The 124,875-nt window shown below is 37.5% G+C and overlaps 1 protein-coding gene across 2 annotated transcripts; it reads right to left on the bottom strand.

Moving 5' to 3' along the window:
- Nucleotides 1-4,649: 4,649 nt before the first annotated feature.
- Nucleotides 4,650-116,428, bottom strand: ERBIN (erbb2 interacting protein). Of its 2 annotated transcripts, XM_062019577.1 has the most exons (28): nucleotides 116,367-116,428; nucleotides 115,817-115,910; nucleotides 76,845-76,901; nucleotides 66,009-66,206; nucleotides 61,854-61,971; nucleotides 49,029-49,107; nucleotides 48,207-48,296; nucleotides 42,528-42,584; nucleotides 38,986-39,049; nucleotides 38,601-38,675; nucleotides 37,208-37,352; nucleotides 36,729-36,801; nucleotides 35,568-35,697; nucleotides 35,101-35,216; nucleotides 34,034-34,103; nucleotides 32,941-33,040; nucleotides 30,943-31,064; nucleotides 30,195-30,365; nucleotides 29,236-29,418; nucleotides 26,952-27,066; nucleotides 25,135-25,318; nucleotides 22,912-24,433; nucleotides 15,389-15,532; nucleotides 14,417-14,548; nucleotides 12,718-12,927; nucleotides 10,796-10,888; nucleotides 10,114-10,188; nucleotides 4,650-7,954 (listed from the first exon to the last, which is right to left on the bottom strand). In XM_062019577.1, the coding sequence occupies exons 4-28, from the start codon at nucleotides 66,195-66,197 to the stop codon at nucleotides 7,847-7,849; spliced, it is 4,365 nt and encodes a 1,454-aa protein (XP_061875561.1). In that variant the 5' UTR covers nucleotides 66,198-66,206; nucleotides 76,845-76,901; nucleotides 115,817-115,910; nucleotides 116,367-116,428; the 3' UTR covers nucleotides 4,650-7,846. The 2 variants fall into 2 exon arrangements, with proteins under 2 accessions (XP_061875561.1, XP_061875562.1); XM_062019578.1 differs by lacking the exons at nucleotides 15,389-15,532; nucleotides 116,367-116,428 and having other exon boundaries at nucleotides 115,817-116,159.
- Between the last annotated feature and the right edge of the window lie 8,447 nt (nucleotides 116,429-124,875).

Genomic DNA, 124,875 nt, shown 5'->3' with positions numbered 1-124,875 from the left:
ATGGCATCCTGGGATGCATCAAGAAGAGTGTGGCCAGCAGGTTGAGGGAGGTTCTTCTCCCTCTCTACTCTGCCCTGGTGAGGCCTCTTCTGGAGTCCTGTGTCCAGTTCTGGGCTCCTCAGCTCAAGAGGGACAGAGAACTTCTGGAGAGAGTCCAGTGCAGGGCCACCAAGATGATCAATGGACTGCAGCATTTTCCTTATGAAGAAAAGGCTGTAGGGATTGGGGCTGTTTAGTCTGGAGGAGACTGAGGGGGTTCTTCATTTAATACTTACAAATATTTTAAAAGTGTATGTTAAGAGGATGGGGCAGCACTTTTCTGTAGTGTCCACTGATAGCACTAGGGGTAATGGACATAAGCTGAAACACAAGAAGCTCCACTTAAACACAAGTGAAAACTACTTTTCCTGTGAGGGTGAGGGAGCCTTGGCATAGGCTGCCCAGGGAGGTTTTTCAAAACCCACCTGGACTCATTCCTGTGTGACCTGATATAGGTGGACCTGCTTGAGCAGGTGGGTTGGACCAGATGATCTCTAGATGTCCCTTCCAACCCCTTCCATTCTGTGATCCTTCTATGACCCTCTGCCGTTCTCCCCTCCGACCACCAGCAACATCTCCAGTTGCAACTAGGGGAGAGAGGATCCATCACCTTCTCTGGAGGAATAGTCAGGGGTCTGGGGTCAGAGGTCATTTTCTCCAAAGACCTGCTTGTGAAGGGAGATGAGGGAAGGAAGAGGAGAGGACTGGTACTGAGCATCTGCCATTGACAGCAGTGCTGGGATCAGGAAAAGATTTGGTTTCTATCACCATGGGACACTCTTTGAGGATGAATATCTGCTTGGAGAGATATTCACTAAGTGGTAGTGGGGATGTGGTAACTGAAAAGATTCACACCATTAAGTAATCATATCATCACTAGACATCACCTTCAAAAATCTGCCCAGTCTAGAAATATTTTCATTGGAAATGTCTTGGTTTAGCCAGGAGCAGCTTTTGCTTGGTAACAGGGGGAGCGGGTTGCAGTAAAGAGTTTGTGGACTCTCCCCCGGCTCCTGGGTTCACACCCACCTCCGGGGACGGGAATTTGAAGTGCTGGCAGGAGGTGTAAGAGTGATACAAGATGGAGGCGACCATGCAGACCCTTGAGCCAGAGAAGGAGGAAGGAAGGAGAAGCAATAGACCAGAGACTCCTCTGCAAGCCGTGGTGAGAATGCAAGGTGTGCCCCTGCAACCTGTGGAGATCCATGGCAGGACCGAGAGTTACCAGCAGCTCCATGTGAGTGAGCCCGGACGGGCGAAGGACTGTGTGGGGAGACGGCCATGGCCCAGGCCGTGCTGGAGAGCCTGCAGGCCGCAGAGCAGCCCCACACGAGAGGCAGAGAGGAGCTGCAGCCTTTGGCATGGGTGCGCGTCGGAGCAGCCCGTGCAGGGCTGCCGTGTGTGTGAGTTACCCCATGGACTTGCAGGGAGGACTGGTGTGGAGTTCACCCGTCCTGAGGAGGGACAAACGGCAGAAGCTATCGGGAACAGACTGACTGAAACCCCCACTGCCTGCCCCCCCGAACCGTTCGGGGGGGGGCAGGGTAAAAACACCGGGATCAGGGCTCTGAGCCCGGGAAGAGGGGAGGGGTGGCAAGAAGGTGTTCTTAAAAAGGCTGGTTGGACTCTTTATTGATGTATTACTCTGTGTTGTTTTATCTTGGTTATGTTTTGGGGTTTTAAGGTTATGTTTTAGTTGATGTTGCATTAAATTATTTTCTGTTTTCTTCCCCAAACCGAGTAGCCTGGTCTGTTTTGTCCTGAACCTTAAGTGGCAATTAAGCTCTCCCTGCCCTTTGGCAATTCTCAGCCTCTTCGGTACTCGAGGCTAATCGTGGTCTTTTGTTTCCCTGATGGGCCTAAACCACAACAGGAATGTACCTTTGTACAGAAACTGTGTGCCCCTGAAAGCCCTGGCTACTGAATTAAGCCATAGAAGCTTAATTTCTGAAACAAAAATAAGTTGCAAAGATAGCAGTAGGATATGGAATATATGAAACTGATTTTTATCAGTTTGCAGTGGCTTTTTTTCTTAGCTTATCATTGTAAAAGCTTCCTCTCCCTGCTAACAGTCATCAGTAGTTTTCCTTAGTCTTCATAATCTCCATAAAAAGAATGAGATGGAGTTATGTCACAAAGTTAAATAATTTATTTTCTTGCTTACTTGTTGGGGATGAATATGAATTAAACAGGAAGTTCCCAAGCCTAGAAACAACTTCTTCGTAGACACATCATGTTTCTATCAGCTGGCTGCAGTAATACTTCTGTAGTTGACCATCATTCTGCTTAGTGAAAAAGTAACATTTAGCAACTGTCAGTTCAAGTATAAAATGACAAATTCCTAAACAACCTTCACTGTTAGATGGAGTAAGCAAGAACAACCAAAATGACTTCTGCTGTAGCAAGTATGCATCGATGCTTTAGTGGAACAGCATACTAGGTTCATTCACGCCTGACAAAAGAACGTACTCTTAAAATTCTAAACTGCAGTGAGAATATACAAGATGTCACTTAATATACAATTATTTGGGACAAGGAAAGGCAAATTTTCTGAAAACCACCTGCTATGGCATGAAGTAAGGCTTTTCTTTTAGATGTTTACCTTCAAAGCCAAGTTGTACAGCAGAACTCAACCTTCATTTGGCATTGGCCAATCATCCAGAATTCTTTTTAACTGCAGTTGAAGGCAGTTTAGAGATTTACAGGCTTAACCGGTAACAAAGAGTGAAAAAGCACCAGAAAAGTGAAAACCCCAGAAGATCACTCACGTGATCTGAGATTCTCCCATGGCGCAGAGGCAGTCAAAGACAGCATTATTTGATTTAGCCCTGACTGGAGTAGAGCAATTCTTGCAGAAAAAGTATTTAAGGAACAAGAAACTCTGGCTCCAAATGTAATTTAAAGAACAATACAGGACTAAATACAGGAGTTACTTACATTGAGCTAGCTACTTAGATCAGTTATTGCAATCAGACTTGTCTTTCCTTTTTCATCTTACAGGACAGGTTCTTAGATAAGAGTTTTCGAAAGAAAGAAAACTTGTAACTAACAACAGGCAGTATCAGCTGTCAATGGGAAGCCTCTGACTCAAAACAACGATCTTGAAAAAGCTGCTAGTTTTCTTAATAAGACAAAAGTTTTATTTTATTGTTCTGGTTGGAACACATGTTCCAACATTCATTTTCAGAGGGCAGCTGCACATTTGTCTTTTTAAAAGAAAACTATTATAGAGTGCTGCAGTACTTCTTTAACTTTCAAAGACCATTTGGAACAACTGATCTAGTCCAAAGCACTAAAAAATGTTTTAAGTTGACTTTTCCAACTGAGCCTCTGGGAAAGATAATTCTTGATGGTAGCGGCAATGATTTCACACCGTAACTTGAAAAGTTTCCTAAAGTCAACTACACCCAAACCTGAATGTCAAAGACTGAATACAGGAAGATTTTGAGAAAGATGTTTCTTCTGCTATTTTTTGCCTTTTTTTTTTTTTTTTTTCTGCTTACTTCTGTCAACCAGTGTATGATCTTAAACAGAAATTTTCCGTTCTCTTACTTTGGCTACTTTAGGTTTTCACATAACATCACTTTTAGACAGGGACGATCTTACAGTGCAGTTGTAATACTTGGTGTAGTGTAGCCCCAGTTTTCAAGGTAATTTCATAGATGCTGCAACAGAATCTTCTGGACACATTTCAAAATCCCAAGCAACAGAAATAGCAACACCAAATACACATTTTCTCTCTGAAGAAGCACATCCAGTCAGAAAAGCATAAGTTGGACCCAGCACTTTCAGGTGTTTGATGAAGGAAGAAACTGTTGAGTTATGAAATAAAGTACAAGACTAAAGGCTCAGTTGCACAGTAATGCAGTTTATCTAACAAACAAAACCTGTGAAATGGGAAAGAATAAATTTAAAGTCTGACAACTAAAAGGTAGGAAAGACAACAAAAAGGAGGAAAGAGGGGGAAAAAAAAGCCAAGCAGATACAGAAAACCTTAAAACCAGAGAAGCCCATTACTCTAGTGTCATCCAGGCTGTAACATCTTACAGTTGGGATCGGTTTTCTGTGTAGAGGAAGCAAACATGTTGTGATACTGGTACACCAGATCCACATGTATGTAGAAAGAAGACTAAATTTGTACTACTACATTGTTGGATGGTTTCCAAGAAAATGGGATGTGCACCTGTAAAAAGTCTGTGCCTAGCTCTTCACTTTCTTTACATAACCCTTGCACATCTGATCAGAGCCCTATCAAGACTCTTTTAATTTTAACCCTGTCCTTGACTATACTATTGCAAATACTCAAGTTTGCAATCAGGCAAAGCCAGCTCACCTTTTTGGGACAGAAGCCACTGGCTGCCCTAGCTGATCTTATTGCAAGAGTGGCTTATTCACAAAAGTGTTCCTTTCTTGTGAGTAACCCACACAGACTTGCAATGAAATCATCTACAGCAGACCCCTCTGGGCACTGGGGTGCAGAGCCAGAAACACAAGTCAGACTTGACTAAAACATATACTGATAGAGGAACTAAGGTCTATAGAAACTACAGAAGAATAAAATGGTGCTGTGGACAATTTCCTAGAACTTAAATAAGTCAATTACACACAGCTTTAAGGAGCATTAGTTTATTATCTATTCTCCATGTGTTACCTCAGAAACAGTCTAATTATATACAAAAATTTGGAATGTTGAATAAATGCTGATCAATAAAAACATTTCATAGCTGTTGACAAGGGAATATTTCTAAACAAAAACCAAAATAATCATAAAGGTTTGAGTCTGTGTGTTGCTTATTGCTATGTTTGTGTTCATAGAATGCTTTCAAGTATATACACATTTCTTTTTAACTCCTGTCCAAAAGAGAAATAAAAAAATATTTACATAATAAATATGTGGGAGACTTCATCTTTTCATTACATCAGTTGAACTGATTCTTTATTGAACTATTAAGAATAGAACGAATTAACGGGGTTTGCATCAACTCATTACCATGCTGAGTAACTCAGACCACTGATGGATTTTATTAAAAATGTAGTTTAAGATGCATTCAAAACGAAAAGTGCCAAAAATGTCTCCTCCTACTGAATGCTAGTTGGACTAGTTCAGGAGACCTCATTCTCCCACTCTCTGTAAAATCATCTAATTTGATACATGTTTACTTTTACACACAGACAATGAAGGAACACACACATTTTAATCCCCACTGAAAACAACAACTACTGAGTAAAATCAGCATAATCCATGTTTTATTAGATGGTTAATTTGCTAATTTACTGAAGACAAGCTTTGGCCAAGTATTTCCACAAGAAGTACTAAACTTCTTGCTATAAATGTCTAGTTCTACAGTTCTACCATACCACAACCCAACAGTTTTTGGTAGAATTTTCTTGTGATACAGAAATCTGAAAATTAAGTGACACAACATTTAAAACCTCTGTTATCATTAAAGCAAAATACAATACAGTATAATTCATCAGTGATATAATATTTAAATGTACTGCAAAATCTATACAGAGTCAGTCCGAGATCAGTAAAGAATCAGTTCTGCTTTTTGGACTTTTCCCTTCTCAAAGGTACAGGTTATGAAGGTAATTTAGGACTTGTCTGCATGTATTCCCTTTAAAAGGCAGTATGTGATCAAAACAACATGATTAAAAGTGATGAACATGTGAAGTGAGCATTTTCCATTTTCAATTAAAAAAATAGAAACTAAACAACAACAAAACATGTCTTAGAAGGGGAACACCAAAGCCTGCCATTATATAGCTATGTTTTTCATTCTTTTCTTTGAAGATTAACAGCACACAGAAAATAAGTGAATTTTATCAAAATACAGCACATTTCTGCTAATATATCAAAAAATCATTTTCTATGTAAATATTACTGAGAATCAACTAAAAAATTAAAATATACAAAGAGTTGTTAAAGGGTTTCAATTACAAATTATTAGAACTATACACAGTACAATAAGCAATAGTTAACATCTTTGAAAGAAGTGCAATAATATTGGAGTTCACTTACTTAAAAAGTACTGCCTGTTTATTACTGCTAGCTATGTGTAATTCCTCTCTGCTCCAGCTCATTGTCCCAAAACTAAAGGAGGCTGGTGTTTTTGCTAGCTTTATTAAAAGCATTTATTTTTGTACACATGGGTTAAAAACCAAAAACAAAACAAACACAAAACACCACAAACTTATAGCTGTCTCAAACTACCAACTTATAAGTAATTAAAAATGAACAGCGATAACTGAATATAGCTCCAATGACAGGCTAATCATTAGCCCTGATTAAAAACAGTTACTGGTCTTCTATGGCACTTTTCCCTGGTCCGTAATAACCGTGTATTAATTACCACTGCAGTTTATGCAGTATCTATTCAATTACAAAGGAGAAAGAGAAAAAGAATGTTTCTGGTAAACAAAATGAATAGAAGCATAATTGAATGCTTTATACAGTAATAAGGAACAAAGGCAGCCTGTGGTAAATCACTGTTACATTAATATAGTTAGAAACCCTTTAATGACTCTGAAGTGTCTAGTTCACATTTAATGTTACCTGTAGGAACAGCCCTTTAAGAAACATCATCACAAACTGGTGGGTTGTAAGTACACCCTCTCTTTGCTCTCCATCTCACTGCAGCAATTCTCCATCACTGTTCAAAGTTTCACAGACTTGCTTTGGTTACCTAGCTCCATGCAAATGGTTTCCTTTTTGATAAACAAGGCAATGCAAAGGCCAAACAAAATTGAGATGTCTTTCATAACCCTTCCTGCATTATTTACTTTGTGTATGGTTTTTTGTTTGGGTTTTTTTGTTTGGTTTTTTTTGGGGTTTTTTGTTTTGTTTGTGTTTTTTAACAGGCAATAACCTTAAAAACTGTCCATTTCAGTTTCATTTTTAAAATCTGTCATGTTAACATGGAGTACTTTTTATAAAGCCAAAAAGTATCACCATTTGCATAAAAATGGAGACTTCCACAGCAGAGAAAAACCTCTGGGCACATTTCCACAGTAGAGTTGAAAAAATGGTGTATGTAAGAAAACCCAACTAAACATGAATCACATGTGGCAGATGAATATTCAATTACTATATTAAGAACAAATCCCGTAGAGTATCACAAATTTGTAATTACAGTCTTCCTAAAAAACACCATAAGCTTTTATTGCATTTTATATTGGTAGATGTACACTCCAGAGCAAAACACTTTTTAAAAATTCATCCCCAATTCCAGATTTCGGCAGCAGACAGTTGTTTCACCTGACCTTTATTATTCCGTCCAACCAGCACCACCTTCCATCTACCCATTCATCTATACAATGTGCACATAGCAAAACCAACATTTCATATCCCCAATCCACATCAAAAGAAGTGGTTTCAGCATTAACACATTAATATCTGTTGAAAAAAATAAAGGCAATAAGCAGCTACAGGACAGAGAGCCCTGCCATCTGTCCGCTGGCTACAACCGAGGCTTCGCAAAGCCTTGCACGAAGTTTAGTAATGTGTATGAAGTATCCAAAAATAAACCTACCATCTGTACAAAAAAACAACACAGGTTTGTTCTTGGAGGAGCGATCCTTAGATTGCTATAATGCTTAAAAACAAGTTTATTCACCATACGCTTTTCCAAAATGGTTTCCTGTATGTTCTATACAGTGGTTTTTTCCCCCCTTAACCACAAGGTTAGTATTTCCTATACAAATTTTGATCATAATTCTTTTCAAGTTCCTTTCACATATAAAAATAGGCAAAATATTCAGTCCTCCAATGAAATCCTGCTGGCTTTTCCACCCAATCCACAGTTACTTATGAGGAAACTTCTCGCACGATGACGAGCTCCACTGCATTCTGAAAAGTCTTTAGCAAAGATACCGCTTGTCCATGATCAATGTTGATGAAGCTGTATCCGTTAGCCTAAAAAGAAATATTTAAAATTGAAATGAAATGTCTTGTATTTCCTGTTAGCTAATTCAAGCTCTAAGGTTTAAAATAACCAAATTCTCTCCAAATGCAGACAATAAAACACTGCAGATTTGCAGAGTACTTTGCTCCTGAGAGCTGGACATGTACCTTTATCCTACAAGAAAATAAACAACTGTCTTAGCCTTGGAAGAATTTTACCCCAAAGATATTGCTAATAATCAAAAGAGAGAATAGAACTTTAAACTGTTAACATCAGACATTTAATTCATCAGCCTTAATACAGCCACATACACACAAAAAGGAAATGCAGTAAAGTTAATACATGCCAGTTTAAATATCAGAATATTAGAAATTGCATTACTCATGTTCAGTCTGGGGAGTGGGCTGGGGAGGTGGTGTTAAAAACTTGCAGAATGATTGATTTGTCCAGTTTAAACTGTTATTGCTTCCAGATGAGCAGATCCCACCTTTCCCCCTGAGCTATTGTCCCTTATGTGGTGGCAGAGAGAACAGGTTTGTGTGCTCTGTGACTCAGCTGTGCCGCTTTGGAGCTGCAGTACCTTATCGCCCAACACTTACTGTTTCTACTAGATGAATCTTGTGTTGAAACAGCAATGTTTTTTGGACCTGTCTAGCGCTGCAGAGAAAGATTTACAAACAGACTGTTCAGAGAGCAAAAGTGGTAATAATCCTTCCAAATTATCACCTGTACAGAATGTCCTAGGCCTAACCCAATATGCAACACTACTTTAAGTCTTACATGCAATCATCTAGTCACTGGTCATGTAGAATATTTTTATCAGGCACGTGTATTAGACATGCATTATAATTTGCATGCCTAATGCCTGTTCTACAAGGAACGTTGCAAAACTGGGCAAAGTCATTTGGCAAGATAATATTCAGTCAAAAACTGCACAAGTTATCTAAGCAGCAACGAGAGAGTGGTTCTATCATTACATCATCACTGGGATTATTGCATGTATAAAGAATGTGCTGTTACACACAAAAAATGTATTCTTAGTTATGAGAGATCCAAAAGCCTGTAATTGTCTAAGTATGCAAATACAACTTCTCCTTCATCTCTTTTTAGAATTATGCATTCCTCATTAAATAAAAAGCAAAACCCAAGCAGGGTCTACATGACTAAAGGAAACTTCATTACAAATGTCATGCAGACAAATGAAATTCCGTAAAGAACAAATCATCAGAACAAAAGTTCTTCAATGGTTTTCTTTCACTCTATAAATATCTAACAATTTTGCCACCAGTATTTTCAAAAGTTGATCATGCACCTTGTTCCTCTACGGTGAGTTGGGAGTGTTACTCCCATCCCTTAAAGTTGTCTGGATCAGTAAGAGGACCTTGACCTTTCTCACCCCGATGAATAACAAGCACAGAATTATTTAACATGGTGAAAACCAAGCCATCTTTACTTGGAACAACTTGATAGCATTTCAGTTTTTGAGCGTGCTTTTTGGTTTTGTCCTTCATTTAAAGGATTAGGTTGTGTTTTCACTTTGGCTTTGTTTTAGAAAACTGTCCACAGGATGTTGTAGTTTCAGTATTAGCGGGTTATTGGGTTTTTTTAGAAAACTGAAGTGCAGCAGAGATGTCTCTATTAGCATTCTCAAACTAGTCATGTGGTGAATAATTCATAATTTTAAAAAAAATCTGCAACTTTAAGGGTGACTACAGCACTGTTCTAATGTCCTAAGAAATTAAGGCTTATATAATCTTCTTGCCAGTTTCCCTGATCCCTTCCCAAATAGCTTATGAGCTCATTAGATGGGTTAAAACAAATCTGATAAAGAAAGGTACCAATTTCCTACAGAAAAGAACTGCACAGCTGCAGCCCAGAAGCCATGGCTCCTGAAGCAACCTGCTTGGCTGGCATGTCGCAGATAAGGCAGCGAGGAGGCTGTGACCAGCCAGACATCAGCCAGTCAAGAGGCAGCTTCTGCAGCAGGTCCAGCCCATCAGCTGGGGCAGCACAGACCAGCAGGAAATGCAGGATGGAGAGGACGGTAACAGCAAGGTGGAGCTGCGGAGAAGGACTGTGAGGGGCAGTTGATCTTTAGACAATTATTCAGGCACAAACTGAATAGGAATTGATTTATTACATTGGCTAGTTAATTAGATGACCACAGTACCTGAATTATTTTATCCCCAGGTTGTAACAACTTAGATGCTGGTCCTTCTGGTTGCACTCTGGTTACAAATATACCCTTGAAAAACAGAGGTGGAAAAACACTTTAAACAATTTATTTCATGAATAGTAGGGTGGCATGAAACAGATGTAACTTAAAACATTTTTAAAATTTTCCATTCTAAATAGAAGAGAATGCAATATGATTCTACAGGTCTACTGGCTTTTGTTTCTGCCTGCCTTTTCCAATGTGAAATCCAGGAGAACTGCCTTCAAAGGAGTACTGAAGGGCAAATTCTGATCTGCCTTTGTTTGACTTGTCAGATATACACGTCAAGATGAATTATCAACTATCAGAAATAAGGCTGTAAGCTAAACCATGCTGTCTTTTAATAGGCTTCCTAACAGTAAGCTCCGTAATTCAGTATCTCAAATCTGTCATCTGATACTAGAAACTGTGCAAGAACTGCTCATCTAGAATAATCCTCTGTGCTGATGCTGATATGTGAGCGCTGTGGTCACCTTCCACCTTGACTTTCCATATAATTTGTTTCCAATTTTCTCCTCTCCAGTCCTAAAGTCCGATGGTTTGGGGAATATATATATCTTTTTTTCTTCCTTTGCTAAACACTAGAAACATTATTCATCAGAATTATTATTAAGACACACTAACATAAAATACTCACATCATCCTCTGGTCTGAATGGATTCCCTCTACCACCAACTCCTCCTGATATACTAAATCCAAGTTCTGGATCCTTGTCAATTCTCACTCGAATCTAAGTAATTACAACCAAAGTCAGTTGAACTGGCTGAAAATCTGCAAAGCTACTGTAACAAGATTATTACTAAGGAACTTTGATCAACAAAAGCTTTTAAAAGAAAAAAACCCACTCAAAGCATTTATCACAGTTCAAGAGAGTACTGTATGTAATATGTAGATTAATAAATATATTAATTACTGTATATAAAATATGTATATTAATATCCAACACTAATTCAGAACAAAACTCCAATGCATTAGCATCACGTATCATTGTACATAAGTTTCACTCCAGTATTACTAGTATTATAATCACTGTTCATGTGGGCTTTAAATTCAGAGATATTTTAATACTATGCAAATGAATTTAATGCCCCCAGCAAATGTACATGTCCCCGTGAAAGAAACCTGTCCTCCTATTTCTTTGCAACCTGAAGCTGGATTTTTTTAAAAAACTGAACTCTTATTCTATCATAGAATGAAAATGTAGTTCTCAGTGGTTTTTGTTTGTTTTTTTTCAAAAATCTGAAACTGTAAATACAGAGGAAACATCTGTGTCCAAAGGCAGAATGAAAGCTACCACAATGAGAACTGTTACATTGTGTAAGAATTTCTTACTCACATCTGGCTATCTTAAATAAAACTGGTAATTATCAGGCATGTATCAGATGCTGACACTTTCTTATCCTGGATTTTGTTTATGGGTGCACACTTGTACATTTGCAAGTTTTTGAACCATTGTGGATAGTGATGAATAGATGCAATTGCTACTTTGTCTGTTTTCAGTTACTAGATAAATAACGAGTTGGTGATTGATGAAGCAAGTTTAAGTTCCTGGTCCATTTTGTTAAAAATCTACATTTCAATCCTAAAATATTCACATAAAAAGTAAAAAGAGCTCAACCTCATGAGGTTCAACAAGGACAAGTGCAGAGTCTTGCATCTGGGAAGGAACAACCAATGCATCAGGACAGGCTGGGGATTGACCTGCTGGAGAGCAGCTCTGCAGAGGAGAGACCTGGGAGTCCTGATTGATAATAAACTGAACATGAGCCAGCAATGTGCCCTCATGGCCAAGAAGGCCAATGGCATCCTGGGATGCATCAAGAAGAGTGTGGCCAGCAAGTCAAGGGAGGTTCTTCTCCCCCTCTACTCTACCCTGGTGAAGCCTCATCTGGAGTCCTGTGTCCAGTTCTGGGCTCCTCAGCTAAAGAGGGACAGAGAACTTCTGGAGAGAGTCCAGCGCTGGGCCACCAAGATGATCGGGGTACCTGAACATCTTTCATACAAGGAAATGCTGTGGGAACTGGGGCTGTTTAGTCTGGAGAAGAGGAGACTGAGCAGGATTCTCATTAACATTTAAAAATATCTAAATGGTGGGTGTCAGGAGGTTGAGGCATCACTTTTCTGTTGCATCCAGTGACAGGACAAGGGGTAATGGGATGAAGCTGGAACATAAAAAGTTGCATTTAAACATAAGGAAAAACTACATCACTGTTCTGGTGACAGAGCCCTGGCACAGGCTGCCCAGGGAGGATGTGGAGTCTCCTCTGGAGGTTTTCAAAAGCCGCCTGGACGTGGCCCTGTCTGACCTGATCTTGGTGGACCTGCTTTGGCAAAGGGGGAGTACTCGATGATCTCTAAAGGTCCCTTCCAACCCTAACATTCTGTGATTCTGTGTACGCATGATTTCAGTAATAGGACTGCACTGAGATAACTCTGTCTTCTGCTCGAGATTCCTGTGTGATTTCTGTCCCCATCTACAGAGAAGTGTTATTAAAAAAAACCTAACAATTTCCCATCACTGATACATGTCATATCCTCAAGTTAGATTTTTTTTCTTACCTCTTGCTTTGCCAGCTCGTGGCTCTGTCTGGGAGGACACTGGGACTGAGTATAGGGAGGTTGGTGAGCAACTTTCAGCATCAGATAATCAATTAATTGCTCTCTAGATGGATGCCTTGCTACTGATGACTGAGGAAGGACATGATGGACTTGGCTGTAGTTTGCCTGAGGTCTTTGAGGCTGGCACATTTGTCCATTTGTCAAAGGTATCTGAATAAAAAAATGAATACTCAATGTCACACATTTTGTGAGCAGCAGATCTTTAATTCCTTCTTTATTATTTCAATATTTCCCGTATTTTTACTAAACTACTCTTTTGGATCATGTATAATTATACTCAAATTTCTTTATAGTCATCAGCTCTGAACTACTGAGAACAAATCTGAAAAACAGAAACTTTCCTTTGAGTGCTAATTTACAACAGATTAGACAGTCTTCTACTGAGTTTCCCCAACCACTCTTTTCTAGCAGTGCAAATAGCAGTATAGATACGTGGTTGATATCATTACAGTTTGCACTTTTACTGCATAAAATTTGAGATTTTTTTAACAATTCCCAATAGATTACACACAAAAATCCCACACAGCTAGCAAATAGCTATCATATGCTCTGAGCATCCTTTAGTGATCCCAGAAAAACTAAGCAAACTCACACACAAGCTCAAGATTTTAATTTCACAAATGTAACAACAATTCCAACAAATGCTACCATTTTGTTAACATGTCTGTCACTGACTTGATAGATATCATGAGGACCAACAACAGCAGTAAGGTACATAATTGTCAAGACATACAAAAATGCTATAGGCCTAAGATTCAGATTTTTTTTCTGCCTGACACAATTATCTCATTAGTTATAGCACACAAGCATATTACTTCCCTCTTACTAAGATTAACGGAATTGTACAGATTTCAACCTTTAACCATGCTGTGTGAATGGACACATACTGGAATCTGTTCTGTTAGGATGCCTTTTTTATGTCAAAGTGACTCTGAGGGACTGTAATGTGTGTATATATACATTTTTAGCTTATTTTCAGATAGACGTACTAAGTTTACATGAGTTTCTAAAGCCTTTTCTGAAAGCCTAAAGTACAACAAGAAACCTGACAGACGTAGAGTTTCGGTAACATTTATCAACAGCTATGGAAATTCTCAATATACCAATTCTGCAGAAATCCAACTGAAATCACTGAAGTTATAAAAAGAAAATCAATTGCTGCATCCTAATAGTTTACAAGCATCCATTTATTTTCATCGAAATAACTCCTTCCTTTAGAGACGGTCCTTAGAGTTAGATAGATACAGAACATCTACTACCAATTCTAATTTATCATTTCAACTTCATCATAATGGATTTCAATTTTGCTCTTTCAAGGTTTAATCAGACTGCTTTCCTGGAATTGTTTGCCATATTCCAACTCACACTTGCCATTATGTCTTTTGCCGAATTTTTTTTTTCCAAGCCACTTGCTCATGAAAAGATGAAAACTATCTCCCTTCATATAGTTACCTATTTTGTATTTTAAAAAGAGGATGTCATCTCATCTACACCACTTTCAGTACTTCGGGTTTACATTTTAAAGAAACCTCCATTTCAACTCTTACCCAACATCTGTTTTTGTTACGAACAACCACTAAAGAAATCCTTACAAATAATAATAAATACATCCCACTCATGGTATCATGTGGATAATTACCTGCACAGCTATTTTCTTCATGCTGTCTGGAGGAACATCTTTGAGACTAAGTGTGGCAGTTGAATAATTCTGCTGTCCTGAAATGAATACTTCATCTGGGCATTGGTCTCCTGGAGTAGAAGGCTGTGGATGCTTTAAACACAATGGAACAGTAAAGATTACGTTCTTCATATAATGCAAAAAAAAAAAAATCTCATAAGATGACCAGAACAAAACATAAGGGTTTTATTGTTCTTTGTTTTTTTTTTTTTTATTAACTTTGTACACTGTTTATATAGAAAATCTTACTAGCCAAGACACCACATCCAAAAAATATTGATGGGTATTTCCAAAAACTAGCAACTGCAGAGGTGTCTTTGATCACAAATAAAGTGGTAAGAAGTTAACAAATGCCAAGGACTGCCTGTTCAAGGATTCATATGGGTAAAAGAAGTCTTTTGTTGACTTCATCCTGCTCACTATGGATACCTCACCATCACTCAGGATACTCAGAGAGTCACTTCCTCACCTTTTTTTTTTTTTTTTCACAAACTTGATCATTAAATTTCTTTAATGCCTACAGTATCTTACAGTACAGTTTATACCATCAGATTTGGGCAGGGAGAAGCAGCATAGTAAGATTTTGTTCAAACCTTTATGAACCTAGGTTAAATTCAGATTGGCAATCTCGTCTTCATGTATGTACCACAAAATCAGACAGTTTTACATATGTTCAATCATCTACAAAAGCCAATAAGAAAACTCAGTTTGATAGCATTAGATTCAAAAGCCTTGCAATAACTGCAAGGCGTATGAAGTAAGGGCAAAGTGTTTGATTTGTCCTATTAAAAAATTCCAGCACATAAATAATATTCTTTTTATTAAAAGCACTGCCCATATGCAAAGGGTAACTCTATCAATTTAAAGATAGGTATCACAGTTTAAAACCGTTTCCCCCTCTATATATTGCAATAGCCTCCAGTGGGTACTCACTCGAACAATGTGCACACCAGAACCTCTTCCGTCTGCAAAACTCAAGGCAACACTACCCTGGCTGCCATGCAGATCCCTAGAGCTGCCATAGTGAAAGCTGCTAACTGCAGCATAATTGGAATTAAAGGACCTAGACAGCATGCTCTGGATAGAGAGGGGACAGATTTAACACAGAGATTAGTGCAGCATGCATAAACCACAAGACATGTTATACATAGACTAATACAAACATATTCTATTGTCATGCAAGATAAAACCCATGCAAGAACAGTACTACTTGTGATATATAAAACACAAATCACTGACCCTTATTTACCTTTATTCACCGTAAATCAGCATGCAATCAGCAGTTAACATGCAGAGTTACGTGTAAATAAAGTCATTCGAATTTTCTTGTGTCTGGAAAAACCAATGGCGCATAGCTTATCAAAACTTGCAACTTTTCATTAAATTTGAAACATATCAAATATGTTGTAGGAAGATAAGGCAGTTGAGAGAAACACCAGTGGAAAACCATGTAATTACCAGCTGTTATTTTGTTACCTTGCCCTTTCCCCCCATTACTGGTACAGCACAAAAAGATTTTACACACAGACAAGAGATTTGACTCTTTGGGTTTTCTTGCTATTTCAATGCTGCCAACCACTGGAGTACATTCCAGTAATACTTCACTGAAGGATGTGAACAAGGTTACAGAAAAAGAGCCTCAAATAAAACTTTTGAGTCTACCCCTGTGCCACTGGTTGCTCAAACAGGCAATCAAACAGGCAGCACGAGCTCAAGGATTGAAGTGATAGAGGTTTGGTGTTCAGCTTCATTACTTTGCAAATCTGACCTCTGCAATATTGACAACAGTAACAGAAAGAAAGCAGTAGACATCATCTTGCCACCATGGGCTTTTGTAAGAACAAAACAAAATAAAAGGTTTGCACAAAAGAAGAAAAGGGAAATCCTCTGTGTGCCACTTGACAAATCTATCCAGAAAAAGTGTCAAAGACACATGAAAAAATAGCATCGTAGTAAAAGATAAACCACAAAGCACCAAAATCCAGCAATTTCCAAGTTTTTAATTATTTACAGAGTTTCTATGTTTGCCAAGTAAAAAAGAGAAAAAAGAAGGTCAAAATATATTTCATTTCACTAAGATAATGCAACAACTCTTACGTGAATAAATATGTTTTGATGTGTGGCTGTTAACTACAGATACTAATCTGGTTTTGAAACTAAGTCACTAGTCCTCAGGCACTTCCTCTTTCACACTAGCTTTATCTTGTGAAACTAAAACTAGTTTAATAATCACAAAGTCATATACCATTGCATATTCATATTCCCCAGATGCTCTGGTAACATAGTCATTGGAAACTCCCTTGGAAAACGCTATTTACTGACAGCACTTGGCTTTTCTTGGCCAATACTCTTGCACAACCTCTCACTCTATGGCATATAAGTAGGCTTTTTTCATGCTCCTCTTCTACAGCTACACTGGTCGCCAGGCAATGCATTTTTGAAGCTTTCAGACATGTCTTCAGAGACTTTCCACCCCTTGGGAGGGGAAAACTGCACTGGACATTCAAGTCTCTCTTTACTAAACCTTCAATCTGAGCTTACTGTTCCTCTAAGTTTCATGCCAAACATGCAGATGAAACTGCTAAAGCCAGTTTTTCTTAGCTCCTTAGTATGAAAAAATGTCTTACAACTCTTCTCAAAATACTCATACAAGCAGCTCCCTGAAGTCTCCTTACAGGAAGCTCCCATCAGAGGCTCCTATACATCTCCATCTTCTGTAAGTGCCAAAAAGACAGATAAATACAGAATGAATGCATGGCGAAACTAGAAAGTTATCTTATGAAAGTGTCTCTAGCAGAATATCTTACTATAAAGATCCCTAGATCCACTAGATTCACTCTTCTAGAAGGATCCAGAGAGATGGTCACAATCTGTCACAATAATGACTATCTAAATCCAGGTTTGTATTTACAACCTAAAATAGATCTCCAATAGGAGACAGAACTTTCCTAAAATCTGTAGAGGCATGAACTTGTCCATCAGGAGTTAAGATTAAAGTTTACTCTTAGCATTAGGGAGCTTCTAGGTGATTACATAGTCTAAGAGTAGTTTTATTCAAGGGTTTCTAAAACCTCCTTTCTTGGTAGGGACTATCTGAAGTACAGAAAAACCCCACCAAAACTGTGCAACTGAGAAGACATGAGAAGTACCACAAACATAATTTTGCCCCTTCTCTACATTGGCCACAGCATCTCAACACTAAATTAGAAGGAATCCACACATACAAGTTGTACAGAACAAATATTATTTAAAATTCTATGAAGTTGTGAGAAAGTTTTAGTTTAATACAAGAAGAGATTCCCAGTGACAAATATATGAAGTACTTTTCCCCTACGTATTTTTATCTAGGAACAGAAAACTGAGGCTTTTTTGAGTGTGAACATTCTTGATTTTGCATCTCAATGAGAACACAATGAAGGATGTTCCTTTCCCAGAGAGATTCCTGAAGACTGCTGCACCAGAGAAGTTACTTTTTGGAAATCTGAATATTCAGATGCAATTAACTCCCCTGATTTTTATTCCAGTTTATTAAAAACTAAATACAGAATAGATGTATGGTCTAAACTTCAGATTAAATATGACTGTTAACTTAAAGTACCAGCTCTTAACCTGATTTGCTACAGTGTCTTTGGGCATGACGGCCTGCTAAATGGCAATTCAACTAACTGATGCATGAGAAATCTCATTTTACTTAAACTGATATACTCTAACCAATATACTAAATTTTTGTGAAAGCTGACTAGAAATCAGTTACTGAATCATGAAGAACGCCTATCAAAAGCTACAATACATCAAGAAAAAAATTACTAAACACAAAGTAAAACATATTCAGCATATAAATGAGGATTTGTAGTCAAAATCAGCCTTTAATGGTATCAGTTTAGACACAGGCAGCTAGAAGCATAGCGTTGGGGTTTACTTGCATTTTTTTTGAATGCAAAGAGTCAGAGCACATACTCCATTTTGCGGCTTACAGGAGAATTAATTTCAGATTTCTAAAGGGTATCTTTTGAGAATGGAAGTGCCTTAATGCATTTATTTAGGTGCAAGACAACAAATAATGGCATTTAACTAGGAGAATTTCTATTGCATACTGTTATTTCAATATTGAGACTGAGTCTGACTCATTCAGGCCAAGGCTGTCACAACAATCCACGAAATTTTGGAAAAGATCAATAACTAATAAAACTTAAGTATCTCCAGGGAACATGACTCTGCACATTCTACTTCTCTTGGAATAGCATTAACTGGTAACTTCGCTGCTAAGCCTAAACATTAGCCTTCTACATTTATTTATTTAACAGTACTTAGAATCAATTACCAGCTAAAGGTGGGCGTAAGTTGTCTTTTGAGACTATATTAAATGCCTATAAATCCCTTCACTTTTCATTCCCACCTTCATTATCTAAGATTACCTAGAAAAAAGTTTTACTTAAGGTGTTCTGGAACACTTGGAATACCTAAAATTAATGCATTGAGCCTTTTGGAATAAAAACACATAAGCAAAAAAATAAAAAACTCCACTTTGTTTGAAATCTGACGGAATTCTAGGAAGATACCAGATTATGCCAAAAAATAACTTAAACATTATGAAACTATTTTTCAGTCATGACAGGAAAAAAAAAGGCATGAGTTTAGGTCTCTAACCCTAAAAATTTATCTATCTTCAGTAACTGACATTTCTCTTCAAGAGTTATGTATGGAAAATTGTATTTAATTTAAATTCTGCTTTCATAAAATGTTTGCAGGGTCAAAACTTTTTTTGTTAGTGTTTCAAATGTGCAAGAATTTTCCTCCTCTTCAAGTATGATGTATTAACTTTTGAACTCCATAAAATATCATTTTATGATATTCAGTGGTACATTCAAAGAGGAGAAAAAAAACCCAACCTAAAATAAAAATTTAAAACTAACAACTACTGAATGGACAGAATTCCCCTAATTTATCAACTTCAAATTATCCTTCAGGCCAGGATCTTACAAACATCAGATTTAACCTGTGTGCAGACTCACTGAACTTTCTTTGACACATTGAAGCAAGCTTAACTTGAAGAGCATTGGAGATAACTATCAACTACAATATTTTTTGCATGTTAGGTATGTAAGCATGAAAAATGAAATAAAAGCCCTCAGTGCTTTAATTAAAACTGCAATCATGGGCTTTTTTCTGTTAATCGGGAACTGAACACTGGTTAATTTTGTGAATGAAATCATCTATTCTGATTTCTGAATTTGGAAGTAGGGAAAAACTTTATTACTTCTCTGAAAGCTCTGCCATTCCAGATAAATAGTAGATAAAGTAGATAAAAGTAGAGGACTTCGTTTCAGATTAGAGTGAAAGCAAACATGCACCTGATGAACTCCCAAGAGATCCACAACACGAAAAAGGAAATATACATGTGTAAGGTAAGGACAGTCAGGCCCAGTAACTGTTTCTGCCTAATCAGCACATAGAAAAATAGCTGCAGATAATGGTTGCAGATATTTATTACTGCAATTTATGGATGATAAATTCCTCTACCACACATTAAAAAGTGGGGCACTACTGTTCTTACACAAGCAGTACTTTAGTTTAAATTTCTGAATGAAAACTTTCAACAAGACTACTATAAAAGACTACTGCAACATAACACATTGTAAAATTGACAAGTCACTCATCAATATACTGGAAAAAATATTATTGCAATATGCTGGAAAAATTATTATTAGAATATGCTGGAAAATATTACGGTTCCTAAAAACTCGCCTGTGCACTAAATGGATCAGGTTGAGGTGGGCAGAACTGACTGCATACTTTCCTACAGCTTTCAAATATAACCACTAGAGAGCAGCTTGTCATTCAAATAAGCTAATTCCTCCATCTCACAATAAAATACACTTTGCATCAGGTTTCTCCTGAATATATGCAAAATTTCTGCTTTCAAATCGTCTCATGGACTGTTTTCACCGTCTTTCAACCAGATGGATAATTTTAGTTCATCAGTGTATGCCTCCTTACAGCTTGTCAAAGGGATTACAAATGCTGGTTACTTGACTAGAATCCATTGTTAATCATTTTTTGCTGGACTTAAAGCTATTTTGTATCTCTCCTCATTCAAATTCAACTCTTGAAAGTTGCTTTTTCTTACCTATATCAGGCGAAAAGGGCTAATGAATAACACAAGAACCAGCTTCTCTGATTTGTCCAATAAGCAGTCATTGTTTCTTTAAGTGTTTCTTTAACCTCTCTCTCTCCCATCCAGTTATTAAAGAAAATAAATAAGTACTTAAAGAGCTTTGCAAGATTAAAAAAAATACAACAGAATCCACCTCCCCAAAACCCACTACACCCTCTTTCCTAATAAGCACAGGACTAAAATAATAAACATGATTAAATTCAATAAAAGACTAGAAGAGTTACAGCAAAGGTAGAACTATTAACTTTTACTGTTGTGTATAACCATGGGCAAGAAGATACAAATTAAACACTCATATAAGGTTTAATTTTGTATATCTGTTTTTGTCAGTGTTGTGTCTTATTCTTTAAAAAAAGAAACACTATTTTAAATCCACAAAAGGTTCCTTAAATGAGCTCTGTAATTGAACTTGTTCTTTAAATGAATTCTGTAATTACTATTTTTTTCCAGACTTCAAAACACTTCAGAAGTATGGTTTATAGATTAAACCCCCCATCCCTGCCCAGCCAATTTTTAATTACAAACAGAAATACTGAAAACATTATTTTAAAAGAACAAAAAGATATCCAGTAAATTCCTAGAATTTACACTATCATACTTGCCAGCTGCCACACAGGATCATATCTACATCTTTCACAGTTCAGATTTTTCTTTTTAAGCCAGTTGTATCTTAGAGAATATAAACTAAACGACTCTATATACATTAAATTTAAAACCCATAAATAAGTCTCAGGTTGTCAAGTAAAAGTGATTTTAAAACAGTTCAAGGCCAGAACAAGAGAAATATGCACATCTAAAACTAAATTAGATGCATAGCTAAGATGTCAATAGCAGCTATTCAACATTCATTCCAGTCAGAAATAAAAAATAAGGTTTATGTCAAAGCATGATAGAAAATATGTCTGAATATAAAGTGAATCCAGTGAGGCAAACAATTTAATGTCAGTAAAGGTGGAACAGATGTCACTGGTATACTCAACATTGTTCCAGTTAGTCGAAAGTAGAACAAGCTACAAACAAATGGTGTTAGCAGTGCACTGAAGTTTTGCTTCACTTCGCATTCAGCAATTGCTGAGATTTTTGCCTCTGTAATTTCATGTAAGATTTGATATGTGCATCCAGGTGAATGGACAATCAGAGAAGGCACCTTTTAATAAGGCTGGAACATGGTCAAGTTTTTTATGGCCTTGTGGGACAGTACTGAGAAAGCCCTAAAATATTTTATCTTGTGTATGCAACTCAAACTGCATCAGAAGAACAGGTGCAGCTGTTGTGCAGGCTTCTATAAGAAAACAAACCAATCTGATTCCTTCCTATCACCAGATGTTATGCAATTTAAACAAAAGTAAACCCATCCCTCCAAATACTTGGAAGAAAATTTAGAGTTAAAAGTATTTTTCCACCCATCTCCACTTAAATTTATTTCACTATCACGGATATTGAAGTATTGAGCATAATAATCACAAAGCAAACTATGTTCTTTCAAAAGAAGAAATGAAGTCCATCTAACTGGCACAACCATTTCCTCTCCCAGGAAACACGATCAGGATAACAACATTCTACCTATTATTTAGAGAAGATACTTTAAACTGGTTTAGCTGCACAGCATAGACTACATTTCTCCAGTCTCTACACAGAATCTTTGAAGAGATATAATGGTTCAGCTCTATGTATCAACTCAAATCCTTGACAGTATTTACAATACATAAAGAATCCTGTTCATCATCTCTAGTTGAATAAAACTCCTGTGATTTCCTGAAATGAACAAGATTAAGTGTTCTTATCTCATGACAATAAATATCCACTCAACAATCTGTCAAATACACAACTTCAAAAGACAACTGTCTTGGAGGCAAACACATACTAATTATGGGTTTTGAATTCTGTAGCAATTGAAGCTGTAGACCTATACTTCCAAATAGAGGAAAGAGATAAGGAGGAAAAGGTAGAACAGAAAGACCAAGAACTGTAAGGGAATATTTTAGCATAATATGAATACAATGCCACAAGCCCAGTAGGTAAATGTGACATTACTTAAGGTATTCTAAAGTCACTGGATTGAGCTGGCAAGTACGACGTAAAAACAGTAGGGACTTATTTTGCTTTGCTGGAAAACCTCATTTACAGTTTACCGTTTGACTGTTTCTCACCACAAACATGTTTATTCTTTTTTAAGGCAGCATCACTAGAAACTAAAAGCAGTTCAAAATACAGAGTATTTAACTTATTCCATATCCAGGTAACAAAAAGGGTAGAAAAGCTTTTCAACTATAATTTTTACCTTTTCTAGCTTTTTGGCCTCAATATGTCGCAGCACCTGTTCTCTCCAGTCATGAGGGACTTTATTTTTTCCTGGGTGGTCTAATAAGGAGTGCTCAGAGTTAACCCTTGGGTTTGATCTCTTTGAAGGGCTAGTCCGTGAATAATTGAAGTCACTAACTGACATAGTTCTTTCAGGTATTTCATTCACTGATGGCCGAGCGCTTTGTGGTCGAGGTACATTTGGGCCATCAATGCTGTATGTCCTGGCAGAAAGAGGTCTCTGTTGCCCAGACATTATTGGTGGAGCTCTTCCCATCGAATGCAAATCTCTGTACGTTAAATAGTCCCCTTCAGGAACCTGCGTCCGCCTTGAAGGTCCGATATCCCCAACATTTACAGAAGCTGTAGAAGATACACTGCTCTGCCTTTGAAGAGTGTGTCTGGTTGCTCCTGGGAGCAGTCTTTCATTTGGTGGAATAGCCCACATATCTATGTGTCTCCCAGCCATCCGCTGATGAGTGCTATACACAGCACTGGCTCTAACGTTGTTATGATTGGAGAAATTCATATTGGCAGAGTTCTTTAAATAGCTGGGTGCTTCTGTGCTGTCAGACCTAGGTGGACGTGAAGGAGGTAAGCTGCCTTGTTCTACTTGGATGTTTTCTTTCTGGGGCCACAAGGTGTCTTTGCCTGTGGCATTGCTGCTGTACTGAATATTATACTGGGGTGTACAGAACATCTGTGCACTACTTGGCATTGATCCCCTCACTATATTAGCACCTTCAGGATTGTGATTTGAGTCAAACCTGAACATGGTTTTTGTAGAAGATACTAAATCAGATGATGACGACGATCCAGGAAAAACCTGCAAAGGCTGATCATACAGAATAGTAGTGGATTTGCTTCGGACTATGTTTTTTCCATCTGCACTATCAGAAGCTGATTTTACCACCGAGTTTGCCTGTTGAGATCCATTCTCATTGACAACACTGCATATTTTGAGACCACCAGTGTCCATGCTCGTGATGCTGTGCGATTTCATGACAGGACCACTTCTCTGTGGTGACAAATCTTCTGTGCTCTTTGAAAGAGACAGCTCAGCAGAATCATCATCAGCTGTTGTGCTTTTTGTTAGTCTGTCTTTACTGGGAGACTGTCCTGCTTCCTCAGGATGTCCATTTACTTTATTTATAGGATATTTATTTCCATTTTCCAAGTGCTCACTTTCTTCTTTCGTGTTGTCATTCAAAAAGCCCTTTACTGAAACTATTTCCTGTATTTGTGACCTTTCTGCAGGAACTGGCACTGCCTCTTCACTAACCAGTTTATTGACATTCATGTTTATTTGGTCTAATTTGTGAGACTCCTCCATAGAAGTGCTTAGATCAACACCTTTTCCTATCAGGCTTAATTTTTCTTGTATGTTTAATTCATATTCAGACAAGTTTGTAACCTTCTCTTGCATATTCACTTTCTCTTCTACTGCAATGCTCAATTCACCTCCATTTTGCAGAAGATTATTCAAATTTCTGTCTTCTCGCCTGGGGAAAAAACAAAAATATGGCTCTTAAAAGAAATCTCAAAAGGAAACAACACATTCACCTCAGAACTGTTTTAGAAAAGCAATTAACATGCCACATAGTCATACTGTGCACACAGAACAAGACCAATGTGCAATTGGATTTATGACTTGCTATCGTACCATTCCAGAAATACATTAGAGGGCTCATATCAGCAATGACTGTGTCATTTTATTTCAAATTAAATGGGAAGTATTAAAGACAGCTTAAAAGGCCAAAAAATACAAAGAGACACTAACTAATTTTTTTAAATCAAATACTTGCTTGTTTTAAACTGGCACCTTCTAACTAAAACTTCAAGATAAGTAGCAACATTTAAGTCCGATCTTTAAAAGCTTCTAAAAGCCTGTTACAGTAACATTAGTAACCCAAGTGATCTTCAAAACCATACAAATAAAAACATAGATTAAAAGGGTACACTGAAGTATTTTGCAGAGGTAAGAAATTTTAAGGATGAAATTATTGCACTCTACTATTAAAACAGATGGAAACCATGTCATGTATACCCTAATGATCCTCCAAATTTGTCTCTTTAAGAGAACTATTCCTTTATTAATTTGAAACTATTAAAATTTAAATTATTTCAAGATAAAGAAATGGACTCAAATTATGAAAGATTAAGTAACATTTTTATATTATAAATGCTTATTATCTTAACAAACCTGATCTTGGACAAAACAGAAGCATGTGCTGCTTTGTCTGGAGAACAGAGAGAAATATCCTGGCTACTATCGGTATTTAAGGAAACAGAATCTGACATTCGAGAAGGTGAGGAACAGTTGCTGTTATTTTGATTGCTATTGTGAGTAGCTTCATCTGATAAGGAATCGGCATCTTTTGAATCATCTGAAATAAAAATATGACAATTTAGACAGATACATACATTCTGTTTAATAGCCTTCTAGCACGTGGACATTATGATACCTAGAAACTGTCTCCTTCAGTAATTCTTACTTCTGGAAACTAAAATGTAGGTTAACACCTTTGCAAACTTAATTTAAACCTACAAAACACTGTTTTTAATAGTTACCATTTAAAAAATATTTATCTCAATGTAAATAATCCTCACCTATTAATGAAATTTAACTTGTTTTATTCCAACTTTCTTTGGCATAAGCTTGTAATACTTTATGAAACATTTCCTAAAAATACCTAGGAAATCCTATTTCTGTTTTTGCAATGATTTCAAAGTTTTGAATTATATGAGTATATTAGAGCTATGGAAATGAAGTACACTGCTTCACATGCAAGAATTTGAACTGTACACAGTTCCTGATTTTGAATATGGTGTATCATTGACAAGTAGGTATTTATTATACCAAGCACTCAGGCAGGGCCTAGATAACTAGGTAAGCTCTGTGAAATTTCATAAATGTAAAAATAACAAAGAAGATAAAAGTTGTTCTGCACAGTTAAGAATCTAATGCATTCCCATGCTTTGGAAATCAATTAAGGCAACATTTTCAGAGTAATTTACACCTGCGCAGATTGATTCTTGCATAATGCATTAATATTTCCATACTACATCCATATAAAACCAATTTTTCTGTGGTACTTCAGCCATGATTTTGGTGTAAGTGTACAAACACATTTAAATTTTTGCTTCAAGACACTTACAGGTGCCAAAGAATAAAACCTGGGAATCTAATGCCTGTCTCCAGAGACATGAAAGACGTTTTGACCTAGTACTTTAGGCAAGCATAAAAACCCAAAGACAGCATTGACAAATACTGATGTTTTTTGCAAGTGACCCTCAGCAGACTCTTCCTGCTACCTCTGTATGATTTTCCTTCATCCCCACTAAACCTCACCCTTCTACATCTAATGACCAGAAAGTCTTTTGTCCTGGAAAATGCTGGACTAGGAGATCATATTAAGCAAATACAATTTAATCACCAACTTTAAAATTATGTTTTCTCTGAATCCTAAGTCATTCCTTAGTGTTAAGGAAATGGTGACCTAGACTGAAATTATCTTTCTGAGACTATAAAACTTAGGTCACAAGTCCTTTCTGTTAGAGGAAAGAAAAAAAGGAGTAAAGTAACTCTGGAGAAAGTGTCCACAAGTGTAGATTATTCTTAAACCTTAGGAAGCGAACACAGCTTCTCTGATAAATTTAGATGGCATCACTCCCTACAGCAGCAATAAACCATTAAATCTGGGGGAGAGTGGAAACATGGAGTATTTCCAATGTAAACACCGCTTTCTGGAATGCTTTTCTTCAGCATGTCAAGAGTATGTTCACACCAATAGTCCCTCAAAACACACACGTCTCCTTTTCCCCACTGCTTGACAAGAATCAATGAAGCTTTCTCCACCACACACTCAAGTGTCAAGTTATATTCTATATAACTGGAGAACTGATCAAAACAAAAATTAAATCTACCTCTACCTAATTTAATAGGAAAAACTAGCCACTTTTGAGTCAAGAAATTATCAGAATCACATAACACTTCTGTTGCTTTTTACAGCATCTAACCTTTTTTGTTATTGCCAAGAGCTACCACTTTTGGCTGGTTTATGGAGGTTTCTATCAGAGGTGGTCTCATTTCTGCCATTTTCATCTCTTCATCAGAGGAGAGTTCTTCTGACTCCTGATAAAGGAAAAATAGTTTTATGCTGTGCATTTTAAATAACCACTTAAAGATTAAGTATATTTACTTATTAACTGCCACCCACTGAACACTAAAGGGGAAAAAATTAAGCAGTGCAACATAGACAAAACAGAACAACTGCACCATGCAGTTGTAGTGCAAGCCAACTGAATTTAGTAGTATTTGCCACTGAATTATCTTTAAGCAGTAGCACATGCAGACTTGCATTGTCAGTTAACACTCAAACCATTAATTTCAGCTGCAAAAACATACTTGGAGCAAGCAGATACAGCTTCTCTTTCGCCACTGGAGAGAACCTCCAGTTGCGTTCTAGCCAGAAAGTTATCACTGAACCAGCAAACACCCTAGTCTGACTAGCTGGGTATTGGTTTTGCAGAAAAGAGCTAAAGCTGAAACAGCTGCAGAGTAGTGTAATGAGGACAATGTTAGGAACAGAGAGCTACGTTGCAAGAAAAGACTGAATGAGCTTGGCTCGCCTGGTTTAGCAAGAAAGAGCAAGTGTAGCTTGGGTTTATAACTTTACATTTACACTATGGGCAAATCCCCTAAGGAAGGTATGTACTCCAAAACCAAATGTAGAGGAATAAAGATGAATAAATTTAAGCTAGAAATCACTAGTTCCTAACCATAAGATGGAGCTCAGTGCATTTATGAAAGAGAAAAACTGGCAAATATGCTGCAAGAGCAGCCTTGAGACTAATTTTGTATGTTACTGACAGTCCTATAATTCCTAGCATCTTCAAAAGAAATTGTTTGCAGTAATATCTTGAAGGAAAAAAACCTCTTGCTTCCCAAAAGTGGAAATTTCTTTCCAGCACACATGCTTCCTATTACAAACACTATGAAACCATGCTGCAGACTGCAAAAATAGTCTATCAAAGTACATTTTTTTCTTACAAGTTTCAGAACATTTAATGCATGGAACATACTGGATCACCACCTCTCCCATGATACTAACTATCTGGGGACAGTATTTCGGACTGCAGGGAGGGCAGATGTAGCAACAAGCTACGATAGTCTTCATTAGAAATAAAAATCCACCTGTTAGAGAACAAACTCCTCACTGCCTCTACCACATTGCCCTTTCTCTTGGATGTAACATAACAAATGTAATGAATGTTGAAAAAAAATGTACATGCATGGAAAGTTTAGGTATCTGGATTCAACTTTAACAGCTATCAGTAGGTTATCACATGGGACTAAGGAATTCACTGTCCCTGATTCAATACACATTGATGCCTCATCAAGTTACATTACACACATATAGCCAGTCACAAAGAATTGCTGTGACTATGATCAGGTAAATAGTATGAGTTTAAAAACATTACTTTGTAAAATAAGGTAAATATCAAAACCAGTATTTTCAGAAAATATGTAAAAGCAGGAAACACACTAGTGGCAACAGTCACAACTACTTATCACAAAGTCTCTTGGCAGAAGTTTGATATACGCACACTCCACTGCTAACACAGCACAGGCAAAAATAGTTTATGAAACTACGAAAAAGCATTGAATAGGTTGTGACTGGCAACTCATTAAGTGACAAGTTCCTAAAACTTGTCATAAGTCTGAAACATTCTAAATAGAAGATTACATAGAGTTTGTCAGAGAGAGATGTACAAAGAGTCTGGAAGTTCAAAACTCTCTGACTCTTTGTAAGAGGTAAATCCAAACCAAGTCACATTCGTGACAGCTCACTAACAAACACAGAGGAACACTTTTTTTTTTAACACTAACTTTTAACTTCTCATTTGAAATGAATGTGCGTAGTCACTTAGACTTAAAATTTTTAATTGCTATTACTAATGAGATATTTTGTCAACTCAGTGACAAAATCGATTATTTAGTGAAGAATGCACAAGCAAGCAAGACAAGGAAAATCCTATTTGAGTCATTTCACAGTTTGATAGATCAACTTTTAAGCAAGTTTGCTTTATCTTTCATTATGAACTTTTAATTATTTTTATTAATATTTAATATATTCTGAAGTAAGAAAAATATTGCACTGCAAACCATCTCTATTTACAGCACTTACAGATAGCAATTTTTTGCTATTGTCAACATAAACTTTCATTTCCCAGGGTAACAAATTCAATGCAACACCAGCACAATTCTTTGACTGCTATGATGTTCATTGTAGTGCCATACCTCAAGCGTGTCTTCATGGTTAATAATTGTTTTTGTGTTCTGCAAGGTTTTAACAAGTGCAGCCATCTGTGAAGTTGTGGTGCTGTGCTCAGCTTCTGGTTCAGTAGGCTTCTGTACAGAGATTCCTGCTGAATATTGTTTTCTCTCATCTGCTTTGTTCTTCACTGAAGCAATTTCTGAAGTCTACAGGATTAAGAACATGAACAGAAAAAAAACCCTTTCTGAAAGGTTTACTGTAGCATATGATACTGACAGTTAACACTATTTACTTTCAGAAACTATGGAATAGAAAATATGAGCTTTGAAATTATCAAGTATGAAATGTAGCTGGCATGTAATGCAGAGAAATTTTCCAAGGTACAGTTCCCCTCCTTTGTCAATCAATTTGGCCCGTCTCCTTATTGAGGTCAATACGTACCCTTAAACTTCCAGGTCAGAAAAAAAAAAAAAAAAAGAAAAAAAAAGGGGCCAAGAATATCTACAAGACACGTCAGCACAAAACTGTAGTCCTATCACCTATCAACTTGTTATAGACTCCTGACTCTTGTTTCAATGTTACAGCTGTCTTCTCAACTTACATAAAACCTCCTGTCATGAAAGCAGCAGTGAGAAGATACTGTCCTGAACTTCATTGTGAAGTCTAGAAAAGTAGGATAAGAGGATGACAAAGATGCCATCCTCCAGAATCCAAAGCCACCTCCTTAAACAACTCCATAGTTTGTATTTGCCTGAGAATCAAGTCACTTTCCTTTTTTTTAATGTTAGGAGAAAATTGATATTGCAAACTAGACATTTATTACAGATTTCTTTGGATGGTGAAGAGGTAAGTTCTGTTCTTGAATCTGACAATATTTCTTGCTAAGGCATTAGTGGGGAGAGAGTACAGAATTAAAAGGACTCAAAGACACTCTAAGTCTTTGGAAGTTCTTGCAAAGTCAAAAGAGAATATTATCTCTAACCTTTACCCCCACATCTTTTACAGAAACTGGCTGGCCTTCTCGTTTTGATTCCTTGGCAATATCTTCAGTAGATTCTTCATCCTTTAGCCTATGTACAATTGTCTGGACTGTTTTGACCATATTCTTCAGTTCATCAGGGTATGGAGTTGGGTATCTCTTCAGGTTTCCTTCCTGTATTAAAAAAAAAACAGCAATTTTCTACATTTAGTCATTTGTCATAACTAAAGCATCAGCTTTAAAACAGACAAATTAGGACAAAACACTGAACAAGCTGAGATTTCTACTTTGCCATTCAAATCTAATTGCATTGATGTAGACTTAAGTTTATAATAGCCAGTAAGATTATGAATCACTTCACCCTCATCACCTCTAAACTGTGCCCATTGATTGCAAGCAGGAAGAATTATGACAACCGTATTTTACTTAAACAAAAATCAAGATTAATCATTGTTTCCTGACTATTCTTCACCGTGGCACCACCAGTCAAATCATCTCCTAGTTACTCCCTGCAACACCTGAAAGTTTCCCCTTTGTGCTCCACTAGTCTGCCCTCCAAAACCAGACGCAAAACAAAATAAAACCCTAATCCACCATGTTTCATCATGTTAGATACTGCTAACTAACAAGTGAAGACTGGATTTCCTTGGCAGAGTGAAATCCACAACCAAATTCAAGAAAGGATGTGATTCAGGGATGGGGATAAGGAGGAGGGAAACACCAAGCACTCTAAAATAAGTTCAATACTAACCCGAGGTGGTGCCTCTCTCTCATCTTTGTCTTCATCACACTCAAATGCCACTTGAGCACGCTGCTTCCGCTGTTCCTCCCACAGAGATGGATTGAAACTTTCATTATCGGATATGAACATAACTGAAAAGAAAAAGTGTCTCGTAAGAACAGGGTACCTTTTGCAAAATAAAAATCCTGCTCTTCTTTTCTTGGATGAGATTGGTGTGCTTTTGAATGTAATCTTAAAATATAAGAGACTGCTAGCACCATTAATTGAGCATTAACTACACTGTCACTGCTTAATGAACTTGGCTGTATTTTCATGACAGTTAAGTCAGTATTCATAAAGTAAAAACACTTCATACACAGAGCTCTCCACTAATCATAACGCTCATGCTTAAAAATCTTCAGCAGAACTCTGCTGCAAGTTATTTTTAATCACATATAGCTGTATAAATATAAAATATTTGTTTGTACATATAGAATGTAAATGACACAGATGTAGATAGCCTGACTTCAGTGAGGTAGTCTCAGCACCTCATTCACTTGTTTTTATTTAATGACAACTTTAAAATGAGGAATGACTTCGTGACAAAAATTTGCATTATTACTAATTCTGAAAAAAAATCTAAAGCTTCTGAAACTTAAGGTAAACACATGATTTTACAGAATTTACACAAATGACAGGAGCTTTACAAAGTATTTCTTGCTTAACTTCACAAAACAAGAGAACCTGAACTTCTGGGTACCCACTATCTAGTATGTCTCCATGCCTTGTGTTACATCAGTCAGGTTCCACTCAGCAATGTATATCCCCAGCAAATGTGTATCCTCCACTAGCAATGCCAAGACTCTACATATTAACTGCTTCCACACCTGAACAGAAAATACTTAATTACAGGGCTCAATAAGTACATTGGAATATTTATTATGTAAACTTACAATTTTAATACATCTGAAAATATTCTAATAAACTTGACTATGACCAAAGCTGTTCCTGATCAAAACTGGGACTTGGTATTTTTTGTTTTCAAAATTGATTTTTAAAATCACTATCTACTGAGCTTCAAACTTTCTGTTTGGAATGACTACCTCAGAGATAGGTATTCTGTCAACTTATGCTAAACAAGCAGCCTTTTCCTTGTCTACAGAAAGAAACCCCAGCATCTGGGTAAACAAAAGTTCAAATGGAGAGAATGCTTCCAGGAACAATCTTGAACTTCTCTGAATCTCCAAATAATTTTCTAATTATCACATTCTATCAGGGGTATTGCAGATGCACTATCTGCAGTTGAAAGCACTAAAAGGGATGCATAATTTACTGGTTTTGCTGGTATTTATCATTACTCATCTCTCAGTAAACTAGACACTTGTGCCATGGAACAGCAAATGTTGCCACTTGCCAGTTTTCAATTATTTTCATTTATATGTGTCCTGTTCATTTCTGCTAAAGCAGCAGAAGTTTTTTTCCTTTCAGATGCAAGGGAAATAGGAGAACTGAGGAGATTTAACTCTCTTTCCCTATCTCCTGATCGGGTTATTACTTATTTTCCTAAATATTTCACAAGAGTACAGAAATAACTTTCTGAAAAGGTCTTTATATTTTGGGCCTAACCTTTTACAAAATGGAGGAAACATGTTATCTACATTTTTAGACAACTCTGTTGAAATAGCTAATCTGAAGCAGACATTTGCTAAGGAGAACTTCACCCCAAATCATTAGGTTCTGTCAGAATGAAACAGGAGGTCACAATGGGAAGCGGCAACCACTGCAGAATATGATCCCATCAGTCTATTCCTTACCCCGTTTCCTGAAACAGTTTAATCTAGAATTTACCATTATAAACCTATCACATTGCTACTGTTTTCATTTTTCAGATGTACCTCTTCATCACCTGGAAGTTTACTTAAAATTTGCTTGTAAGTATGACTTAGTGAAAATCATATTAGCTGGACAATCTTTCCACTACTACTATGAAAACTCAGCATTCTGACAGGGTATTTCAGAAATTCTTACCATCCTCAGTTCTTGGTTGCTGGGGGAACATATAATTAGTAAGCACTGTTTTCTGTGTGTCGGGGTCAGCTTCTTTTTGAAGAGGGATAAGTGGTTTAGACTAGGAAGCAAATGAAAGAAGGATGTGCTATGAGAATATGTATAAAAAGTAAACACAATCTACATATCACAGAGAATGCCTGCCCCACTAACTTTGAAGACTACTCTGCCTAGTAATCCATTTCTTTGGATAATTTTCACAAAATTAAGTTATTAACATTTCTATCTTTGATGACTAGCTTTGACTGAGAGCTGAAACTCAGTAACAGCTTAAAGAAAAAAATATAACATAGTATATTAAAAAAATAACTCAGTTTCTTGCTAGTAACTATTCCAAAGCAGGCTGATCTGCAATATGAAGATATATGCATTTAAAGCTGCAGGCAATCATACAAAGAGCAGAATTATGTACTTATTTTTTTTGTACTTACACAAGATTGGATATCCTCCACTCTTTATGAAAAATGGCAGGGGAGTCTTAAAATTATAGCATTAGTAAAAGTTACGGTAAAATCATTACACCAAATCTGAAGTTAGTGGATTTCTGGCAGTCCAGTATTACCATTCAAGAAATAAGCATACTACAGAGAGCTTCAATACACAGTAAAAATACATGCCACAAGTGGGTGAGTTACTGCTTAATAGCTTGAAACTCATGACAGTCACAGAGTTCACAGATATAGCAAGAAACTTAGCTCAAAAAAAAGACATGTTAAGTTTCCCCAACAACATAGATCGCTACACATCTAAGTACTAGCTTATCAAGCACTAACTCTCCTGTGGAAACAAGTCTGAATTAAGAAAAACAAAAATGAAAAAGCCCAGCATCTGTTAAATTACATTTCCTAACAGCACAGAACTTTGCTACAAGTACAAAAGTCTCCAAAGACAGGTAGGCTCAGTGTTTACTGTAGCAGAACCAACATAGTAATGTCAAAGAAGTACTGATGTATATACACAATACCAGGTCTCATTATTTAACAGATGGCTCTTTACTTGTAAATTTTACTAGGAATAAAGTCAGTCAGCTATTTTTAATTTTTAAAATGTTCACCTGATTGTCTGATAGCCACATAGCAGTGAGCTGTTGCAACTTTGTAAAGGTAAATGGCAAATTCTTCAGTCTGTGAATTACAACAAGAATTTATGTAAGTACATTTATCAATACTGTAAAGACTATTAAGAAACAAATCTGCATCAGCCTAAAAAAATTTCAAATGACATATACTGATATAGTAAAATTAAAACCTATTGGTAGTTGAAAGGCAACAGCATTTAACTTAGATACAAAGCTCTACCTGGAACTAAAAAAAAATACCCCACAAGCGAGCAAAACCCGCATTTCCGCACAGTTTAGCAGCTTAAAAGTGCAAATGTAACTTCAATTTAAGTCAGTTCAGTGACTTGAATATCATCTTGAAGATAACTAATCTGAATGCATTAATCTGTATCCTCAGTATTTCAATATACATGCACAACAACTAAGAAGAAAGTGCTACACCTGAAAATCACTGTTTTTTCCCAGGTTACATGTGTGAGAAAGTCTACCCTGGATAATAGAGCCTCTGCAATAATGGATAAATCAAGCTACAGAAGGAGTACAGAGAGGGTGGATTGGCAGAAGAGAAGGAGAGCTCAGATTTATCTCTCCCAACATATTTTCATTCTACAAATTGGCAATTCCCAAAAGAGTAATGTTTTGTCAGTTTTTAATGACCAGCTCCAATAAAACAACTCTTTTCTCCCACCTCCCCAGTAGACTCCAGCATATTACACTACACTGTAACACTTGCAGTACAGGATGCTATTAAATTTCAAGTAAGAATCAAAAGTTTTATGAAAAATAATCAAATTCCCCAGAAGAACGCAATGCTAATAATCATGAATGTATCGAAGCTGTGCTTCAATGTATGTGCCATGTGACAAGCCATTAAAATAAAGACAGTTTAATACAACAGAAGAGCAGGATCCAGACCACAACAATAATACATTAAATACATGCATCTCAGCTTCTAAGTTGTGCATGAGATAAGGAAAGACAGCATAATACATGCACAACAAGACTTCTACATTGTTATTGTATTTTATACAACTTCTACTTAAGTAGATGCATTCACAAACCTATTATCACTCAGATTGATGACTTTTAATTTCTGCATATCACCCATTTCTTCAGGGAGAAATTCAAGCTTATTAGAATGAAGAAATAACACTGTTACGTGCTTCCAGTTTCCAATCTGAAAAAAAACAAAACAAGGAATTAATTCATCTCCACAACCCTACGTATGCAAACTTTCATGGTTTAGAAGAAATTTTACTACAACTATTTTTGCCTGTAAAGTATAAACAGATTTATTCTTAGATATTATTCATTCTTTTAGTTTCAATACACTAGCAACAAAATTCTACTTCTTGCTTGAAATAATTTAGAATTTATTTTATAAGATGTGTATTTGTATGCATCCTCCTTTAAAAAAACCTATATTAACACAATCTACTCAAGAATAAACTTGTTATCTAGAAATTGTACATACTATATAGTTTCAAATACATTAAAAAATTCACTTTACAGTTCTGTAATTACATACCTCTGATGGCAGCTGTGTTAAAAAGTTATGATCTGCAGCAAATGTCCTTATATTAGAAAGCTGCCCAACAGAGGAAGGCAATGTTTCAATCTCATTGAAACTACAATCCAGTTCTTCCACTGATATTAACCTGGAAAAGAAAACAAATACTTGTCTATACAGCTTAATTCAACCAACATTAAACACTAAGTTGAAAAGAAGTTAATACTAGTGTTCATTTCAAATCTCAAATTTAATTCAAAACACAACTGAAACCAAAGACTTCAAATCCAATAAAAATACTTTTCCTAAAATAGCGGTGTCAATAATATCAAATGTTTAAGATGGCTGGATGTTGCACTTAGGGAAATAATCTAGTGGTTGACAGGCTGGGACAAAGGCTGGACTCGATGATCTTAAAGGTCTCTTCCAGCCAAAGTGATTCTATGATTCTATAAGAAAATCTGCTAGTAGAAGACATTGAGAACACTCAAAATGAGACAGATCATAACCAAAAAGGAATGCAGCTTCTGAACATGAAAAAGATTTTAAAAGAGTTAGAAACAGTGAATCTAAGAATCTGGCAGTGAAGATGTATTGTGTCAATTCCAACAACAAAACACAAAGTACACTGAAATTAATAGGAGACAACAAATTGGAGCAAATACCCTTCATTTATACAGCTCTTAATTCCAAATAAATAAGTTTTGCTTTCATTTACAGGTTTTAAATTAAATTTCTGGACATCAAATTATACATTAAAAAAAACTGCAGATGAACATCCTTACCATTTTTTTTATATATGTTCAGATGACTGTTTACAATGTTTTTAATAGTGATTCTATCATTTATGGTATTTACCACAGCCACAGCTATGTTAATACCAAAGCTCACTGCATTTTTAAACATCTTAGGCTTTTTTCACATCAGTTTTTTCTTTTCTAGATTGGTGGTTACATGAATAAGTGAGTACCATATGTCATTTGATATTAAGTAACACATGAAGTGCATACATTCTGCAAACTAGAAACAACATATGAAAGTTCTTCCACTTTTATTACAACATTAAGGTGCAGAAGAAATTAAATCAAAACAGGTGTAAGAACATTCAAAAGAGAAGTCATTGCTGCAGAAAAGTGTGCAGAAAGGCAATTCAACCTTTTATTCAAGTGAAACACCTACCCTCCTATGGAGTCTGGCAAATACATTAATTGGTTTTCATCAATTTTAAGTGTTGTTACCTTCTTCAAGGAACCTGTAACAAAATGAATAATAAAAAATGACATTTGGATTCAATAAATTTAGTTTTAGCAATAACAACCAAATTTTCTGTATTCCCTGTCATGCCTACAGTGCTATATATCTCAGAAACTAACCAGACAAGCTTACAGAATTTGTTTGCCAGCTTACCATATGCCAGACTTTTTTTTTTTACTCTTACAGTAAACAGCTTCTCATCCATTTACAAACTACTATATGAAGTCAAGAATGCCCCAAACCTAATATAAATTTCATTATTCAGCTACACATTACAGCTTTATCCAAATCTAGGACTTTTAAATCAACTGAAATTTATATCTATAATGCCATTTATTGATTTTTAAGTGTTCTGTGTCTGATCTTTAAGCTTTTAAGAATATCAATTAACTGAATATACAAACCAATAGACTCTGGCAGTTGCTGAAGTGAATTGCTAGATAACAGTAGGTCTTGCAGGCTTTCACAACCTGAAATACCTTCTTCAACTACTTCAATGTTGTTTTTGGAAACATCCAAGTAGGTCAGTTGTTTCAAAGTGCCTATGAACTAAAAGTAAGGGAAAATAATGAATTCTAGAAAGTGCAAGCTCAAAACAAAAAGTCCAGCAGATCTGACCACAAACTGTCTCTCAAGGGTAATGCCAGAAGAAAAGAGAAAATCTATATATAATGCTGAAATACAATTTTACATAAAATATGCAAGCTTTATAATTACTTTTTGCAGATGCAGAGGCATAAGCACAGCTACACCACAGTAATTCTGCAGTCTGCTTCAAATTCAATCATTTGATCAGTTACTGTGAAACAAGTAACTGAAGCTTTAGAACAGACTTCAGACAAATGCAGATAATATAAGAACATCATTAAGCTCCAGCAAAGTTTTTTAATGCTCGTTTTTGCCTTTTGTGTAAAACTGCATCCTAGTTAACCTCAAAAACAATGACTCCCTAATTGTACTAAACTTAAGAAACAAGTCAAAATATAAGCTAATAATTACCTTTGCATATGAACGAAGGATAAGCCTGAAGATTTGTGCACACTACTAGAATCTTCATAAGAAAAATGCAGTTACTTTCACAAACACATTTTTACTTTTACTGTAAAGCAGAATCGTTTAATACACCTACTCAGTTCTTCAAGGAAGAATTAGTTGAAGTGAAGGTGAGAGGTGGTGGAGAAGACTGCTGATGAGGTGAGAAAGCCTCACATCAGAAGACTGCTAGTGATTTTAAGTCTGCTTGCCAAATTTCAAATACTCATTTACTTGTTTTCAACAACTTATGCACAGGTTCACAGGTACAGCAACAATAGGTCAGCCTGAGCTCCATGTAATACTGAGAGGTGTCAGGAACCCAGACAAAAGTCAGTAGAACATTTTCACAGGACCTAGATATGCTCCCTGTATACATGGCACCCAATAGGCATTGCTTGCTTTACAGCTATGACCAGTAAAAATTTACACATTTCTCCTATAAATTCCTGCTTTCTAAGCAGGAATTCTTACTTGGAAGAATTACTCAACCCTAAATTTGATCCAAGATTTGATTTCGGATTTTTAGCCCTTTCCTTAACTGGAACATAGTATTTAGAAGAGAGATACAGATCTTTTAATTAAAGAAAAGCTGTGTACCCACCTCATGATCAGTGACAATTTCTAAGTAGCATTTAAGTGATATTTAGCCATTTGTATTTAAATAATATTAGAATTACATAGTGAGTTTTACATGATCACTGAAAAAGCAAATACTGCTGTAAATTAAAATAGTAAATATTTAAACACAGTGGAAGAACTTACCCCTGGAATAAGTGTTAGTCTATTACCATCCATCCAAAACTCCTTTAACCCACTCAGTTGTTCAAGCACTTCAGGCTGTAAAGGGAAGCCATTTTTTAAAAACTTTGCACTAAAAAAATTGTGAGGCATAATTTAAACTCATATTAGCATTAATTTTTTACCAGTACAGTAACCACAGTATACCACAGAGTGCTATTTTTAAGTGGAGGAAAAAAACACTCATGTTCAGCAGAATATGGACAGAACTTTTATAACAGGCTCCATAAAGTAGTGTAGTATTATACATACTATTTGTTCAGTAACAAAACCCTTACACTGATATTAAGAATAGATTAATGGATAAAGAGATTTATAAATGATACAAAGCTCTGTTACTAAAACTCACCACTTCTGTGAATTCATTACTTCCTAAGTCCAGTCTCTCCAGCTGAGTCAGTCTGGACATGGTTCTGCACAGGAAAGGGAATAATAAGGAATTAGATTTAAGAAAACATCAGTTACATACACTATTCTTGTATTCATACAAATGTGTTATTTTAATCAGTATTAAGTAGTGATGCTGTTCTGTAATTGGACTGAAATCTAACTAAGGACAAATTCTTACACACTGTTCATCACACACATACTAATTATCATGCCACTGTTGACTGTCAAACAAGAGTATCCTGTAACTCATCTACAGATTAGTTTACAAAATGTATAGACCACCAGATCAATCTTTACAATAAAGTGTAACTCATTGAATTTACTCATACAAAGTTGCTTCTGGAATATTAATAGTTTCTCTATTCATACAACAAGTCAGATTATTAAATTGGATTTTGAAACAACATTCTTTAAGTCAATTATTGCAAACATTAAGCCAAAGGCAGAAATAAAGTAAAATACAATATTTCAAGTTCCATTTTGCCCAAATTTTTCCTCCTTTTAAGCTTAGAGACCTCATAGACATTATCTACCACTGCACACATTGGTACTACTTAAAAATATATTTTTTTAATGGATTGTTAATCCCTCGTGTTACATTCTGTATTTACTTAATAGATTTCCACAGAAATTTCATCAATACTGGGTTCCTGAGTTACACTATTTCTATCTTTGCCAATCTTTGCCATTATCTTTGTAATCCCCTCAAATCAAAGCAACACTAACGAATCACGTAGTTTAAATTATGCCTCAGGTTCTGATGTTGTAAATAGCTTTGCTAAGGTTAACACTACAGCTCACTTGAAGCAGCACACAATTCAAAGTGTGCGTGATACCAAGATTGGGACCTAAAGCACTGTAATTGCAGATTAAAATAACTTGATTGATTCTATAAAGGTTACTCTTTATTAAAAATTAGGCAAGAGACTTAAGTTTTAAAAAACAGAAAACCCACCACAAAAACCACCCCAAAAATAAGCATAAACTTAACATTTTCATTGGGCAACTTCCTCAACTTTCATCTACCTATCAGATAAATGCCTCTAAGATACCCTGTATGTTTTTGCTTCCTTTTCAGCAGAAATATTTTCCTTGAGCTCATTTGCATTATAACACTCCAAATTTGCAGTCTTTGGCAATGGATAAACTCCAAGCAAAACGATGCACTTGGCACAAGAGTCAAGGTTAATTTAGTATGTCAACATTAATTACTCATTTTGATTAACAGTTTGTCAAGTTTTTCATGTTAAAAATGTTTATGTTTAATTCAGCAAGAAGGGTGGCCTGTTTTGTAAAAATTTGCCCCAATACATTTCTCATTATAAACACAACAGAATTCACTGTAAGTATGAAAATATTAAAAAGGTGAGGGTGACAGGGAAAGAATATTGTTGCATGCTCAAGCTAAAGTATTAGCATGTTACATCTACACCTTAATAGCTTCATTAAAAAAAATCTCTCTGGATTGTTTCTATTGCTTAAAGCTGTATAGCATGTTCCTTTTAAAACACACGCTTAGCTTTGTAAAACTTCTAAGTCTGAATTTCACATCTGCTTCTTCTCAAACGTAATACTTAATGCCAGGTCATATATGCAAGGACACTGCAGAGCTATACTACCCTGAAAGGCAGATTCACCTCCTGCAAACCATAGCCACCAAAATGAATTCTTTCTCCCAGTGTACATCATATATAAACAATATGTTTCCAGTGCCCCACTGTAGCAAAATGTATATTCATGTGGTAACAGGAAATTAATTGTTTCAAACTCCCTTAACTGAACCACAGAAGTGGAACAAGGAACAAAGGTGGCAGCTCAGCATGTACTGTACATCATTATTAGCAAGTGCTGCAGAGGACATCTTCATGACAGCTGCTGTTTAGTTTTCCAGCAAGGATGAAAACCTGAAAAAACTCAATTAAAAAAAAAAAAGAAAAAAAAAGTCCCAGCAACTTCAACAGAAGTTGTATCTGGCTTAAATACATTACAGCATCTGTCTACATGTCTCATCACTTCAAGAGACCTCCATCAGCTACAGTATTGCATGTAACTCATGCTATTAGTGTTAATTATGGCAACTAAAGTCAGAGAAATTTTATAAATAAAATCTGTATTATTTTAATTATAGCAACTTTTCCTCAGTTGGGAGTTACTTAATTTACAGAGCTACCATCCTAATTTTTTTTTTGCTGAAAGGAAGATAGAGTGTATATCACATGACTGAGTAGGATGTTTCAAACTTGGAAGATTTAAGTTCACGTTTTCTGATGGCACACATTAATCCCAGATATTAGTTCTGGTATATTTATACAGCAGTCATTACAGCACTAGGCAGATAAAAGGAATTTCCAACAGATAACACCCCTTTCCCATGTCTCAGGTTTATAAATAGCTACAATCACTAAGAAAACTGGCTGTTGTACTTGAAGGGCTGGCAGCTCACAGTTCAGCCTACTGCATGCCAATCTCTGATAGCATATGGGCTGGACAGAATTAGTATTCAATAGCCGAGCTCCTCCTCTTCATCAAAACATCTTGCACCCATCAAAACCAGTACCTTTCTCGATCAGTTTCTTTTGCCAGAGAAGGACTCCTTCTACAGCACAGCACAACATAGTCAAGACTCTAAAGCTGGTTACTCACATCCCATCTTTGGGATCTCCATTTCTCTTTTCATTGACCTCTCATGTTAACCCCCTTAGATCTACAGGGTCCAAGACAGAAAATCCAGAGGGTTTTCTCCATCAGCCAGGGCTTGTTTGATGAAATGAGTGAGAATTGCAAGGCACAGTTTAAAAAGACGCTAGATTTAAGTTGGAGGCACAATTGGATTCATTGTTAAAATAAATGCTGTAAGAATTTCCAGAACTATTTTACTGTTATAGAAAACACATCTGAGCAGTATGCTGCTAATTACGTTAAATATGCCTTTTCTGTTATGGAATAGGTACACCATAACAGATTCCATACGACACTATAATAAGCTGTTACTTTCTTCATCCTTGAAGTATATTAAACCAAAAGAAGTGTTCAAGTAATGAGAGTCACAATATATCAGTCATTCTGAGCAAGCACTTCACACTACACATTCAATTTAATGGCCTTAATTACCAATCCTCAAGTACTCTATCAGAATGGATAGGTACCTAGGTAGCCATACAATAACGTTTGCAGAAAGCATCAGACATCTCAGAATGATCCTACTGAGATGCCCGTATGCTGACTTGAAAGCTCAACAGGTGGTCAGAAATCCACAGAGCTGGGAAGGGATAGAAAACGTTTGAAGAAAGTATACCTGAGAAGGCAGATCAGTCAGTCCGAAGGGAGATAAAATTTCAGCAATATGAATGGAAAGTTCTTTGTGAGAACTTAGTCCAGTTACTTAGCTACACATTTCAAGCCATGATCAATTTCCCAATACAAACGACACTATTAGTATAACTAAAGAATAAAAAAACCCAACTCTCCACAGCAGTTTAAATCAATGTCATCTGTACTTACTTTGGCAATATTTTTAATTGATTTTCTCTAAGTTCCAGTATCTGGAGTTTAGTTAATCTGCAACAGAAAAGTGTAACAAATTAGCAAAATATAAACCCATCTCTGAACTTTTTATATTGCTGAAATTAAAAAAAAATTCTACAAGCTTGAAATTTTTTTCTGTAAGAATATAAATATGTTTTGTATATTACTTATTTTTGCATGTTACTTTCAATTCATTTCTTCACTGTAGTTTGGTTTTGATGTCGATCTTATTTGCTTCTCTGTACCTATTTGAACACATCTGTTTGCCTTCATGACAAAGATTTTAAAGCACTTCACTGTACTCATTGTGGGTACATATTAGAATCGTTATGGTTGCAGAAAAAGACCTTCAAGATCATGAAGTCCAAAGATGTTATCATCGTTTACAGTAGTACACAGGAAGTAACAGAAGAAAGGTAGAATCTGCCTACACAAGTTAAGATTTTAATTTCTAATACTGGCAATGTATCAAACCATTTCATATAAAAAGTCTCATCAGAGAAATATCTGTGATCTTTCACATGATAAAAACAGCCTTAAAATTAATCCTAAATTTCCTTCCACATTCTCTTTTTAGTCAGTTTCTTACTGCATTTTCATATTTCTGTTAGGCAGTTTGACCCTTCTTTCAGTAAATCCTTGGTTGCAAGGATAAATCTCAAACTCAACTGCTGGGCCAAGATAAGTTTAAAGCAGTCTTGACGTTCAAGCAATATACCATCCCCAGAGGAATTTTTTTTTCATCAGAACAGTAGTGACAAGACTGTTTGTTCAATGAAATATAGAAGTTGAGCTTGGTTTAAATACAGGCAGGATTGTCAAGACAAGAGTTCTACATGTGACCCACTAACAGCTCTCATACAACACAAAATAAAGTACAAGGCTTCCTGACACAAAAAGAAGCTTAGTGAACTGAAGTGTTTCCTGAAGGTGCTTAACTGAGTATGGTGTGAAGACAGAGATAAAAACCTTAATTTTGATTAAGAAGTATGAGTTATACTTTAAGTAAAAATAGCTGAAGACAATATTTTTCCTCTAGACATGCACTCATTTTTGAATGAATTTGAAAATAGCTATCTGCTCTGCCTATGAATAATCTGAGAACAAAACAGTCACCTTGAAACAGAACAGAGGTCAATACAGCCCAGCATTGCAAGCAGTACTTGCCATCTGGTAGCAACTGCTGCAGGGAAACCTACTCCCCCCAGTTTGCAAAGAAAAACCTACACTCTATCAGTGCTGAAAGAATAGCCTAATACTACTGCTGTCAATCTAGGTCATAACCGGAAAGGACAGTGTAGCCTTTGAAGCCTACCTGACTTCTAAAACACCAATCGGTGGCAAAACAGGACTTGTTTAAGCACCCTCAGATTTGAATGATCATTTTGGTCTTAGACTTCTGAACCCAAGAACAACCAACAGCTGCATTACGCTCCCATTGCTGTTTTGCTTTGATGACAGGGAAAATAGCTATGCTGTTTGTAATTTTCTTCACATGTGTATGCAGTCGAATTTCTCAGCTGAATGCAGCAGAAGCAAACCTCCATTCATATGCTGAACTAAGATATGCTTGCCTACACTTTGTTGACTTCAGCCATAACTGACGGTGCTGTAACGAGCCAATTCTGTGAATTTGAAGACTGCCTTTAGTGACAGAAAGGCTTCTAGCTTTGTGAAATGTTTTCATGTTCTGCTCTTTCTTTAGCTAACCCTATGGAATTGGAGATATTTATGAACAGCAAATTTCTTATATAGAGCAACACAGAGGCTACATTTTCAATCTCTCCTGGCTGTCAGATAAGGGCCATATCTAAACTAGTAATTTTCCTGCATTAATTAATGACAAGTATTGGATGGAAAGTAGTTGCCACTTCTTCGTTCTTATTCACTTATTCTTCCTAAATCTGTTTTCTATGCAGTCTGTTAAAACGTGAAAGAAATATACAGTGGGTATACACTTAGAAACTCACTGTTCAACTAGTCACTCCTTAGAAAGCTATAACTATTTCATAGAGATGTGTTCTTTATTTTTCATTTCCTTTGCAGTTTTGCTGATGCAAGATTTCTTTTAAAATGTTACTAAAATATAAAGGCAAGAGGACTGAAATATATGCATGCTATAGAAGGTTAAGTTGCAAAAGTTACAGCAAAATTGCACATATGCACCTAAATTAAGTCTCCAATTTGACTATCACTGTACATTCATGGAAAAAAATATCCCAAAGTAGATACTACTAAAAATATCTCATACTGGAAGTACTACCAGCAAACTGTTGAAAAAGAAGACTAAAAGTGAAATCATAGCAACATAACAGTAAAAAGTCTCTGGAAGCAATATCCCATTATAGACAACATTCTCAAGAGTTTTTAGAATGATACTGAAGATAAACTCCTGGCTTATCCTAAACACCTATCTGTAAATAATGCTTCCCTTCGAAAGCCTTGTCTCAAAATTAGCATGCAATGACCTGTTTATGTATTTGTGTATTTAAATATAAATATACATTATGTGTTTAGGTAGAACAGATACGGTTTTCCTAGGTAAGCATAAGCAACTCTCAAGATTTCTGTGCACTGGCATAAAGGCTAACTCTGGGATTTGTGCCAATATTAATGCATTCAAATTAGAATTTGGGAGTGGAGGAAGAAAAAATACACTTCATCACCTCAGAATTTCAAAGTAACTGACACATTTAATCAAAAGTCCAGTGATTTTTAGTAAGTCTAATAAGCTGGACTGGCACAACATCACTAAGGAAAGCAAGTAGGTAATGTTCATAAATGGGGAAAAATCCTGGACCATCTTGACCTCCACAGTGTGCAAAGCTTTAGCACAAATTTTGAAGGCAAGCATAAAGCGTGGAGATAAAATTAATAAAACACTGCAAATGTAGTTTGCAGTACTCAAAGTTTTCTTTGCTAAGAATCAGGCTGAATGTTACTGATGGAGTGCTCAAATACCCACTTTAGGACCATCCCATTCAATATTTTCTAACAGTAAGGACAGGAAAAATATTTAAGTTGGCTAATGCCACAAAAGACAGTCAAAAAGTATAGTGAGTTGTTAGGACACTTATTTCCTTGTAGAGTCCTCAGCCATTTCTAACTGAGCCATCCAATACATTAGTCAATCATGTGGGAAATGAAACCAGGCAGCTGCAAGAAATGACTACTGGAACGTTAGTGCATAACCACAAACATTTCCAAAAGAAACAAAAGGATAATCAGGACACTGTACAAGCTATGAAGAGATCTCAATTTGAATTCTAAATATAGTCATATATGCCATCATCCTCTGCCAAAAAGACTACAAATTCACATTAAAACTCATTCCAAGATTATAAAATATACTCAAAGGAAAATCTGCCATACTAGAGAAAAAAAGAATTTTGTTTAGTCTAACAAACTAAAGGAAGAATATGAGGACATTACAAAAACTGCAGGTGAGAAAGTAGGGGACAACATTCATGAGACATGTCAGCAATTGAACTGTGGAATAAATTAATACAAACGGTCAGAGAAACTGATGCAGGAAACCAAGTTTCTAACCTGAACTGATGGGACAGAGACCCTGACACATGGAACCTAAGAACCTTACTAGCTTTAATATAGCATTGGCATAGCTTTTATGAGGCATTATTGTATAAAGCTGCCAGTAAGAGCAGGCAACAGAACTCAGTCACTTCATGTGTTCCCACATAATAGAAATAATAGCTATAAAGGTCATATACAAAATAATTAATGCACCAAATTGGTAGAAGGTGAAAGACTGCCCTTTATGCGAATAATCAACAATGCTCTAAATATCCCAAAAGCTTCTACTAGAGCTTGTTTGGTTTTCTAAAAAAAAATACTTCCATGTTATGAAGTACAAGTTCAAACACCTTTCACACTAGCAAGTGTTTATAACTAGTTGTGAAGCTCTTAGCTAGCAGAGCACATTGATTATGTACAGAATGGAAGCAACTCTATGTCCAAGAGGTCTGTACCTTACTATAAAATTACATTTTGCCAGTTCATTTGTTTGATCTAGTCTTCCTATAGAGTAGTATTTCTTCTGTACAATACTATTATTAGCAGGCAAACATATATGAATACTTCAAATTCATTTAAAAACAGATGATGAGAAAAGTCTTAATTTCAGCTTCATTCTCTCAGCTACAAGCTAGGATGCTGTAAGTTACTATATTTTAAAAATCAAGGCTGAATTCTATTAAGCAAAACAGCACACTCCAGAACTGGCTTTCAAGTTGCCTTTTCTAACTGATTTATTCTTAAGCTGTTAGTAATTAATGACTTCACCATTTCCGTAGCTGTTAGATATTATAGAAGTGGACAGCAGTGAATAAAATAATTATAATCAGGCTTCTTAAAACTATGTTTAAGATTACAAAATCAATTATGTCAACCTGAATTCTTCAAATTCATCTGTAGTGCCTGTTTCTTAGAAAAATCTTGCGATTTTGCTGGACTAATGAAAAACAGAACAGAAAATTCTGTAAGTGATCATTAAAATCCCAATAAGGACAGATTATGCATCTTCCAAATATTTCTTCTTCAATGTTAATGAGGGCTTTTTAAAAGGCAAACTCTGTGTGCTAGAAACAAGCATGATAATTAATGGTCCTGCATCAGCAGCTTTTTTGTTAGCTGAGTGTGTAACAGATCTGGTGCTTTTAATCCCTTATCAGAGAATACCTAATAAATGGACAGATAAGAATACGGAAACAACTCCAACCACAGATGACTAATAAAGTAATGGCCAGTAGCGGACTGCACCTGTGGCCATCTTTCATTGCATATCTCCTGATCTGTCAAACTTCTGCAGAACTATCTGGGGTTTTTCTAATCTCTCGTAAACTTTGCTGACCCAACTCTAACCATACAGCCTAAGGCAACCGCTTTCACATAACAATATGCCTCATTAACTAATAACCATATTCCCTAAAAGAGAAGTTTGCTGGAAATGGGATGGGGTAAGAAATTGACAATCTAGAAAAAGAGAGTAGAAGAGTGAAGAGAGGCATAAAAAAACCACAGAAATAGCTAAATCGGCATGATAAGGAGAACAGAATGAATTATCCTCATCTAGGAGTCTTCTTTTTGACAATATTACCCTTTCACTTTTGCTTCCAAGAATGAATCCATTTTAAAGAGGTAGGAGTTTAGCATTTGTCTCGTACTTAAATTATTACAAAGAACAATTTTGCTTAGTCGGCACAATGTAAATATGCTACATCTTTCAGAAAGTCTCCTGACAAGGCACTTGAGAATTATAGGTATGCATGAAGGAATCTGTGCATCCAGAAGAGAAAAACTGGAATTACAGACATCACTATCAGCTTCACTCCAATTACTAAATGATAACCAATCCCTATTTCAGAAATATTAGTCTCATACTTACCAGACGTGTGTAGTAAAAGAAGCAACTACACAAATGAGTTTTATTTCTTGGTTCCTCATAAGCACCCTGTCTGTCTTTCAAAAGGCCAATTAAAAAATGTGGTTTTTTTCCTCTAACTAGTATGTGGCCTAAGCGGATTGGTATTGTACATGCCTTCCCCTGCTCCAGTTCACATTTTGCTTGGGAATCAGAAGAAACTGCTCTGCACAAAATGAAAACTAAATGTAGATACTGTTTCAAAAGTAACTTACCTGCCAAAATTGGCTGGCAAAAACTCAAGAAAAGCATCATTCAGGTACAGCTGCGTTAGGTTTAACAGTTGGGAAAATCCATCTGGAAGCCTGTTTAGAAATAAAATAATGTAGTGCCTTTGTTTCAGTTTTATTCAGGGCATTAAGTAGTATTTTTGTAACAGTACAGTACTGAATTTTGATATTTTTATAATATCAAAATTAAGGTGGTAGCAGAATTTCTACAAAATTGCACCAGATATTTGTTGTCTGTATGATTTGGTTAAAAATGATTTTTAAGTATTGAGGACAGATCATAAAAACTACAAACCACAAACAAATAACAAGAATACACTTGTTTTCTCCTGATGCCTAATGAGGAGGAGGCATTCATTAGAGACAATGAGGTAAAATGAAATGTATGTAACTTTTTTTTTCCCCAGAAAAACTACATTGTGCAAAGTGCTACCTCTGGTAAATTAATTTTGTCACCTATAAAAGGTGTCAGGGAAATCGACTCATGTAAGTTAAGTCTGAAAAACAGAGGTACAGGCTGCACACTAAAATTAATTTTTGGTATTAATAAAACTCTTTGCATATTTTTCTATATTCACAGAGAAATGAAAGATTTCAAAAAGCTGAGAAAGCCACATGGTTTAATATAGGACTTCCCCAAAATACTTCCATGACATAGCTATACTGTATCACAGTGCAATGAGGTTAATGAAGATACTTCTGAATTAACTCGGCTCCTTGCCTACAAGGGTTGGCACACGTCTGGTGCAATTTTGAGACTCGGCAGATTTAGCACAAAACACAAAGCATCAAAAATGCCAAACTTACTTTGAAATTGGATTTACACTGGCCTCAACAACTGTCAAGACTTTACAGTTTTTTATATTTTCTGGAAACTCCTGTATGCCTGCAAGATACAGAGAGAAGTAGGGAAACAGCCTTAAATTACTAGACTTCTTCATAGCCATAAAAATGATGTACATAAAACCATTTACCATAAAAACTTTAATTAATTTATCAGTATCTGGACTGTTTTTCTGCTATTTCATATTAGATAAAGTTTCAATTAAAGAAATAGTCTTAATGCAATACCATTTCTTGTATCATTCTATTCCTCAACCATTTCATATTGCAGGTTACCAGGCAGGTCACCAAGCAGCACTTAGAGAGACACACTACACTAACATTCCCTCTGCTCATTAGGAAATACTGAAGTATTTTTACTTTGTAATGTACTTAAGACCCTCAGTCCCATTTTTTTTTTTAAAGGTATTCATACATATGGTAGATCAAAATTTCCAACAGGATCTGTTTGCCAAATACATGGTTTGTATGACATCCAGGGGAGTCGGTATGGCTTCAAATTTTAAAGTACGTTTACAGCCCCATGGTTCTGAATAGATATCCCAAAATGTGGCATATGCTTGCTGTTAGCTTCAGATTATTCGCAGAGAAGGACAAAAACACTGCAGACAAACTTATGTCTGAAAAGTAAAACAACAAGCAACCTCCTCTTTTTCCAGTATTATCTCCAGAAACAACAGACTGTATTTGCAACCCACATATCTGCCAAACTGGTATTTGACAGAAACTCACAAAACAGGCCTTGAAAACAGAAGACAGGTATTCATTACATCACCAGGAAATCTGTACTGAATCATTCTATTGCCCGAAACTTTCACCTCAATCTTTACTGTATAATAAAAACAAATAAAATCATGCTTATCACAACTGCAGTTGCTTTTGCAATGTGCCACTACGTTGTTCTTACATATTGGACAGGTATTTTTATTTTAAACAAACTTGTTCTAACAACCATTCACACCGAAATCCTTCCGATTGGATTAAGAATACACTATTTTTTCAAGAAAAGAGACACATTAGTAAAATGAAGATAGTTTAAAGGAACTGGTTAGGTTTTTTTAAGTAGCAAAAATCCTAGCTCTTTGTCTTTTATTTAATCTGTGTAGTTGTTCCTGCTTCTAGAGCACTTTATTGGCTGTGTGGAGAGGGCAGTCTGAACCCAGGGACTGAAATCACTACGAAGAAACTACTCTGTGGATGCTTGCTTTTATGAAACATCATGCTGCTCCAAGTGACAATAACTGTCTTAAGAGTCCAGCTGCAGACAGAAAGACAAAGGCAGCGTGTCTTCTTATTCAGATTGGCAGGTGGCACTTGGTTATGTCTCTCCATGTATATGTTCTGAGAATACCAAAGCAGAAAAAAAACCTTAGCAGTTAATGCTTCACCAGGGTTTTTACTTAGGTAATAAATTACACAATTTCCAATGCTAGCTTAGATTTTAATTCTTTCTGTGATTGACCTAATATATTAGGGCTTAAGAGAAGGCAACACCATCTGACAAAAAAAGTACTCACAGAACACATACTTTCACATTAAAACAATTACTGATATTGAGTAGCAAAGTCACCCTGATGACTTTTCCATAAATTCAACTTAAATAGAAACACTACTTCTGTCAAAAGAGACTTTTAGGTCAGTCTTGATACAGAAACCTGTCATACCAAATGGTTAAAACTATTACTTTTAACAAATACCAGATGTTGTATTGTTACTGAGAGGTGAAAGGCAAAAAAAGCACACTAAGCCATACAGTTAATCCAAGTGTTTAAACTCCTCCAAGTATCATGGAACCTCTTGGGAAATAGCTTGTTGAACAATAAAATATAGAACCATAGGGGACCAGAAGGAACTAAACCATCAACTGTAATTACAGGACAAGGTTTCTGACACTTCTGGTTTACTACTATATCTATATCTCTATCTCTATATCTCTATATCTCTATATCTCTATCTCTATATCTCTATATCTCTATATCTCTATCTCTATATCTCTATCTCTATATCTCTATATCTCTATCTCTATATCTCTATCTCTATATCTCTATCTCTATATCTCTATCTCTATATCTCTATCTCTATATCTCTATCTCTATATCTCTATCTCTATATCTCTATCTCTATATCTCTATATCTCTATATAAAATATAAGTGAAAGTAAAAATATAGCTGTACACGTATGGCTTCAGCCTTGTGACTTTTACCAGGGCTGTGATTGGAATCAAAGACAGCAACAGGATACACTGATTCAATTCACTTTAGCGCTCTCAGTTCAACACCAAAACTAAAAAAGGTAATACGTATATACTGTAATGACGCTTCATCTCTGGAAAGCAGCAGCAACATTTTCCAAGTGCAAAGATAGGTTTAAAGAAAGATTAGAAAACTACTGTAGACAGATTAGAAGTGCACCTTACCTATTGCTGTCATATCATCTTTAGAGAAACCTACTTCCAAACATTTAAATATGCATGATTCTAATTCTGGTTGTAGAAGAAGACCTCTTTCACCAAGTAAGAACAGTCAAATATACAGATGGAAAGCATCTAGCATGACACCATATTTCCTAACCCATGGCAGATTAACAAGAATCTAGCACATAAGAGGCCTATACAGATGAAGTTATGCATGACTTGTATGAAGTGGTCTTCTATAGTCTAAAAAGCACATCAAAATCTTATTATTGCTGATGATGTAACTTTACCTTCTTAAAATAAATGTCTACGCCAATCAAGGTAAACCACTGCTAAGTTCTTCCTGAGAAGCAGAGTTGTGTTTCAGACTCTCTCTGTGCTATTAGATTGGTGTTTCAATCACAATGAGAGACTCTCTAAGCTTACTTTTTCTGAAAGATGGTAAATGCTATTGGCCTTGGCTTGCTCCTTAAATGAATAATTGGCCTGGTCCAACACACTAAACCTCATGTTTGTAATATTATATATTACTTTCCACTACCTATGTCAAGAATTCACTGAAGGAGAGAAGACTTAAATCTGTGATAATTACCTAGAAAACAAAACACACTACATCTGCTAGAGAGAACAATGTCAATCTAAACTTACTCTCAAAAACAAAAGCCAAATAAAATATTAGCTATTCAAATACAGACATGTTAAATCAGCATGCTTTTGTACATAATCTGAGAACTCTACAGTAGTCTCCTGTTTGACTACGCCTGGCAAGAGACACCAACACTTTTAACAATAAATTAACAACAGAAATTCACTGATATGAGAGAGCTAACAATGAAGCAGCTCATGCATTTAATTTTGCTGCTTTTTACACACCAGATAGGTATAGTACATACCATCTTTAACAACCTCACTCAGCACTTCAGTATGTATAGACATCATCCATCAATCAAAGGAGTAGTAAATTGAGAATGATAGCATGAAATGTATCTACTGTTTGTAGTATACATTCCGAAGACAAAAGAAATAAGAGACTGCCCCTCTCTACTATGTGATAGGAAAACCTTTCTATTTACTAACTGGTTATACAACAACCTTCAGATGTTAACTTTTCCTCGCTATATTACCTCTGCACCATAGAAACACGTAGTTACCTGTTGGATATTTTTTCAGTTGACTGACCATGAAAGCAGAGAAACACTGGAAAAATATATGAAAAAGACAATGTGTTGTAAAGAGCACTTTATAAAAGGATTTGCTTCTCATTTCACTGCTTTACATCTATCCTTAGTGTCCTGAATCACCTTCCCTTTTAAAGAAGCTCAGCAAATTCTGAAGGTCTCTGCGACCATGTTTTTCCCTGCTCCTTTTGTTAACACTATGCTAATTATCCATTTGATAGCCACCCTCACCCTGTTCAAACAAGTATCTGATCAAGTTGAGATCCACATTCTTTTCTAAATACCATTTTTCTTTTGGGTTTTTTATTGCTTCCTTCATTGCTACTCAAGGACTACAGAAGACCATGTAACAAATTATTTGGGGGTTATCTAGTTTGTTGCAACCTCATCTTGCTTTCCTTCAAAAGTATCACGTGTATAGGTTCTTCATTTTGCTGTTTCCTGCTTTACATGATTCCAGCCACCACCTGTAACTCATTTCAGTGCTGTAGTCGATTTACAGATCATGCTTACTGTTTTCCAAAAAAATATGCAACCCATTGTGCTTGTGGACTATGACCACTTTCAGAGAACAAAATGAAGGAACACAATTGCTGGCAATCTTTAATTCTAATCACCAGATTCTGACTGAATTGAGAGCAAAGTTCATTTTATACTGTAGTTTTCCAGAGATGAGATTTACATAATAGCTTTTAGTGTTTACTTGTCTGTTTTTTCCCTCTCCAGCTTTTCAGATTTCAGGCACTTGTAAACCCATTGGCCACTTTCTACCAAAAACAAATAAAAAAAGAAGGGGGCCAGGACTAGAAGATTATTAAAGAAAATCTGGCAATAACTTGAGGAAGAGGAGTCTAAAATTCTTGTCTGGACTAAGTCAAAAGCAGAAAGTATTTATCAAGAACTGTACTTGGCAAAAAGCAGCTAACTAGCCTAACCTAGAAGAAAGTGGTGATTAATTACAATCCCAGACCAGCTGCGGCATATGTCCAAAGGGCATATCAACAAGGTCATACAGAGATTTTGGGTCAATGATCACAAATCTCAAGGTAATCAACCTCAGTTCTGGATCACAAAACATGGCTGAAGAATGGAATTTCGTCTGATCTCTAACTCCCCGGAGAGCAATGGTTGTTTTGGCACAGCTTGTCAGAACAAATGTGCACAAATGTCTCTCTGTTTAGACTGGATTAAGGCAATTTTAAGTGTAATTGGTGTCCCACTACCATCTGGAGTTACACTCATCTCCTCCCCTACGTAACACAATACTCTTCTACCACCAGTGTCAGTATAACTTGCAGAGCAGGAAGCAAAACAGAGACAACTTTTTCTCTCCATCAAAAATAGCAGCAATTCTGGATTTACAGAAAATCGTGCAAGTCACATCTGCCACTGGCAGAATCTTTCACCACAGTGCATCCCAGTGCTGACACCTCAGTACACTACAGTTTCATGCCTACTGCAGAAGTGCATTTGCTCTGCTGTTCATGATCATGAAGTCTTATTTTTCTTCACAAATACTAAAAAGTAGTATGCCCAGACTTCAGCCATTAAAATCATTACTGCTATATAGCAGTAGCAGTGTCTCCAAGTTCTGCCATTTCTCATATAAAAATGATTTAAACAGATTTGCCCCCTCTCCCCCCCCCCCCCCCCCCGAAGTATTGGTTCAGTTCTTAAAAAGCACCCATCCTACTTTGCACGTTTACACATATAGAGGACACGGAGGCAAATATATATGCTCAGTTTGCGTAAGTAAGAAAGCAACCTTAATTATGTACACATACTGGTCTCAACTTCTGGGCAAGCAGATACTAGGGCCTGCCTGAAAGCAGCTCCACTATAAAAAGTGGAGGTTTTGCTTATTGTTCTACTCAAGCCTCTGCTACAACTCTCCTTCCAGGCAGTATAGATCAGACACGACAATCAAATTATTTTCAGAGCTCAAGAACACAGGCCACAACGTAAAATCTGTTTACAAAAACTGAAACTTTAAACTGAAAGTTTAAAGTAACAGTCATAATCTGCATTCTTATATATTTATGTAACTTGCAATTTCTACATACCTTCTGAACTAAAAGCAGCACTTTTCAATATTCAAAGTAAGCAGTGTGTTAGAGCCCAATCAATTCACTGCACAATGCCGACTCATCTATCCTTCCTTTTGAACGTTCATTCCCAAAAACTTTTCAAACCTGTTACAGTTGCTCTTCTTGCCCTATCAGAATTTGCAAAATTCCTTGCTAATTGGTTTTCCCTGTATATGAGCATTGCAAGAGTCTGGCTCTCCGTCTTTTACTGAAGGAAAAATACATAAGGTTGGAGACCAGTAGAAGAAACCTACCTTACTCAAGAAGTAAAACTCCAAAATAAATGTGACAGATTTAACCTATCAGCATTGAACCTGTCACAAATTTAACAAAACACTGATTAATGCATTTATACTGCTTTTCATTCTCTATGCTCTTAAGTTTGCACAGGTAAGTTCCTGTCCTAGAAAAACTTCTGCATTTATCACAGAAAACACCAATCTAAAAACCTTACAAAATCTTTACAAGATGCTGAAAACAAACTCCACTTTGCTTGACAAGTAAGCAGATTCGCCTCTCCATCTTGACTTTATGAAGTCCTTCTCTCCAATTCTACGTGCTCTGAAACTTTTTAAGTTTCCTTTTCCATCTCTCCTCACTTTCACGATGGTCACTTGCAGGGTTGTATGCTATGACTAGATCAGTGTCTCCTATAAGTTTACATAATAAAAAATGGAAGCTGAATCTTCATTTGAGGGACTCTTTGTAGGTTTTTTTTTAAGTGAAAGGTAGTGGTTTTGCCTGGGCCAGGTTTTGGTAGTTGAATAGTTACAAGGGTGGCTTCTTTAAACAAAGAGTTGCCAGAAGCTTCCCCTGTAGCTGACAGGGCCAGTATCAATTAATTCTAAGATGGACTTCTCAGCTGACCAGCACCTGGCCTGAGGTAAAACCTCTGTGAATAATGTATTTGAGAAGGGGAAGAAGTTGTTGCGCAGTTGCTAAACAGTAGCAGCAAGAGAAGGGAGTGAGAATGTAAGAACATCTCCACAGACACCAAGGTCAGTGGAGAAGAAGGGGGAGGAGGGTGCTTAGGCCCTGAAAGAAAGACTCCCCTGTGATTTGTGGTGCAGCCCCTGCAGTCTATGGAGGCCACCAGGGAGCAGAGACCCACTCACAGCCTGTGGAGGAACCCACACCAGAGCGGGTGGATGCCTGAAGGAGGCTGTGACTCCATGGGAAGCTCACCTGGAGCAAGTTCCTGGTAGGAACTGGGAGCCCATGGGGAGAGAGGAGCCCAAACCAGAGCAGGTTTGCTGTCAGGACTTGTGATGCTGTGAGGGACTCAGGCTGGAGCAGTCAGTACCTGAAAGACTGTTCTGCGGGTGGGTGACCCACATTGGGGCAGGGTATGAGGAGCTGCCCCCGTGGGAGGCCCCAGGCTGCAAAAGTTTGTGAGGAGCTGCAGGCCATGGGAAGGACCCACGTTGGACAAGTTCATGAGGGACTGTCTCCTGTGGGAGGGATGCCACACTGCAGCAGTGGAAAGTGTGAGGAGGCCTCCCCCTGAGAAGCAGCGGGAAAGTCCATCTGTAATGAACTGACCACAACCCCCCTTTCCCATCTCCCCTGCACTGCTGAGGGGGCAGGAAGGAGAATCCCAGGAAGGAGGGGTGGGGGGAGGTATTTTAAGGTTAGGTTTTATTTCTCATTTCCCTACTCTAATTGTTTATTTAATAAATCAAACCATATTTCCCCACATTGAGTCTGTTTTGCCCGTGATACTAATCACTGAGTGATCTCCCTGTCCTTATCTCGACTCACAAACCTCTCATTATATTTCTCTCTCCCCTGTTCAGTTTAGGAAAGGGAGTGATAGAAATCACTTGGTGAACATCTGGCATCCAGCCAGGGCTAAACCACCACAGGAAAACAGATAATGTTTGTACAGACACATAATGACTAATGCAAAATTGTCAGTCAGATTACAGATCTGACACGAGCAAGTTAAAAAGTGTTTCCATCTAAAAAAAGCAGAAAAAAATGAACCAAGAAATACTTCCATAGGGAGATTTTTAAGCTTTGCTAAATGACTTTCAAACTAAAATATTATTATTGGTTATGATATCTATTTTATCTATTATAATATAATTAAGAATTTAAATAAAATATAGTATTGACAAGATATTTGTTACTCATTTTGTTAATGAGGTGGGCACTTAACTATATACCTAAAATACTTAGTTAAGACAAAAGACTCTTTTGCAGATTAAGTGTCCACACGTGGAAAAACCAGCATTATGTTGTAAACTGCTTCTTTATGGCTTTGAACCCATTACAAGTCTAAGTCAAGTTCAATATTTCTAAAATTTTCTGTTTGAGACTACTTGTGAAATTCAAAATGTAACGTTTCCCATATGAAAGCTAAAAACTCATGCCAATTCTATGAGGTTCAGACAGTAATTAATCCTATTTTTTATTTTATGTTAGCTTCCTGATCTGTATAGGTGGGTAATGCCTCCTCATCACTTTTACTAACAGCAATAACTGCGCCACTAAATGATCAGATGATGCAAACAGACAAAAGATGACAGATTAGTGGGAGGTTTTGTGGGTTTTGGTGTTTTATTTCTTTTATACACATAAAGTGGCACAGTTAGTATATTCCAGTAAGCCCAGTAGAGTCTTCCAGGCATTCATCCTTGATCTGTTTGCCTGAAATTCGGTTTTTAGAGTAAGGTATCTCTAGGCCACATTGCTTACACAATGTAAAGGAGGAGCGTCAGCAGTCAGACAAGTTCCTAAACGTATTTTCTCTGAAAAAAAGGAAAGAAAAAGGATAGCAAATAATCCTACTTCTTGAAGACATGTCTGACATTTACATGAAACTGAATATGCCAAGGCAAGGTAAAACTACAAAATGTGGGACACCAAGAAAGTTGTAGGGAATAGTTTTGTTCTTAATGTTGTTGTGGACAATTACTATGATTTTCAAATATGTCTAATTTGGGCCTGAAGTGTTCTTGAGTTCCCAGAGTAACATGAACCTGAACTGTAACAAACACATAACACTGCTTTGCGGTTTTTTTCCCCCTACCACCCTGGGCTGCAAATTCAGTGCTGTCTGTCCCGTCACTTTCAGTTGATGCATGATGACTCAAAGCACATCACTCTATAAAAATAAAGGTACATTCTGCCTTCACATACAGATCTACAGGTCAAACCTGTAATTACTTCCACAATGCCTTTTCTGGGTTGTACAAATGTGAGTTCTGGAAAAGATTTGTATTAAACTTAGAATTTCAGATAAGTACACTCAAATTCCACACTGAAGACCTTAACTACATTGAAGTTACACTCTGTTCATGTCCTATTACACACAGAGATCATTTTATTCTGCAGAGACAGATCCCATTCAGTACCTTTAATAAGACATTAAATACATTTAAGAAAAAGTACTATAAACAACTGAATAGAGAACTTGCAATAAAATAGTTGCCCACACTTGGATAAATCCACATGATATATTATAGCAAAGCTACAGATGCAAGTCAGCAGATCAATTATCTTTTTTTTCCCCCCACTATCATGGTTCATATACAACCTCTGCTCCCATCTGCTCCTCCCCACCACTCCCAGTATATGCAGAGAAATGGTGAATTCACAGCAAATTATTTTTTTGTCTTCTGAATCTTCCTCTCTCACTTTTCCCCATGCAAAATAAAACTTGGATGTCTCCCTATTAAGCATGGATAATTCTCAATTCCTTGAAAAATCATATTCCTAAATGTACCAGAGGGGCAACATAAGATGAGATACTCTCCTGAAGTCTCATTCTCCAACTCTCCAACTTCTGGCACACAGCACACTAAAGCTAGTTTGCCAAATCAGCAGATGATTTTTAAAAACTGGAGAAAACATATTTGATCTAAACTTGGATCTGCTAAAAAACTTTTTTAAAATTAGTTCCAATAATTTGATAGGCAGATATGCCTGTAGGGGTGTGTGTATTTGTTTTCTTGGGTTTAGCTTGTATATTTTTCCATGAAGATTCCTTGCAACAGGCTGACAAGTTGACATGTTTAAATTTGCTGTAAAATGCTGTGAAAAATCCTGAAGAACTAAGAAACTACTGAAGAGATACTTACTTTTGGTCTTGCTAGTTATTTTCTATTATTATTATTTAATTCTACAAAGGTCTGAATAATATAGAACGTAAATAATAACAGAAGGTCCTGGACACCGGTAGCATCCAGGGAAACATGCACGTCTCCTGGCTTTGTGCACTTCACTAAATCTTAGGCTTCTGCTTTTGGTCACTGTTGCAGACAGAACACCAGAACAGACGAATCCTTGTTCTAATTAAATAGAATCATAGAATGGTAGAGTTGGAAGGGACCTTTAGAGAGCATCCAGTCCAACCCCCCTGCAGATGCAGGTCCACCTAGAATTTGCACATTTGCTGTGTCTTTGTTGTACATTTCAATATATTGTATATAATGGACACATTTAAACCTGAAGTAAGAAAGGCAAGACCTTTTATGAGTTATTAGAACATCACAAAGAATGCTTTCTTGGACTAATACCTTTTATGTAACAAATCTTGAAGGATTTCTGTATCTTTGATCTTTCATCTAAATGCCAAATATTATGCATATACATTTACATAGTCCTACTGGTAAAGCTGGATGGTCTCCTGTGCAACAGGTCTCCCTCTGTGAGCCAGACTGCAATTCATTGGGAAACTTGAACACGTTTTAAAACTGAAGCTTCATTCTTCCTTTCTTTATCAGCTCTTTAGAAAATAAAACGCTGCTCTGTGGTCAATACTTTCTATTACACCTATGCCACAAACAGTTTCGTTGAGCTGTTTCACCTTAAATGAAAATCCTATCATAGTTCATGCACACTTGTATTTGAAAACTAAAGTCTAAGCAACTACCCTTCTAAAATGCACCTTTTAAAACTAAATGCATATTTGATCTAAAGGCATCAGCATGCCATGATTTGGCCCCTTCCACATCAGGAACAATGGTATCTTGATACTACAAGAAAAACACAGAATTTCAGAATTTGGCATATCTAATCATCCTGCACTAAGATCAGTGATTAACCTCCAGTAATTTTGTCCTTCAACAAATTAAGGGAAAGCAGACTCTCTGCCTCTCACAAGCTCCACTGTTTCCACAATGTATTATTGCAATATCTAACCAAGAAAAAGGAAGAATTGGAAACTGTGATCGGTTTTGCTAGCCTTGGTAAAATATTTTGTTCTATTATAGATACACATTGGAACAATTGCAGACAGTGCATAACTAAGCAATAAACTCTTATCACAAGAAACGCAGATACAAAGAGAAGAGGCTTGCAATTTATCAAGAGAAATGTGTTCTGAGGTTGCAACAGTGTATAGGGAAATAGAAAGGGAAAGGCACTAGAGAGGACAAACTGAAGTCTTAAATAATACCAAATTTATGACAAAAGAAATAACACTATTTCTTACCTTACCTAACAGGGAAAAACAGGGAATCTGGTTTGTTTTTTTTACTTTTACAGAGCTTTCAGGAATAATGGGGGACAAGATGTCCCAAGTAAACAAGCATGTGCCTTTAGAACTATTTTTGATGTGCAACGCCAGGCACAGAAGCTATCTAAACTGTGATAACATTGATAACACACACATGATAACAGCTTAAATAAGCTTGTGTCCAGTTGTTTCTCTGAAAGGAGGTAAAACCAAAACAAAACAACCCCTAGAAAACAGAGCTTCACAGTTTACTGGGATAACGTTTCATTCAGCTACTGCCACCTTAAATTCTCGACATGTCTCAGAGGAACAAGTACTTTTTCAGCAGCTCTCTGAAGGCTTAGCTAAAGGTTATGCCATTTTGGACAGACAAGTAACTCTCTAGCTGGTAAGTCGCCAGCTGCTTATTACGCACATAAGCTAAGGAATTTGCCAGCCCAAGAACTCAAAAGCATTTTTGCTACTTTTAAGCCTTCTGCATTGTGAACTTCTGTTGGAAACAGTTAATCCTTTCAACAGTTCAGTCTAGGACAAGATGATTCCTTCTCGGTTATGTGTCATCATGACAAGTTTAAAACCAGTGTTCTTTAAGAAAGACTATTAATCCACTTGTGCTAGGAACAGAGCAGTGACAATTAGGCCAATTTATCATACTAAATGCTGTGTTGATTAAGCAGAAATAATAAAGTAACAGTTTAAGTACAAACTGGGCTACAATGGACAACCAAGGAGAATGCCAAGCCCTCAATAACTGGAGTACTTGCTTAATAAAGCAGAATCCACTTAGCTTTCTAGAGTCACAATTTGCAAGCTGTCCAAATAAAACCATAGATTTATATGAGAAAATATTTTAGGTATTTCTGTAATTCTTATTTTCAAAGACTTCAAGGAGAGGTCCTCTTACTTCACTCTGAACTATTAAGACAATAGTATCATATCCTCATTAATTAGCATGACTAAGTTTTTTTTCCTCTCAATTAAGCCAGACCACTAAGTCTGAGAACAATACAAGTTATTTCAGTTTCCTCACAGTTGCACACATATCCTATATTGCACAAGTAGTACTGTTAATAAACTCCCATGTACTCAATACATGACTGATGTTTCATAAGTTATAGAAGGCAGATTCAGAATGATAGATTATTAATAAGTCAGACAAGTGAAGCAATCACTGTCCATAGACATTTTTCCCCGTGCAGAGGTTATCATCTCCGGAACATGACAGCAAAGCAGCCGAGTCCTACTGTAACTTCCTGATAGTTCATGAAAATAAACTGAAGACAATTTTCATATTAAACAAAATGTTACATATTGTTTTGCAAACACTTTTCAGTATAGAGAAGCATGAAGAAAGCCAATATAAGTAACAAATTTGCGCATATGCATTTTGAGAGAATACAAAATACCTCACAAGATCAGTTCTCAGTAATGAATTTCAAAGTACAAACCAATCAATCTAAGAGATAGGATTTCATATCACAATCAGACCATAAAAGAGCATCTTTTATGTTAAGCAGTGATTTAGAGTAATAACTTAAAATTTACTAGCTGGAGAGCTTCTAGAAATTATTTTCACTAGTGACTTTGTACTGTCAATGCTGATGTGCCTTTTAGTTACCCTCAACAAAATAAGTCAAGTGACTTACCATTCTTGCTGACATCCAGTTCCCTGAGATTAATGAGATTTGCAATGGATGCTGGCAACGTGGTTAGATCATTGTCTGGCAAACTCAGCTTGTGCAGAGACTGACAGTTAAAGAGTTGCTATTGAAACAGAGAAAAAAAAAAAGAATGTGACTTAGTGTTAGTTCCCTCTACATAGCTTTTGGTTTTAATCCCTTTAAACTTCAGACCTCATTGTTTAATGGCCAGATTATTTACTGTCTTTGACAAAAGTTCTTTTAACTAGTTATATTGAAAATTGACTAAATTTACAGTGCTTAGGGAGAAAAAAAAAAAAAAAAAAATCTGCGAGTGTTCACAAGAAGCCAGCAGCTGTGCTTAACTTCCCACAAATTTCTTCCAGGACCCCTGAAATTCTGACCTTTAGTTACACACAAACATTTCAAAATGTTCTGCATAATAGGCATGCCATGTGATACCCCAGAGGTAAATACAGTTTCTTCAAAAAAGAAAAAGAGTTGATAGATGCATTTTTTTAAAAGTCAAATAGTTCTAGAACACAGGATTTGAGTAGGTACTAATGTTCTCTTAAAAGTTTAAATTTCATTCTGTTATATCTTACAATATCCTTCTTTTCCTTCCACATTTTCTAGCCCCAATACACAAAAATTTAACAAAATTATGAAAACTAGTGAAAGCTTGATCTAAGGATATAGAAAACTGTATAGCTTTTTGCATACAGGCATTATAATTTGTATAAAATAGAATCTCAGAGCCAGAAGTCTTCCTATATGCAAAGTACCTTCAGATTCTTACCCAAAAGCTTTACAAATTAACAAAACAAAGCAAATAATACTGTTGTAATGTTAAAAAATGGTATATGGGAAGCTTACAGATAGTATAAAATAAATATCTCTAAAAAATAGCTGAAAAAGTGAACAATTTATTGTGAATATTCGTTTCCCGGTAATTTTAGATGAGATCATTCATAAATACCTCAACTTAATATCCTTTTCTTTAGGAATTCTGAGAAAAGATCATACAAAACCACGTGTACTATGACTTAAAAAACCTATTCCAGTAGCAATGGGCTTAGTTCAATCAAAATTTCCCAATTCTCTCTCAATCACAAGGCCATTAATTCAACCCATGACTCTTGAACAAGCCCCATTCACATTGCATGTGCATATACCACCCCAGAAAAATACAGACATAGATTAGCAAGACAGTTTGAGCAATGAGCTTTAACTTGCCTACTGATGTTTCCAGTGCCTCAGAAATGTGCACCTGTTTCAACTAGCTGATATCACTAATGCTTTCAAAAGCTACAAGGTACTGAAGATATTATGTAGGAAGGAGAGCTTAGATAAGCCAAATGTGTTTTGGAAGCCATTCCTTTATTTCAGAACTTATCCCTGAAAATATTTACCTGGACTCTTGGAATCATTAGAAATTTTCCTGATTAGCCAGGTGAAAGCAAATGCAGCATAAGGAATCAAAAGATCCCTAAATGAAACCTGTGGGGAGTAGAGTTCTTTATGGTGCCGAATTTGTAGTTATTCCTTCTGTTATTTTTTCATGTTTGCATATTCAGTAATCAATTCAAACACATTGATGTTAGTGAACATCAAAATTCATGCAATTAAGGACTATTTTACTTCAGAATTCCAGTTTCTTCCAACCAGTAAATTGAGAGGGAAAACTAAAACTGCTACATTTAGAGCACTCTGGCTCAAATGCATGCTGTGGCACTTGGGATAAACAAGGTACCTTTTTGGATGTGACTTCGCACACAAGATAAAAGCATTTCAAATTCCCAGTCACTTTTGAAATAGACTACACACCAGCACTTCACGTAAAGCAAAGTCCGTCTCTACCACCACCTTTCTCTTGGCTGCAGTTAGCCCATGCTGCTCCCTCAGCCACTCAACTAAATTAAGGAGCTATATTGTGTAAGAGTGGATATTTGGAGTATGATGGACTTCTGAAAAGACTGAAGATTATTAGGATTAAAAAACATGGCCAAAATAAAAAGCCACACACTGACAGGCCATTTCAGTTATCAGGTTGACAGGACAGCCCCAAACCAATTGTGTTGTGGCACAAAAAGGGCAGCAGATTTCAAAACAGAGATAGGAACATACCATTAGGGGAACAGAGAAAGGGGAGGAGTGGGAATTTCTCAACCAGACTTCAGCAAGCAGGAGGCAGCCTAATGAGTACCACACCCTTCATCGGAGATGGCTTAATTAGAAGCACTTTAAAAGACTAAATAAAACTTAAGGTAAAAGGCATACACAAGCTTGAAATTCTGTCTCCAAATTGCCCGGGATCATTTCAAACATTACACATCTTACCTTACAGATCTATGGATAGCTTTAGGATTACAGTTTCTATTATATTTCCACTACTCCCTTTAGAGTATTTAAACGTGTATGTGAGGTTTAAGGTTTTTTTCCTAAATTGAAAAGTAGTAAAAAATGAGCACTGAAGCTGAAAATATTGCTTACTTCGCTTCTCCAGAGTAAGCCCATGAGAGTGACTTACTACAACGTACATACACATTAACAGGAAGCAAGTGTAGGCTATTAGACATCCCTGCAGTTCATCAAAGAAAAGTAAAAAGGAACAACACAAATGTTTAAGCATTTTTTCTAGTCGTGTGAATAATTTAATCTTGTACTAGTCCAAGACAAGTGGTAGACTGCCCTGCTCTTCAGTTTACTCAGTTATCAAAATTAGACTTCACGTAAGGAACTAACTAATTATAAAAATATAGTGTCACATAACAGAAAAAGAAGCCAATGCCAACTAATTGCTTCTTCTGGTCTAAAACACCAACATGCATCCATTGGGCTGCTACAGTACAGTCTTTCTTTATTAAAACAATTTTTTAGATAATTATGAATTTTGGAGGAAGATGTTGTTTAGCCAGCTATTATTTCGGAAATCGTAATTTAATGCAAGAAGGGTTAAGAAAATTTCCTGGTTTTTGGTTAAGAAGGGCACTTATTCTGTTTAAGAATTCAATTTTATTCTTCTCCAAGAATAAGACAGGAATGAAGTTCTGAAATAATCCATTAAAAAAAAAAAATCCTCAAAGGCTGATACAAAGTCTTTAAAAAGTAAGCTACTGAAACCTAAACTGACTAACTCTAAAGTAAAGATCATTGATGGCTTCTTAGAAGGCATTTAAGGTTAGATTTTCAACAGCACTCAGCTGGTTTAAGATAGCTTTTCTGAAATTCAGGGCTTTTGGTAACTGCCAAGTTACTATCCTAAAATTGGTTCAACGCCTTTATCTGTTTTATTTAACTTTCAAAAAATCTGTAACAGCAAAGCCTGAAGTGATTAGAGTACACTCTCAAAAATCTAACAAAGCATTCTATAGTTGTCCTGCTTGACAGGTAAGGCTTGTACACAATTGTGACAAAACTTCAATTGTTATACATGTCATCTAAGTTTTTTCATTCCACCAAGGTAGGACCCAGTAATGTAAAAAAAGCTATTGCAATGATCACTTTGTACTTCTCAAAAGCCTCACTAGCAAAAAATTTCATTCTTTTCTCCAGCATACTGCTAATTCAGCATGTAGTTTGTCTTCAGATTCTGAAAGAAACAATAAACATCAATTTTTATAAAAAAGGTGTAATCAAAGTAGTACTCCAGCCCTCTAGCTTTTGAGCTTAAGTAATTTGAGATACTTCCAGAAAGTCTCTTCAGAGACACAAAAGCAGGACTAAAGTGAAAGATATTTTGGATTGTAGCTATCTTTTGTGGTCACTGAGATCTGAACAAGACATTAATTTTGCCTCTTCTAAACTTGTGTGTTATCAGATTGAAAATAATGCTGCAAGTTGTTGAACACAGTTAGTCAGTTTCAGCAGACACTGGCACAGAAATAAATTAGCTAGCCTCTTCTATCCTGTTACCTTCCTTGGGGTAGATGAGCTACTGAAGCAGCTGTACCTCAATTCATGCTCCAAAGTAGTCAAGCTGGAATGGATAAACACTCCTTCTACCACAGCTGCTTCTTATGGGGCCAACATTTACTTAAAAATATTCAGTGACCTGAACCCTAAAAGCTGTAGTGGGAAGCCAGACACCATCTACTTCCATAATGTTGATGAAGTAACAGAGTTAATAAGTGTAACTAAAAAGAAAATCACCCAACATACCTTTGGAAGCTCTTCAATCTGATTAGCATCTAAATAGAGTTCTTCCAAGGTCTTTTCAAAAGTAAAAATCTCCTTAGGCACCTGCTCCAGGCTGCAGTGAGAATAATCAAGTGTAGTGACCGTTTCCTCCTCTCCCCGCAGACAGCGGCATGGCACCAGCCGCACAAACAAATTCCGCTTCGTTGTCATTTTCAGGCACTGAAAAACAGAAATTGGTTGATATACAAACCAAGACAACTTCAGATATACTCACATGGGCAGCTTCTCCAACTTCCACTGTGTGCTAAATACTTAAAGAAGCGTATATACATCTGCACATGTGTGAGTGTATACACATATATGAGAGAGAGGGAGGAGAAAGAGTACTTATTTTCTTTTAAGCACATCAGATCAGTAGTTGTATTAAACGAGGCCACAACACCTACAGAAGCCCAAAATTTAGCCTGTAATTTGTTACCCACTAGCACAGTCCTACATTGCAGTGAATTTTGAAGCAGCAGGTCTGAAGTGTCAGTTCTGTTTTTTACAAAACAGCTTATCCCTGCCTTTACAGAGGTTACTAGTATGATACTTTTTCTTAATGTAATAAAATCTACCCTCTACAGAGCATTAAAATGTAGCTATAGGAAAGTTAGGGTTATTCTGAAGATGAATAAGCTTAGATTCATGTACCTTAATTTCACATCCCTCATTTAAAGACAGACTACAACAATGAGAATCAGAGTAGTTCCTAACAACTGTTGCATCTACAGTTTAAAAGGTAATATTTCCAAGAGTTGTAACTCCATTCAGTACGGAAAGCTTCAGCACATGTTGCTGTACACACTGAAATTAAGGAAACTTCACCTTGCTATGAAAATGTATCTTTCTTCCTTTAAACTCAATCATTGCTACAACAGTCCCCTCCACTCCCTGTGGCTTCAACAATACTCCTGCACAGCTGGAGATAGCAAACCTAAATAGCACAAACTAACTACCTGCAGACTAGATGCCATGTCAGCCATATTCTACCTCTTTTCTCTTCAGCAAGAGCACAAGTTCAGGTGTCTTTAATTACCAACAAATGACCCCAAAATTCAGAAACAATCACCTTCAAATCATCACCTCAAGTTTGGCTACCATCAGGCAATAGACTCAACAATTCTTAAAAAAGGGCTGACATAAACAGATGGACAACACATTCATACAAGCTCTATTTCCTCATGTAATTGGTCTAAAAATACATCATTTTCCAAAAGAGCGCCAAGTATTTATTTTCTCACTCAAACTCCCAACATCCTAAATTAAAATTTGTTTTTTTAAAAAAGTCACCGTGTACTTTGAAGTGTAGAAACTGTATTTCAACTTCTGGATTGGTGACAGGAAATTTGCTTCTCCAAGTGCCAAACAAGTCTTTCAGACACATTTAGCAAACTGTACTTCAACTTTTAGACAGTTGAATGTTAGCAATTCAGGAAGAAAATAAAATACTATGGCCACTGCACTATATGAAGTCACAGGCTGTAAAACTCCTCTTCTTAGCTAGACCAGGAAAAGAAGTTTTGTGCTTAGATTTTCATCCGTGAACAGCTAGCCTGCCAAGTACTTGACAATGTGTTTAATTTATATAAGTGAAGGGACTACTCTACTTCAGTGTTTTCACGAACAGAAGTAAAATTTACACTCAGAACTTGATACAGTGAGATTCTATATCCATCCATTAAAAAGAACAACTCTTCATTAGTATAGTGGAATGTCAAGACTTCCTAGTGTTGGTAGGATTTTGTTACAAGTCAATTATCTACCAGAACACCTATCATTTCTCCATAAAACTCCAGTCATACTATTTATATAAAAAATGATCTAAAATTCAAAATATTTCTCTGTATTGCAATGCAAGAGACTGCAAATTCTATGCCAGGAATTTCCAAGTTTCCAAAGAATGACATGGTCAGCAAAATAGACCGTGTAACTTCCTCCTCCTTCTTTCACAGCAACAGGCTCCAGCATGACATCCCCCAGTCACTCATGGCCACATTCCGAAGATGCTACAGAAGCTGACACGCTCCCTGGGTCAGAGCTATCCATACCTTCTCCCACATCTCAGGGGCAACACCTCAAGACTCAAAATGAATTCCACAGCCAATATTTACAAATGAAAAAAGCTTTTAATAAAAAGAAATAATGCCTCATTCTGCTATTGTTTCACAGATCTGCAGAGCTGTGGGAAAACCCAGCACTTTGGAAAGAAACACCAACAGCAGTCTCTTCAACAAGGAGCAGAGACAGAAAAACACATGACATGGAAACAGCAAGGACTAGAAGCAGGGACTATATGTGTGTGTTGAATCCCAGAAGCCTGGCAGAGGATGACACACCTACATCACACTAACTGCAGCCATCAATAAGTTAGTTTTGTTACGTCATTTGAGGTTCTGAGAATTACTTTTTAGTTTCCATAATTTGAAAAAGTTCACTATGTTGTTCATATAAATAAGGATGTAATATACTATGTTTTTGTTCAAATACTTCAGAAAGAACATGCATTACATATATTGCCCTCTCAGGTCTCAAAAGTTTCTGAGGCAACTAAAGTCATAAGGCCTAAAACAACACAAACCACACATCTAATATTCCTAACTTATTACTTTATTTCATAAGGAAAATCTTCAGCTTTTTAAGCAGTAGAGGCAAAGGTTCTATAAAGATCACCCACATCCACAGCACTGTCAATATGGATTAGTAAAAAAATGTCTGTATATCACAGTGATGGGTTGTATCTTGCAGTTATCTTGTCAGCTCAAGTATCTACACCGGCAGCTCATGTCTCAAGCCAAAGGTAATAATAGCCCTCCCCCAAATCCATTGATTTGATCAATTTGAGCATACATGTGATAATAAGTGTTTAAAAAATGACAACAAACCAAGGCAGTTGCATTTCAGTACAGGAAACTATGTAACATGATTTAATTCAGATTTGTCTGGTTTATTCAAATTTTACTGCTATACATAGACTAGTAATTCCTTAGCACTGATGTTTTACAACAGATGTGGCTGCCAATACCAGGCAATGGATGTGGTAGGATAGTCACAAGTATTTCACACCACCACTATTCCACAATCTGTATTATATATACAGACACTCAGACACAAGTGGTTCACACCTGCTAAAAGCCAGGGGAGTAACAAGTGTAATTAACCAATACTCAGAAACAAAGAAAAAAAAGACCTACTGAAGAAGCAATGGCAAAGCAAAGACTATAATTATGTCAGATCTACACAGTAACAACAGTGGACTGTGTCCACCTGGTGGGTTGACCTTGGCTGGCTACCAGTTGGCCATCAAGTTGCTCTATTAGTTCTGACTTCTCTATTGCATTTTCAAGAGGTGCAGAGGGATGTGGAAATGAGGATTGCAGTCAGTTGTGTTGGGTTTGTGTTACAGTGCTTTTGGAAGCAGGAGAGGGGCTGTGCTGGTGGCCCCTGTAATAAGCTGCTTGAAGAAGTTGACTTCAAGGTCAGCAAGGAAAGAGGGGAGGAAGGTGCACCAGAGCAGTGACCCACATGCACCCCACAGTGAGGTGGCAACTGTCCCCTGCAACCTGTGGAAGGCAACAATGGAGCTGATATCTTTCAGTAGTCTGTGGAGGATCCCACACTGGAACAAGTGACTGTGCTGGCAGAAGGCCATGATTCTGTGGGAAGCCAGGGCTGTAGCAAATCTGCTTCTGAAAGACTGTGGCCCGCAGATGGGACCTACACTGGAGTAGTTAATGAGGAGCTGCTGTACATGGGAAAGAGTCACATTGGAGAGGTTTATGGAGGACTGTCTCCCACGGGAGAGACCCCATGCTGGGGCAGAGAAAGATAGTCAGGAGTCCTCTGTCCCAAGAAGGAAGAAGGAGCAGCAGAGACAATCTGTGACAAACTGACAGCAACTCCCCTTCCCTGTGCCACTGCACTGCAGAAAGAGGAGAAGGTAGAGAAATAGGAGCAGAGATGAGCCTGGGAAGAGAAGGGTGGGAAAAAGGTTATTTTTAAGATCTGGTTGTATTTATAATCATCCTACTGTGGTTTTGATTGGTGGTGGATCAGCTCAATTTTGTTTTCTTCCCCAAGTCAAGTCAATTGCCTGTGACGATAATTTGTGAGCAATACCTCCCTGTCCTGGCCTCAACGTATGAGGTCCTTTGTTATCTTTTCCCCATTCCAATGCTGGGGGAGGAGTGAGCGAGCAGCTGCATGTTGCTTTCTTGCTGGCTGGGCTTAAATGATGACATCAGTCAATCACACATTGTGTCTGCCACTCCTTTCTTTTCACTCTTCCCCTGCTCCAGTGTGGAGTCCCTCCCACAGAATAGAGTCTTTCACAAACTTCTTCAATGTAAGTGCTACAATTCTTCACAAAATATTCCACTGTGTGTCCTTTCCATGGGTACAGTCCCTCAGGAACAGACGGCTCCAGCATGGGTACTCCATGGGGTGGTAAGTTCTGTCAGAAAGCCTGCTCCCACATGAGCCCCTCTCTCCACAGAGTCACGGGTCCTGCCAGGAGCCTGCCACAGTGCAGGCTTCCCATGGGATCACATCCTTCCTTGGGCATCTGCCTGCTCCACTGTGGAGTCCTCCCCTGGCTGCAGGTGGATCTCTGCTCCCCCATGGCTGCAGGGGCAGGACCTCATCATGGGCTGCACCATGGGCTGCAGGAGAATTTCTGCTCTGGGCCTGGAGCATCTCCTCCCCTGTTCTTCCCTCACTGTCCTTGGTGTCTGCAGAGGTGTTACTCTCACATATTCTGACTCTTCTCTCCTGGCAGCTGCAGTGCAGCAGTTTTTCACATTTTCTCAAATATGATACCACAGAGGAACTACTGATACCACTGACTGACTTGCTGGCTTTGGCCAGTGACGGGACCATCTCACAGCCATCTGGAACTGGCTCCATCTGACACGGGGGCAGCTTCTGGCAACTTCTTATAGAAGCCACACCTGCAGCCTCCCTGCTAAGGAAACCTTGCCCAGCAAACCCAATACAATGTATTCATTTTTACTGAATAGAATAAAATCACTGGAAGCAGAGAGCAAAGCATCAATTTGAAAGATCATGACTAACAAAAGAAAGCAAGATCAACAGCACCTTGAATACACACTAAACATAATGCAGAAGAGACAGTATCATCCAGTGAAATATTACTCTTTCCTGAAACTTTTGGATGATTCCCTGCACACTCTCGTCATCCAGCTCCCTGGCAGCCCAACAGTATCTGCATCTCTGCCAGAACCCTGTAGGACATTTTCATTTAACTATATGTCTACTATGGTTTAATGAGCATTACATAAAAAAACCCACAAAACAACAAACCAAAAACCCAGACACCAAAAAAGCCTCAAAACAAACCAAACCCAACCCACACAGCCCCCCTGAGTTATCACATTTCTTTGAAAATTCTGAATTCAGGCATATCACAAGTAGAATTTAAGTTCACTGTAATTTTGTTCCAAATCTCTGTTAATTTGCTGTGAAAGCAATAGTTTCACAGTACCATTAGTCCCTTAAATTTCCTGTCTGATGCCAACAGGATGTGACCGCTCATGCTCTAAAACTGGTGAAAGCCCCTTTTTCCTCCCCTCATGCCTTTCAATAGGGTGTTTACTAGTTAGATCAGCAGCAGAGCTGAAAATGAAACCAGTTATCTGATGCTTATACAGAAAAGCACAACCAACCATCTGGTCAGGTTCTTTTTAACCTACTCCACTACCTAGAAACAAGTTCAGAATTATGGAACTTAGGATGTATAAACATAGGAAAGGGAAATATTCTTTTGAGGAGCATGTAACAAAACATACAAGCTGACAACAAGAAGAAGGCTTATTTGGCTGACAGAAGTCCCAATATACTCCATTGAAACCAAGAGTTATGCAAGAAATACTATTTGTTTAGAATCGTATTTAATCGAGTAAAAAAACCAAAACAATCTCAAAATAATTTGTAATTTCATCTACATTTTAAAATCACTAGGAAATGAAGCTTTACACAAGTTCAAGGGGTTTTTTCTTCCTAAAGCAGCAACGTGCACCACAGAAGATACCAAGGCACAAGCTATTTAGCTTGTTGATGAAAGATGCTAGATTGTGAAAACTCACAGCACAATTTAGATAAATCTCATCCAGATAATGACAGCACATAACCTCATGAATTAGGGGAATGGTGTTCTGAGTCGGTTGAGGCTTCCCCTAAAAATCAATCCAGTCCTCTTGGACAAGAATGGAAGTCATCTTGATCTGACAAATAGCTATCAACACCTTATAAACCCTACCTTATGTTTTCCTGCAATTCTTTTTCCCTTTAGGAGAGGAAACTATGACTCAAACCTGAAGGGCATTAAGAAGGAGCTTAAATACGAAAAGATAGTATATACTGTGAAGAGATTGTTGTTTTGTAAGTGGCATTGGCATTCCTTGGTCGAGGTGCCAAAGCTTCATCTGGTGATAATGCCAAGTGCTAAGGTATTTTCACTTCCTTCTTCCTCTCATCCAACCTATTTCTTCCTGTTTCTTCTATTAAAAAAAAAGGTATCTTGCAAAATTGAAATGGTTGTGTCATTTATTTCACTGAATGCACTTGGCAAACATTGGGGAGGAAAAAGGAGTGGTAGGAAATAAAAGGGATTTTGGAATAATTTGACCATTTTAATGTAAAGCTACAATCTGAGTTTCCTCACTTCTGGTATGAAAACAATGCTCAACTGCATCCATAGCTGCACATTCTCATGCAGGAAGGGCACACCAAAAAACCTACACTGTTATTTGCTCAGATACTGTACTCATAGCAAAAGAAACAAAAGGCATTAATAGAATCATAGAATGGTAGGGGTTGGAAGGGATCTTTAGAGATCATCTAGTCCAACCCCCCTGCAGAAGCAGGGTCACCTAGATCAGGTCGCACAGGGACATGTCCAGGTGGGTCTTGAAGAGCTCCAAGGAAGGAGACTTCACAACCCCTCTGGGCAGCCTATGCCAGGGCTCCATCACCTGAACAGTGAAATAGCTTTTTGTTATATTTAAGTGGAACTTTTTGTGTTCCAGCTTTATCCCATTACCCCTTGTCCTGTTGTTAGCTACTATAGAAAAGAGGGATGTCCCAACCTCCTGACACCCACTTTTTAGACATTTTTAAATGTTAATAAGATCTCCCCTCAGTCTCCTCTTCTCTCCAGACTAAACAGCCCCAGTTCCCGCAGTCTTTCGTCTTATTAAAGATGTTCCAGTCCCCTGATCATCTTGGTGGCCCTGCGCTGGACTCTCTCCAGAAGTTCTCTGCCGTCTTGAGCTGAGAAGCCCAGAACTGGACACGGGACTCCAGATAAGGCCTCGCCAGGGCAGAGTAGAGGGGGAGAAGAACCTCCCTTGACCTTCTGGCCACACTCTTCTCTTTCCTCATGAAACAATGGTGAATGATAACAATGGCAAGAGGAACATATAAACAATAACCAATTGTTAAATGCAAAATATGAGGATGCTTGCTGTATGTTTTTGAGAAAACAGAACAGAGAGGGCAGAAATCAGTTTTGGTTCTACTAATTCAACAGCTTCTAGGATATAAGCTAAACCTGTGATACTCCTAGCTTCTTGAAATACAAAACTCAAAGCTGGTAAGCAAGGTCAAAGCTTTGGGGTTAACTGTTTTCCAAGTTCTCAATGACTATACCCAAAAGTCTAAAACATAAACAAACAAAAACATTCACCCACCTCCAAGTGTCAGGACAGCAAATTAATTTCAGGTAACTCCCAGAAAAGCAACACTGTGTGTGAATTCTTGAGATGCTTAAATTACCTGTTTCTGGTATTCTATTAAGTACCTTTTAACCAGACTTTAATTTTCTACTTTTATTTTGCTTCAAAATATTCACAAGTTGTTTACATAATCTCTTAAGTTTTAAAGCTTAAGGTTTATAAAACCTCTTTACTTAGTTGTAATGGTGTTGATGGCAACATTTTCTTCATTCAACAGTAGTTTTCTCCTGCTTTGTTGAATCTACAACTTATCTAACCGGGTATGTGTTGCAACAATAGTTTCACAGCATAGAAATTTACCTAAACTGTCTATGCTAAAAAAAGTCAAAGAGCTACCATGAAAAGTAAACTCCACCCCAAGTACATAAAAAGAAATGCTTGGATTTATTTGTATTCATTTCTAGAACTATAAAAAAGCAGCAGTACAACAAAGCAGTCAGTACTTGGCCTTTATCATGCCAAAAGCTTAGCAATGACAAAACCAGACAGACTTCATGAAAACAAAACAATAGAAGTAGTATTTTTTTAACTGAGAAAAGCAGCAAAAAACCTGTTTGCAAATATCTCCTTAATAAAATATTCTACTTCAGGTACAGCTTTTAACTGAAATGCAGTAATATTAAATACAATTATAATCCAAGACCAAAGCATCAGTAAGTCAAAGGCATACGAGAGTACAGATTCACAATTCAAGGCAAGATCTATTACAGAAATATCTTTAGCAAAACAGAGCATGAAAAAAATTACAGATTAGGTTTACAACAAAAAATAAATTTAAAACTGTTCATATACCCAAACAATTATAATTTTGGTGCTTTTAAATATTTAGATTGACTTTTCATATTAACACTACATAATAATTACACAGCAAGACACACAGTTAGTCTTCACACATTCCCTTCTGCTCTTTTTCTGAGGCAGCCTGAGAAACTAACTTCCATCTGAACAGTCAATCAATCCAAGTAAGTGCCACCAGAATAGTTCATCTGAAGAATAGTCTTTAATTGTATACCATTAACAATGCTGCTGAGATTAGCATTAGATCTGAGCTTCATTTCTGACATTTGCCTTGATTGCACATTCTTTGGGTGTGTATTCATCGTGTTACTAAGAAAACATTAAGAGGAATAAACTGATTTCTAAAAACACTATGCTCAAGTCTCACCCATTTCTCCTTCCTAAATAAAAAAAGCGCCATATAAATTCAAGGAAATTTACTATGAGAAACTGGAGTTTAAAGATGATTGCAAGAGTCTCTCAAAACTCCACAGACTTACTTTAAAAATCCATGACACTGATATCTCAATATTTCAACACTGATGTTTTCAAGTGGCTGAAGAATTCTTGTATATTATGGTATTGATATGTTTGGTTTTTGTGGTCGTCACCTTTGTTAATACACAGCTGGGAACATGAAACATCTCTGTAGGATAGTGGAATGAATTCTGGCCCCCTTTAGCCATTATATATTTTTTTTTTAAACATACAGTAGAAATAAACACAGCAACTGTACAGATCATAACCACAGGTATTTGCTGCAGCTAACTGCCCCAAGCTACTTCAGAACCACTTTGCTTTCAGAATCCACTAATTTCTATATTAAATAACTCCATTTTATTCCACTGTTGCTGTGAAAAAGATCCATGGAAAAAAAAACCCCACAAGTTCATGAATTTCCATACAAAGAAAACAAAGGAAATTAAATACACAGAGCAACTAGACTAAGAGATGGTAAGCCTCTGGAAGAGGTATAAAACTGTATTAAACCGCTTATGCCTTGGCTTTAGTTCTTCCAGGGATTACGTCTGGATCTACCATACAAGTAAATGCTGTGTATCACATACTGTCAACATGTATTCAAGAAGAAAGGAAGAGATACCATCTTAATTCCTCCATTTATGACAAGAGATGAACCAGCACAGGACAGAGGAAGTGAAAGGATGAGACATTGATAGTCATTTGCCCACAGGAAGCAAAGAACCTGATGGTAAGGATGGTGAGCACAGCTGAGGCAGCACAGCAGCAGTAGCACAGGTGCTTAGCTCAATAGAGAATGCCAAAGCACACAAGCCTACCAGCCTTGTAGACTACACAGAAGTATGCCAAATGCAACCATGTGCATATGCTTCTATATCTTCCTAAATATCCACGTTCATAGCAATGCCACATAAATATACAGAAGACTCTCTATGTTTTAAAATGATATTTTGTAGTAAGTCTCAAAATTACAGTCACAGAAGTCTCACTGTTTAGTAGCATTTCCACAATCTGAGTGGCACTATTAATAAAATCAGAGCAGATGGAAGCCACTGTCATGTGTTGGTGGTTCGGGTAGATATTTTTGGAGGGGGGGATGGGGAGCAGTATGCAATAATGACAGAAATATAAAGAGAAGTTCTGAAGACAAAATATTCTATTGGGCATTCTTTCTATTCATGAGAAATACTTGCCTCTAGAAATCTTTACAATTAGGGAAAAATAACTTAGTGCCATCTGCACTAGCATCATTTAATAAAGAAAAAGGCTGATTCTGAAAATACGTTGCTTTTCCACAGAGCTTTGAATAGACAGTTGAATTTTATTTGGCTTCTTAATTCTTTTCATATTCTTAAGTATGCTCCCTAGCTAAAGAATATTAATAAATCAGTAAGAAAAAAAATATTATATGATATGATGTTTGCCTAAGCTTTCGATTAGCAAACGAGAAGGATGGACAGTAAGAAGCCCAACAAGCATTCAAAGCATTTTTTCAAGTATCTTTCATCCAAATTTTTCAAAACTATACTTGGTTTTCCTAAGTAGTGAGAAAAATATAACAATTTAGAAACAATACAGAATGCCAACACTCCATAAACCAAAACTTTTAATAATGGACACTGAGCTTACTTAAAACAGCATTTTTTTTTCCTGCAATGTAGTTTCCCATGTTCTCCTCTTTCTATATATGTACACAATGATATGTAAATACATTTATTTACTTGGCTCTTCAACAGATATTTATAACTATAAAAATATACTATATATTGTGAAGCTGGTTCAGAGGAAGCAAAAACCATGTACTTACCACTGTGTTACTTTTTTCTCCCTGCTACTTCTTCCCTGAGGTTTCAAAGCCAACATTCTGTTTAAAACAAAAGTACAAAATTTCAGTTAACGCCGTCCCTACTCGGTAAGAACAAAAAGATATTTTACTGTATTGGATATTTTTTTTTTGTTTTCAGAGCTTTGATTTTCTTTCTGTGTGTGAACACTATTTTGAAGACTTCAGAGAACTTGAAAGACTTTCAAACCAGTAAAAGTTACATACATAATTTGGGAGATTTTGTGTGTGTTACATAGTACAAAACATCACAGCCTATCCTACTTTATTTTTTACTTTATAGCATTCTGTCTACAAAGCTGTTTCATTTCCACTCAATTATTAATTCCTGTATTAAATTATTGAATCTCTTAAATTAGGCACCTCTTCCACAGAATTCTGAAGAAAGTTAAGAAAAAAAAAGCAGAAATTTACAGAACATGAAAAGAACATACATATATCATTAACTTTAGGACTTTTTTAGAAAGTTGCCAACACATTTAAGGTGGCGTATCAGATCACTGACACTATCTTCACTGAAGTAGAAAAAGTATAAACAAACAACATTCAGCACATTCCACTGAACACATTCCAAATCAGTGGCAGGACCTATGGAAAGGATAATTTTTGCCTCTAACAAAGACAGAAGTATAAAATATCTTCAGAGGGATTAAATCATAGAATCATAGAATGGTAGGGGTTGGAAGGGACCTTTGGAGATCATCTAGTCCAAACCCCTTGCAGAAGCAGGTTCACACAGATCATAAACTGAGCATGAAGCTATGCAGAACAGCTAAAGAGCTGAGTCAACCAGACTACAACCTGTCAAATTTGTGGTACCTATAAAAAAAATTGTCTGGAGCACAGGTAGCAGCTTTATTCTATCAATTTACTTATAAGTGGAACTGTATTTAACTTCTTTCCAATAAAAAGCAGAATCAGCCTATCATAAATGTGTCCCTGCAAAAAATTCTAAACCAAATAGAAAATGAAAACTGTTCCAGAAGGAATAAGGTTGGGGGTAAGAAACAAAACAGCAGTACAATGATAGAACAATTAACTCCTTCAGGAGTCAGGATTGCCAGAGTAGGATTTTGCTGTAACCAGCTTTCACATGGTACGTGCCCCATTCCTCATTCAGAAGCCACTGGTCATAGCTTCTGCATTCATACCAAATGGACACCAACACACCGTATTGCATAAATCCATTCATTTATTCTCCACTGAAGGACAATCAGGACATGCAAATACCAAGGAGGAAAAGAAAGACAGGTGCAAATAGCAAGTAGCAAAAGTAACATAGGTAAAAGCAACATTAGAGCCTCAGGTCTTACCAGTTTGCTGGAAACTAAAAAAAAAAAGCTTCTATCAGTTTAGTCATTCTCAGAAACACAGAACAGCAGCACTCAAGACAATTAAAAAGATCAAGAGAGACAGCAAGGATCAAACCTGGGGTCTCAGCAGCAGAGATTAACAAACTGCCATGGCTGCATGCTTCTTTATTTTCCCATAGCACTTAGTTCCTATTGGAAAACCATTTAATCTTTACAAAAGCTATTCAGAGGCACCGGGCACAAACCCCCAAACATGAAGAAATTAAGTTTTTCAAAAGCTCTGTTAGGATAAACAGAATTAATCCAGAGACTACCATGGTGCACGGCTGGATCTGACAGAGGGACAGTCAGGTGATTGTGCCTTTGAAAGAACAAGGCATAAGGTCAAGACTTTCCAGGCAGAGCACTCAAGCTAGAAAAATTATCAAAGAGATAGCTTGTCCTATAATAATCACAAAAACAAAAAAGGGATTACTCTTGCATCATATCCTGACACCTGTTAGGCTGCCTCTGTTGAAACGCCCCAAAGAATAAAATCCAGTGGTAGGGAGCCATTAGCAAGTCATGCACCATTTACAGATTTCCAAACCAAGAACAAGGAAACTCATCTGATCCCAGCTACTCAGAGAAGATAAGGAGGGGGGAGGGGAGGACAGGACTACACACCACCACCTGAGTATTCTAGGTTACTCTGCTTTGGAGATTAAGCAGCTATATTCTGAACAAAAGACAGCAGATACAGAATCAGACAAATGATGTTACCTTAATGAGTCACCTGAAACTGTGACATTGAGTCAGATACAGGCTTAAGGTTATCAGAAGAGAATAGCTAACAGTTTTGCTGTATACAACTGTAAGCACTGAGTCTCTAATAGCAGGAATCCTCCAGGCTTCCACGCATTCATATCTTCAGGTCAGGTCCAGTTTGCAGGAAAGCACAGGAAACTCTCAAAGAAAACAGACCTGGGTCTTTGGAGGGGCCCAAGATAACCATGCACCAAGACCTTCACTGGCTCAGTCCACTGCTTTCCTACTTGTTTTGCAGAAATGGTAACAGGTGCTTTAGCTGACTAGTTATAAATTACTCTCAAGGTAAAAATAACTAATGAAATCTTATTTAACCCTTAATCAACCATATCAGACTGAGTCTCATCTGTCTGGTTCTTCCAATCAAAAAAGCATAGAAGAACAGCCCTAGCAGTCTGCTTAAAGCATAGGGTGAGTACCTGGGGGAACTATCACATATATATTCATCTTATTCTTCTTTTGGTGTAACAAGACTGCTGCTATAAAATGTTGGCCAGATGGACTGCTGGTCTGCTCCAGTACAGCTGTTCTGATCACCTCACTGTACTATAGAGTTTGCTCAAGTCTCCAAGTACTTTATTTTCAGTTTACAACTGGTTTTAGACAAGCGAGGCCTGCAAAAGAAAGATGTTGACTCAACATCTTTCTTACTATAAATTTTCACACAAATACCTTTCACCTCAAATTCTCAGCATTCTCTCAGTTGCTTATTGGAGGACTTTGAACAGATATATGCACCCAGAATGCTAGTGGAAAACTTTAACACAACAGATTAAGAAATAGGGTTATACTTGAGTATGCTGAAAGTCAATAAATAACCCCCATGCAGTTTTTACTTCCTCCAGTCTGTTTCAAAATAAACCAACAGAACCAATCAAACAAAACAAGTCAGAGAAGTCACAGTACTTATACACTTAATTTAAGGGAAAATTGCAAATAAGTATCTTTAAAATTGCTTGCTTCAGATATATTTCCGGCAGCCTTTAGCCCATGTCAAGCATCCTCCACTTTAAACAGTACAAACAGTAAGAAGAGTGAGTTGTTTCTTTAAATAACTCCAGAAGACTATTTGCAGAAACCTGGTTATCTATACTTGCTATTAAACATCCACTCACATTCAGTGAGAAAGTACGTTTAGCTAAAAGACTTCACATTGATCAACATTGTACATAGCTGAGGCACACATTAGGCAGAAATAGATAGATGTCATACTACAGCACTGAAATCCATTTTGTAAACCAAGAGCTATTTATAGGTCAATGAGATTAGTTGTATTTTTTTTCTGTTTGGAAAAAGGACCAGGAAGACAATGAGCTCTAAAGCAGACCCAGGAAGTGTCAGTATCACTGTCCTTAAAGAAGTGAGTTTTGCCTGCACAAATATATCCATTTCTGCCTGCACAAGGATATGTATAACCAGAATATTTTTTTAAGTATCATGGGAGTATATACAGATGTGCATAACCATTAAATACACAATAATAATAAAGAAGTTTTACTGTCAGTGGTTACTGGTAAGATTCTTATTCAATCACAGCCTGCTAGGTAAGTGAGGGATGTGTGCCTTACAGTGAGTTAGATTTGAAAAAACCGTAACATATGGTCCTAATTGAGGAAATAAAAGGTAAACACAGCTGGCAAAATATCTCTAGTTAGTAACCTTTTGAAATGAAACAGACTTCTTGTACAAAGTAGGAGGGTCTGCAGACCACAGGCAGTTGGGGAACCAGGAAAAGGCATTAGGAGAGTGCCAGGAAGGCACAAAGGATTTGGAGACCATTCTCAAGAGTGCATCTTGAGCATCTTGTTCTTCCTGGAAGATGCTCTTTCTTGTTACTTTGGCGTCTGAACCAAAGCTGTAAGTTTTAAGTGAAGTAAAGAAACAAATTTCTGCTGCCTGGATTATATCATCGATGAAAACCTGACAAGCTTCAGGAGCAGCACTATTTTTCCACTGGTCTTGGGTGGACAATTTTAAGATGCTAATTATGATACACTAAGCAACATCAAACCGACCGACTTGAGGATTTGTTACATCCTACCACCAATGCTGTCATAGCTGCTGACAACCAGAATCCTTCAAGGCAGGAAGAGGACAGCTGATGGCATATTCTCAATGAGCACATAAGATTCACATTTGTTTCCAGCATGCCCAAAAATAACTTGTATTTGGCAACACTGTTGGTATAAAGAAGAGGACATGCAGTTGAGAAGTGTTCTGCCATGGGACAGCAGCAGGCTTATCAACAAGAATGGAAAACACTATTTTATAGGTCCCTGACTGGCTAACTTGCTATACAAGTTCTGTTTTAAGAGTTTCACTTTCTTTGCCAGAATTGCTACAGCTCCGTTAGAGATCTTTTTAACTACCTTAAAATTGTATTAAATGCCCAGAGGCTAGTAAAACGAAACTTTGTTCATTACTTACAAGATTGTAACAGAACATTTGGACAATACAGTTAAGGAAACACATTATACATGCACAGAGGTAGACATATCTGATGACTTTTGTTGTTGATTGCCTTCCCTTGGGGAAGCTGGTCAAAGAAGAACCTCCAAAGCATAAAGATCGTAAATTTGACCTCAATTTTTAAAATCAAACTGTTTCCAAATTATTTATCTCACTTGTACAGACATAGCTTCAAAAAACTCTCATTGTATGGGTGTTTTGAGTGCAGAATGTGGGTTTGCAACAAAATAGACATACCTAGATTTAGAAAAACTTCTTGGGGTCCTGGAGTTGAAAATCTCTTTTTATAGTAGTGCCATTAGTGCAGAAAAGGTCAATATAGCTGAGTTTGATCTCATCAGTGAAGAACTCTTACAATGCACATGCACCAGATGGGAAGAGTTTCTCAACCCTTAAAACTGCAAGGAATCATTTAGGAATCAAACTGATCATTTCTCAAAGCATAAGCCTCAGCATATATGCTCTGAAAAACTGTTCTGTAATAAAACCAAAATATAACATTGTTATTAAGCATAAACAACTATAGCTACAAGACCATCAAAAGGCCTAGCTGTTGCAGACAAGCAATTGTGTTGCAACTTTTAACTACATTTAAACCAAATAGTCCCTTAAAAGCAGCAAGATAGAGGACTGTTTTCCACTGTTTGCCCCAAGTAATTAGACATAAGCTGGAAGAGACCTCTCCAGGCCATGTGGTGCAAGCCACCAACAACACTACCACATTAGGGCCAACTGCAACAATAGATACAATGAAGTCAAAAGCTACTTCTGAGTTAAGGTCAATGCCAGTATATACATAAAAGAAGCACATCAGTTGGCCTATTTGCAAAAACCTGCAGGGGAGAAAACTGAAATTTAGTGCTTTTCATGAACCATAGAGATGCATGCTGCCATGTCTTCACTAAAGCAAAATTATCTAGTCAATGTAATTGCTATTTGAGGTACTCTTTTTCCAAGTCTTACTAAAGAAGCTGAACAATCACACATGACTCAATCATTCATGAATTCATGATATGTAATGCTTCAACTCAGCAATTCCAGTATCCTTTCCTATTATGAAAATAAAAGTATCAGGAAAATCCCTGTATAGAACCAAGATGGCTTACATCAATGGGCTGAAAAAATCAGAGAAATCAGTATTTAATTGGAAATTATTTCTCCTTTACAAGAGGTAAAAAATACATTCATCAAAGTAGATCTAATGTTTACCGACTTGCAAATTATTAATTTCTATAAATCAAGATTGTAAATGTGAAGAGGACTAAATTGTTACTACATACTGTTGCTAACAATTCTGCCTAAGGCTTTACTGATGTTTACTGGCTCTGTGACTCAGATGCCATTGCATTAGCTCGAATATCCATAGATCAAGCCAGGAATAAAAATGTAGAAAATACATAGATATGACACTGATTTTATACTCCAAACTTAATGCTAAAAATAATAATTTTAGGAAAGCTTTATAAAAATATATTAGTACTTAATATACCTCCATCCTTAAACATTGTATTATTTTAATACAGACTTTTTTTAAACACAAAATCATAGATCAATTTGTTTCTTGTCTCTGAAGTACACAATAAAGTGGTATTTGAACTCCAAAAAACAAACCATGCACAACAGAAAACTACCTGAGGCCTCTGATCAAGATAAACTGCTTCTTAGACCCCTTACCTTGACCTCATAGATCAAGCCTAGGGATCATCATACCAGCATGTCTCAGAACAGCAACAGTTTGCATCTCAAGCACTGTCACAATTCGTCACCAAGTTACTTTTCTCTAAGTGAAATTTGGAAATTTGTATTAACTCACTAAAAGTGAGTAGCCAGGTCAAGCTACACACAGAGGTCTAGTTAAGCCTGAAGCAGCTTTGCTACTACTGGTAACACAAAGCATCCAACTCAATCTAAAAAAAAAAAAAAAAAAGGCATTATTTTTAAGTTATGACAACTCTCACTCAAACTTCTGCCATTTCAAAGATTTCCACTGCAGCTACAGCAGCAGCAACTTTACAGTGGACCTATGTCACATTAGGAGGCCAATTAGCACCACAAACAATGTGACAGGACCACTAGGGATAAGGAAAGAGACTGTGAATCCATGAGAAAACTGTTTAGATACAGTACCCTCACCTTTTGCTCCTATGCAACCGCCTTCCTTCTTACCCTTTTCTTCCTCCTCCATTCGTAAGCTTTCTTAATAGCTTTTTCAAACCTATTATTATTAGCCACAGCAAATGTGCTCAGATCTCAGCCTTCTTTCAGAGCAGCACAAGAGATGGTGATGATGAGAAAGAAGAGGAATGTGAAAAATTTGGGAAACAAGTGACTAAGATAATATGAATGCTTAAGGGATGGAATATGCCTATTCAATCAGTAGTTAGAAGCTAAGCCATACACATACACTAAACCACACTGGAATGTATACCACTGTTTCTAGATAGGATACACTTGATCTGAATTAAATAGGTTGTCAACTTTTATGATGTTATTATTGTGATCCTTGCCTCTTTTACCTACTGCCACTTATCCCACAAAAACTTTTCCTTCCTCTGTTTCATCACACCCACATCTTCCACTAGATATTTAAATAGTTCAGGGAGGGTCCTACCTAATTTTTTTTTGTGCAGTAGTTAAGAAACATGAGACCATGTCTTATAGGGATCATGGGCGTGTACAAAAGGCTGGTGACACCCAACATGCACACTTCTATAAGTGATTGGCTAAATATTACATTAAGTAAATTCTGACTCACTAACACAAACAACCTGTTAAGTACTTAGTATGAGGAAGACAGAAGTGATCTAGACCCTGAAGTCATTGGCTACCAACCATGAACAAAACCACTGACTACCAAGCATGGAGAGTTAGAACCTCTGGCAAAAATCTGGGATATACAGAATTTTCCAATCACAACTCAGCAAATTCAGCAAATCCTAGGATGCAACATCCATCTGAATGGCCAATCCCAAGATTGTCACAGAGTGTGCATTCTTGTCCCAAAATATGAATGACCTGAGACTGAAGTCATCTCAGACATCATCTAAGTATGGGTTTCCAACATCCCTGATGAACTGCCAATTACTTATACACCATTAATAATTCCAACAAAGGTGGTATATTTCTCTCCATTTAAAACCTAGGCAGATGCAATCTCAATATACTTCCTGTATCAGGTAGCCATTTTTTCAGTTATGCTGCAACTTACACACAAATTTGGATCCTAGAGCTGTTTCAGATTACTAAAATACCAGTGGCTGTAGATACATGCTCAAAACAGAAACCTAAGCACAGACAGACTACAAATTTTACAGGTTCTGGGCTTGTGGCACTTTAAATGCATTTGTTTGTCTTGTGCATGTGGCCTTTTAGTATTACTGGCTAGTCCATGAAATTCTATACCACTGTTTGAGCTGCTAATCAGCTGAGGCTATATATTTTAATATGTCAAATTATCAAGAACTGGATGCATCTTTTACATTTCCCATATTTCAAAACAAAATTTTATCACATAGGGGAGATTTCAGATCAAAATTGTTTCAAAACTAGCAAAAACTAACAGCAAGCAGTTGCTATAATTGTACACTTAATTATAGATCTCACTCTACCAGCTAAGTCATTGTTAGGGTATGTAAATTCCTGAGTTTTCTTTCCTTCCAGGACAGAGGTGAGTGGTGCTAGTCGAGTAATACAAATCTATTTTAAGGTGTCATTTTACCCACACACATATACTGGCCCTACTTTTCAAATAACAATTGTTATTACAAACCTTTTACTTCCAACTGGATTTGTTTTGTTCCTCACTGTTCTAATAAGCTGAATTAGGAGACATCACTGACAAGACCAATTACAAATCCAAGAACTTGGTAACAAAATTGCTAAACATTCATAACTATGAATGAAAATAACCTCAGCTGTCCTCTTACCATGTAAAGTGACTCAAAAATATTAGTGTTATTACTTGTTCAAGTGGATTTAAAGAAAAAAAGTACTGTCAGATACTCTTTATAGCTTCACTGTCTATTACTGTGCACATCAATTCACTGTCATTAACATAACATTATGAAAATCAATTCTGAAGGTCAGTATTCTCTATAAACAGTAACAGAAGAAAACACCAGGAGAAATAACGCACTTCTATATTCAAAACAAGAATTAGATAGCGGAGCAGGAACAGCACAGAATCAGATATATGATTTTTTTTTTAAATCCACTGAAGTAGGGATATACTTTCAAGGCAACTGCCTGATATTAAAACTTTTTATTAAGCTGTGAACAATTAAACAGGAGTCTTGTTGGAAGTTGAAGTTTCTTTTCTGAATCAGTATTAAATTTATAACCACAACAGTTACTGATTGTGACTAAACACATGCAACATCAAACCAGAATTTACTTCTACTCTATTACACTTCACATAGGCATGTGCCATCTGCCACTGAAGTATGATCTGTTTCTCCATGACATTATCACATTACTCTTGAAAAGACTAATCCTGCTGCTTAATCTCTCAGTTTGAGCTAGTTTCTAAAGACTAAGACTTCGCTTTTTGTCAGATCTTTTCACTACTTGCTTGAGAAACAGTGAAGAAACAGTTTGTCACTTTTCACCATATAATTTTGAACTTGTTGCAAGCTAATTTAACTTCTAGAATAGTACTTGCATAATATACTTACTTCAAGGATGGAATGGACCTATAACTTCCCCCTGGATTTTTTACTACATAACAAGATAATAATCCTCTTCTAATACAAGGACGATCCAGGTAAAAAGACAAACAGTTCACTAAAGTGAGAAGAATTTCTATCATTTGAAATCTCAGAACTGCAAGGTATTTAATCCCCAGCTCACAGGAAAACTCAAGGAAACTAATACACTGAGTTCAAGTGAATGAAAAACAGTCTTATTTTTTTTCTGCTAAAAAAAACCTCTTCAGATTGAAGTAACTCATGTAGAGATGGCTTCTGAATCTGAAAAAAACCCCCACCCAGATAATTGTTATTTAAATTCTGAGTACAACATGGCAGCATCTGGAAAAGAACAGGATGCAAGTTTGCTGCACTACCTCTTATAATGAGGTTAAAGGGAGGGTTGTTTTCCCTCAATCTTAATGGTTTTTATTAAACTTAATCTAAACTAATGCAGCATAAACATAACATGCAGAAAATACTGCTTGTGTGTAGTCTGCAAATCACTTCCAATTTCTCTTTAACAGTTATCCTGGAGAAATATACTGCCTGGAGGAAAGTGCTCTTCATGTATTGATAGAAGTGCTACCCTAAACTGCATGCCATAAAAACGTATTTTGAAGTTTATATTCATGCATCTTCCAAAATCCTTTTCACAGCAGTTTTCTGTTTAAGTTCACGGTATCTTTCCTATAATATGTGAAATACATTATCAGAAAGCCAAACAATGGAGGGCTTTTATGGGTTTCAAGATACAACACCATTCTCACTTCTAAATGAAGGAGGACACAGTTAGATGTGAGCTCTTAAATCAACCTGGTATCTGTTTAATTTTATCTCAAATGAATTCTTCTGGATCTTCCAGATCTTCTCCAACAAGTTGATATAAGATGTGGGAAAAAACTCTAAATCGGCAGATTACTGAATTATGCATTCTTAGAGAGAAAAATGGACTTGTTAAACTCCATCAGATAGTCTCTCTATGCCATATTCTGTCTAGCAATAAGATCCCACAACTAAAAAAAAAAAAAAATTCAAGAATCTACCTTTTCCAACAGATTGATTTTTAACGTCAGACATCTTGGTTAACAGCTGAAAAAGCACTAGCATTTTATCCTAGTGATCAGTAGTAAGATTCATGGACTAATTCCATTCCAGATACTGGCTTTCATTTAATACCATTAGGGGATCAGAACTGAGATAGACTGATAATGTCATAGATAAAATAATTCAACACAGTTTTAATGCACGTAGTCTATAACAACACATATAGTCCAGTCTTCCCCTAAAACTATACAAATCTAGAAGATGAAAGTTGAAAATAAATGTTAACAGTATGATGTACAAAAACATGGAACCGAATGAGTACTCAGCAGTTAGACAGCAGTAGAGCTATTAGCACTCCAGTTAAGAAGAAATGTTCTCAACAGCTTCTGTTAGACCTGGCAGGCCCATATCAAAACCCATAGCAAACACGGAAATAGAGATTAACCACTTTATCTAACATGCACTAGCTTAATCACTCCCTACGGAAAACAATCTTTATGTCCAGTCAGTTACTGTTCATGTGAAGAAAATGACAGCTGACATGCTTCAGAAGGAGGGAAATTTCAAAGAGACTTTACTCTCAGTCAAAATAAATTTAAGATATATGGGTTTAAAAAAAAAAAAGAAAATTCAGGACATGAAAGGTAAGAAATACTTCGTTGGGCTGCTATCTTAGTTGACAGTAGCCTAACTGATCTTCTATCAATTCAAGATATGTCAAAGATCTAGTACTGCTCTACAGGTAATCCTCCCAATGAAAACATTCTCAATAAAGGTAAGAGTCACTGAGGAATCATCTTATTGGCTTCATTATACATTCCAATGTGTTTTCTTTTTAGCCCATTCCTCTCTACTCTTCTTCTTCTTCCTCTTTTTTTTTCAGCACGTTTTTCCTCCCACCAAGTTGCTTTCCTCACCTTTCCAACACTACAGTATCACTGACACTCTTCCATCTCACAGGAAAGCTCCAGACAATGAACACCTCTGGGGATTGCCTACTTAAATTCAGTAAATATAAAACCAGAACTTAATCTAAACCACCACCACCAATTGTTTTTATCACCTGCTTTGATCACTTCTGTGAAAACCTCCAGTATCCTGCCTGCTACTTGGACCCACAACACTCCTCATTTTGCCCTCAGTTCCTGTAGTCACACTTACCCCCTGCCCCAAACACCCAGAATAAAACCTTAACCACACAAACTTGCATCACTTACCACAAAAACAATTTCTAGGACACTGCTTGACTGTGTTGGTGCTTTAAATACCTCTGTTCTCTCCCTCTTCTTATTTTTGCTTATCTGTCCAAACTACCTTCTCACTCAAAATCAAGAGGGGGATTCCTATTCAGACAATATTGCTAGGTTCTATCTTTATATACCATTCTATGATTCTATGATCATTTTTTCTAAACATTTGACAGTATACAGAGACATGTACTTACCTCTCAGCCTCACAACAATGCTTAAAAATAAAATCTTGAAAATTATCTGGCTGATGGTGCCCACCACCACCCTCCCATGAAGTGTTCCTCTCTCCATCTAGGTCACCTTAACCTGTCTTGGAGGACATACAGTCTGTCTGTTCCACACTTGTGTTGTCAAACCATGGTAGGTGACTCCAGTTTGTTTACTGAAACTCCCTCAGGTTACATCATCACAAAGCATGACCACATCATTTGGAGAAAAAAATATTTTACCCATCTTGCTCTTAAGCATGTTAAAAAGCATTACACATACATCATACCAACATACAGACAGTAAACCCAACAGAGTTAAACTGCTACAAGTGTTCAGGCTTTGTAACTAGAAAATTCAAAGCAGATGTATCTACCTGGTCTGTTTCTTTGCTATCCTAAATAGTAGTGAGCAAAAATACAAACACAGTTTATTAAGAACATACAATTCCAGATAAGAAACACACCATGTCCTCATTGTCTTCCAGTAAAACAGTCAGAAGAGCAAACTGTGGGAATCAGTCCACAATTTCGCCTTGAAATGTGCTGAGAGCAAAGACAGGAGGCAGCAGACAAGCAAATTCCTTCATATCTGAAAGAAGGTGGTATTTTTAGCCCTTATGCTCCAATTAGCTCAGTTACCACTGTAGAAACTACCTTCATGCGCTCCTAGAACAGTCTGGGTTGGAAGGGATCTTAAAAAGCATTTAGTTGCAACCCATTGCCATGGGCAGGGACACCTTCCACTAGCCCAGGCTGCTCCAAGATCCATTCAGCCTGGCCTTTAACACTTCCACAGATGTGGCAACCACAGCCTCTCTAGGAACTTTTTCCTGTGCTTCATCATCTACACAGGGAAGAACTTCTTCCTGATATCTAATCTAAATGTACCATCTTCCAGTTTAAATCCATTTCCCATTGTCACTACATGCCCTTGTAAAAAGTCCTTCTCTAGCTTTCCTGTTGGTGCCTTTTAGGCATAAGGTCTCTCTGGAGCCTTCTCTTTGGCAGGCTGAAAAACCCTCTCAGCCTATCCTCATATAGCTTGTCCTCTCACCATCTTTCTGGCGCTCATTTGGACGCACCTGAGCAGGTCTAAACTTTCAGGAAGTAGTTCCTCTGGATTACATGGGAAATATTTCAGGTTCTAAATAAACTAAGACATCTGTAAGTGTGAAGAGAGATGCAGAATAACTGGAATATATTTTAACTTTGTGTTTTAGCACAAAAGCTATGGAAGAAATGAAGGATTACTGCCATCCATATAAGCATCTAAATTGAGCAAGAAAGTTTTACATATGTTGGTACAAGACCAGAGAGGCATCTTCATCTAGCAAGGAATGACAAGCAGATGAAGCAGTTTCACATCCTCAAACATAATATGCAACAGATAAGCAGTGCACCTTTCTGACATATGCAGAGGAAGCAAGCATAAAAATGAAACATATATTCAAATATATTTCACATCATAGAAGGGTCAAAATACGAATCCTCTAACCTAAGAAAAAAGTGAACCAAATAATTACAGAACTGCAATCTATTAATTTCCTGAGTGATCGAGAGATTTAGAAAGTGAGCCACTTGTCTGTTGAACAGCCCTTCAAAGGAGCCAGTTTCATCATAAAGTTCTTCTCAATTTTGTCAGTTACTAGTCTCCTATTTTGCCACCTTTATTTTTTTTTTTTGCAACAGTACTTTTGTACTGTTAAGTACAAAAGATCCCAAACAGTTAGGATATTTTATCTCACTCTTGGGCACCTTAGTGGTTCTAACATTAGCATGCAATATAGTTTAGTTGGACTTCCTGAATTCCTCACTTTCTGCAAGTCCTTAGCTTCCAACCGTGCAGCCTTTTCCCTTCATTTAATTAACACGTGGGCACTTTTTACCACTATGACATTACCTCATTTTAGATTTGTTGTTTTCTAAGCATCTAGTAACATTTCCTTTAACTGATTTCTCTTTAAAACTGCAGAGAAAAAGGAATTTCTATGCATATGATCTCGCTGAATGGCTTCCAAATGTTCTTTTTAAAAAGGAAAAAATAAATGCTGCTGATTAAGCTTTATCACACACAATCAAAATCAATTCATTTATACTTTATCAAACACAAAGAGGTTCTAAACACGCAATTGGTTACTTGGCACCTTTCAATGCCAGGTGCAACTTCAAGTCCTTCTACACTGACTTCTAAGAATATTGCATCTATCATCTTTTTCAATTAACATTTTCATATTAGCAGTACAAGACCATCTGCACATAAAAATTAAGTTTCCTGTATTTATGGAGTTAGTCATCCTGTTCATGACTGCAATTTAATGGTCTGCAGCAAGCTATTTATATTGCAGCTTACCAGAGAGAATACCAACTAACAAGAACTAATGTTTTTTTTTCAGATCTCAAAAGTAAGACACAGGTCAGTAGGTAGAGCTAACTTAATCCAAAGAGCACTACCCTTTTCCTTCATTTTACCCTTCTTAAATTATAGGCAGCTTCACTTTTCCTACCAAGGGCCACTGATACTGAAAAGACAAAGTTTTATATTCTTCCTCCAAACTGAGTGTCTAACACTTCTTTATTTATAAAGATACAGAAAATTATTCATCAGTCCTTGATGAGCAGCATCTCCTGGTATACTTTGACTTTGTATTAGGATACAATTTAGTTCCTTCTTTATGCACATTTTATTAGCTATTCTATTTGCCCACCCTCTATAACTTATGTTCACTTCAAACTGCTCTATTTGGAGAAAAATCTGTCATTTCTTTTTGTCCTAAAACCAAGCTATTGCTTCACAATAGGAAAACACCCCTTTTTGCACCACTTACCTAGTCAGCTATCTCACTTATCATTCCCATTAGCAGAAAAAAAAATGGCAGAAGACCACTTGAACCTCCAGAAACACTGTGTTTACCTGCCTTTTATCCATTTACAGTTAACTGTTTTCCAATTGTCTTGGTCTAAATTCCCTCAGAATGAGAGTTTGACTTAGACCTTTACAGACAGGAAATCTGCATTATAACAACTTCATGGTAACCAGATACTCCTAAATATATATCACTCTTTCCATATTTCTCCTTCCCTAAAAATCAAAATCAACTTATTCTTTTTGCTTCCTTTGTACAAGACTTCCTGGGCCTGAACTTGCTGCAGACAGGCTAGCTATGAACTAGCCTACTTTGTCTTCTGCTGTTATTTAATGATTGACAGTGTTCTTGTGTAAGTTCTCCATATTACTGCCATATGATCCTCCAGACACGGTAACAATGCTGGAAGAAATCCATAGTTCACATAAATGTATGCTATTAAATTTGTAAACTTCTATAATTTCTGCTTCATATAAAGGAAAGGTTTTGGGCAGAATAACCAACTATGGCATATCCATCCATTCATCACAGCTCCGCATAGTTGCTTAAGACATCATTGTAAGTAAAGCATTTTACTAGGCATTTCTGTCTCATCATCATTTCTTCATTGATAGGAAAACATTTTCATATTATAACGGACACTATCACTAATTTTAAAAAAAATCAAGCATTGGAGGAAGAGTATCCCAATAAATCAAAGAAATGTTGGAAATAGTCAATAAGGTCTGTGAGCGATATAGAAGCCATATTTTAACTGAAGTAGGCAGAGATGTTCTTTGACTGGCATCCTACATTGGCCAAGACCTTCAAAGGGAATTGTCAAAAGAAAGTTTGCTTGCATATATTAGTTAGCACTTAATTCTGTCTGCACTGAACAATGTAGCTGGGAATGAAGAGGCAATAGGAAAAAGCAAGAGGAAGCCAGAAAACACCATGCTATTTAAAAAGTTAGAGTTATCTACATTTTTTTATCTGAAACCACCATGCGCTTTTATGGCACTGTGTAAGAAGTTTTTTATTTGCTAAGTGCATTATTGACAAATAGGATTCAAGAACTGCTTATGCAATGCAAGAGTGAGTTTCCCCAATACCTAGCCTTTGCACAGAACTAAATAAATTTGCCTAGAGGCCCTCAGAATGAACAGTCTTTTGATCGAATACCCAGTTGTGTGCATGTGACAACCAGGAAGCTTATCACGCAACCCAATCCTCTGACAGCCTAATCTTGTTTTAGGCAGACTCTGTTATCAGTGCATGTACTTTAAGTGACAAAATACTATCCTTTCAAAGCCCTTACACCCAAATAATATTCAACAAAGAAGTCTAAAACACTTTCACGTTGAAATGTTCATCAGCCTGAGAATTACTTCACCTATCAAGTCAGATATATCACTCCATGTATCTCCTGCAGTTCAGGGAACACCAGGCTGACAGAAAGAGTTTCCAAAGTGTATTGCCAAGACAAAACACATCTTGTCCTGACTGCATTAACTTTCCTAGCTGAACATTGATATATCTGAGCAGCCACTTCATGCCAGAACCTGTCAATAGTATTAGGAAGGGGAAGATTTGGTCCAGCATTTATTGCTAAAAGGAGAAATTAATCAGCAAGTCAAGAGGGGTCACAGAATAAATATGCAAACCGGAGCTTATATAAGAAGTTTGGAACATATCCAAAATGTACCAAAATAAAAGATACACAAAAATACTGAAGGGGGGAGATACAAGGGTCCCTCTTTAGACAAAGTTGTTTTCTTTACTCAGGTGAAAGTCTTGATATCAAGATAATGAGATAAGATTTCACCACAAAAGCTTCATACAAGTGAAGACTTCAGGGACTTTTCAAGTTCACATATTAGGTGCAGTATGGATCACAAAAAGTAAAATAAGCCAACCAAACCCTGACCAGTTTTAGTATTTAACTTTTGGTTTTAAGTTTCTTTCATATATTTCAGCTACACACAAGTAAGAACTCATTTATGGTCCCTATGTTCACCATGTATTTCAGTATCTGTAAATACATACTGATACATTACCTTTGTGTTTGACTCAAGAGTTTAGCAGTGTGCTTGGTCATTGGGGATTTAGCAGCTTTACAAACTACCACATCTTTCCAGAAAACTATCCATTACTAAATTTGAAAAGCTAGAGAACACACACTCAATTGGCATTAAAAAGCCTCTATGCAAGTGGATCACAAAACATCACAAACATTTACTAGGTGTCTTGCAATACTTACAGTAAACAGGTCATCCTAGCACGCTTTACAATTCAACTCAAGATCTGCCTGCAGCCACAAGTCTATCCCAAAGCTGACATTTGCTTCCCAGTCCTGTTATTTTTAGGTAGTGGAGATTTTCTTTCTCCCAATCCAGGCTCAATAATAATCTTTAAACTAACCATTCCATTTGAATTATCTTAGACTTAAGAAGCGTTTCTATGCAAAAACAAGCACATGTGGGATGAAACTACGATTACAAAACAAGATTCTAATTCAACATAAAATTATTCTCAGCATTCAAACATGTATAAGCCTATTCTCATATACTCTGCCTTGGTGAGGCCTCATCTGGAGTTCTGTGTCCAGTTTTGGGCTCCCCAGCTCAAGAGGGACAGGGAACTTCTGCAGAGTCCGGTGCACAGTCACCAACATGATCAAGGGACTGGAGCATCTTCCTTATGAGGAAAGGCTATGGGAACTGGAGTTGTTTAGTCTAGAGAAGAAGAGACTGCAAAGGTATCTCAAATATCCAAACGGTAGATGTTAGGAGGTTGGGGCATCACTTTTTTCTGTTGTGTACAGTGACAGGATAAAGGGTAAGGTAAAGAATCTGTAACACAAAAAGTTCCACTTAAACACAAGGAAAAACTATTTCATTGTGAGGCTAAGGGAGCCCCGGCACAGGCTGTCCAGGGAGGTTATAGAATCTCCTTCTCTGGAGGTATTCAACATCCACCTGGATGCATTCCTGTGTGACTTGATCTAGGTGGACTAGGTGACCTCTAGGGGTCCCTTCCAATCCCTATCATTCTGTGATTCTGCGTGAAGAGCATAACAAAAATAAGGACCCTTCCTAAGTCCAAGCTGTGAACTGTTGCCTGAACAGTCTGCTTTGTTATTGTTAGCTTGGCACTAAATAGGACAGTAATAGCTTAATAAAAGTCTTGGTTTATGCACATGATGAAGTGGCTGCTCTTTTGTGACAACTTCTTCACAGTATCACTCACTAGTCAGAGAACTCGGAAAGCAATCTCTAAAGTTTAATAGGGAAAACTGGTACTTTATCCAATTCTCTGTAACCAAAGATCTTCAGAAACAATAATTCTGAAGCCCTCACACTGAATATCAAGTACTTCAATTGAATATAGTTAGCATTTTCCTCTCAAAACAATAAAATCTGCTCCTTAAAATATTCTTGCCCTTCCTCCTTAGTAACTTTTTATATTAAAACTCTTTCCTCACAAACCCATTTTTAAGTTTCAACACTCATACTATCTATTCATAACAGTTCCTAAATTACATCTCCTAAGACACCTACACTTCTAAGTACATCAGTTCTACAACACTATTTAGCATTTAAACAAGTTTTTTTGCTATAAACTTTCTCCTCCCATAAGTCCAAAATTTTCTGTAGATAGTTATTAGTATTTGAGAGTACATACTACCTATATTCTTGAATCAGAGCAAGAGATGGAGAGAAAGGAGTGAAAAATGTGTTTGCTCAATGGTTCTAATGAGGACTAATACAGCATGTTAAGATCAAACTTAGCCTACTGGAGATCCTGCTCCAGTATATTAACATCAAAACATACTGTGATCTACTGAAGATTTTTGTGGCACTTAATTATGTATACACTTATTAAAAAAGAGCCACAACATTCTGGTTATATTGTGCTTATAATTCTTTACAAGGAGCTACGGGCATCCGCTGTTGAATTATGGTACTAAAAATAAGCTTAGACAACAATCAAAAAACTCCTTCAGTCTCAATCCTCCCCTAAATATACTACTAACAATGCAGCAAGCTCATAGAACCAAGATAGTTCATGCTTTCAACTGAAAAGAAAAACCAAAGCCAGCCCTTCCCCAACCAACCAAAAAATGTATTAACCTTTCTCCACATAGCATTCAAGTTTGCTTACTCAGCACAGAAATATTTGCTTGAAACTGCTCTTATTTCTTTGCAGAGCTACCTGAATACACCCCCATAAAATGGGTGTATTACCTTGCATATGTATATAGCATCCAAAGTAAACAAATCGTGCAGAAAATTGTAACAGAAGCAATGGAAGCCAGTTTGCCTATACACAAGTGCTCTATCAAAGCCCTATCAAGATGATAAAACCACAGACACACAGGCCATGTTCTGTGACCCAAGTGAGACAGACTGTGAAGTTCCCTGCCACTTCTTGACAGGCAACTATGATTCACAGTTATTGCATATTTTAAGCTTGTCATTCTCTACATGTCAGGGTGAAAGAAGTTATTACTAATACACTGTAGAGTAACTGAAATACTAAGCACACCCAAATTTCCCATTATCTCCTTTAACACATCTGGACAGTCACCTACCCAAATCATTCCATCACTGCCAGTTCATACCATAGGAATCGGAATCAGTTTCTGAACTTGGAACACAGAATGACCAGGATACAAAACAGAGTTTATTAAATTATAATAGAATTATAGAATGGTAGGATTGGAAGGTATCTTTAGAGATCATCTAGTCCAAATCTCCTGCAGAAGCAGGTTCACCTAAAGCATCCACATGGATCTATGAAAAAGAATTATTTTCAAGATGATGGGTGTAAGAGGCCTTGCACAAAACCTAAGACAGTTTCAAATCCACACGTTAACTTTGTTTTACATCAGAATGAAATGCAAAACGGTAATAACACAACCACTATTCTACAATTATTCATTCTTGTCCTGTGCCAAATCTCAAAACAATGCAAACAGAGAACACAATGTGCCAAAACACAAAAAAGGTAGAAATGATTCGCATCTCCTGCTTCTACAGCAGCCAAAACCAAAACATATGCATTGCTAGCAAAAGCCTGAATTCAAAATATCTCCCTTTCTGTTATTTGTATGTCTGCAGTTTTAATGCTACTCTCAGGTTAACAAAATGTAACCAAAGCCAACAAGAAGTTATGTGCGGGACCTCAACTAGACGACCTCCCCTTAACGTGCTGCTGTTCTGGTGAGTCTCAAGCACATTCTCTGAAAGAGAATCTATACCACCCACGCTGTCACAAATACTCCCACAGCCCTCATGGGGAAATACAATTCCTTGCAACAGACGAGGCTTTAAAAAAGCTGCAATTATTTTAATTAGACCTGCCAGCTGCCTTTCATTTAGGTTAACATCAGGTTTTATTGAAAGTCTGCATCTACAGCCACTGGCAAGATTGGAGCCAGTTGCTTAGAAGTAGTTGGATCTGTTTCTGAGAAGCTTATTCTGCCTGGTGAGCTTTTATGGAGTACTACCAAAATCTCTGTGTGTTAAGGACATGAAGTTTTATTATGTGGTCCTGGTGAGTAAGCTGGAATAATGCAGTTAAGTCTAAGATGTGTATGGATCACATCCATAGGCTCATCTTGATGACATTTGTTGAAGCCAGTTTAAATAAGGTGCCAAAACACTGAAGAAAGAGAGGACAATAGATTACAGCAGAATAGTTTTGTCAAATACATCCCACAAAAAAAAACCCCAAACCAAAAAACTTTCAAGTTTCTAAGTCAATAACAGAAACCTTTCCTGAAAGATTCTCCAGATCAGATTCCAACTACCAAACTCTTTTGATATAGCATTCAAAATACAGTCACAAAACAGTTTCATTATTCCCAAAGTTTCTAAGAACAAGAACAGCAACAGAATAACCATTAACTGACAGTTTCTTCTGCTTCCAAACACTCCAAGAGATTTAACAAACTCCAAAATTTCAGATCTCAGCTGTCTTTTCCAAACAACTGCTGGTATCAGCCCCCCATTGTGCCATGGCCAGTACAGCTAGAAACTCTGTAGAGTGCTAGAGCTCATAAGTACTGCTACTTTCCTGGTTTAATCAGGAATAAAAAAAAATATGGGTTGCTGTCCCTTACAGTGGTGGCTCTGAAACCTTCTTACTGAAATTTTCCTACTTTCCCACCTATAGCCACAACTTTTGCATGACTGAAAATACTAACTTAAGTACCAAATTACATCAAGTTTGTATCTGGCCAGCAACTCCTCTCATACAAATCACATTTACGAGCTGCTGCTCTGTGATGTAGAGACAAAAACAGCTTTTTTTGGATTTTAAACAAAAAGAGATTAATAACTTCCTTGTCCCTTACCTTGCAATCTTTTAGGGAAGGTCAAACTTCCTGTTCAATTTGAGATACAAGTAGCACCCTTACAGATAGAGCACTGCTGAACACACCGACTCCTCTGCATTATGTGTTCAAATTTGGGGTTACCTCTATCAAGCCTTGAATTCTACAGTATCTTCCATTAGTGCTTCAACCATCGATGCTTCCACCATATTCCAAGTAGCAAGAAAAACAATACACAGCAACTGTAGCACTATATAAACAATGGACAACTACACAGATCATTACATGAAAAGATGATTAAGGACTGGAAAAAGAGGACTGAGACACTCCTTCATCCTCTGTTCTCACCCTCTACTGACAAGTAAGATGTTGTTAGGAAAGTTTAAAAGACTGGTATCAGTTTAATTCAATTAACACCCACAACGTATTTCCCATGAGCATTAATCATCTTCTTGTTACTAAGCGAAAAATGGAAGGTTTTTTTTAGTAAAAAATTGACTACTGTGGCATATACACTATATTTGCTTAATGTTAAGCTAGACCCCAAAAGTTAGAGGTTGGTAAAGAGTAAGAAAAAAAAAAAAGCATTTTACTCATCTTTAAAAGAAGGTTATTTTGCTCTGGCACTTCTTCCCCTAACACAAGTTTTCCCCACAACATGGTAACTTAGAAATTGAGTAGAAATAAGGCTACAATCTTCTTCTAGCTTTTCCATTATCACACACTCTTCATTTTTAATTAAAACACATGCTGCATAATTAACATCAAGAACTCAGTCCAACTCAAACTCCTGACAGGCAGGTGTCTGCATGAAAAAGTACACTTTACTTTTGATTTATAAACTCATTTCAGAAGACTTATAAACAGACAGGACTTTTCAGAACTAGATATGTTTGTGCTGCTGAGTGAACAAATCATCTCTGTTCCAGCAGAGAATAAGTATTTTTGTGGCTGCAGAGACAATTATGTGAAAAAGCAACTCAGATTTTACTCCATTACCACACTTGTGAAAAATCACGCTGCAATTCAAAAAAGTTGTGAATTAAAAAATAGAAGAAAATTTCTTCATTGTACTCTGTTTCTAGTCTTATGGTACCATTGTTTCTTATTTTTTCAGTAGCTTTGCAATGTGAAAGATGAGGGTCTGCCTAGCTATACAAAATTTTGTTTAGCTATTTCAAAAAAGAAGGTGGGGTTAGTACTGCTATGAAGCACTTCAGACTTTGAAAAAACATGCCCAAGAGCCCATTCTGTACTTGCTAGTACTATTACATCATAATCCAAGACCATCTATCTCTTCGACTAGACTTACTGGAAGAAGATGCCAGATGGAACATCATAACAGTTGAAACTTTCATTTCATTACGCATTTCACACAAAAGCAAGAAGCATCTTCACACCACTATCTTAGCAATACAGGTACAATTACAGATAGCAGTGAGCAATGGAAAGAATCATTTAAAGCAGCAAAATTTCTTAGCAATATTCCAATTATCAAGTTTTAATACAGTCAAAATGATATTTGAAATATTCATTAACCACTTCTACTGCATCAGTACATCTTCATATGAAACCTAGTATTTTGCTTTCACAAGGAACAGAAAAAATAAATATTTTCTTACTATTTTCTTCAGCTACCATGACAAAGTAAAAAAAAAAAGATATTTAGATTTCTTTCAAGTACAGTTTAGGTGAATCCAGTCACAAATAAGGGAAAAAAATGGGAACTTCGAAATCCATGAGCACAATTACTAGGAGTGCACATACAAAACTGATAATTTAGCAGCTATGTTTATGCAACTGAGTGTAAATAGAACAAGCAAAACAAACCATGTCCACAATTACTTTCAGAAAGCAAATATGTTTGTGTATCTGATTTTTTCTGTTTGTGGATCTGTACAAAGTTTGTGTGTCTGGTTTGTTTTTTTTTTTTCCCCATGAAGTGGGACAAACAATAATTACAGGTAACACAAAAACTAGCCTATATTACAAGATCTTGTTTTGACACATATTTACTATAATTAAAAAAAAAAACCCAGAAAACAGTAAGAAGTACTTAACCATACTCAATTACTGCCATTAAAAGCATTAATTCATAATTTGGTTGTACAGAAATTCCAACTGCTAGATGCTAGGTGACTGACAGGCTGGCCGAGATGGGTTGTGGAGTCTCCTTCTCTGGGGACATTAAGAATCCACCTGGACGAGTTCCTGTGTGACCTACTCTAGGTGGTCCTGCTCTGGCAGGGATATTGGACTAGATGATCTTTCAAGGTCTCTTCCAACCCTTATGATTCTGTGATTAACTCACAGGTACTTTATGAGCTTAAGTACTTGCTGTTGAGAAGCTGGACTGGATTTCCAGGAGCTAAACACATATATTTAACACTGGATCCTAAGTTCTTCTCCTGACGAATGACTCAAGGGTGGGGGGCGGAAGAAGGGAACTCTCTTCAGCAGTACTCTTAATTAACAGAACCACCAGCCCAGCTTCACTACTGGCTGTAACTTCAACATGCAACACTCACAGTTCATGTCCAAGTACCAAAGACTGCTAACAAAAAACATGATCTTAGCAGATAGTAATTTCTATTTTCAATCTTAAAATATCCATTTTCCCCCCTTATTTCAAAATGCATAGATACAAATAAATATACACATTTATCTAAAAAGCAGTGTCCAACTTGTTATCTAATCACACAGCAGAATAAATGTAAAAATACCTACAGTTATCTCTCAGACACCTTTTCTGCCCAGCATTCCAGGACATGACAGAAGCACTGAAACTAGACTCCAGTCCCTAAAAAGTCTCTGACTCTTCCCTAAGAGACAAGACTACAGCATTAAAAGGCAAAAAATCTGCTTCTTGTTTTAAGTGGGAAAAAAGTCAGAAGAAAGATAGCTTCAAAAATAGAAAAAAAACCCCAAAACAACACACATTCCCCTGGAGGGAGGACAGATGAATACAAACATGAAGTTATGGTGAAACAAAATGCACACACTCTCTGGTTGAGAGTTGATTGCATTTTACCACACTCTAGATTCTTAGTTAGACTCTCTCAAATCAAGCAGACAGACAAGAAAACATGAAAAAATGTACAATTGTTTCATGTTTACTTGCAAGGTCAACAGGCCATTTTTTATTTAATTTCTTTAATCAAATTTAATTTATTTAACTATTTATTTGGTTCCTGATTAGACTGTGCATACTTTTGGGTTTTTTTAGAAAAACTCTAATATATTTTGAATCCAGTGAGTAAGAGAAGAAAAAGACACTGCACCATATTTTATCTCACTAATCTCCAAATTTCGGAGAATTGTCCCAGGGATTTTAGTATCATTACAGTAGTTGTAAGCAGATCACCATTTGAAAACTACCTTCAGGGAAGAATTCACTATCTCCAAATTTTACACAGGCTAATTCCTGGACTACATAATTGGAAAGAAAAACTAACACATAAGTTATCTTCTCAAATACGACTTTCAAAATAATTTGGAAATTGATATAGTCCACTGAGATTTGTTTCCATCCTTGCACACTAGGAAGAGAAATTGTGTTCCAGCAATCACTGTTTGCTCTGATGAGTCACATGAAATACTCATCAATCAACTAGAAGATACGTAGTTAAATTTTGCAAATTAAGCAGCAGGACACACAAATAGACAACTATGGTCATAAGAAAACAGCTATCTGCATGAGGATGAACCAAATGGGACTACTGTATGTTCCCACATTACAGTTCCAGAACATCTTCACATCCATGAGGGGGAAATCACTCAAAAGGTTTTAGAACGATGAAGTTAAAAGCCTTCTCTTCTTCCATCCCCTAACCCCTAAATTATGTTGCACTTTTAGTCACTCCATGAATGAAAGAGGTTCTACACTACCCATCTGAGATGAAAAAGTGAAATAATGGTATCTCGCACTGTCACAGACATTTCCAAGTCCATCACTCTACCAGGGATAATACATAATATATTAACTTGTTTACTGATCATACTGACTGTCCGTCTCTTCTCAGCTCTCCATTCACACTAGCCTTGGCATCTAATTTGAAAGCACAGCATCTCACATTCGAATACTATCGACCTACACATTTCAATCAAAAGATCCCTCCAGACAATGAAAAATACAAAGCCACCAGAAATCCTTAGGAACTAAAGACTAGGTATAAAAGCCTGAGAAACAAGTGCTCTGCAAGGTAGCCTTCAGGAAAAAACAACTTTAGTGCTGCTTCTCCTTTTCCAATTTCAGTTCTCACATTGGTTACATTTTTCTCACCCCAGCAGCAGTTACAAACCATTTTATAAACAGGCATGAAATTCCTAGCCTGCTGTCAAAAGTCTGGAAGTCAGTCTGCATATGGCAAAAAGCAGTAAAGATGGGAGGTGGTACACTTTAAACCTGCCCCAAAACAGATATAACTGGGAATATGTCAGGTTTTAACTGTACTTTTTACTTTTATGGAAGGGTTATTGAGGATTAAATCGGTGATGATGAACAGCAACATTTACATTTACTGTCGTCAAGTGAAAGACTATTCCAAACCAGCAATTGGAATTCAAAAGGCAAGTCAATTCTCCTTGTGCTTAATTCAAACTACAGATTGGTAAAGAAAGGGTAAGCCCTACTTTTTGCTCATGTGTGCTTGGCATAAATCTAGGGTTTGCATAACCACACCATGACTTTAATCATTAACTGACCCAAAAAGCCTAGCCCTGCAAGATATCAGGAGGACTTTTTTTCTAATTAGATCACCTTGACCATCAACTTACCTTAAAGACCAAGTCTTCACATATGAAGCAAAGGACTCACAGAGGAAAGAAACAGGAAACATACTGACTACTGTCAGAGAAGATGCAGAAGTATGGAAGACTATACATTTAATCACAGGTTTTCTAAATCAAGGCTCCTTTAAAGTAAAGGTAATCATTTCATTATTACTGATATTTTTCTCTTAGTATGAAAAAGATGTATCAAAAAACATATGCAACCATGTTTTAAAGCTCACAGCCGCTTTACAAGCTGGTAGTAAAATTCATTCACGTGGGTCACGCTGTATAAATTGGTCTACCTTGGATTCATAGTTTTAGTGCTTTTTTTTCCTGAAAGAATCTACCAGTGTAAATGACCAGTTAGGGAAGGGAGCAGGGGGGAAAAATTAAAAAAAATAAAATTAACCATGCCAAATAAATCCATGCAGCCAAGAAGCAGCAAAGCCACTCAGCTATGTTAGTAAATAGTTATGGTCCAGCCACTGACTGTATCATCAGTTCATGTTCTATGCTCCAAGTTCAAAAATGAAAGAAACATCTACAGGATGTGGTCTTCTTAACTGCAAGACACCCTTAGTTCAGCAAGTGCAGATCATGTTTTTGCAACAAAAAGTCAATAACCTGTCTACAAAACAATGCTTTATATTTCTAAAAGGCTTGACAGATTGAGACTTTTTTTTTAAAAAAAAAAAGGACTATCACTGCAAACATAGTAAATCAAAAATTTTCTTACACTTACCTCCTTTTCAGAAAACAAAAACCACAAATTTCAAAGTGACTACAGAAGAAGGTGCCTTGTCAACAAGTGGTCACGATAAAGAGTTTCAGTTGTTCAGTTAGAGCTAATTAAGGTTATAAAAAATGTAGGAAAAAATATTCAACTATTATCAAGCTATAACTCAAATCTGGAATATTTAACAGATTATAACAAGAAAAACTGAGACCTGAAATACACTACAGTGCCATTGATCTAGATGCATCTTTCATCTGTCCTAGTACTCTTAAAAAAGTAACTGAAGATAGAAAAGACGCACCCCAAACTTCCTATAGCATCAGAAGCTGCCACTAAATAGCAGTTAATGCCTATTACTAAGAGCAGAAGGCATCCTGCTTCCATACCTCACAGGAAAGATGACTACTCCCACATGAAGTCCAAGAAATAATACAGTTTCTGTTAACCTTTAGGCATTTGCATGCATAGTATGTCTAATAATTGATATAGATGAAACCAGTCTGTCTGCAGTGTACCCAAGCTTCTTATCCAAATTCCTCTTCTACTCCCCCTTCGCTAAGAGCCACCCACATCATATATCTGTAAAACATACTTAACTCCTGATAGGAAGAAATGGAAATAGCTTTTAATTAAGAAAAAAAAATCTTCCATGCTGTTTCTGGTCTGCTCTCAAGTCAACTTAAAAAGCAGCAGGGATCCTTTCTGCAGTGAGGAACTGAACTGCTCCAAGACTATCAATATCTTGGAGAGCCTAAGAATAAGGGACACATTCAAAAAGAAACCACAAGGAAGGATGAAAACAAGTGTAACAGCCAATATATACTTTTAAGAGTCACAGGCCACATACTAATTCTACTCTGTGATTTAATTAACCTGCAAAGTACGTCAACAAAAAAACCAAGACAACTGTTTAACAGCGAGGTAACCTTATACCCTTGATAATGGGTAAATCTAACCTATTAACTTGGTTCTACAATGAGATAAACAGCACAGAAAGATGTTAGTAGAAAATCTGAAATGCAGTGGGGAAGGGGGCATCAGCAGACTCTATAGCCTTATTTGTTTGTTACAACCAGAAATGGAGCAAGACCAATCTGAACAGATATATGTGAACTAATTTCCAAGTTCATTTGAACATCAATTCCTGTTACTCGCGATGACAAGGACTGAACTGGGAATTAACTTGTTCTTACACACTGAAAATGTTAGCAAACAAAGCCAAACTCTAGAGTAATAATAGACACCTCTAAGGTTGGGGAGGAGAGGGTCACTCATAAATACTTGCTATAATCCACTGGAAGTACATTCCAGTAAAACAAATGTACAGAACTGCAGACCTGATAGAACATTTTTATGCATTATGTCTGTTACTTTCTACAATTCAATAGCCACAGAGCAAGCCCAGAGCTATTGGTATCTGGGGGACAAGGAGCAACACTGAAATGATTTGTGCTCGAGCAGGGCAGGCCTTCCGTGGCCAGCAGGATCACTATATGGTGACTAGAATCCAGATGAACACCACACTTCATAGAACAACAAAAGCTGAGAAGGAAAGCTCTTGTATACCCTACAATGTTTTTTTACAGATTCTCTCATAACTATGCCAAAGAACTCTGAGACCAGACAAACTAACAGACATTGCAGACAGACAGAACAAATATGAATGCACCTAAGAACCCAGCTGATGTAGGCCTAGACACAAACAAGCAACTACAGAAGTTGTCTTGGACTGTATACCTCACCTTTCAGTAGATGAGCACATTCTTAGTTGGTGGTCTCATTACTATGGGACAGCTAAAAATTTCAGGGAGCAGGATGCATAAAATTTAAAACAGAAGAAGAAACACCAGTGTCTCCTCTTCCAATCCAGGAGACAGGAGCATACCAAGCGCTTCCAGCTCTGCTTCACAACTCTTAAAATCATCAAAACAAAAAGCATAAAAAGTAATGGTAATTATGGCCTCTGCTAGAGTCTGGCTTCAGATGAAGTTACTTTGTTATTAAATGTTTCATTTAAATAAATCCTTACCTTCCCTAGCTATGAAAACACTCACACTCTTTCGTCTTTCAGAGACCTTTCTTACACAAGACCCAGTAACAATAAGGCCCTTATATAAGATAATTCACTTAAGTTACTTTGTAATTGCATATCTAATTGTAGTGATAAGAGAGAAAAAACAAGAGAAAACCAACATTCAGAAAGCACAAACAAATTGATTTAAAGATACATACTTCCTTTTTCTGTGTAGCTATACAACCAAGGCTTTCAAATTTTTGCAGTGAGGACAAATCTGTGCAAAATGTTAGTTAGAAACTGATCAGCCGGAATTAGAGCCTCTAGAGAGACATGGGCTTTTCTGTCAACACAATTGTTAATACCCTTCCCTTCCAACCAGGAGGAATCAAAGTGACTACCCACCTCCTTTGCAAACAAGTAATACCCAACAAAGCTCACTTTGCCCTGGGCTTGTTTCTTTACTATAGTAAAATACTGCAGTATTTGGAACTATTAATAGTAAATCTTCCTGTCTCAGGAACTTGCTGGAATTAAGAGTTTAAGCAGAAGCAATATCCTTCATGGCTCACTTTTATTTTCATCAATCTTGGTTTGCTACATTCAGCATCAAACAATTACATACAAACTCTCATAAGGAAGTAAAGCAACATGTAAGTTACCACCTTAGAAAAAAATAAAATAACCCAAACATCCAACATCCCAGCCCAACCCCAGCAAAATCAAACAATCCCCACCTCCCCCTCCAAAAAACCTGTACACTATGCAGACGTCTAGGTATCCCAGAAGGAAAACACAATACTTTTTTCCTATACAGCACCCCTACTGATACTCTTCTCATTTCAGTTTCCACCTATGTTGTACATTAAAAGGCACAACATTAAAAGGTAGTATTCAGTATAAAGGAATAAACAGTAGTGACAATGCAGAAAGTTTAAGTCAGCAATTAGTACTTAATACTGTCCTCAATAGAAGAAGTCCTTTTAACCCCTTCATTCAGGAAAGAAACTAGATTTGAAAAACTTAACTATAACATTCTGTTTCATATGAGTGTGATACTTTTATTCATTTGACATATGTTGCTTCCTGAACAAATTCAATGTATTTTGGCATTCTAGAACAAAACTGCCCTCATCGTGTTTGGCACTTCATGTACAATGCAGCCAGGAAGCCACTCCTTAAGACTATGCAGCCATCTGCAGCAGATACCAAAGGTTTTTAAACAAGCAAGCTGCACTGCTGTAAATATGCAGAATTTCAATATACAAGAAAAGTTCTCATTTATTAACCAGACTCTTCATTTCATTGCCTGCAGACAAACTCAGGCAATCTGCAACACATAACAGTTCAGCACAAGTCAAAACAAAAAGGGGAGAAAAATAAAAGAATCTAATCAGATTATTTCTGGTCAGTTGATTGTTTCCTTTCTAAACTGTGTGCTCCATACATTAAAGCAAAACAGTCCCCAAAGCCCTGCTGTTATGCACTCCCCCCAACACATAACCGCCAGAAATCCCAGCTAAAACTAGCATGGCTCAAACAACAGACAGAGGAATACAGTCTGCGCAAAACAATATGAGACTTCGAGATACAAAGCAAGCAGGAGTCGGGTACACGGGGAGAAGTAACCATACTCAAAATCCTCTAGCTAAGAAAATGGATAAACTGCTCAGAAAAACCAAATCTAGACAGGTTACACAGTTCAGTATGTGGTAACAGGAACTCAAGTGGAAACACATCATAGATCAGAGATCGAAAAACAGGAGTGCATATGGATATGTGTATTCATTCTCCATTATCTGGATTATTAAATTTTAAAAAATATATCCTATCAAAAAAGACACATGTAAGATACACTCTGACACCTGAAACACTATGCAGTGCCCTAATGAAAATCACTACCCGAAACAAGTGGCAGGGATAATCAGACTGCCATTTTACTTCCGAACATGAGTTCCGTAAAGAACACTTATGCCTGTCTTGTATTACCTACATCTATAAGGCAGTTTGGTTTTCACTTTTACACTTGTGTAGTATAAAATACAGAACTTAATACCAGTAAACTTTTATTTACAATCCAGCTTTAAAAAGAGTTTTACTTTAATACATCTTTTTCACTGATACAATAAGGAGTAGCCACTACTTCTACAAAGAGCAAAAGTTAAAAAGAAAAAAAAAACCTCTATTTTCCATATTCTAACCATTTTTCCCCCTAGTTTATGTAACAATTCCGACACATAACATCTCAGTATCATTATCAGCAGTTTTAAAAGTACTTCTGAAGATTTTTTTTCTTCTACATGCATTTTACAACTACTACATAAACCCTGATCCATTCCAATTACTTGCTCACAATTGCGATGCACAAGAATTATTATTCTTTGCATTAACTGTGGTTCTAACTGTAAGACTTCACATCGCACTGTGGCTAAACACTTTTACTCATGTTTTATCTACTCAGATTTGCTCTCATAATGCACATTTGACTTTTGCCAACTTGCTTCTTTTGCCACAGTAATGAAAGGTTTAGGCTAATATTTTTTTGTACTAAATTAATTTTCTCTTCACTTACTCCAAGCCAACAGATGATTAGTAAAAAAAAAAGAGTTGTTGCATTGTTTTTATTCTACTACATCAAGTATTTTGGAGATCAAATAAGCAACCATTGTAACAAAAAATAACAAAAAGCTATTCCTAAATGTTTCCAAAATATTTTTGTCTCTTTACATAGGGAAAAAAGGATAGCTTACTCTTTACAATAAATTTTTTGAGAATTAGTTGGAATGCAGACAATTACCTTGAGGTATAGTCTCTCTGTTATCTCTGTTATAGTTTGCTGTCATCAATACAGACAAGAATTTACTATCTTAAGTTAAAAACAAGTTTTTCACCTGACAGGAGGTTTAAGTAGAACTAAGATTCTTCCTTCTTGTGAGAGCACAAGTTATAGCCTCAAAGCTGAATTAAAAGTTAATTTAATACTAATTCAGCTTAAACTTAACTTCTGACATACTGTGCTTTCTAGCAGGAAAAAAAAAAAGAGGGACACTGTTTAAAAGTGGGACAGTGCCATGCTGATTTGCTATTAACACGTCAGCCTCTTTTCTCAGAATAGGAAAACAGCACGGAATAGCACAATGCACACACTTCAAACAGTTTTGTAACTGTTATCTAAAGTAATTCGAATGGTTTGGTGCCTACTTCGCTTCAGGCTTTTCAAAGATTAGAAACAAGTTAACACAAGTTTGGGGAAAATGAGTAACAGTCTAACCACGCATAAAGGTTATTCCTCCATAGATATTTCATATTCTGCCGATGAAATTTAAAATTTTTCCAAGATTTAAAACAAATTGAATGATCCATAACCTATATTTGATTTCCAGGGAAATGGGCAAGGACTCAGTCCATCTGTGATAGACAAGATAAAGTGAGCACCTTGTCATCACTTGGTTTACGTAGAGTGAGAAGTAAAGATGAGGACAAGAAAAAGGTATTGATTAAAGATGTGTTTCTCTTCCATCCCATAACATTTCCTTTTAACCTGCTCCATTGACAGGGCCATAATCTTTCCTTTAAGTCAGCACAGTCTGCTCCTGTGACACCAATTCAGTAACACTTATGTCATGAATGACTACAGGACACTTGAAATTTTGACAATACCTCTCCCACAGATCCCACAGATTTCCCACAGGAAAATCTCACATAAATACTTGCCTGCTCCCACTGTCTTTCTGTAGTAAAAGCAGCACTGGAAAAAGCAAGTCATCTTCTACTTTGTTTCAGTAAAGCAAGTGCTCCTTCAAAAATAGAGGAGCTCACCCAGATAAATACAAACAGAAGAGTAAATTATTCTATTAGAATCTATTTTAAGTCTACCTTGCTTTTCTGGTACTTGTATTGTTTATATTTCCATTTATCTAGATGAAATTTTTGGAACTGGTCTAAAACCATTAATGTCTAGATTAAGAATAATGCACTAAAAGAAACAGGTTTTGTAATAGTCACAGAAAACACCTTCCCTCCTAAAACACTGCTTGGTTTTTTAAAAAAAAAAAAAAAGTCTCCCAAAAGAAAAGACACAAATAAGATGCACTACAGTTAAACAATAGCATAGTGAAATAGTAAAGCCCTGTAGTTTCTCCCTCTCCCATATCGTTTCTGATTTTATGCATCAGAATCAGAGCCAGATGGCCTGCCAAATTCAGAGCTCCAATTGATATCCCCATCTTGTTACACTCCCCGAAAGGAGGAAAATGCATAGGCTTAACCATCTCTTTCTCTTCTTCCTATTTAAAAGTCGAGTCCTTCATTGTTACCCTGCTTTAAAATGATTCCCAACATCCCTATGTGAACCAATAAAAGTGACCTGGAAGTAAAATACTAGGTTTGTTCCAAGAACTATTTTCTAGAATTCCACACTCGATTCCCTCTGCCTGTAATTTCTCCCAGAAGACTTACTAAGGAATTAATGAATTAAAACAAGTCATCTTGTGTAAGTTTACTGAAGCACAAACATAACAAATGGTACAGAAGCTGCACAGATATGAATCAGAAAGATGTGAACTTTCGCATTTTCTCCCTCCGTGATGAACTTCATTGCCAATCCCCCAAAAATGTAAGGCATGTCAGAAACTAAGCGACCCACAGCTCCATATGATCACATTGTCATATATTATTATGTAACCAGAAGTAACCCAAAATGACTAGGTTCTCCTAAAAGGAGCTAACTATCAAGTTGACATTCCAGGTCACCACAGACTAATTTGCCACAGCAAGCAAACATACTACCAGTGTATCAGTGCACATCAACAGCTATCTGCATGTTCATCTCCTCCTACAGGTATACCTACCTCACAGGCCAAGTGGGAACCAAAAAAATTCAACACCTGCACATTATATTCAGTAGCATGAGCATGTAAAGTGAATGTTTACAGAGCACTTAAGTCACAAGATATTTACACTGCTATGCTGCCATAGTTTTCAGTTTACTTTAACTGAAAACACAGGCCTTGATGTTGTAAATACTTCTGCAGGCAAGCTTTCTTGTTTGTTTTAACCACAAGCGGGGATAAGCATGCACAGGTTACTGAACATAATGTTTCCACAGTGGAAAAAGACCTACAATTTGAATCACTATCATTATTTAAGAGTTCTCTGATATCCAGTATCAAATATAAGTGTCCATCCTATCCTTATGGTTAGTTGAAGTAAAGACAGAAGACCTGCAGTAATTTGATCAAATTGGTGACAACTGGCTTGGTCTACCATTTCTCCCCCCAGGACGAGCAATGTCAAGACAACTACAGTCACGTGTGGGGAAAAAGCAACAATTCTCTGAAGGTTTCTTAGCAGCCTATCAAAAGTCTTCCAGACAAGCCCGGAAAGACTTTCCACCATCCAAAAATTTAAGATGACATCAATAGTCATTCTGAATGACAGAACCTGTGACTGGCATTCACAGGCACCTGGCATTGCACTTCAGATGTAGCTCAAAGCATATATGTACTCTTCTCGAGAGGCTTGCAAATTTTAGAAGATACGTAATAAAAAAGTCCAAGGATAAGGAGGAGGAGGTAGGCTGAAGAAATAATTTCTGCAACTATCCTAAACTTAGATCCCATGCTATGGAATATAGGACTAAGAGAGAACAAGGAAATGTCTTCCAGAACTGTCTGGGAAAATGAAGCCCCCTGTGCAGCTGCTACAGGAACTTCTCCTGCCGACTGAAAATTGATGAGGAGGCTCCAAAGCCAGCAGTAAAACTCAAATCTCTGCACTTAAAACACAAAGACCATCCTCTGCAGCTACTTTTTAATACAGGAAATAAGCCACTGAGCACTACAACATGACAGGTAGACAACTACATCCCAACCATCAACTTCCAAAGTGCAATTTTAAGTTCAAGAGAAGACAAAACGCAACACTCCTAAAACAAGTAATTTTGTTTGTTCCTAGGAAGGAAATTCCACTAAGACAGCTGCAGCCTCTCCCACTGGAAGTGTATGATAGTCCAGAATAATCAGACCGTTCACTGCTTGGATTGTGTCTATGTTTCTCTGTTCATTCCACCGCAGTCATGACAGGGTTTACAAGACATGAAGCACAGTACTGTACGTATTAAGCTATACAAACTTGGAGAATTCAGTGTGCTTATAAGACTCTTTTTGTTTGGAAAGCTCATGTACCCAATGAATTTTGAACTGATCGCTCTGAAGATACTGATCTACAGTTTCTGCTAGTTGTTATTCTAACAATGTGCATCTAAATCAGGGACTCTTACAAGAAAGTTTGTTCATAGCAACTGTTTGACCTTGCATATATACTATAGCCTTATGCTTCCAAAATTCAATTATATAGAAGTGTGAAACAGAAGTTGGAGAAACTATAGTCCTATTAACAAACCATGCAAGTGTATAATGTTAAGATATTTAACAATTTAGATACTATGAATAAAGTTGTGCATTTTGGAATTGCTTACCCTCTTTGCTCTTAGAGGGACAGAAGTTATCCTTACTATCAACAAGTAATCTTTAGGCTTTTGTCTGTGCCTAATCATTGGACAGATACAGAGCAAAGGAAGGCAAAAAGTATTCCCCCACCTTCCTTAATCAAAGTTGTGTACAAGACTTATCTATGTTTTTTGGCCATGATAAAAAATAGGCCACTCCATTCATTATTTACTGAAATGGATAAAGGCGAGAAGAGAGCACATACTACCTTATCTAACAAGATTGAACCTTCAGACAGGAGAAGCTTCAAAGGCCTGGTTAGCTCCTGATATTATTAAAATTTCCAGGACAGTCACAGCAGCCCAGATCACTCACGTTGTCCTCACACTCTGCTTAATAATCACTTTTTTTTTTCCTGTGGAAAATGGTTGTTTAGTACCAAGTATCTACAAAGTAGTTCCAGGTAAATAAAGAGCTATTATAGTTTTCGACTACACTATGGAAGCTAGTCACAATACTGATGTTCTCCAACATAAGTACGCTTCAGTCTGGTTTCATTCACACCAAAGGAAGGGATTTCTTTAGTTTTATTTCTTAATTACACAAAGTCACAATGTATTTTTAAAGGTGGAGGGTGAAATCTAGTGTTGAAACATCATGCTGCTTTATCACCCTCAGGTAAGTACAGGTGAAACTAAACCAAGAAGTAAACCGAATACCTGTATTGAAATTTAAGCACCAGAGAGAGTTAAAAAGAACTGTTAAGTAACATGAGAGAGCTGCAGAAAAAGCAAGTTACCCAGAACACTAACAACAAAAAAAACCCAACCCCTATGCATTCAAGATATTAAAAAAAATTCACATTATCAGCTAAATTTTTATCAGTTGCTTAAGATGCAATCTATACCTCAGAAGTGTGCACTGGACTTCACAGATCCTCCAATGACACTAAGCTCGCAGTGTTTAACAGGTTCCCACAAATATTGCACTTTCTACACGCTACACAAACTGATAAACAAGTTACCTTCAATGTTTCCATCTGATGTGAAAAACGTCATCTGTCATTGTTTTAACTACTTAAAAGCTGATCAGCTACAAGAGTGATGTTTCCAGATGTTCATTTTCCAGGTAATTCACATTTAACTACATAGTTCAACTGTCACCACCAACATTTGCATACTTATATAGGAATACAGTCTACCATTTTCATATCCACAAAAGCAGATTTTCTGTCAACTCAACTAGTTATTCAGAAAAGGTTAGATTTGTAATTCTTTGTTGAGTAAATGTCAGACCCTCCTTTAGTACATAAAGTTATTCCATAGGGAGAATATGCTGAAGAGATGACATACTGACCGTTGATCTTTACGTAACATTTTCCCTAGAAGATTTTCCTTTCAGCTCGGGAGCAGGAAGGACGAAAACAAAACAAGAAAACAAAGCAGCAAAGTGATTCATTACACCCTTACAGGAAAAGCTGAGTTGAGGAATTCACTCCCATCCCCTTCTATTTCTAGAACCTAAAGCTAATATGCTACATATAACATAAGTTACGTACGTGCAAGCCTTTCCCTAGCTTTGATGTTCCAAGCGTGGCTCTTAATGCCTTGGACTCTGAACAAATTCCACTGTTTTCTTACACCACTAGTTTAATATGCTACCGAGCTTTAAATCAATAATACATTGTCCATGGAGCACTCCCACCAATTCCATAAGAACTGATGTGCAAATGGACACACTTTCAAGCAATATACTTATACCAAACATTATCTACTGGGCAGCTTATTCATAATACTTATACTAATATGATAATCATCCTAATGACAATCATATTCCATAGGATGCCATATGCTGTACCTTGGATTGCAAGCATCCTTACTTAAAATTACCAGTGTTTACTTGAGCTTAACTTCAGGAGCAAAGAACAGCCAGGTCAAAAGCAACTTTCCCAAGCCATCAGCACATACCTAATGAAAGCCTTATTTCAAGCAATATCAGCTGCTGTGTGTATACCTCAACCCTTTCAGTCACACTATGAATATTCATGTCAAATTGATTTTTACTTGAGACCATCAATCTTGAGAAAAAAATACATAACTCCTAAACTATGTTAATGACATGAATGGCATTCTATGATAAAACCATTAGCTGTAAGTTCTACTAAATTACAATTTCATCATTGAAAAGGGCCTTATCCGTAGCTACCATGGTGACAAAACAGTAGCGTAAAAAGTTGTGGCTCCACTAACAAGGATCTATTCTTCCACATGGCATTGAAAAATATCAAGTGCATCATGAGAAACACAAAAGGTCTGAAAAGAAACAAAATTGCATCCATTATGAACACAGTGGTTTACAACTAAATTTGTCACGCATTGCCACAACTCCCCACCCACTCACCCACCCCCACCCTGCCCCCCCAAGAATCTCAAGTCATTACTGGGACTGCTTTGGAAAGTGACCGCACTTTGTAAGATGATTACTCTGTTTAGACTTAACTGCTTTTTTTGCCAAGTATCAGCCATATAAGGAAACCACAGTTCACCGCCATTTATTTTGTTCAGCCCTTTCTGCTGCCTGGAAAGTCTATAAATTGCAAGCGTAATAATTTACTTGTTATCAGGCATAGAAGTCACTTTAGGTCAGTTAAATGTTAACATTTTTTCCTCACGGTATACCATACAGGTAACAGTTGGATTAATAACTTCTTCCTCAAACACTTAATGCTGTTAAAAGAACTAGATGTGTAGAAACGTTCAGAGTTTTGCATAGGAATGCCTTTGTCCAAGCCTCAGAAATACCGACACATGTCAACACCTGAGTGAGTGAGGCACATCACATAGATATCCTATCCAAACAATGTACTGCTTTCAAATCTGACAGAGCTATGGCTTCTAGCTCATATTTAACATTCACAATACGAAGAATTCCTTGCCTTCACGGAATAACACACCAATAATTGCCTCTCCGAGGCACATGAAATGAAACTGTGGTGAGCAATACTGCTTTCACTACGTGCAACTAGCGAGTTGGCCTAACTTAGTAAGCACCAGCCGTGAAAAACCTTACACCAAAACTTCACATTTAGCTTACCCCCCCATAGCTTCAAATGGGACTCCTTTCAAAAATTATAAACGAGAAACGGTCATCAAAACCGGACAAGGCAATGTTAATCCGGAGCTTCGATTGCACATGCTTTTAAGAAGTCAGACCACTAGCTAGCTTTTTTATTTAAAAAAAAAAAAAAAGAAGCCTCTCAAGATTAACTTTACAATGATCAAAACCCAATACAGACCCTCTTCTACACAAGACCAAAAATATGCAGTCCACCTCGTCATCTTAAGGACTGAGAGGGGCGGGAGCTGAGGAAGAGAGGTGGTGGCAGCAGCCGACGGGAAAAAATGCGACATTTACAGAGAACTAAAAGGGCACATCTTTACAAAGAAACTTAACAGCTACCCTGACAAGACCTGCCAGACACTGAGTTGTATTCCAGAAAACAAGGTGAAAGGCAAACACAGGCAGAAGCGGCAGACACAGGCAGTGCCAGGCCTCAAGATCTTTCGATTAAATAAAATACGCTACCTATTTTAGGACTTTCTTATTTCCTGAGAAGTTAATTATATTCGCAGTGTTAGCAAACGTTTTCGAAGGAAGAAACTGAAGCAGCGAAGTCGCGGAGTCCAACAGTTTCAGTTAAATACCTTCTCCGACAGAACAAAGAAACTTCTGTGACCGAGGAGCTTAAAAACTTTTCGGTCTCCCCAGACTTTTTCCTCAGCCTCCATAAAACCAGTGACTACGTTCATACAAACAACACTCTGACGAGAGGAGGAAGAACACAAAGGATAGCTATGCGAAGCGAAAAGCACAGAAGAAATAAAGGCCAAAAACAGGATATCAAAATGAAGCGTGAACTCCTTCCTTTTTCCCCACCCCCTTCAGGAGAGGAAGGATTTTTCTGTTGTTGCTGCTGCTCAAGCCTTCTCCATTTAATTTACCTTGTCTGTCGGGTGTCTAAACCAGATCCAGCAGGCAGGAGCTTCTTCCGACCCAAGGAAATAAATTAAATCCAAATGAGGTGGGTTTTTTCCCCTTTAAAGGGGGAAGAGAAGAGGGGAAAAAATATGCAACAGCTTCAGACGAGCATGGGTGTGCTCGCGGAGCGCGCGACGTGCACGGGGGAGGGCGGCAGCGGGGCAGGGCTCTTCCCTGCCTCCGCCGGCGGCGGTGCCGGGGTCTGCCCTGCGAGAGGCCCCGAGGCGCGCCGGTCTCGCCCGGCGCCGCGACCACCAGCAGAAACTGCTCCCAGTGGCGAGGCCTCAGCGCCCTCCGCCCCGCAGCGAAGCGCGGCCCAGCCCGCCGCCGCCCCTCGCCCGCCGGCCTGCCTCGGCGCCGCTGCCCCGCCCCCAGCTCCTCACCCGGGGCCGCGCTGACCCCAGCGCGACCGCCGCCCCACACGCCCCCGCCGCGCAGCTCCCGCCGACAGCCGGAGGAGAGCGGGATGGACGCCTGCCTTGCCTTGCCTTGCCTCGCCTCGCCTCGCCTCACCTGCCTGCCCGCCCGCCCGCCGCTGCTGCTGCTGCTGCCACCGCCCTCTCTCCCCGCCTCCTTTCGCACACTTCCCCCTTCTCCTGCCGCCCCAGCGTCCCGCCGCCCCTCCCCCGGGCCTCGGCGGCGGGGGGGTCGCGGACGCGAGGGTGCTGTGGGGAGCGGGAATGCCCCGGAGGCACGCTCAATGGGGACAGGGGCAACCGAGGCTGGGGGATACGGCCGCGCCCCTGCGGCTGCCGGCGCCGCCGCCCAGGCCGGGAGAGTCACCACGGCGGGGAGGGGGGGGGCGGGGCAGTAGCCCGGCCGGGGCCGGGGCCGGACGAAGGCGGCCGCCGCGGGAGCAGGCAGGCGCAGCACTTGCGCCCCCACTGGCCGCGCGGGGAGGCGGGAGAAAACGGGCGCGTAACACCGCCACAGCCGCCGGGCCCCACCGGCCTCCCCTTCCCCCCGCACCGGTGTGGGGCTGAGCGCGGGACGCTGCGGCACAGCCAATCCCGAGCTGGGGCGTCGTGAGGGACGGGCTGCCGCAGCCAATGGGCCTCGGCGGGGGGGCGGGAACGAGCGGGCGCGAGGCTCTGGCGAGGGGTTCGCAGAGCCAGGGCGGGCGCTGAGGAGGCGGTGGCAGGGGGGTGGCGCGGCGCGGCCTCAGCCTGAGCTTCAGCCTGAGGTGCAAGTGCTTGGTGGCAGTGCCCTTCGCGGGCTCTCCCCACTCCTGGTGGGCGCCTGGGACAGAAAGAGGCGCTGGGGCGGCCGCGCCAGCCATGCTGGCATGGTCTTGCCGCGTCAGTTGCCCAGGCAGATTCAATCCCAAATGTCAAACGTTTAATCGGACATAAGCGGCTCGGCTTCCTGATGTGATATTTGTACACATTGTGTTCAAATTGCTGAAACGATTCATCACGTGTCGAGCAGCAGCCGCTCGGTCACACCTCACGATCCCGAACTTTTGGTTACCAAAGTCTAGGGGAACAAACACACCCGGGGGGAAAAACTAACAGCCTCAACGCAAATACAGTGCTTGGATATGGTATGTTAAACTTCGATGTGAACAACAGCAGTAATTAATGTCACATGTACAGCCACAACATTTCACGTGAACCACAGACTATAGTTGTGTTTTTGAGTATTTTAGCACCTTCGGCACAATATGATGTTACCGAAAGTACTGTAAACTGTAACAGTCATGATCAAATACGTTCAGAAAACGGCCCAGTGGTTTACTGGAGGTTGCACCTCTCAATACTACATTGATGGAAATGTTTTTCTGTTTAATTTCCTTGATTGTTTGAAAGAGGTATTTGATAACCTATTGTGTATGCAATATGCCGTTGTAACAGTCCTGGAGCTTGGAGTCCTGCTCAGCCACAAAACAGTGCACAAAGCTGACAGCAGGGTGGATTTGCACATGCTGCTCACCTTATGCTCCTTAATTGTGTTCTGCAGAGACAGGTCTAAAGGCAGAGGTAGGGTTTTTTTCACACCCATTTAATCCCTGGCTCCTCTACCAGGGCTACTACCAAGTAGCTGGGATACTGTTTTATTACAATTACTAGTTTCCTGAGAAACAGACATAATGCAAAAAAAGTGCCATTTTACACAAGCAACCAAACAGCAAAGGAAAATGGTATGTCAGGTTAGTATTGATCTGCCCCTGATTTTAACACGCAGCTAGATGTGAAAAGTCTTTTAAACCCTGACCCGTCCCTGACAGTAACTCCAGTTAGTATTTCCTGTTCAGGGTCACTAGCTGCTTCATCTAGTTTCCTACAGTGCATTGGATGAAGAAGATTTAATCTTTAGCAAGAAAGAACATAGTTCCTCACATTTATAGAAGTTCACTGTGTTTAACAGTCCTGCTGTTTTTATTTAAAGCTTCTTGCCTATGTATGGGAGTTGTATATTTGAGCATAAAAATTGTATCCAGACAAAACACAAGCACATATTTCTACTAATAATATCTTCTTTACTTTTCTACGAATCCCCTCTGTCTTTACTGAGCGTACAGTTCTCTTTGGGTACTGCTTCTGTGCCTAGCTTTCAATAATGAAAAAACCTAAATATTGGCATCGGAGTTTTTGAAAAGTAAATTTACAGGCGTATTTCCCAAAGTATTAAACCACTTCCATTCCTTCTCATTCAGATAAGCCATTTTCTTCAAGTGAGTCAGCTTTGGCCTAAAGCCAAGTATAAGAACTTCGCGCCCATTGACAACAGACTCTGGATTTTTCAGTATGGTGCACTGCTACACTGGTGCTGTGATAAATTTACCAATTCTTTTATCTCCTGCAAACAATTGATCATTCCCATCTGACAATCAACAAGGTGTCCTTATTGTAACTAAACAAATGGTTTTCCGTAGCAGATGTCTTCTGTCATGAACTCAAGGCATCTCTTTCATGAAGAGGTGAATTACCATAACTTTTTTTAATATGAAAACATTCTTTGGCAATATTTACTGCAAATTGCCCAATGGGTTTATTAGCACAGCAGGTCAATAGGTGGGTGTGGGAAATTTATAGCAACTGTTGCTCCCATGGTGAATCTACCATGACTGTAACATTAGTGTCAACATGTGACACAATTTCATTTATGCTTTTAGCCATGAAAAACAAAAGGCTAGCCAAAGTCTGCTGAAACTACAGCAAGCCAGACCACTGCTCCTCAAGATGTTTGACACAGAGAACATACAACTGTCTATATAAATTAAGAAAATAGCGGGAGTTATCCCAGGGATTTAAAAGTGCTATAAATATCAAGACAGTGTTCAGATTACAGCTTTGACAGAGTCCCCAGCAACATCAATTCCCAGAACTGGTATCCCAGTTACCAAATAATTACAGATTAAGTGCACCAAGTGCAAAATATGGAGTTACATAATGAGCCTTTCAAGTGAGACTATGCAACTGATCCCACTGAAAGTCTAAACAAATTCTTTACGCACTGTTTCACAGTAGACACCAAGCCCAAACTCCTCTCATTCAAATGTCCATTTTTATGTTTGAACAAGATCACTAGTAAATACTGCAACAACGTGTGGCTAAACTGAATGAACACTGGGTGAAACAGCCACCTCTATGTTTGTCCCTTTCAAGAGTTCAGTAATCTGAACAATGTACACAGAGTTTTCCAGAGTAATGGGGTTTTATTGCAGCTTTTCCCTATTGCTGCTGCCATTGGTTTTTATGTTCCTGTGTTGCCACTTCTCCAAGAGGTAGACTGAGAGGTCTCTGGAATAAACACCTTTGCTTATTGAGTGCTCAGGTAGTGAACTCAGTGGTGGATTTTTACCTTGATTTAGATTTTTATGAACAGTTTCTGGACATCATTGCACTACAAATATTAAATAATAATTACTGGATTAACAGCAGCCTGAAAGACATAAAGGAACAAACTTTTCATTAACAAGTATATGTTGGCATTTTTTTAGATACTCCATTTAAAATATCTTCCTATAACATTTTCTGATGAATTGATCTGTTTCACAACTGGGTTACACCACATTTATGCTGCTGCAATGCTGGTCCAATTCAGTGGTAAGTAAGTCTTAGAAGTATTTTGTTATGACTTTGTAAATGCATAATGCCTATCTACTGTATTTAAAGAGGAGCTAAGCAGGCAACTTCTATTCAGTCTGACTGATACAATCCCAAATTTACACTGTTTAAAGAGTGCAAAGAAGTTTTGTCTGTATTTGGTTTTAATATTTTTCAAGTGGTAAAATTGAACAGAGCGATGGACGTAGATATATTGTGTGACTGAGTTTTGGAGTATTAAGCAAGTACCAATAGAAAAATTTTGGAACACCACAACCTATTTTGTATATGCCGTGTTCCAGAAATGGTTAGGAATGTTTTAGAGCTATTTTTAAACATTTTATTGTGACTTTTTGTTTGTATTTCTCTTCCTTGGTTACCATGGGTGAGCTCCTGAATTCTGACTGACGAACACGGCACAGTGTTTCACACTGGAGGAGAGAAGACCAAAAGATGGTTTGGACTGCTTTCCTCCTGGACAGTTTAATTAACACTGACTTTGTCCTGCACTGATCAAAACTAATGGAGAGAAAATGCCACCATGTTGCATGAGGACACACATCTGCAGATCATTGCTGTCAGTCCTTTGCTCACAAGCTCCTGCAGAGCTGCTTCTGGCCATACTGTGAACAAAGAATTAAACATGAGAATGGCAGAAAGAGCCAACTATCAATTTGTCTAAAATAAGCCATTTGCTCAGTATTTGTTCTATGTGCTGAGGATGGGTTTGGACTGCATTTGTTAAGGTTCTTGGATTCAAAAAAGATGACAGTGATTGCGGCTGAGATTTGTGTCCAAAAAGCAATCCTGAAAGCATACTCTACCAGCTTCTAATGAGATCTGGAGTAGCTTTTCTACAGGGACTCAGTCATGGTAGCTTTATAGTTGCTCTACAGGTGCACTCCACTGGTTATATTCCTCTTCCAAGGTCAGTAATTAGTGCTGTACACTTCTGGAAAACTATCACTTCTCTCTCTCTCCACTGGTAGGAAAGAAGAATTCTCATGAGAAGTTTGCATTAATTATGGTGGCTTTTAAAGCTGATGAAAACATATTACAATGTGTTCTGGAGTAACAAGTTGGTAGAAAGATGATGTGTAAATAGACATTGGAAATGTTATCACAAATATCATTCCAGACTTATTCTTACATAGACCGATTTATGAAAATGACACCCATCATGCTAACCATTACATAAATCCAGATTTCTCTGACTGCAGTATGAATTGCACTTATTCTACATTTTATGGCTTCTTTATCTGTAATCTGAACATTAATTTTTCTTACAAGGGGCTAATGCTGACAATACAAATCTCTTAGTAGTTTTCACTATCACTTGTATATGGACATCCCTTTTTTCTATAGTAGCTAGCAACAGGACAAGGAGTAGTGGGATGAAGCTGGAACACAAAAAATTCCACTTAAATATAAGAAAAAACTATTTTACTGTTCAGGTGAGGGAGCCCTGGCACAGGCTGCCCAGAGGGGTTGTGGAGTCTCCTTCCTTGGAGGTCTTCAAGACCCACCTGGACATGTTCCTATGCGACCTAATCTAAGTGAACGTGCTTCTGCAGGGGAGGTTGGACTAGATGATCTCTAAAGGTCCCTTCCAGTCCCTACCATTCTATGATTCTATGTGCACAATTGTCAAATTCTCTAGTTTTTTCTGGTCATCTATTTTCTCTGAATAATTTCAGACACATAAAAATGGAGATGTGGTGGTTTAACCCTGACTGAGTGCCAGGTTCCCACCAAGTTGTTCTGTCATTCCTCATCTTCAAGTGGACAGGGGAGAAATATAACAAAAGGCTAAAGGGTCAAGATAAGGACAGGGAAATCACTCACCAATTACCAACATGGGCAAATCACACTCCACTTGGGGAGAAATGGTTTGGTTTATTAACAAAGAATCAAAAGGGAGTAGGGAAATGAGAAATAAAAAATAATTCTTAAAACATCTCCTCCCAATTCTTCACTTCTTCCTGGGTCTCTACCTCTTCCTCCCTGGTGGTGCAAGGGATGGGGATTATGGTCAGTTCATTACAGATGGACTCTGCAACTGCTTCTTCTCAGGGGGAGGCCTCCTCACACTTCCCACTGCTACACTGTGGGGGTCTCTTGCACAGGCGACAGTCCTTCACAAGCTTCTCTAGCATGGGTCCTTCCCATGGGCTACAGTTCTCCATAAACTGCCCCAACGTGGGTCATCCACGGGGAGAACTGTTGTAGTGGTGCAGGCAATATTCACTCAAAGACGTGGAGAGTCTAGGTAATGCATGTGCAGAGCCGTACAAAGGCAACGTAGTACAACCACCAGAGTTGACTCAAAACCACCCTTCCTTTGCTAGCTACCTCCTTATATGATGCTTCTGCCTATGAGATCACCCAGGGCCCAATTGACTAACTTGCAGCACCTGTTTCTGAAGTAGCTTGCCAGCTGCATTAACTTATCCCTACCATCTTTATTCAAGCTGATTGGTCCAAAGCTACACTAGTGCCTACAGAGAACAGTCCTTCGGGTACCAACTGCTCCAACATGAGTCTCTTACAGGATCACAAGTCCTGACAGCAAACCTGCTCTGGCGTTGGCTCCTCTCTCCCCATGGGCTCCTAGGTCCTGCCTGGAACTTGCTCCAATGTGAGCCTCCTTCAGGCATCCACCCTCTCCGGCGTGGGGTTTTCCACAGGTTGTGAGTGGGCCTTAGCTCCCCAGTGGCCTCGATGGACTGCAGGGGCACAGCTGCCTCACCATGGGCTGTACCATGGGCTGCAGGGGAATCTCTGCTCCAGTACCTGGGCACCTCCTCCCCTTCTTTCTCCACTGACCTAGGTGTCTGCAGAAATGTTGTTCTTATATTCTTACTCCCTTCTTCTGCTGCAGTTTTGCCTCTGTGCACCAACCCTTTCCTCTCTTATAAAACATGTTAATCACAGAGGCATTACATCCATCACTAATTGTCTTCACCTTGTTCAGCGTCAGGTCCATCTCAGAGCTGACTGTCACTGGCCCTGTCACATACAGGGGAAGCTTATGGCAGCTCTTTTTTAAAGGAGCCACCCCTGTAGCCCCACATTACCAAAACCTGGCCACACAAACTTGCTACAGGAGACTAACAATATGTGAATTCCTTACCTCAATGATATTTAAGGTTGAATTTTTTTCAGTCTACCATGTTTGGAGTCACAGGTTAAATCCCTCTGAAGCAAGGAGATCCAGACAGTCCAGTGAGATGAAGCATCCTCTCTCTAAGCCTCTTACACTACTGGGCTGTAGCTTAAATAAAGAAGTTTTGATTTGTAGAAAAGCTACCTTGGAACAATTAAAAGAGAGTTCAAAAACCAATCCTTTCAATTTTCCTTCATCTACAAAATAGGGCTCATGATGAAAGATTACTTCTGATTAGGGAATAACTTCTTTTCAGAATCTGTTAAAACAGTTGTAGGTTTTTTTTTTTTTCATTAGATAAAAAACCCACTTCTAAATGTAAATACATGCAAATCCATTTGCCTTCCCTGTTTCTCTTCTTTATGAGGTCTTCAGTTCTCTTTCTTTAGTTAATTTTTCCTTTTCTTGTCCCTACTCAACAAATATAACATAGTTCTAGTTGCCATTAAATTTTCTTCTTTGTGAAGTATTTTATCCCTTCTCCTTCAAACAAATAAGATGTAAAAAAAAATCATAGAATCATAGAATGGTAGGTGTTGAAAGGGACCTTCGTCTAGTCCAACCCCCTTGCTCAAGCAGGTCCACCTAGATCAGGTCATACAGGAATGTGTCCAGATGGGTTCTGAAGACCTCCAGAGAAGGACCCTCCCTGGGCAGCCTGTGTCACGGCTCCCTCACCCTCACAGTAAAATAGTTTTTTCCTTATGTTTAAATGGAACGTTTTGTATTCCAGCTGCTTTCCATTACCCCTTGTCCTGTCACTGGATACAACAGAAAAAAGGGATGCCCCAACCTCCTGACATTTAGATATTTGTAAATATTAATGAGATCCCCCTGCAGTCTCCTTCAGACTGAACAGCCCCAGTTCCCACAGCCTTTCCTGATAAGGAAGATTTCCCTTTTATGAGTAGTATAACCGAAAACCATTTTTAGACATTCTTAATTTTCTTTTGTCAAGAGTGCTTTCTGAGTGGCTTTTTAGAATCTAAAATAGACTTTTTTTTTTCAGTTGTGTCTGTCCTAAGTTATAAGGCATGGTAATTGCAAACAATAAAACTGAAGTAATATCTAATGTTTTGACTTACAAGTTTCATCTCCTTGTTTCTTCCATCAAAAGGATATTTCAGTATAAGTTACATATGGCAAATATGAGTAATATGCTACATCAGTGAGGAAATGTTGACTTTCCATGCCACAAAGGTAAGATAGTTGTGTATTAACTCATTTCCATGCCTACAAATAAGCAAAAGCTCTCAACAGAGAAAGTGGCTTTACCAAGTGCTTTGATGAGAGCACTTTAGTCTAGAATTGTAACTACTCTTTTAAATATTTTACTTTGTCAAACTAAGGTTATGAAAACACAGATTCTACTTAACCATGCTTCTAGCAACATAGCAGAGTTTACAAATGAGCATCCTGATGTGTTAACACATTTTCATGAACACATTTCAAAGCATTGCAATTAGCATACATTCAGACTGAACAGACAAACAACTCTGTTTAAAAAGCCCTCCTTTGAATTTGCACAAAGAAGATTTAATCAAGAAAAAAGTTAGCCTTATTCTTTACTGTTAGTGAGACAAGTCTGCTAATGTCTAAATGCAGGTGGCATAGAAACCTATCAGTTCATGGAAAAACATCAAGTGTAAAACACAGTTGCTGTTTCAATGCCCATAGGGCACTGCTTTCCAACATTCATCTAGTGGCCTGTCTCTAGATGAAGTTAAAATTTATTGCATTTCCTTCTTCCTCACATACCCATTCCATTTGCTGTAAAAGTAGGAGAAAAGTGTTTCAGTTAGGAGTT

This window comes from Colius striatus, chromosome Z (assembly GCF_028858725.1).
Source record: "Colius striatus isolate bColStr4 chromosome Z, bColStr4.1.hap1, whole genome shotgun sequence".
Lineage (NCBI taxonomy): Eukaryota > Metazoa > Chordata > Aves > Coliiformes > Coliidae > Colius > Colius striatus.
Note: the sequence above shows the minus strand (reverse complement) of the source record. Positions and strands in the feature narration are given on the sequence as shown.

Excerpts from the sequence above, each read along its gene's own strand:
- ERBIN (XM_062019577.1), bottom strand. The coding sequence starts at position 66,197 with ATGACAACGAAGCGGAATTTGTTTGTGCGGCTGGTGCCATGCCGCTGT. Across the intron at positions 48,297-49,028 it reads AGTGTAAATCCAATTTCAAA|GCTTCCAGATGGATTTTCCC; the intron begins GTAAGTTTGGCA and ends ATTTCTAAACAG. Across the intron at positions 34,104-35,100 it reads ATCAATCTGAGTGATAATAG|ACTGAAGAATTTGCCATTTA; the intron begins GTTTGTGAATGC and ends TGTAATTCACAG.